Here is a 118,894-nt window from a genome sequence, read left to right on the forward strand (position 1 = left end):
ATGAGAAACTCATGTCAATGTATACAATAGAACAATATAAGTTTAATAATTAATATGTGAGTTATGTAACGATAGAATATAAAATATGTTCAGCTCGAAAGCCGTGTCAGAGTCAGATTTGGGTCTGTACCCCTGATTCCCAGAGCTCTTAATAAAAGCACCTGCAGATGATCATATCCCGTGATTATGTGTGTTTCCAGATGCTAACACTCCCGTGCAGGGATGTGCTGCTGCATGCACCGTGCCCTGCACCGCAGCAGGGACCTGGGGAGCTCTGGGCTGGTGAGGAGATGGGTTTCAGCATCCCTGCTCCATCCTGAGCCCTCCGTGATTCCAGCACCACCACCAGGGGCAGCTGCATCACTTACAGCAGTCCCAGGAGGGTTTTCAGTCCTGAGCATACCCCAGACAGGGCAACTAAAAGCTGCCTCTCTCAGCACTCAATAAATTCAAAATTTTGTCTCCAAATATTTATAAATTCTACTTTTCCAGTCATATAAGTACGACTAATCCTGCATCCCCTCTGACCAAGCTAATGGAACAAAGTGAAGCAAGACAAACACTTTAAAGCTCCACCACTGGAAAAAGTTATTGCAATTTCCAAGTCTTGATACCATACATATGACCAAAATCACATTCTTCTGCTCAAAGGACAGCATTCCATTGAGTTCAGACTCGCAGCCTCAAAGGTATTAATTTTATGAAGTCAATGATGACAGTGAGACAAGAGATTTTACTTAAACTATATATTTTTACATAAAACAACTTTATGTTACAATAAAATCAGATAAAAATCACAAAGTTATATAATAAGTTCATAAAGAAAAAAATCAAGTTTTCATTTTATAGATATAAAACCCAGCATTTACCGCTACTAGGAGTCTAAATATTAACATTGACTGTCTATGGTCAATTTGAAAAAAGAAAAAAAAAAGAGGATAGTACTTTTTTACAGCAGACAAAATGAGGTAAGAGATGTTTTTACAATGATCCAACTGTAGTAAACACTTCAGTTTTCATTGAAACATATACTAAATATAATAAACCCAAATAAAAATATACATTTAGAGCACTGTGGTTTTTCCACAGTTGTATATCAACAAATTGTCATTCACTAAACTTTACTTGAAACAGTAAAAACAGGGTGTATGTTAATCTTTAGTACTAAAACCTCATAATAATCTAAATATTTTGGTATAGCAGACCACACTAGTACACTCTCAGAACTTTCAACTACAAGGGATATATTAATGTTAAAAATGATGTGCTTTGTTTGTCATTCATGATGAGCTTTATAGAACATTATGTTCATGATCACTATTAGGCAATTAAATGAAAACATCTAAATGCTGCAAAATACTCTTTTACTGAGCATAGCTTCCTCATCACATACCCAGGTTAATCAAAATCCTGCAAACTTAGAAGCTTAGTTCACAAATCTTACACATCTGTCTTTTTATCTAGTATATGGCTAAAATAATTATTGCTGACCAGTGTTAAAAAAACAAACAAATCCAACCCAAACAAAAATACAATAGCAGACAGATTTTTCTCAAGTGCCTTTCTTGTATGTACCATTATTATTAGGTAACTAAATTAACTAGCTTTCAAAATGTGCATATAAAGTTTTTTAGAGGTATAGGCACCTTCATCTGAAGACTGTATGTTCAGGCTACCTGCTTAAAAAAAAAAAAAAAAAAAAATAGAAGAAGAAGAAGAGCTAACATAAAACACAGTAGAAAAGCAAAGGCTGAACATCCAACATCCCCCCCAGCGATGCAAGCAAAGCCCTCCTGGCCAGGACCAGCTCTGCCCACAGCCCGCAGGAGAGCCCTCATCATATTTACCATTCACCTCCTGACTCTATTTCACTTATTTACCCCAGAGAATGGCATCTGAGAAGTGCAAACTCTGGTCAGGTTTACACTGCAATAGTGAGCCTAAAGCCCTGCTGAGCTCCCCGGCACAGCCCAGCATCCCTGGCCAGGCTGCGTGGGATGCTGGGCTCGGGCTGCAGGCGGGTCCGGAGTCCCCCTGTGCCTGGGGACGGCTCTGCCTGGCACACAGCTGCTGGTGGAACAGCATCCATGGAAAGAAAAATGATCTCAGGGTAACTTTCTGTCTCACCATCGCTAAATCGTGCCCACCACCACGCCAGCCCAGCCTGGGGCCTCCTGGCTGCCCCTCAGGCTCCCAGGAGCTGGAGCTGCCCTTCTGCAAGGTCCCTGGTACTGCTGAGCCCTGGGACAGGAGCAGCTTTGCCTGGTTTTGGCTGGAAGTGTGTGACCATAACCAGGGCCATGGCTGCAATGCTCTCCCAGCTCTGTGTGTGGATGCTGCCCTTGCACCCTCACAGCACCCCGTGTGATATGATGAGGAATTCTGATTATTGCCAGGCCTGACAAACCTGGAAGTGCCCGGACAAAGGTGGGGGAGCTGGTGGATGGGTGTGGCCATCCAGAGCCTTGGCACATCCACAGCTCATGGGCAGAGCACCTTCCACTGAAATCTCTGCTGAAACAATAGCCAAAAAAATTTGCTGCTGCTGCTGCCTCTGCTTACACCTCTTCCCTTCAGATTTAGCACTGGGCACACACTGTGTTGAGTGAGGCATTTCACCCTGACAGGGGTTTTATCTTTGTTAAACCATAGGCTCAGGAAGACAGCACTATATTCCTTACAAACCATTGATGCTTTGAAGAGTTTTGCCAAGATAACTCTTTGGAAGAGCCTAAGGAAGAGCTGAGAAACTCCCATCAGGGCAAGGTGGTGAAAGCAGCAGGGAATTTTCCTTCTGTCACTTATGACATAGCCAAAGGTGGCAAAAAATGAACAAGGAAAATAAACTAACATTTGGGAAAAAAAGATAAACTGCACAGAGAGGAAGCAGAAGTCTATGGACAATTTGTGCCCTGCTGCCAGTGTTCCTGTGCCCCCAACCCACTGAGCAATCACTGGCCCCTGCCTGAGCCCCACTCGTGCTCTGGCTGGTACCCTTGTAAGACAATGGCAGTGGCAGGGACAGCAGGCAGGACAGCAGAAACCCTTCCTGCTCGCCTTAATTCAATGAGCAGCTTTAAAAAATTGCTCTCCCTAAATCGCTCACATAAAAACCAAATCAGGTGTTTGTCCAGAAAAAAAAGATATTGTCTAAATAACATTTGTTTTCTGGCCACAGATGAACCCAGTGTAAAACTGTTTTTAGAATACATCTTTTAAATGCTCAGATACAGAAAATGGCAGGTGGTGTTGAATTTCTTAAAGAAGCCAGTTTTCTTCCAGTGAGTTCACTTAGTAAAGGAGATACCAATTAGGTGTAGAGAGAACACTGCAAAACACTGCATTTGCTGAAAATGCACTTCTAGGCCAAACAGAACTACTTGTGAAGTTGAGTCAGAATTGGCAAAGAAAGATTCAGCCAAATAATAAAAACCCCAAAAGGTTAAGCTTTTTATTCTGAGCTGTGCAACAAAGTTCCATTTTTTCATTTTGAAATAATTTATTCCTAATATGACACTAATCATTTATTCCAAAATGTGACATAATATATCTAATGGAATATTCTTTCCCCTTGAAAATAACTCTATCCATTTTTTATGTCACTTTTGCTTTTATGCAATACAAGGTACACTGTTTATTTCTCATTTGGTCAAAACCCCTCAAACCCTAGCATTATTCAGCAGCTCTAACACCACCTAAACAAGTGTCTCACCCAGAGGCCATCAAGACACACTCTGTCCTGGTGTCACAGGAGGCCAGCACAGATTTTTCTTGCTAAAGCTCCCTGGTTGCTGATGCCAGGAGTGCCAGGCAGGATGGGCAGTGTGGCAGGACCCGTGGGGGGGCAGCTGACAGAAACCCCTGGGGAAGTGCCAAGCACATGTCCTTTGCTAAGGAAAGACCATGTAAGTGAGGTAGGAGAGATCCTGCCATAAAAACCACTCAGATCTGGATTAAACCTGCATTCAGAAAGGGAACTCATGCTCACCCAAGGTGAAGTACAGCCCCTGTAAATGTGCTCAGGCTGGGTGGAGGTGGAGCACTGACCAAGGCATTGCTGACAGGCACAAGGAGACCAGGATTAGCCCAGCACTTGTGTAACAAGTAAAACCAAGATCTGTAGATCCTCTCTTGGACAGGGATGAGTATTTCTTGTCCCTGGCAGTGTTTAGGGCCATCCCTAAGCAGGTGAACTCAGGGTGTCCACAGGGACAGGTGAAATTCCAGCTGTGCACACAAGGAGGGTCTGTTCATCCTCAGGGTGGTGTGTGCATTTTGGTGCTCCCATCAGGACAGAGGAGGCATTTCAGTGCTGGGATGAGTCTCAGAGGAGCAGTGTGAGGCTCTCAGTTTGGCACAAGGTTAGTGCTGGGCCACCTGAGAGCACCAAGGAATATGCAGTGTGTGACACCATCAGACCCCTGGGGTGGGGACAGGGACAGGCCAGAGAGGGCAGCTGCCCAAACACTCCTGAGAGCATGCACTGCCATTCTTGCTTTTTCTCCTGGACAGCATTTCCCACAGCATAAAGCTGTGTACAAGCATTCAACATCAGAGCAACAGCAGATATGTGATACATATATCTGGGGTAAGACAGAAGAGACAGGGCAGGGATTTCTTTAAGGACACTCCACTGCTCCTCTGGTGGGCACTAAGCACCCAGAAATAACTGCCTGTGACACAGCTATGCACTGGCTTAATGTGCCACCATCAAACCCCATCTGTTTAATCAATGCAATCCCATGGAAACACTTCTCTTGCAATTTAAGAGTGGCTTAATACATTCCTAATGAACTGGATCTGAGACAGACCTGACTAAAGTGGAAAACAAAGATGTGGATTAAACCAAATAATGTAATTTTTTCACAGAGTCTTTTGCATCCTTTTACCCAGCCTCATGTTAAAAACAATTTATGTTGAAACAAAGAGAGAAGCCCTAAGATTACTCAGCAGTAAAAGATGGGGCAGGGTCCTTGGTGCAAAAGCAATGAACCACTGTGAGGAGTAGGGCCCAGACTGCCAGTATTGCTTGCAGCTCTTAATTGTGTTATCTGTGGCTCCCAGCTGATGCAGGGACCAAAAAGCAGCATGGGAGGAGAGGAGAAGCAGGATGAGCTGCCTGCTAAATGATGGTGTATATCTGACTTTCTATCAAATAAAAAGACTAAAAATGGAGTCTATTTGTGCACAACCACACACTTTCTGACGTCATTTCCAATTTTGAGAAGTCTGATCTAACCCCACATTATGCAACTGTTGAATCTTCCATGCTGGCAAAGTCTAATTTTCACACGCCTACATGCCATGTACCTGATTTTTATTTTTATTTTTAAATATCAACAACCTAAATAATTTTTTTTTAAAAAGAGACTTAAAATGGTCATAATGGTTATGAAAGGTTCTAGCTTTACATCCATTGTTTCAAAGGAGGAAAAGCAAAAATACTCAAAGTCCATTCTAAAAAACAGGCAATGAAGATAATGTAAAAGTAACAGATGAAATGAAAATTCAAGGGCCAATGCAGATCCTATCTCCACCATGGGGATTATATATTCATCTACAAAAGTGTATTCAATGCATGTTTCATCTACAGCCCACCTTTCTTTTAAAGGTCACTTTAATAATCAAGATGTGCCAAAAAAAGGAAAAACCCCTGAAATTCCAAGAAAAGCATGGCCATTTTATATCAGTCCCTGCTGGAAAGCACTAAAACAGTGCTTAGCCAAACTGTTGTCTGAATCAAGCAAATTACAATGTCATGCACACAAAAGTACTTTCCTGAATTAATTAAGATCCCATGTAAACACTCTGAAAACATCTTATGGAGAAAGAATAGAAAGAAGCTGAAGGAAGTCCTAGGGGAAAGAGCAAAGCTTGGGCTGGATTCTCCTCTCTCACCCTTTTTACATCCCTGTGTGTGATGAACTGAATTCCTTCTCACTGAAGGCCAGGATATGATCTTGCATTTCTCAACACACTCTTAGAGCTGCTGAATAATCAGTTAGAGAATAAAAGAACATTTCTGCCTTTAGGGTTGAGGGTTTTTGTTTGCTACAACCTAACTTGGTGACGAATTCCTACCCTACTGCCAGACAATGCAGAAATCCCAGGAAAGGACTTTGATTTTCCGTGGCCATTGCCCTGCCAGTCTCTTGGGCAGAAATTTGCTTCTGAGCAACACATTCCAGTAACCTTGTGATGCTTTTCAGATCCACGTCTCCCTCCTCGCTGCTGCAGAAGTCAATCAACAGCAATCAAGTTGCACGCAGAATGGCATGAGTCCTGAACAAACCAGAAACACACCACTTTTAAAAGTAACTATCTGGTCCCCAGACTCAGGTGGGCATTTGTCAGAGATGCACATAATGATGGAACTACATGGGTTCAAAACTGAAGGCCAGAGAGAGGTGATGTTGCTAAGCAAGAGAAGCTGTTCTCACTGACTGGTAAGACACATGACTTCAAGAGCTGAAACTCATTTCTGCATTGTTGACTTTGTGCTGGATGGGTCCAGGCAAGAACATGAAACCTCAATCAGAGGTAATCTGAAATCCACTGCATTTTTTTGGCTGAATTGGGCCTGATTGACGTGGTCCCTAAAGATACAGGTATCTGTGAGAAGTGATTCTCCTGACTGCAGCTCATCACAGGCACATTTTACAAACTGCAGGGGCTCCAGCTAATCTCTCTGCTCCACCACGGAATAAAGTCAATTCTGCTAAGAGTGCTGATAGTCCGGACAAGTAAAAAACTTTTCTGTTTCTATGGTTGCAACAGCCCTTAAGAAAAGATATAAATTTCCCTGCAACAACTAACTGCATATTCATTTTAAGGTAGATCTAGTTCCAGATTCCTGAGACAGAACCCTCTACCTGTTCCCAACCCCACAAAGCCAGAGCAGCAATATAGAAAATTTCTAATCTCAACAGAATTCAGTGAGCAGCATGACTGGTTTGGTAAAGAAACAAACAAACAAAAAAGAAACCCACCAAAAAAAACCCACAGCAAATTTTCAGCCTCTATGTACAAAACCAATGCAAACAAGTGGAACATTCTAGTTATATTTTGTAAAACACATTTGGGATCAACAAAACATCAAACATCCAGACCCTAGATTACAAAAGAGATCTATTGCCATCTAATTGTCAACCCCAAGTTTAGACAGTCCTTGTCGGAAGTCATGTAATTCATCTATCTTCCCGTCTAGTACATCTAAAAAATTCTTTAATTCAGTTTTAAGGTTGGTCTGCCTATGTTTGTTCTCTTCAACTTCTGTCCTTAGCGTTCTGACTTTCTCTTCGAGATCTTTGTTCTTTTTCTCAGCAGCCTTAAAGACAAAAGAGACAATAAGATGAATCACAGAGAAGAAGGATGAGCAGCGTTTCATAAATTAAAGCAACAAATGGCAGCTGGGCTGTGAGACTTTGCTCAAACTTCTGTAAACTGATTAACACAAGCACCTCAGAGCAACTGACATGAGCATGTCAGAGCCCACGGAGGAAAGGACACAGATTAACTGGAAAAGATGCTTTGCATCAGACTTTGTCATTTAGTTGATATCTTCAAATTCAGCTGGATTTAAATCGTGCTCTGTGCATACATTTGTGTCATTGCTACAGCTGCAGAATTAGACACTGTGCCATCAATTACATAAAGAATTATCTACGGCGGTTTAACCTTGAAAAAAAAACTTAGGAAATACTGTCTGAGGAATAAAGTTGCTTTATTCAGCACTTCGGGATTTATTGGTATTTTTTAAAAATTCTGCTTCGCCTGATGGCTTATTTATTGATTAGATTTTACTTCATCAATGAGACTGCTCATGTTTATTCTCTTTTCATGTATTAATTTATTGCATTTCCACAAGACCCAATTTGAGGAGGCAATGCCCAAAGTCCAGCTGCTCAGAGCACCTGCCATGGGCACACTCCAGCACTCCTGGAAAGGGATGTCACAGCACAGGGCCACAGCCCAGGTGAACCTCCACCCTGGTGCTGAGCAGCTGTGCTCATCTGCTTCCTTCCCAAAGCCTGCCCTGCTGCCTGCAGCAATTACCCCTGGGGCTTGGGGAGTTGCTCAACACACGTGGCAGTGGTGCAGCTCCACGAACCCAGAGCAGCAGAAAATGGGATACAGGATAGCCTGGAACTGCAGGGGATGGATGCTACAGGATCCCAGGCAAACCAATTTCTGCAATGGAGCTATTTCATCACTCCTGCATTGGCAATGGCACTGTGTATTTTGCATGTAATTAGCATTTTTTGTTTTTACAAACTGGAGCTCTCTTGCCTTGAAACACTGAAGTCTGAATAGAGAAATGCATATAGCTATGAGAAAAAAAAAAAAAGTAAAGGAAAGGTACCAGTTATTTTGAAACTAATTTCACTGCGAACTGTACCTGTAATTGTTCAGATACAGATTCACATTCTGACATTAGCTCTGGTATAATTTCACCCTGCTTTCGGAGCTCTTCCAGTTCCTTTGAAAACATAAAAGAAAAAATATTAGTGCAAGCTTCAATTGAGAACATAATGAAAATTTGAAAGGATGAAATGGCTTTGCATATTTTATTGTATTCTGCACAGTATTTGGATGGAAAATAATCAAAATAACCTGCCTACATTCCAAAATTGTTAATTTTCTAGAAGGATACATTTTTTCCCTAAATTTTTTACTTTGCATTTCTAAAACAGGCAATGTAATCCCACCTCTTGCATGAATTCCATGAATTATATTAATAAAATCTTAAACTAAACCATGTAACTATGCAAAAGATGCATTAAATACCAGAGAAATCTGAATGGCTGTAATGCTACGAGCAATTTATAGATGGTAGCAAAGAGCATATTAGACTATTGCAATGACATATGACAGCAAAAAAAGGCCAGTGGCTTTACCAGCTGCACATATAGAGACATTATTAGAGAACACAGGTGCAATGGGCTTTCCACCATGGCACAGCTCTGAGAACCATCACCTTCCCCCTCCCTCAAAATCTGTATTTGGTTCGGGCCTCACTACCCAAATTGAGCAGACTTGATGAAGGGAATTAATGGAAAGAGCAACAGAAGGAATCCATGTCTCTGTTGGAAATTAAAACAACTTGAGAATAGTGCAAGATCCTCCTCCAGAAACTGCCCAGGTAGGTGATGATCTCAGGAGAATGCAGGGGTGTACCCCTGGACTACCTGGATCTGTGCAAATCATTTAGCACCATTCCACACAGGAGCCTTGTCTCAAAACCAGAGAGATGTGGAGTTGGTGGAGGAACCACTTGGACAAGCACCTCCTACACCAGGAGGGTACCAGCAGCTTCTCTTACAAGGCAATGCCATGAGCACAGTTCATGTGGGCTTGGATTCCAGACCATGAAAGATTACTTATGGGTAGTTTAGAGATAATTGAGAACATGCTAATGTAAGCATGAATTTTTAAAACAAGTTAGTATATTTTCAGTCTAAGTGGAAGATGGGCTCGTAAAATTCAGAAGTCGATCAATTTTCTGGTTCATTTGGTACAGTGAAAACAGGAATCTTGAGAATTCTAGGAGAGGATAAAGGCTGTTATATATGCTACTGCCACAGAAAGGTTGGGAAGACAGCATTTCAATTTCCTTTGAAATAAAGGGCTGAAAAACACTGTATTTATGACAGTATCAAAATCCATCTCCCTAAACTATTTCCTTTCACCACCACAAAATCCCTTAACAGCAGAGCTTTTAAGAGCAGCAGCAGAGATGCTGTAATGGCACATGGCAAACTTTACTGCACTGCTTTTCCTCTTCAGCCAGCACAGAACATTTGGTCAGTGTGACAATGGGAAAAAAAAGAGCTTCCCAGTGTTTTCCCCACTGTTCTGGGGTTCCAAGCCATCATTCTCCTTAGAAAAATTAACACCCTTAAAAATTAACATTAATGTCAAAAATGACAAAGTGGAGTACTCTAGATGAATCTGAATTTCTCAGTCTTGGCATTAGTCCTGAGATCAGAGTGAGACCATAAACCACAAAGCTGCAAACAATGAGCCATCCAGAAAAGAAACAAGACTTGTTACACAAATGCCAAATTATTTTCTAAATTATGTCTTTTTAACGACAATCCTGATGTCTACAGGAATTTTTGTCATGGGGAAAGTCAAATCAGCACACATCTCTGGCACTGGGCACCAAGTTTGACCACTGCTCTTCTACAAGGACAAGTGTTGTGTACATAAAAGCACCCTTTTCTAACCCCTGCCAAGTTACAGAGTGCAGCCACAGCACAGAACACATCATGAAACTTGGATGGACAAACACAACCAAACAAGGGACTGTACATGGAAAACCTAGAAACAGGCAACACCCCAAGACATCAGGCTGCTTCTGGTGGCAGGTGAGCCACTCCATAAATCTACACCCAAATATGACAGTTCCACTCAAATATGAACATGCTATTTCTGTGTTTAGGGCACTCACGAGCTCTTTGTCCTGAAGTTCTGTTTCCAGTTCCTGAAGACGTCTACTCAACTGTGCATTTCTTTCCTTCTCTTTATTGATTTCATTGCACTGTTCCTCCAGTTCTTCAATCTTTAAGAAATGTCAGACATTAGGCAAAATTTTTCAAATTTATGAATATCTGGGGCAGAATACAGCTGATGAAATGGACATGGGATCTGTTTCCTATATCATAGCATTTGATTTACTGCAACCAAATTATCACTTCTTTCCTTCAAAAGAGTCAATTTACACATCCACTAGGAAACCCTGGGTCTGTATTTATTCTCTCTTACAGTCTCTCTTATAAGTACTCAGGAATGCACAAAACACTGAGCTGCTAAAATAAGTGGAACTGGGGATAAAATCTGCACTTCACTCCTATGAAGCCAACACAAGGCTACAAGGAATGGGTTTTCTTAACACATTAGGAAAAGAAATCTCTTGGGGGCTATTTATTATTCTAGCTGGTGTATGAGGGACACAACATCAAAACTCTGGGGGAGAACCAGTTCAGAGCAACATCTGCTGCTTTGTTCTCTCGCCCAGGGATGTGCTTTGCTCTCTCCAAACCTCCTGCTGGAGCTCTGGACTCAGCTCCCAGGAGATGCAGCTCCCACAGGCCGATGGACCAGCTCATTAAAGTATGTGCTTTAATTCTCAGCTTCATGTTGCTTTGGGATTATAACTTCCTTCATTTGAAGGTAGAACAGTATGCAAAAAATTCTGACCCAATTAATAAAGGAGAAGGAACTTCCCAGGGCACTGCAGTGGTGCAATGTGAGCACTGAGCAAGGAACCTACTTGGGAAAACCTCCCTGTATAGAGAAAGCACATTAAACAGACAGCACTGCTGCACAGTCGGGCTGGTCACCAGCATGGGGACTTTGAAGAGGCAGTAAGGTGGTGTTTTAATAATCTCTTTTCTAGTACAACTACTGGAATGTGGCATGTGGTGATGAGAACAACTTTTCCCTGCAAGAGTACAGAAGGGGAAACAACTACCCTGCAAATGATGATTTTCCCATAACACACTGTTCCACTGTACTCTCACTTCTCCCCTGTACACAAGAGACTGGATATAGGAACTCAAAATCATGTAACAATTTATATTAATTTGTTAATGTAACATCAGTTAATACAGCTTTGGTTTGATTTCTGCATTACCACTGTGCACCCATAAAACACCAGTGAATAAACAGTGAGTATTGACTTCAGAAAAAAGGGTGTTGTTCCACAAGGATTTTCAGTGACAACAAACAACCCAAACCACCTCCAACACTGAAATACTACCTGCAGCCTACTGACACACAAAAAGACATGAAATTCCTTCCCTCTTCAAAAGCAAACACTAAACAAAAAAATATCCTCACCAGACTGATACAATCTAATCTCTATTTTAAATGTCTCAGTGATCCATCTAAGCAGCAGGAAAAGGATCCAGCTTTTCCAAAAGCATTTAGGATGAATAGGGCAACACAGTATCTCTGCAAAAGCCATGCTGATGGAAACCAGGATCCCCCATGCCCAGGATCCCTTGTGCCCATAGGGGCTGCTGCAGACAGCACAGTATTATCTGAGAGATGGTACTGCTGACTACTCTAAACCTCCACAGATTTAAACTTCTGAGTTATTCTCTGCTGCAGCCATTGCTAACCCTGCATCTTATACAACTGAGAAATGTGCTCAGTAATGAAGGGGGAAAGGCTTTTGATGATGCCTTTGGCAAGTTTCTGGATGAGATGTGCCAGGTGTTAGCACTGGAGGATCAGGCTCACAGCCCACAGTGCTGAGGAAATAACTCACATCCTCATTCCCCTGCACACTGCTGAGATTTTTGCTTCTGGGATTTGCTTCTAATCCTGAGTGCTTCCCAGGCTGGGTTCCTGTGGGTAACCAGGACACAACGTCGCCTTCTGCTCATTCATGTCTGGCAGTATTTAAGTGAGCTTTGAAAGGGATATGCAACACCAGTCCCACTTTTAGAACCTTTCTGCTTCCTCACCCCAGCCAGCAAGCCCTGCTGGCACCAAGTCTCCCAAATCCTGATGCAGGAACTTCAGGTGATGCAGCAGATCCTCTGCTCCCTCCCTGCCCACTGTGTGCGGAGGGAAGCAGCTGCCTGAGCTCCCCATCCACCTCCCTTTCAAAGGCCAACCCATCTGCCAGCACACAGCCAGAGCTGCAGAGCTCCCAGAGAGCCGTGGTGGGAGCAGCTGGCTGGAGGGGCCCTCTCCTGTGGCTGTGTTCTGCTACCTTGCCCCTCAGCTGGTCGTTCTCCTCCTTGCAGGCTGAGAACTGCTTCTTCCAGTGCTCGATGCTGGCCGCCGACTCCTGCAGGGCCGTGGACAGCCGCGCGTTGCTCTCCCGCAGCGACTGCAGCTCCGTCTCCCACTTCTTCACGTTGGATGAACTGAGAAGAACAGGACACCATGAGCTGGTTTCACCTTGCATCCCTGAGTTGTTATTCTTTACCTGCCTGCAAGCTCCCCCACCACGGTGTGTTCACCATTAATTTGTTGCAGGAAGAGCACTCAGATGTGTGTACCTGCCTTTAGCCATTACATTCCTACGGAGAACAAAAGCCTTCATTTGACTGTCTCTGTCAAAACAAAGGGATCTACCAACCCCAGCAGCAGTGGCTGTGTCTGGAGCACAAGCCCTGCTGTCAGAGCAGGCTGTGGGGTCCAGCTGCCCACTTGCACACAGGGGTCTCACCCTGGCATAGTCCCTGACACACCTCTGTGTGGCTGCAGCACCTGGGGCTGGGCACCTGGCACCCTGCAGCACAGCCACTCTGCACATCTGAGATGGCACAGCAATTCCGAATGGAAGATTCCAGGGGGTTGACATGATCTATATTTGAATTTATTTTAATGCTGAGTCTTAACTATAAAAGTGTTACATAATGCTGCAGAATTAAACTACTCATTCCCCAAAGCTTTGAGCTGCAGCACAGAGCACAAGATTAGAGGGTGAACGAGAGGAAGGCTTTGAAACTCCCTGTGTGCTACTTGCTGCCTGCCTGTGGAGGTGTCTTCAGCAAGAGGAATGAGCTCACATTGCTGTTTGAAACAGGTTAAGCTACTGAAATGTCAATAAAGAGAGATGTTGTACTTCAAACATAATATATGCAGCCTTGGAATTGCTCACTGGATAATGCTGCTTACAGTGATGCTTTGTTTTTTAAATACCTTTTTAAGAGTAGCTTGATCTTGTTAGATTTTCTTTCCATTCACAGATACACATTCACATGCAAGAGGCAGACAAGGCAAGATCCCAGTAGAGAATTACTCTATTTTAATGTTGTAACTTTGCATATTGCAACGCCTGTATTTTCACTACAGCTGCAAATTACTCTTCTCAGCATTTTCAAATTATTTATCAAAGCAAATAGCAAAAAATGTGATTTCAAGGGGCTCTGTCCACAATTTAGAAATATCCCCTAAGACTTCCAAGCACTCTGATGAAATTATACTTCTCACTTCAACTTTTTATGATTGAGTTCATTTCCTTTCATAATTTTAAATATCCATATCTATTTTAATCAAAGTAAGTGCAGCAAACTCAAAGAGGAAGAAAGATTGGCTTCACATGTTATCAGCAGCAATTGCTCCCCTATGGCTTTAATGTTATTTCTGTAGTTCTAAAACTTTGTAAAAGAAGATGGTTATAATAGTTGGCATCAGCAGAATAAAAGAGAGCTTATTTCTTCACAAACTACATCAGGAATAAATGAAATGGGAAACATTTCTCAACTGGATGCCAGGAGATACTTGCTAAAATCTGTTCATTCCTCCATTCTGCGGCACCATTTAAAATTAATTACAATCTGAATAATTTCTGTTAATATCATTATCCACCAGATAATTACAGCACACTTTTCCAATGCAATTTAGGTTCTACAGAAACTTCACCTTTGGGCTAGAGCAATTTTTAATTTATCATTCTCAGATTTGAGATGTGCCTCAGCAGGGCCACCATGAGATGCCTTCTCGTCGTCTGTGCCATTCACACTTGAAGCTCGAGTGGAAGATGGTGTTTCACGTCCAGACTCCTGCAGCACAACACACAAACGAACACTGGGTGTCTCCTGCATCTCCTGCAAGACCACAACACCAATTTCTCTGTAATCTTGATCCCACACCACTTGGCTGAGACCTCGGCTCTCCTGGCAGAACAGTGGTAACACACACATACCCTTTTCATCTTGGCTGCAAAGCTGGTCTGTTTAAAAAGAACGAAAAAATTACAATGATACACAAATGGAAGTTTAAAGTGTTCAAAATTTTAAGAAGTTTTTCCCTGATAAGGCTTGTGTTTTTCAAAAGTTGTTTGGTTTTTTAAAATAATGAAACAATACAGCACACAAAGTACAAACAAACAAACAAAAACAGTATTGCTCCTCCAAAAATAAACTATTCACACACTGCTTGGTGCTGACCACCAACAGAGAACAAAGTGAACTACAAAGAACCATGGTCAAAGTCTACAAAATGAGTATCCAAAGTGGGCACTCGGATTGATATTTGTGGGCCCCACAAAGGGGGTGGTTGCAAGACTAAAACCATTCAGCAGCTTTTCCTGCCTCCAAGCATCAGGCCAGGAACAGCTGCTGAGCAGGGCTCACTCTCACCTAAGGCACTGCACAGGGAAATGCAGCCAGCCCTGCAGAGAGCTGGGACCCCATCTCCACTTCTTCAGCCTGGAGGAGACGCAGACCCCGCTGGGCTCTGGGCACCAGGAGAGGGCACGGGGCAGAAATGCAACACAAACTTCTTCCAGCCCCTCTCCAGCCCCTGCTCCCACACCACAGCTGCCCAGGGACACAGAGTCAGGCTAACCAAATGCCACAGAAGTGGGCTGGACAGATAACAGAGAAGGATATTGATGAATCTCATTTAGTGCCTGCTGAAGCACTACACTGACTGACTTCCCAGTGACTCAAACTGTGTTTAACAGTACAAATCAAAGGATGTATAGCCTTCCCCGTTATTAAAAAAGTTGTAACAGCTCAAGGACTGCTGAAAAAAATTAGATTTAAATGAAAGTAAAGAGCATGGATAGATGAAAAATATTCTTCTGACAATGCTAATGTTCAGCAGCTGACAATTACCTTCAGCAATCTCCATTTTATACACTTTAAGCTGGCTGCCAGAAGCTGGCATAGTCCATTTGAAAATTTGACTTTAAATTATTTATCCTGTATGTGTACAGGTATTAAAGCTAAATTACAAACCTGTGAATGATTGCTTGAGGTTTCAATTTTCTCTTGAGATCTGTCTCTTGCAAGTTTGGCAGCTTCTTTTACTTCTTGGAACTTCTCTGCAAACTAGAAAAAGCATGGAAGATATTTATTAACATGATTTATCATCTATTAAACCATTAAGATTGCTATCTTCATATGATATAGATGTCCAAAAATGAACAACTAATTTTATTAATTTAGAATTTTTGGCAAGAAAAAACATTTTAGTTCTTTGGCAGGATGGTTCTTCCAAAAGAAGCGGGGGTGTGTCTAAAAGAGGAACATCTCTATAACTCTGGCCAACCACAGTAAAAGCCCATGGAGGAAAAGGAACTGTCGGTGTCTCTGGTTTGATTTGGTTCTGTTTATTTCCTCCCCTTTCTCTGTTTCCCTCGGTGTTGACAGTGTATTAAAGACAAAAGTATGAGACATATGTTTGGATAAAAATAGTATCAATGTCTTCTATTCCTAAGAGCAAGTGAATTCAATTAAAGAATGCAAATAAGTTCATTTGCAGGAGGTAAGCAAGGGATTATCAAGACATAGGAAAAAGGAGAAGAAGGTAGGTCTCAATGTATGATGGAATCATATGAAAACAAGCTTTTCTGCTCTAATTTTCTTATTACTTTCAAAAATAAAGGTAGAAGACTTCAGATAAAGGCTGGAGTTCTTCCTGTAAGAGGGATATATCAAACTGGGAGAGGTGAGGGAAAGGAAAGATGAAGATGGAAGGCAACAATCCCAACCTCTGTGAGTTGCTGTAGGACATCTGCTCCAAAGCCAGCCTGGCATTTTTGGAATACAAGTGTTATCACAGCCAGTCAGGGTTGCAGGGCTTCAAACACTTTAAGCAGTGTTTAAAATTTTTGAGGAGGATTACAAAGATGGAAAAAAAGGTACAATACATAATATATTTTTTAGATTATGATGTATCCACTATAAGAACAGGTAACTTTATCTTTCAGCTAAAACTGCTAGGTCCTGCTTGCCTGTATTTTGAAAAACTTGAAATGCTAGAAAGGCAAGCCATTTTAGAAATAAAAATATAAACAGGTATATTTATTGCACAGTTTGTGACAAAAGGATTGCCATTATATCCTTGGATAATTCAGAACACTTATGAAAAAATTGTAAATAAAAGCATGAAAAAACCATCCAAATTTACGGCTGAAGAATAGAAAGAATCATTATTCACTTAGCAATCTTGCCTTCTAATTTACAGCAGGTATTTAGCACGCTCTCTCAGTAAAATTTGGACTGTAGAGAGCGATTAAACAAATTTTCTCCATTTGGTCTAAAAGCAATCTGGATTTACACGTGTAGCGCACACAAATGGCAATTCCCAACAAACACACACACACATCACAGTTAAACCCCAGGGATGGGAACATTCTGGGAGGTGAGTGATGCTCTGGGTGCTGGTGGACGGGGATGGAGCTCTGGGCTCCAGCTGACACGGCGCAGGCACGGCGGTGCCCTGGGATGCAGCACTGCCATGGGATGTCATTGCACCACTGGCTTCATTACCTCTCCAGCACTCCACAGATCGTTAGCAACAACCACATTACATTTGTGCCTTTAGTGATTTAACTCCAACTTTACACAAAGCATCCCTCCTGCTGTGACAGAGCAGCGATAACCAGCTGATTATTTCTAAAATATTATATCAACGGTAAGTTCTACATTTGTGTTTCTTGCGGATAGTGTAAGGCTGTTTTGAGTCTGTCTTTTACAATAAATCTTTCTCTTTTACGATAAATCTCTTCATCTTATGTATGAAAAATTTATGAGGGTTCTTCATGGACGATACGAAATATGAGCAGACAAAAAGAATTGGAAGTGATCTATCAAATTTTATTTTGCAGCTATCTTCGTAAAGCACACAGGAGACTGCTGTGAAAAATTATGTGAGCTGGGAAGAAAAGGACATTTTTCCACATTTCCATAATAAAAAATTGCATATGATTGAGCAACACTAATCTTCAATACTAACCCAATAATGACCTCATTGCATAAACGAGATCAGTCATGTCTCTAGGTCACCAACACATATATTAAACACATTTGCATTTAGAAAGTGATTGCTGTTCTGAGAGGGGCAGTGCCAGCCCCAGCTCTGCAGCACTGCAACACCCATTGCAAGGGAGCAGAGCAGGAGGCTCTGGAGCCACCCAAAACTCGAGGCTGTCTGACAGTATGGTACAGCCACAGGGCCAAATCACCATGAGAAATCAGATTTCTCTCTAGTAACCAACTGCTTCTGCCCCAAACACAAATAATTGACAAATAATTGGTACCACAAAATCATGCCCCACCTCCAAGGTCTAAGCTGACTTTGAGCCATCAAACCATTAGAACAAAAGGGAGTACTTAATGAAAGTCAAATTCCTAATAAAAAGTGTGTTGAGTAAATTAAAATTTGGTGTGGTCTCAAGGAGCGAAGAAAATCTAAATACCCAAACCCAACTACTACAGAATTCATAATGTTTCTCCTCCTTAGGTCCATTGCTTGCCCTCTGGCAAAGTCACCAAAATCAACAAAAAACCCCACAAAAACTGGAGCAGGAGAGATGGCAACTGAATATCACCCCAACAGTCCATCATGGATTATAGGATGTGCCTTCCCACGCCCCAGGAATCTGTGTGACTAAGCTGCAACACAGAGAAGATTTGCTGCTCCCAACACTTGTGAAGCCTTTTGGTCAGGCAGCTGCAGCCACGAGCACTGCTTGATTAGGAATCTTGGCCAGTGAAATTTAATGGGGACTTGAGGATGCTTCTGTGCATTGCACAAATTATTTAAAGGCTGTTCAAATCCACAGTGAGTTTGTCACCAGAAGAAATATATATATATATATATATGTATATTCAAATAGACCTCCTTAGCATTTTATACATTAAAAAGCATGATTGTGTATGCATAAATTTTAAGCTCCTGGTCTGGCATTATATTTTATGTCTCCTACTGACAAATTGTGCCAGTATTGGATGAAACAGCTGCTCCCACCCAAAGCAGGCTCATAAATATTTCATCTCCCTCTCGGTTTGCAGGAGGCTGGGTGATGTGACAGCCCCGGGGAGCACGGCTGTGCCTGACCCACAACACACATGGGCTTTTCCTGGGGCAAGCACGGGGCAGAGGGGCTCCCAACAAGACTATTTACCCCAAAAGTGCCCAGTAATTTGCTTTATCCCAGCCAGGGCGTGTCCAGCTCTGATACCAGCTGGACCAGTGGCTGTGCTGTGTGCTGGGGCAGAATGCCCCGAGCCTGCTGCCCTGCAATGCAGTGCCTAGCACACAAAATGTGCAGGAGTGCAGAGAAATAAAGTCCAGGGCTTCCCAGGGGCCAGAGGCAGCTGCTTTATGATGTGCAAAGTCTGGCTTTACTGGGTCTCTCACCCATATAAATCTTTGTCCCTGTGCCCTTGACTACCTGCAGCTCCTCATATATAGCACGGCTGCCTCAAAGCACCCTGAACAGCAGCAGGAATCTTCCTTAACCACTTGGTGTGCAAAATTCAGCAGCACCTGTGCAGCACCAGCCCTGCCTGCCCACCCACACTCGCTGTCACTCCCTGGGGTTCCTGCTGCAGCAGGGTTTGAACAATGCACAGGGTGGGAAGGAGGAAAGGAGGGTCAGCGAGTCCTGCAGAAGGGGAAAAGGACCCTGAGCAGGACATCAGCTTTAAGCCCTGGGATTCTCCCAATCAATGTGAATGGTAATTAGGTTACTGGGTCACAGAATGCAGTTTTCATTAATGGCTCATGTTTAATTTGAACTGCTTTTCCCTACAGGTATGGATTAATGCTTTAAGTATCTCAAGAGAAGCAAAGCATTAGAATGAGGCAATATCTTTTATTAGGCCAACCAATATACTTAAAAATGCAGGCATTTTTAGGCATGCTAACCTCTTCTCCTGCCTCATTATTTTACATTGCTTTCAATGGACATTTTTCAGCTTTATTTATTTATATTTATTTTAAGCCAGGGCTATTGATCTCTGGTTTAGGGGAGTTTTAGTGTGCCCTTCCAATTCCTGACTAAGCACTTCAATTATTTCCCGTAAAATAGGCAAGCTTTAATTTATATCTTTTATAAGAGTATAATGATATTAATATAAAATGAAACTTGATTTTACTATTCCCAGTACACTTATGTAGCTGTAATCTCACTCTCAACTCTGATCTTTCTTACTAATGGCTCAATAATTAAACTGAGAAGTACAGACAATAAAGGAGTATCTTTGTCCCATTGCTTTGCATGATGGTAATGAACTAGATTTTCTTGTATTTTTCAGCTAGATAACTGTCAGAGTTTTGGTGTGTTTTTTTTTTAATCATCTCAAGCAATTTTTAGAAGTGTCACCCTTAAGCTCCCTTTCAATATTCTGACCAGAAAAAGTCTTTTGGCTGATTTGGAAAGCCTTTCATGCAGGTAGAAGGTTGTATTTTGGGCAGTGCAAACAAATGTACAGAGTGACCTGGGAAGAAACACAGCTGGGCTGGTGTCCCTGTACCCACGTTATTCACACTGGCTCTAGACTTGCCACGTGAGCACTGAGCTGATACCAGCAATGCATTTCTTCTGAGTATGTGTTTGATAAGGTCTGCAGAACATGGTAAAATTTCTCTGATTAGAGTGCAAGGTCCTCCAAATGTACCTCCTGCCTCATTGCAGTGAACCCAGGGCCTTATTTTATTATTTACCTCTCTTCTTCTGAGCCAGACCCAGCAGCAGCTGCTCCATGTGAGACATGGTGCAGGTTTGGCCCCAGTCTGCCACTGAGGCACCGTGGGGTCTCATATCATGTTACAGAGGTGTAATTTCAGTAATCCAGGATTAAAAACTACTACCCAGAGGTGCAAATTCTCCCATTCAGTGTTCAAAGGTTACATTATATCATGCTTATCAGTTACTCAAAAATAATTATTCCCTTAGGTCTGTTTTAATCCTCCTCTATTTCCACTTATTTTATTAGCTACTATGAACACCTCTTTGCCCTAGGAGTGAAGGAAATGCACAGGTGAAATGAGCAGTCCTGTACACCTGAGTAAGCATCATAAAACATAACCATCTCCAACAACTCATTTTTAAACAAGCTTTGCCTTTATCGTCCCCGAAGAACAGATTAATGCCGTGGCACTTTTATGGGCATCCCAAGTCCAAAAATAATTTAACACATAAAAAGTAAAATAACTTTTAAGAAACACTTGCAAAAATGCAATTCTCTAGAAATGGCAAAAACTTATTAAGACAGACTTTCTAAAATAAATTCCTTTAACTACTTGCTTGATAGGGAAGTACTTCCAGTGCAGTGCTCTGCCTTTGCTGCTTTAGACACCACAAGAAACACCTTCTTCTCCTGACCCTTTTCTTATTAAAGCACAGGAGAGCACAGCAACCTGAGCAGTGTGGCATGCCCAAGGACACGCTGCTGAGGTCACTTATGAAGCCCAGTGCCAAGCAGCCAATGCCTCAGGAGTCAAGTATGTGTGAGATAAGTGGGGCTTTTTACCTCATGAACAAACAATCACCTCAGCTGCTTGATAAGCACTTGTCAAGACCACTACTTCAATGACAGAGGAGTATTTTCAGGTGCTGATTATTCAGAACAAGAGGCTGCTCTAGCCTTTACAAGCCTGCTAATGCATCCAGTGCCTAATCCAGGGAAGTGTTTCATAATACCAAACTCAGGACGAGGGGTTTGGTGCTAATGCAGAGGCAGTTCTGTCAGCAAGCTGTCCTTGGCTACTCATCGCTTGCCAGCAGCAGCACTCACTGACACCCACAGGCAGTGGTAACTCCAGAGATGGCAATTCTGGAAACTCCAGAGATGGCAATTCTGGTAGCTCCAGAGATGGCAATCCAGAGATGGCAATCCAGAGATGGCAATTCTGGTAGCTCCAGAGATGGCAGTTCTGGTAGCTCCAGAAATGGCAGTTCTGGTAGCTCCAGAGATGGCAGTTCTGGTAGCTCCAGAGATGGCAGTTCTGGTAGCTCCAGAGATGGCAGTTCTGGTAGCTCCAGAGATGAGGACCTGCCGTGCTGAGCAGGACCTGCAGTAACACACAGGTTGATGTGCCACTGCAGTACCAAGAAGCCTTTGCAGCCCCAGTACCTTTGTCAGCTGCTGCTCAGAGGGGAAGCCCAGCCCAAAGACGGTGTTGGCTCTGCTGTCTGCCCACTGCCCGAACTTCTGCGACGTTTTAGTGAAGGTCATGTTGGGGGTGATGGTGCTGTTTATGATCACCTGGTCACAAACAGAGAAAAAAAAAAAAGAATTAAAACGTGCAAGTCACATCGGAAATGCATATCCTAGCAACGGTATCATCCAAAGCAATTAGCAGGCTAAATTGGGAAATTGCTGTGTTCAGAAGATTTTTTTTTCCAAAGTAAACAGTTGTTTTCTTGTCTTAATTCTTGCAGGAGTTCTGATGCTTTGTCTTGTTTTTCAAAGTACCATCACAGCCCTGCAGTTAAACGTGGCTGCAGGAATGTCACTGAACTCAAAGCAGGGTCAGGAGGCACAAAACTACCCTGGCAGAAATGCAGATGCAAAATCCTTTTTTTTTTTTACATTAGGAAGCCCTACAGCCACTGCCCCAACAGGCACCTCCTTGAGGCCTCCAAGCAGGGCACCACCAGTAACACCTGAACTCAGACCTGAAGGGCAGAGAGATATTTCTGCATATTTCCATTTGTCCTCAGGCCCCCACATGTAGGATACCAGAGACATATCAGAAGTTTCAAACAAAGCCAGAAAATAAAAAACAAGACAAGGAGAAGCTGACAGCTTAACAGGGAGTTTAACTTGGGAGGGTGGTGAAATGCATCACCAGCAATGCATATGCAGTATCAAATCTGGGCCTTGGAACAAATATATTTTAACTAGTATCTGCTTCATCACCAGCAATCCTGAAAACATCAGTGATGCTTGTAATTAAATAGCCAACAAGAAGAAGGCTGGTGGATGGAGTCTCTGAGGAACTTAGTGGAGCAAATACAAAATGTAATCTTGCTAAGAGGAATGAGGTATATGTCAGTTCATTATCAAAAAACTTTATTTTCAAGATACATCATTATATTAGTCTAGCGACTTCTTCCCCTGGAAATTAATTCATGTACAATGTTCTTTCTGCTAGCAGAACAAGAGCTTTCTTTAGTAATTCATACCATCATTTCCAAAATGCAAATTATGCAGTAATTAAGCCCAATCTGTGGGACAGTTTAATTAACATGATCAGGAAGTATCCTGGCAACATCATTTACTATGTATTCCAAGCAGTTTTTTCCTAGGCTATCATTTACGTTTAGCAAAAAGTGTGAATTAAATTTACCAGAGGAAGATCCTTACTTGCTTCCATCCCCTCCCTGACTTTGGACCACTGTGCTGACACTTCCATTTGCTTTCTTAGAAATTACTCAACTTACTTCCCTCCTTTTGCATTATCACTTTCAAACAAACCTATGATTTTCTGCCATTCCCCACCACTGGAAGTTCTACCAGAAGGATCAAGAGAGAGGGGAGCCAGGTGAGTGGTGCCCCTGAAACTGTTCTTTGCATGGGAACAAACAGGGCAAGAAAGGGGAGAGGTGACCCTGCCACCAGCACAGGTCAGCATCAACACCCTCTGCAGGCAACACAGACGTGGCTGCTCCATCCCTGCAGTGCCCAAGGCCAGGTTGGATGGGGCTCTGAGCAACCTGGTCTGGTGGAAGGTGTCCCTGCCCACAGCAGGGGGCTGGAGCTGGAGGGTCTTTGGGGTCCCTTCCAACCTAAACCACTCTGTGATCAGTTTTCAGGGTCAACACTTCCCTGAGTGGCCGGTGCACAGGCAGAGGTATGAGCACAGCTGCACAGATGTGTTCTCCTACAGCTACGTCGTGCCACAGGAACAGCCAACATAAAATCTAAATGCCATTTCAGTACTGTAAATTAAAAGAAAGTCAGAGATTTTATGTAGGGGTTTGACAATGCAAAGGGACTGTGATAATACAAGGATTGCATGGAGAGTCGAAAGAACAGGAAGAAAAGCTACCACCAACCCCAAAATTCAGGATGCTTTCAAGAAACTTTAAAGAAAGTGCTATATGTATATTTATACTTTAAGAAAAATCTTGCATCAGACAGATGAACCACTTATAAATGTCTAGCTTCTCAAGTTATAGAATTTATTTTAAAAACTATAAAATTCCCATAAATTTCAAGTCAGAGAAAGTATTATTTCAGTCCTGCTATGCCTATCAAATTAGACATCTTGGGGAAAAAAAAAAAAGAATAAAGTGACCAGTTTGATTAAAAGGCAAAAATTTCATTCACTGACAGCTGACCCTGAGAAGAATAAAATTCCTCCATACCTCCTAAAATAATCATTGAGAAAATACAAACATATTAAAAAAGCACACTAAAGTTATCTTTTACAACACAGTTCAATATATGAGACGTGGTAAAAGGAATAATGAAGGCTGCAAGCTGTAAACCAAAGAACTCCTTATAGAGCAATGAAATGCACTACATTAGCTGAGCACCTCAGAAGTTATTTTTTTTTCTATGGCCAGTGGAGAATCCAAGGAAAGGTTGTGGTGAGCACACACCTCTGAGAAACTGACAGTTCATCTGTTAAATTTATAATAAGCTGCTATTAGTGTCTCTACCTTTCCTTTTAAATCCTCCTCTGTCAGTCAGGCACTCCAGAAATGCTGCATTCCTACAGAGAAGTGAAAACCTAAGTAGAAGCTTAGGAGATTAAATCAGAGCTCATGTTTCTGTGAGTTCAGAGGAGATGGATGCTGTGGGTACATCACACTAATTCACCCCTCTCCCTGCCCATCCTCACCCCATCTGTACATTCACTTCCCCAGCTCTGGCCACCACTTCAGAGCAGTGACACTCCTCTGGCAAGGGAACAACCACCTTGGCTGTGTTTAGGAGAAAGAAAGGATGCTGTGATTTCAAAGAACAATGAACACTGAGGCTTGCAGGTGCTCCTGCCAGGTAACTCAGCTTGTCCCCAGTCCTGATTTTGGGACAAGTCCCAAATCGGCTCTTTGGGACCAGGAGGAGAGTGCCCCCCACCACTCCTCCATCTTCTGGGCAGATGGTCTCAGCTGGGGCAGGAGGCAGGGGGAAGCATTTGTGCCCACCATAAAGGGAAAGGTCAAATAAACTGGGATTTTTTTTTTTTTTTTTTTTTTTTTTGTGAAAGTATGAGCCAGAATTTTCAAATTGCAAAAGGAGAGAAGTAAAAGGGAACTATTTTGCTGCAGGCAGGATGAGCCACCAGGCTCTTTTCCATCCCTACCTGCAATCCAGCATGATAATTCTATAAGAAAAGGCCACTCATCAATTCAAATAAGACCTTATGAAATACTTTGCATTTGGTCCTCATTTGTATAATATACACACAGTGAAATTCCAGCTGCTCCATAAAATGGAATAAACTTGTGGACTTTCATCCAGGATAATGGATTCAGAAGACAAACTACTCTCTAATCAAATGCAATCAATCCCTGAAGTAGTTAAAGAGTTCTCCCTAAAGAGAAAGAGAAGCATAATATAATAAGCACCTTACAGAATAATAAACCCATTCATCATACTCAGTTGTCTACATATTTTTTTTAAAAAATCTGCCTTTGCGCTCACCTACATGCAAATGTACCAGATGGCAAACATTCCCCATACACCTGCATGAGCCAAGCAAGATCTCGTGCTAATTTCACTTCCTTTGGGAGAAAATCAAACCTGAGATCTAAATTTTTATCTGGAGATGACACAAGAAGCATGTTCACAGCACAAGGTAGCACTACCTCACCCAGAAATGACTCCAGACATTTAGGAAGGCACTGGGTACATGCATCAGATAAAAGTGAATGCAAATAGGCTGGTGTAGAGCAGAACATCCATGGGCTGGAACACACCCATCCTGCTGCCTTGCCACGGAGAGAAACTGCCAAATAAATCAAGAAGGAAGAGGTCACAAGATGACCAGAGTGAGTAGAAGGAGAAAAACCTGCTGGCATCTCCTGCTGCTCATAATGTATGAGCAGAGCCCACAAATGCAGCTGCTGCTTCTTTCAGGGGGACACTTGCAGAATCTGAAGGGGATCCTGCAGAGCCTGTACCACAACCGTGAACAGCACTGCCCCGAGGAGGAGGAGGAGGATGAACACACAGCAGGAATCTGCCAGGACACACACCCAAGGGCTGATGAGCCATGTCAGCCAGCCCTGCCACCAGTTTCTCTGCAATCAATATATTGGCCAACATATATTTTCAAACTAAATCAACAAAAGTTAAATTAAATCAGAAAAGGACACCTTATTCTAGGACAAGAGTGCTGGATTAGGAATTATTCTGGAATTTCCCCTTTGAAGTCACATCACCTGTTACTCTGTAATAACCACGCCTCCAGAAAAGCCCCAAGGCTCCAAGCCATAAGATCTGCTCCTTAAGACTATACTAAAACCTCCCCATTTCATTTTCACACCTCTGAATATGTGCTTCCAGTTTGCAGCCCTTGTGAAATTTAATTTCCTCAACCCACCAGGCTGCTAATCTTCAGTAAAGATGTATCCCAGTCTAAAAACAGAATTGCAGAAGGAAAGAAGCTGCTAATCCTCTGGCCATAGCTATCACAGGCTCAGCAGGTTCTTCCAGCTCATCAAGTCGACATGAATCAGAAGGGCTTGTGACACAGGATGTGAAGATGAGGAGTCAGAGGTGGATTTACTGACAAATTCTTCCTTTATCCCAAATATTCAGCAACACTTCTGTGGAATTAGCCCACCTACATTTCCATGATCTGTATTATCCTTTACACTATCTACCATACTTCCCACCTCTGCCTGTAGACAGAATGTAACACTTTTCACTAGGATGTCACTGGTGATAAACTTCTCATTTCTGGTCCTAGAAAGCCAGTGCATGCACACATTGTTGATCAAGACCGTGGTAATAAAGGGAGAAAATAGAGTCCCTTGATGAGACCACCAAGCTGAGTAAAGCCAGGGAAGAACAGACACACAAAACCAAAAACAACAATGGCACTCGTAGCTTTGCTTTATCTGCTGCACCTGACACCTACATGGCACTTTTCTGGGACGGGCTGAGGGATGGAGTAACCAGACTGGGAGCACTGTAAGTTACATTAAGAGCACTGAGTTTCTCCACTTTGCTCTTCCTCCTGCTCCACTGGGCCACGGGTGCAGGAGGGGAGCTGAGCCCATCACAGCCACAGCTGGCAGCAGCCACCACCAGGCTCCTGCTCTGGGTGCCCTTCCCTCACCCTACACTGCGGGGAGCCTGGCCTGCTGCTGCTTTTCAAGAATTTCTGTTCCACACAGTTACCCAGGACATTTCTGTTCTACACAGGACTGCAGCTATTTCACCCATCACTGGACTCCAAAATCTTCCACTGCCACACCAGATGTTCCTGCTGGAGGTGGAGGAGGAACCACAAAAGTTCCTGCAAAGAGGGAGAGCCCAGGACATCCTGCAAGACACACAGGACTTGCTGCAGCCCTTGGCATTTGCCTCCCACCCTGAGCTCCCTCTGCAGAGAGGAGACTCTTTGTATGGGCAAAGCCTCTCATGTGCTGCTGCTGCTTGTTTTATGGGGAAAAAGGCCATTTCCACAGTTGCACATAGTGCTTTTTTTCTCTTAAACTGCCTTGCATCCCCAGGATAATTCCATGAATTATGAGGTTCATTTTTAACCTCACAACCCAACAAATAAAAAAAAAAAATCCCATACAATTCTTGTCCTTATTCATAAACAGAGATGTAAAAATAGCCCCCCCCAATAAAAAGACTAATAACTGTTTTTCCTCTGACAAAATACCTCTGTTGCAAAGCCCTCACTAAGAACCTGTCTAAATGCAACAAAAGTGGGTTCATGATTGTGTGAATTCTATTAAGTAAATCTCCTGCTACACCTACTCCATTGCTCTCTTTTTCTTCCCAAGGTAATTAACATCTCTGCAGAGTTGGCTTCCCACCTCCTCCATCCAGTCTAAATCTCTAAAATCTCCTATTTTTGCTTTGACATCTGACTAGAATTTTTTTTCCTTTTAGGCACAGCACACACATCCACCCACCCACAGGATTCAAAGCACCAGCAGCTGTTTCATGAAGAAAATCTACAGCAAGGGTTTTGAAACTCTCTGGAACAAATTGTTACCCAGGAATTTCATGCAACAATTTACAAAATATATAAAGCAAGATGCTTGCATATTATTTTCATATGAGAAATAAGATTCCTAACTTATCAGAAAAAGGGAGAAGGATATAGTGGAGACTGTTTTTTTTTTCCCTAGTAACTAATATTGGGGTGAGGGAGAAGGCTGCTTTGACTACAATTATAAAAAATCATAAAACTTCCCATAGACATGTCATATTTACATTTTGGAAGATTTAATAAAAGCATATCATCTTTGTGCGCAGTATAACCACATCCCTAAGTTAATTATTTAAGCACTGATCATTTCCTGCATTTTTCAAGTTTATGACAACAGCCTCACTTAAGCCTGAAGGTCTCTTCTGAAAGGCAGAAATGGCACAACCACACAGCATCATTAAAGACTCCTCTGCTCTTTAACAACCTACACACCCTGGGAGTGGTCAGCAATAGGATAGTTTAGTTCCTCTTCAAAATCTGGAAAAGCTGTCCCTTGGCATGAGCAATGGCCATGATGGACAGTACATTATTCTTAGGAGGTATCAGGATGCCCAGGTTTCTTTACAAAGACATCACATGGCCTCAAAGACCTCTTGGCATGTTCAGGTCCTCCATATAACACTTGAGTCTGGTGAGCAGAAACCACTCTTGAGTGGGCCAGGTACTGAAACACTATTTTTGGCACAGGTTTTCTGAGTAATTTTACAGAGGGTTTTAAAAGCAGAAATCTACCCAGACCAAAGTTTCCCTACTTGCTGGTAAATGGTGCAGCAAGAGATCCTTAGCATGGATTTGCATCTTTTCTTGTTAGTGAGTAACAAATTTCATTTCTGGAAAGGTCTTTGCAATCTCCTGGATTCAGCTGTGTGTGGTCTTTCCAGAGCCAGTGACACACACACAACACACACAGCAAGCAGAAAAATGAGCCAGATAGGAACAAACAGTGGCAGATGTGCTTCAGCTCTTCTGTCAAGGATACAGCTGTTGACAGCACTCTGGTGTGTTTTCTCCTAAGCTTACTAACCGGCTTCTGAAGGATTTACTTCCAGAAATAATCCAGGAAATGCACTGAGAATTTTTCACATTTCAAAGTTAATAACTTGGAAAGAGATTAATATAGAAATGTTTAAGTGGTATGAGTTCTACAACTCTGGACTTTAATTTTTTTCTAAACCAGAACATAACCTCAGGAGATGATAATGATTTCTGGTTGATTCAATCTCCAGTGACCACCAAATTGTCTGGTATTACTTTGCTTCTTTCCTCAGCTTTTGCCAAGCTCACTTTTTCATCTGGAGTTCTAGGTCCTTTTTTTGTGCAAACATTTTTAACTTTTCCTTCTATTCTTGGCTCATCTCCACCAGTATTTCTAGTTCTGAAATTCCTATTGCAGCTAAGCCCTAACCATTTTTTCTCATCCTCTGAATACTCAAAGACCTGTTCACACAAGTGTACCCTATATAACCAGCTCTAGCTATCCAAACCTGTCTTAGCAACTGTTGGACAATTCTCCTGCAGACTCAACTCCAGGCAATGTCCTTTGTTCCCAGTTATTAAACCCTGCACCTCCCCTCAGCCTGAATTTCTGAATGCTTGATATCACCTTAAGCAAACAAGTAAATAGGCTCATGCTTGGCTGACAGCTCTGCTTCTCCTTTCTGCTGTATCTCTCCCTCACCAAATTACAAAGAAAATGTTCCCAAGTTTGAATGTTCAAAGAGAAACCAAAACTCAAGCGGCTTTAATCAAGCCAAGTACACCCCCTAGCACAGACACCACAAATATTTTCAGATCATCAGAACTGTTGTTTTCCTTAAAAGACGTCTTTGAGAAGGATATGAAGTCATGGTCTATGAAGCAGAAGGATCCAGCACACACCTCGGTGTGCTCACACCAGATACTGACCCTCATGTTAAAATGTCCATTTCCTTTCCTTCCTGAGTCTGTCCTCCTCCAGCTTCCCCAACGTTCCATTTGTCTTTGGTACTCCACAGGACCCTGTGGAGCAGGACACTTGGGGCACACCCCACACCCCATGCAGACCCTGCTGCCTTGGCCCCAGCCTGCCCCAGAGAAGCCACCCCTGCCCAGGAGGCATCAGCATCACCCACTGATGGCAATTTCTCCTTAAACTGAGAGTTCTCTCTGAATCATCCCAACTGAGGCAAAAAAAACCCTGGAAGTTGCATTGCCACAACTCTAACATCTTTAAATGAAATCAGAAAATAGTTATTAAAAATATTAATTATTCACTGCAAGTTGTTTCACTGTCTCTGAGTGGAAGACAGTTCCAGTGTAGGTTAGGCTGGTGGGCTTTGCCTCAGGCCAGGAAAGATGTTGTGCTCTCAGTGTGATCACTGTACAAAAAGAAGGAGAATGTCTTCACAAAAGGAGCAGCTGCTTCTCAGAGAGCAGATTGATCCAGATTCATTAGTTACAGAACAACATGACCAAAAGGCACCACAAAAAGCAGCTTGAGATTCCTCAAGCATCTTTTACAAAGCCTTTTGTTTAGCACTACTGGTATCAGAACATGTCTCCAGCAGAAGAGCATCATTCTCCAGCAAGGCCTGGGAAATCTGAACCAGGAAAAGTACAAAACACACCTGGTGAGACTCATGAAATCACACCAAATTATTTCAAAGGCTTTAGTTTGGATTAACAGTATACACACTGATACTATTGCAGTTGTTCTGTCTCAGTAGAATTTACCTATCCTATTCTTATATATTCTATTACCTATTGGGGTGGTCCTGTGCAGAGCCAAGAGTTGAAATTGATGAGTCTTGTGGATCCTTTCTAACACAGGATATTTTATGATTGTGATTACATAATGTATATAGGAATCATAAACCCACAACTAATGTTTTTACTTAATATTCTTCTCAGTAGCATAAAAGCAATGAGATGTTTATTGTAACATGCACACTGGAAGACTATGCACTAAAATTTCATTTTATATACCATATTTTGAGTATAATTTTTATATAGGGCATTAATTAGTTCCATCTGTTGACTCTGATATCATCTACAGTGCCTAAATTCACCTTGAAATTAGCCCAATAGTACATGAAATAACACACTACAAAAAAGAGGGGATGAAGGTCATCCAATATACTCAAATTTCTGTATTAATCAGCCAGGCCAGCATTGGAAATCTTCTTTTACAACATATGGACAAGAAGGCACAAATACTGGATCAGTGAAATCAGACCTTCAGAGGTCAAAACCTGGACTCCTTTGCACTGGTTTGCCCTAATGCAGTGCCACCCTTAAGCAATGTCACATGCTGCCTTTTGAGGAAAGGTCACCAGAGTGTCACATGCTGCCTTGGGATGAAAGGTCCTTTCCATGTTGGCTCTCAGTGTCACACATTTAAGTAATACTGAGCCCATACTCCTCCCCCTCTCCAATCCTTGTTTTATGGCTGGCACACTTTCTGGGACCACCAGAAAAGATTTCCCACCCAGCCTGGAAGAAACTGGAGGGCGAAACCAGCATGGCAGAAGTTTTAGAAAAAACAAAAGAAATCTCTGTCTCAGTTATCCGTTGGTGGAAAAAAAAAATCTTTGAGAAGATGGAATAAAAAATATTTTATTTTAATCAGATTTTACTAGCAGGGACTCTCTGGAAATCATAGTCCTGCCAGCGCTGCAGTCAGCAAAATAATTTTCAGGGTGAGGAGTGGGACCTCTTGGCATTTGAGCAGGCAAAGGGCAGCTGGCTGGGACTCCAGCAGCACCACACTCCTCTGGGCTACAGCACACAGCACTCCTGGCAAGCAAGGGCCACAAATAAAACTAGGGCAGGAAAAACTAGGAATCAAAGAATCTCCCTCCCTTTGACAAAACACACACAAATACCCTCACCCACACCTTTCAAAATCATAGCATTTTAGGATTTATCTATAAACATTAAAAGAAAAGCCAATACATCACTTTGCAAGGTCACTTTTCATTTACTTTTACATCCCTTTGTCTTTGGCTACCCAAGGCTGTAAAACATCCTCTGTAGTTACACTTCAAAAGTATTAAACCTGAAAAATCAGGTCATTAAAAAACATAGGTATTTAAGAAAAGGTAGCTATTAAAAAAAAAAAAAAACACCCTATATCACTGCACTAAATTCATCGTGTACGAGTCTGGTGAACACACACTGACACTCTGAATGCCAAGTGAGAAGCCAATATTTTGATTGCTGCTGCCACACATTGTCACAAATCATACCCATGAGGTCCCAGAGTCAGAGTTAAATGCTGCCACACCAACGCAGACCCCTGGTGAAGTGCACACTGCCAGAAGCCTTTTACAATTCAGTGCCAAAAATTTTGTAATATATAAATTACTTGGTAGGTTTTTTCCTGTGAAGGAGTTGCTATTGGTTTAATGGCTGAATTTACGTCAACGGAAGAAAAAAAAGAATGAAAATATCTAGTCAGATAAAAGAATTTCATCTGTGGTACCATACCCTGTAATTGTTTTCCTTTCAAAGAAATGATTCTGAAATCTAAGAGTCACCTTTTGGCAAAACACTCTAGGATATTTTTAACAACTCTGCCTTAAAATAATTCCTTTTCCATGGGCAAAGAAAAAGATCTGTTTTGAGCCTCTGAACACATCACTGGAAGAACTCAATTTCCTCTTTGTGTGCTGAGGACACCTGCCTCCAGTCGTGACAAGAAAAGTGTGGTTACAAAGAGGTGGGCAGCTATTAAATTAGGCAGCAATTAGTTCCCTGGGACAGGAACTGAGAAAGCCAGGAATACATCAACTATTGGCAGATTTACATATCAGCCCTTCTTGCCTCCCTAAATATCTGCTGCCACAGGCTGCTGGGGCTGTGTCCCTGCCAGCTTCGTTGTCCTTTGTAAATCACACTGTCCCCTGCATAGATGCCACTTGATCAAACAGTTCCATCACACCATAAAATGTACTGTATTCACTTTGGGGGACACTACGTGAATACTGATTGGCAAAATTTGGCCCATATTGCCATATATAATTGCAATTTACTTCAGAAACAGACCCGCTGATTTGACTTTCCCAGCACAGCAATTTTTCTGGTTCTCCCTTCAATACTTTCACACACTTATGCCCAACTTAGCTGCTGATCTCCAATATTCGAGGTAATTATCAGGTAATAAACTCTTAAATGAACTAGTAACTGGGAGTGAGTGTCAGCTGACTAGTTTTTTCCTCTGAAACAGTCTTTACTTCCTCATCATGTGTTTTCCACAATTACTCTTGCAATGTAGTCACTTTGTAAAGCCCGATTTTAATTTTTTTCTAGTCATCTGTTTAATCATCTCTCAGAGACAACTGGGGACTGGCATCTGCGATGACTCTTGCTGCGTCACTTTTCTTTGCTGCTGCCAGCTCAGTATGTCTCACTATGCACTTTATTGCTGGCTATTAATTTTTAAGCTAGCTTTATGTTCCTTATTAACAGCTCATTTCTCAAAAGAGAAAAATGATGTTATTGCAAGCCCAAGTTTTATAGAAACAACATGAACATCTGAAAAGAGGGCAGAGGCTTGTTTCTGAGGGATTATATTTCCATCTCAAATTCCTTTCCCTCTTCTCTATAGACTGTTTGGATAACACATAATTTCAGTTTATTAAAAAAAAATAAACCTAACAACCAGGGTACTATCATGTATTATTGCTGAGGATGATGGAGGCTATCAGTCTGCATAATTTTCATACTGTCAAACTTCCTTTCTGCCTCCAAAAGGCAAGCCCATGTAGGCCACTTTTAATGAGGAGCCCTGTGTGTGGCTTTCCCCACACACTGCACAGCAATTGGGCACTTACAAGCTCACGTTCTCCCTGCATCATCACCATATTTTGTCTTCTTTCAATAGGGTTGACTTTTGTCCACAACACTGGGCACTTTCATATGGTGAAGTCTCTCAGCTGCCTCATTAACTCTGAATCAGTGTGTGCCATTGCATTTTACTGTATCATTTCCTCCAGCATTCATTATGCTGCAGCTAGCCTCTAGCTAGAAACTTCTTAAAACATGATGAAATTACTTGCTTAACAACATACAAGTCAATTACAAGGCAATTAAAAGATATACTAATCTATTCCCTTGTTTGGTCATGGCATCTTGGTTAAGATCATGCAGAGCATTCTCATATGGTATCTGTGAAATCTTCTGCTATAAATTGTAAGCTCCTGTCCACAGCACCTGTTTTTCTGTGAAAGACACAGGAATTAAAGAGCTGCTGTCTTTAGCTTTGCAAACATGAGGAATTGAAGTGGTACAAGCTGTTCTGAATTTAGGCTTTCCTCTATGCAGTGCTTCATTCCCCAGGTACTTTAATGGGTTTGTTATTGGGATGGGAGAATTCAAAAGAAACCTGCCACCTGCAGGCATATGCTCTCTCCTGGCTGGCCTGCATATTGGACTCCTGAATACTCCTCTGCAAGGGAAGAGTTAAGCTCTCTAGACTTCACTCTGCTTCCTATCTTTACCCTACTCTCTTTCTATTCCATTTTTCTCACCATCTCCATGTGCAGCATTCAGACTCTCCTATCCTCCCCAAGGGGTAAGGCAAAGGCAATGTTGCACTGAACTGGGCAGCAGAGCCAGGCAGCTCCTCTGCCAGCCAGGCTCACAAGCTGAGTTACCAATAAATATTGGTGCCTTTAAACACGTGGGCTCAGCAGTTCCCTTAATCCCATTGCCAAATCCTCCTGCTCCCCTCTGCCCTGCACCCCGGGTGTGTGGGGACAAGGAGGAGATAGGGACAGGCTGCACCTGCTGGGAGAAGGAGGATGGGACTGAAGGACAGGGCACTGCAGAGGGTCTGGACCTTTGAGGACAGCAGCAGCTGCCTGAGGAAGCCACTCCTGCAGGATGACAGCCCATCAGGCCAGTGCTGCATCAGGAGGGAAGAACTCCTCGGGGTGACACTGCACAGCCTGCCCCGTGCTCTGCCACAGCAGCTCCTCCACACACTGGCAATTCCACACTGCCCAGGGTGACATGCTCCATGCTACAAGTAAAATCAAGCTTATGCAACCAGGTGATGACCAATATGTAAGTGAAGTACCCTGTAGTCTTGATCACTTCAAAATATTTTTATCATTAGTATGTAATGTCAACATAAGGTAAAAAATAGAACCCCAAATTAATCCAACATCTTCATACAAGTTGGATTTAACTGAAATTTCTCTGCAAACCAATGTGAATTATAGATGCTTGTCTAAAATAAACCATTAGAATAGCCCCTTTGTAGGGCAGACAAGGATGGAGAGTTGTAAGAGATGCACATCGCTGCCTTCCTTCTAGACCTAAATTCCCTCATTTACTTGAGTTTCAACTTTTTTGTCCTTAAAGCAGACATAACTTATGCCCACAGTGATGCTGTCACATTAATCCATCTGGCATTTCCCAACACACGGAAGACTAGTCTAATGAGAAGTACAGAAAGCAGGACACCATCATCTGAAGCCATCTATATTCTTCTTTACAGTTCTACCCAGTTTCATTTCTGCCTGGAGAAGTAGGTCAAAACACTAAACAATAGCTGTTTGAAGGGGAAAATGCAACTTTTAACTTCTTTTGGCATAAACACCAGGGTTTTTTCCCCAATTAGTACTCACGGGACTCTCCAGAGGTGAGCAATGAAGGTAGCATCTATTCTTGACCTGTCCCTTAATCAGCAAAGATTCAATACAAGAAGAATAATTTATGTGGCCAGCAATTGATTCTTGCTTGGGAAGCCCCAGGGGAGAATTCTAATCATGGCAAGCTCACCTTCCTCTGGGACACATTAAAACAGGGGATGGGGGGGCATGTTCCTTCTGAGGGTCTTCTGAGCAGGTGACAAAGCAAAGCTTGGGTGCCCAGCCTGTTCTCTGCACACACTTTGCAGTTCTGGGCAGGACCTCTGGCTGTGGCCATACGCTGCCCCTGCAGCTCCCCCACCACATACACTAATTACTTTGTTTTCATTAATTAGTCTTAATGCATGCATGCACACCCACAAATCAAGCGAGCCACTGCTGTGAGTGCAGCAGTTTTGGCTTGGAAATTGCACTTGCCTGGGCTTGTAAAGCCACCAGCCCACCAGCAGCAGCCTCAGCACAAGCAAATCTGGGGGTGGCCCAGCTTCCCCCAGCAGGTCCCAGGGGCTGTGTGTGCCAGCTGCAAACTGCAGCATTCCTGGGAATGAACTCACTGGCACAAACAGCTTCGTGATGGGGAGATATTAATGCTGTACTGGTGTCAATGAAACATTACCATCAATTAAAGCAGGCAGTAGGGCAGATTTATAAGCCAATATGTAACCAAATATAGCACAGGAGATGTTTGGAAAAACAAGTAAGTGAAATAGGCATGACAAATAGAAAAGCTTTATTAAGGGATGATTTCTGTGATCTCTATCTCCTAGAACAGTGATGTTTTAACATCCTTATCCAAACAGGAACACAGATAAAAAGGCTGTAAACTCATCTTGTTACCCTGTGGTTTGTGTTCTGACAGAAATGACCAATGATTTTTGTACATGAGCAAAATGTTTTCATTTACACCTCTGATTGGTATACTAGAGTTCTACTAGGGCAAAGTTGTCACCTTTCAAATGACTTTGGAGGCACTAATCAGAGGGATAAATGTAGTTTGTAATAAAAACAGTTGTCTGAGCAACCTATTCAGACCAACTGATTTGGATTCTTACAGCAAATACGTGAGCACGCTCTCTGGTAATGCAAAATAAATTTAAAAAAAAGGTTGGGGGAAGAGTCTTCTTGCCTAACTTGTCACCTAAGGCTGATGAACTCCAGTGGAAAAGTTTATGAAAATTAAGTACTAAACTGTAAATAGTTCAGCCAGGCAAAAGCAAAAATGCAGCTGAAATTTACATTAAAACCTATAGTCTGCATGTATTTGTCTCCTTGTTCCTTTTAAAAAGAACATTTTTATCACCAAAAGGCCTCAGTCTAATCTACCCTGATATAAATGGCTGTTTCAGATACCCTGCTACTGACAATTTGGACAGAAAGTTCTCGGCTCACTTATCATGAAATCAAACTCATCAGAGATAAAACCAACTAAGCTGGGCAAAATCACTTTTAGGGTGCCCTATGTTTTTCCAATGATCACTACAAGTCTCCTTGATGGATGATATAAAAAATGGAGCATTGCTAACATCTGAATGCAGCCCCGTGTGAGCTCAGCCAGGGCTGACAGTGGCACAGCTCTCCCCCAGACACGCGCCGGGCACCCGCTCCTACCTTGGCTCCATCCACACTGATAATCCGATAGCTGTTTCTGGTGCTGTCATAGAAGTAGGAAACAGTTACAGCCTGCTTGCTTGCAGGAACCCAGTTCTTCTTCGTGCTGGGGTCAATTTGGAAGACATGGGCTCTGGTGGTGAAGATGGGCTGTTCTCTGGAATAGGGAGGGACAGGAGAAATGGATGCATGAGTCTGCGGAAGGTGAAATGTCCCAGCAGCCCAGCCTTGAGCAGGCACGCTGAAAGCACAAGGCAGAGTGCACCTGGCAATCCCCCAAAGGAACAGACAGAGCAGTGACACTGCCCAGCCTTGAGCATCTTTCCTTGGCATCACTAAGTGACATTCAGCACCCCGAAGTTACTGCCATAGCCCAAGAAACGACTGGCTTTTCTTCTCCCCATGCTAAACTACCTCAATAGCAATCTATTCCTCAAAATATTTATTTCCAGGAAAGGACATTCACATGCATTCTTTCTTTCCCTATCCACATATTTTGCCAAAAGCAGCAAACCCCCACAGCTGGACTTCCTCCTGCTGACATTCCTGTGAACTGCTACCTACAGCCAGGGCTCCTCTGTGGGTGCACCAAGGACTCCAGTGACACACAGGCATGGCATAATTACTGAAATATTCATCTCTCTCCTCAGAATCCCACTGTTCTGTGGATGTGCATGAAAATTTCATTAGATGCAAACCAGTCAATCAACCTGGGAAGTGAAGGGGGAAAAAAACAGAACCAAACTCCAGCATTGATACAGATATTGCATTTTCAGCCTGCAGTGGGTGATTAGCACCCCTGATGTCCTGTTCCTAAACACCAACCTTCTACTCCTCAAGAAGACTGTGCACACAATGGAGAGGTTTTGTTTTACCTTCAATGTGTGACCCAGCAAATCACACAGAAAAGCAGAGAAGACTCAGGACCAAAAGAACCAAATGTGATACATACAAAATTATCAGGGTTAAAGATCAGAACTAAGCCTTTCTTTAATGTCATAAAACTAAAATCACCACCAACCACACCTTTAATTCAAGTTTAGCAGTAGAAGTGAACTGCAAAGCAAGATCTACTGAGTTGTTAAATTCATTTTCATACTTTTGGTTTTTAATAGCTACACTATATAATATTTTATATTAAGTGTACCACTCAATATATTCTTGTCCCATACAAAATACTGCATCACGAACAGGTAATTAACAGAATTCCAACAGGATCAAAACCAATGGTACTACAACAGAGCTACCACCCAGAAATTTAAATTAATCAAAGGGAGTAAATTTGCAAATATCAAACAGATGAAGTGATTTAAGAGTACAATTAGCTCAGGAAAGATGGAGTGAACTTGCAAAGCCCAGCAAGGCCTCAGGAGGGAGAAAATGAGAGTGGTTTTCTCTTTGCAAGACTTACACAAAGTTCTACATTTTTCCAGGGGCTTGCAGGTTTCTGGACAGACAGCTGTGCTGAACCATATAAAATACTTACTCGAAATAAATTGAAATGACAATGGGACTGTCATATTACAGCTGTCAAAGAGTAGCATTTGCTTCAGTTCTCCCTTATCAGTAACTTGCTGAACCCAGCTCTCATTTCACGGGCCAATATCAATGCCATCCTCAGCTGGATGGAAAGAAGGGGCAGGTTTCCATAACATTTTAAATATTTTCCTTATCCATTACACAGGATTAGCATTGTAACACCCACAGAGGTCATGGAGTTTCTCCGCAATAACAAATTCAGGGAGGGGAAATTTTTCCCAAGCTGTTTACTCTCTTAAGAAATATACATTCCTTGAGTGAAAAATAATTTTGGAATTTTTTTTGCCTTTTACAGTTCTGTATTTTCAATTGACTCTACTAAAACCAAGGTAGTGCGACCTAATATTGTAGTCTAAATGTTAGGAATTTTCCTCCATATAAACCTATTCCACAAACAACTTTAATACTACACCAGAAAACACTGTTAAAACTATGCCTGGCTGCTCTGCAGCAGGGACAGTAAGCATTTAAAGTAAGTCTGGAAATAATAAAAGTAGAATGAAGGCAAAGACCCCACAACTATCTATCTATTTATTCAGGAATCTTGACTGAAGCTGCCACTGTTGAAACAGGAGCTGTATACATACATCCAAGTGGACAAATCAATGGATAGTGAAGCTCAAGGGTGCAAACATCCATCTATCCATTCTTTCTTTCATTAGGAAGTAAAGACAAAACCTCTGTTTCTAATCCTATGATTATCAACAACAAAAAAACCCACCTGCATTTTTTATTTCTGTATCACAGTGATAGCGTGCTAGTTGATAAATTATTAAAAATAATCAAATGCAATGTGCAAACTTAAGCATCTTAAATCATTTGAGGTAGCTGATCTGTTGACATTTAGCTGGGACTCAGATCTGGAAGGGCCAGTTGGATGCTCCACATGTCTCTGATCTTCCTGCCACAGGTGGCTCTACAGGTCAGCAAAGCCCCCCGGCTGATTTCTGGCTCCTTGAAGAAGAGGAAGCACCCCAGAACACAACCTCCTGGATTTTCTGGAGTTGCCTTGTAATAATTAAGAAGAGAAGACACATTTCTGTGGCTGTGTGTGCCCTGCTGCAGTTCTGTGCCCCAAAGAGCCCACGATTCACCACCAGCACCGGGAGCTGGTGCCACCACGTTCCCAGCACTGCAGGATGGCAAAGCCACCTGCACTGACAACTCCAGAGGCACAGCTTCAGCACAAGGGCAACACACACTGCATCCCAAACTCCCCTGACCACTGAAGCACACACAGGCAACTAGGAAACTGTGGCACTCAATTTTCAAGTGAAATGCTAAATTAGGTACTTTTAAAATGCTTCACCATGGCCCTACAGAACTCCAAATAGAGAATGATTATTCTGTCTTACTCACTTTTAACTTTTCTATGTTCAAGAAAGCACTTTAATAGCAGAAGAATGACTTTGCTTCCCATGGTTCTTTTCCTTTTCATTTTATCAGAGATTTATTAGCTTTTATGATAAAAAAAAAGCAATGCCAACTTGAGACTCCAGCAGCACGTTCTGCATGGGTTAAGCCCTGTGAGCTGGTGAGGCTGCCAGTCTGCCCAGGGAGGCAGGAGCAGCAGCACTGCCAGCCGGGCTTGGACCCACACGCGAAGGCAAAGAGAATTTATGAATATTTAAAATCTCATTAATTTTAACTAAAGTTTTTAATGATTGATTAAATACTCTTTAAAAAACCTCAACTGTTTAAAAATCAATTTGACACTAACATCAGTGCTCAAAGTAAAATTGCTTGAAAACTCGAACAGGAAAAGTAGAAAATCGCACCTAATAATTCTTTATCTGGTAACATAAGACAGAAAATGCTTTTTCATTATTAAATCTGGCAAGCATGTTTTATAAATATAATTGCAATTTTCAAGTCATGGTTTTACATGCTTTAGTTGACCTTTAGTTGCTGTCCTTGCTTCATAAGAGTGAAATCTCACTCTTCTTTAATGTCATTAACCTTTTCCAAAGAATTTAAAAAGCAAACCACAAGATTCTCAAGCTAACTAAGTGCTTCACAGCTGTGTTAGATACCATATCACTTTCTGGTTAATATACACCCATGCCAAATTTTACAAGTGTGTGACTAGCTGCAAGCCACGTGTTTTGCATAACTCTTCCTAATCAACGGCAAGGAGCTCTCACTTAGGAAAAGTTCAAATTATTTAATTCAAATTTCCTTGTTTATCACTTGAATCATGAGCACAACCAGTGATTTAAATCACTTCAGCTGTAAAGAGCCCTTGCTGCCTGGCAGGCAGCATCCTCCAGGCTGGGGGATGCTGGTGGCCGATGGACACAACGAGCTCCAGCTGGCAGCACCCGGAGCCAGGGATCCAGGATTCGTGTGTGGGCCACCTGCAGCCAGCTCCAGACCAGGCACTGAGGAGTGAACACTTCTGTACCACAGCAATCCTTTTGGCTAGTAAATAAAACAAATAAAACTCAGGTGGCTGCCTGTGGGGTCAGCACCCAAACACATTTAAACACACCGAGTGCCCAGTGCACATCAGGTGGATGCACTGACCATGAAGTGGGACAAAGTAATTTTTGTAGGATCTGGAATATCAAGTATATTCGTGACAGGAGTCTGGTACTCCACCAGAGGCAAAAGCACTAATTACACATTTTTAAAACTTTCACTAGCAGATCACTTAACATTTCTGGGATAAGGAACCTACTTTACAGCACAGGATTATTTGTGCTCTCCCCACACTAACTGTAGACAACTTTGCATTAACTGTTTAATGAAATTAAAATATTTTTTAAAAGTGCATGTCTTCATATATCTGCCACTTGGTGGAAGATGCACATGCCTGCAGAGATTTTGGAACATGGTGCTTCCTGCTACAGCCCAGCATCATGCACACGTTGAGTTTATAATACCTGACAGTGCCAGCAGATCTGCAGTGCTTTGCTGTAACAAGTATTAGATAATGAGGATCTCTCAAGAAAAAAGAGCAGATGCAAATGCAAAATCCTACTTTGGGACATATCCCCCATCACTGGTCGCGATACAAAAATCTGTATTTGCTAAACACAGCATAATAAAATTGGTGCCAATAGTTACTTGGATTGAACATTGCTACTACTGCCTCATGGTACACTGAAAAGAATTAACCCTCTATGTACATACATTGTAGTTTGGAGTCCCATTTGTATTTATTCAGATCATGGATGGAGATTTTCCTCCTACTTGAAATACTCATCTTGATGCAAGTCTAGGCCAGTTATGATGCCTAAAAATTACCTGTGAAAATAGTTTATCTATTAACTCTGCTCACTTGTGTATACATGCAGGTCTCAAACTTTGAAAAACAACCAACCCCTCTCCCTAAAACACCAAAACTGAAGTAAAGGCAGGCCTGTGATGGACCATAACTGCTGTGGGGAGAAGCTGCAGCTCATGGTGTCACTCACAGCAATTAGTACAGCAGCTCCAGTTTATACACAATATTAATCTTTGCTCCAAGCAAAAATTAGAGTTCATTATCCTCCAACCTGTTACCTCTATGCTTTCAACACTTGTGCCATCTTGGATCAAATCTTTTCAGGAAAAAAGAGAACCACACAAATGGGTTTCTTAGTGATGACTGAGGATGAAGTTAAAGGATCCCTTCTGACCTCACTGCATACACTCCAGTCAAGACAAGTGAATGTCCCTGTGCTACAAAACCAGCAAATTCAGCTGTCTCAGCCCAGTGCCTGAGGTACTGGCACCTCAACACCCCAACACCCATCACTGCTGGGGTCAGGGACCAGCATGCAGAGCTGGGGAGAGGCAGACACGAAATCTCTGCAATTCTTGGATGTGGTAGCAGCAAACTGGCATTAGGAGAGCAGCATTTATTCCCTTCCCAAGCTGCCATATGCTGATGCATCCAGGTCACTCAGACCTCCCCAGCTGCCCCAGGCAGGTTCTGGTGCCAGCTGCCAGCGCACACAGCCAGCAGGGCAGTGAGAGCCTGCTGCAACTCGCAAGGGTGCAAAACCCAGCACGAGGAGAGCAGGTGGGTAATGGCTCCATTTTACACCTGAGGAAACAGCCAGGGAGAGGGAGATGGCATCCCAGGATAATGGAGCCACTAGCAAGCCTGGAAATAAAATTCATCGCCTCCTTTCCTCCCTGCAGCTCTGCTATCACTATCATTGCAGGGCAGTTTTATACCACATCTACCCAGGGAAGTTTTTGGCTACGTGAATTCAGAAGGCTAAATCAACAGCTGAATAATCACCACTACAAAAAAGAGCTAATAGTCTGTACAGAGCAGAGAGGAGCTCTCAGTGCATTTGACAGCTGCTCCTCCACACTGTGGAGGAAGGTGGGATGGGTGCTGCAAACCCCAGCCTGCAGCTCCCATTGGTCCTGCAGTGCAAACAATCCTTCCTCCTCACACTTATTTCCACTGCAAAAATCACTGGTAAGGATGGAGACATAGCCCGAGCAGCACAGGGCTGAGAGAGAGGGAGGATTTACTATCAGTTGTAAATGGGGATGGGAGAACTGGCCTGGAGTGATGGGCTGAGCTAGCAGTGGGCAATTGCAAACAGGCTTAGCTGCTCTTTGTTCTCTATTAAAAAAAAAAAAAAAAAAAAAAGGCATGCAGGCAACTCTGAAAGTGCCATTGTCAGTACTCAGCAACCAAGCCCTGTGCTGCCAGGTGCCTTCCCTTCCAAAAGGGTGGAAGGTACAGGGAATGACTTCTGGAAAACCCTGGCTGCTGGGACAAAAATTACACTGTCCTTAAAAAAGACAGAATGAGAAAAAAACCCAAAATATACTTCAAGTTCTTCTTTTCAGTCTTGAAATTCCTATTTTACAGACAGACCAAGCTCCTCATGATGTAGCTGAAGTGCTTAATTTGGCAACAGTGTTAATCAAGAGCAAGGTCATGCAACTTGTTCAAATATCCAGTCATGATTCTCTGGTGCCCACTTGATATTAGATTTGATATCAACTCACCTGCAGAAATATATGAAATTTGTGAAAAAAAATCCATCTTTTTAGCTGCCTTCAGTTACAGGCATTATTTCAACAGAATATAATTAGCAAAATTGCTTCTTGCATTTTTAGAGAACATAATAGTTCCAGTTACTTAGACAAAAAAAATTAGAATAAAACTAGCTAGCTAAAGAATTATCTGTTAAAAGCACAGATATAAATTAAACTCATTTTTGATTTGTGGCTCAGTAAATCCAGAAAGAATAAATCTTCAGGACAAAACCTCTCAGTATGAAAATCATCATAACATCTGTGAGGTCTCACAACACCACAGCGCTTTTATGAAGCCAATATCCAAATTAAAAGGCTTAACTTGGGCACTGAGGATTTTGGGGCCATCTCCAGAGGTCTATTAACCTTTCAAGACACTGAATAAACACTCATACACAAGTGACAGGAACTGAGAGGACCCTGAACTAATCCTCCATAGGTAAGGTTACTTATTGGAAAAAACCAAGTTGAGGCACATGTGTATGAAACTGGTGGTGTAACTGATCATTGCAGAGTTTTTTTCTGAGAAAGCATTTAAAGGGGATCCATAAATCTGCACCTCAGTAACGTTACCACAGCCTCCCATTTGCAAAGGTGTGAATTCAAACTCTGCAAACGGGAAAAAATACTTGTACTCTGTGTGCAGCCAGTACCTCTCCCACCCTTGTGACAAATGAAGCTGGATCAGCACGTGAACAGCCCCCCAAAGCCATCCTATTGCTCTGGATTGGTTAAAAATTACATCCTCTGTATTCACCCCAGCTCCAGTGGAGTTAATATTTCCAGCACAGCCTCCTCTGTGGCACAATGCTGGCATTGTAATATTTCACTGAGAAATGCCATTGTAAATTGAAAGTGTAAACCCTGGAGTGGAGAGAGCAGGTCCCAGGAGCAGGAGCACGTTCCCTCCTCCCCTGCAGTCTCCATCCTGGCACAGGCCAAGGGCACAAGGGGATGACCTGGATGCAGTTCTGGATCATGGCATGCCTGCATGGACCAAGGTCTACCCATGCAGCTGGCCTTGGGAAGGAATTTACTTTGCCTTTATAAGCAGAAAATTCCTTCAATGCAGTAGTGGAATCTTTATATCTTTACTTTTAATCCTTTGTATTTCTGCATGGCAGAAGGCTGGGGGTGCTTTGAGGTTGTATGGGCTATTTCATGTCTATTTACAAAATGAAGAGAGTAAATGTCAGTGTATATGATCAAAACACACCGTACCTACAAATAGAAGACTGGAGTGAAAGACCACGAGTGTGCATGTAAAACCCACTGACACCACCAGGGCAGCATCTTTATGACTTTTTCTCCTCCCATGCTATAGGAATTTGCATGGCTGATGAGGATACCTTCACACAAAGCAATCTGAAAAGCTGATTTCAATCAGTGGCGTAATCAAAGCCTCAGTATTGCAAAATAATATGATTAAACACTCCATTATTTCAAACATCACAGCACTAAGCAAATCCTTGGAGGGGAGTGCTTTTGTGCACTAATCCATGCATGTAATTATCGATATGCTTTCCCATGCCCTATTCAAATGCTCTCCCCTGAGGCTTTTCTTCCACTTACACTAGGGGAGAAAAAAAAAAAGCCAATCAGTTCAGTTTAAAGAACAAGTTGTATAACTATTTTTGATCTACTGCCTGAAGGATCAAATAAGGAATTCTACCAGCTGTAAGGTCAGAAGCAAACGACAGGGCTCTGCTTGTGCCAGTGGCCAGCAGCACGGGCAGGACACGGCTGTGCCCTGTGCTGGGACACACTCCTGGGGCAGCAGCCCTCAGCTCTGAGCACTCCACGAGACTGCAAGGAAAAGGGTGCCAACAGATGGCTTAACACAAGGCTGTATGTCTTCAATGAAACTTAAGGACGTAAAAATTAAAAGCAATTAAAGGATAAGCAATTTGCTCTGTGAGAGATTAGGAAGATGCACAGCAATGCCCACACTGGGTTTTCAGTGCAGGTGTTGACTTGTCCGTGCTGAGAACACCACCAGGCTGGCAACAGCACTGCCATGTTTCAATGGGCTTGAAATTACCTGCCTCCTGCTAGAGCAAATCATCCAAAAGATAAAAATCACCAAATATGGTCAAGAGCACCAAAGACAGTGTATTAAAAACAGGCAGGAGAGGTTCCAGTGCAAGCACAGCTCTGTGCTGGGCAAGGGCAAGGTGCTGGGCACAAAGAGGCACGGCTAGAGCCAGCCTCAGCCCCCACCCAAAGCAGCTGAGAGCACACAACCTGAAAAGAAGCAGATTCCCATTTTCTGGTGATTTTAATAGACCAATAATCTATAATTAATAGAATTATCAGGAGAGTGCAGGCAGGCAGCAGCTCTCTCGGAACTGGGGGACACAGCTCCTGGCACCCATGGATTTCCCAGTAGCCAATAAGAGAAGGGGATGACACATTTCTTCTGCTGCAAGTTAAAAATACAAAGGAAATTTCAAACATTTAGAAGCTAACATTATTCACTTTGATCTTTAAAAATATAACACCATCTGTAGCCGTCAGATTTACAGTACAGATCTCAGATATGTACATTGTTTGTTGGTATAAAAAGCTGTCAGCAGCCTCGGTGCAAAAGTGAGGATCCTCTGGTAACCTCCTGAGCTTCAGAGAGAACTACTAACCTGAAAAACTTAGCCATCAGGTTATTCATGAGCAACACAGTATCCACAAAAGAAAAAAACACCACTTCCCTTGCCAAAAACACCCCAAAACTAAATTCCTGCCACCTGCTTACACTGCAAAGTGTATATATTTGCAGGTAATATTGGGGAGAATTTACCCCAGACCTGCCTGAACCCCAACAGCCACCTATTTCTGATCCCTATAGACCTGTTCCCTGGCACTTCTGATTTCTGCATGTCAATGCCTCCAACCTTGTAGGTTATACACAGGTTATACAAAATGTGAGGTATGAAAGGATTTAATTTTGAGTATCAGCATTTTTTGTGCTATGCAGGTCCCATAACTACAGTTAAAAAGAAAATATGCCAAAAAAATTGTATTTTCCTGTCAGCAGAGTCTCAAAAATTAGTGTGGGCTGGCTGAAAATTTGTAGAATAAACAAAACGTGGCACACATGCCTTTTATAAACTTATTATGCAAGATGCGTTTGGGTAATATGTAAAACCAAATAAAACATTCAAATTATTTTCTCGATATGCATTAGCTATTCCAAATTTAACCCCAGTTTTAAGGAGGTGACAGTCCTGAGGGGCCAGGCTGGGACACAGGCCAGGGGAGAGATTGGCAAGCACAGTCAAAAGTCAAACTCTTAAAATGTCAGATCATTAATAGTTTTAAAACCAAAAGGCCTTGACCTTTCAAAAAATATATTCACTCTGCTGAAAAACTCTCTTCTCACTTTTCTGAAGTCAAACAAGAAACCTTGGAAATTAATTCTTACCTGTGTGATGCTAATAATGACTTTTCTCATGTTTGTAGTATTCGGCTTTTTATGCCTCAGAAATTAACACAACAGGAGAGAGGACACAGTATTTTTTTTGCCTGTGATATACTTTGTCCTGCTGATACTTTTTGATTGAAAGACTGCACTTAAATCTGGCTTTGCCTTATGAAATTAAGGTCTACTAGACATAAAAAAATCCAATTAGTGCTACAAAAATTAAGGCATACTATTTCCTCGGTCTCATTTACACTAATAGAGACTTTTTTCCTTTCTGTCAAGGGTGAAGGACACAGCTGAATGATGAGATTTTTTCCATCTCATTTATATATTGATGTAATAAGGGCAGACAGGTAGGCCCATGCAAGTGCTGATTCTGTCAGCAGCCCAAGTTGCCAGGACTGTGAATATTGTCACTTATAGATTGATAAATGGACTACATGGACTAATTGTATTCCAGCCTCTCTGGACAGATGGCAAATCTTACAGCCATATGGTGATTATTTCCACTGAGCTGAAAGTATATTAACACTTACCAAATGTTTAAAATGATGAGATGATCTAAAATAATTTTTCCGTGAACGTGGATAAAAACAAAGGGCTGGGCTGGGCTCCCTGGCAGGGCTCCCTCCGTGCAGCTCCAGGGCCTGCGGGGTATCGATGCTGTGTGCTGGGCTGGGCTGAGCCCAGGGCTCTGGCAGCTCTGCCTGCTCATCCCAGCTCATCCCTGCTCATCCCAGCTGCCCTGCACAGCCCCTGCTCAGTGCCATCCCTGCCAGCTGCCCTAGGAGCTGGCGGCACTGACACGTGCACTGCCTTCTCCTGGTGTTTCCCATTCCTCCTCTTCTCTCTGGCTGAAGAGATACTGAAGTTATTGTCCTACTTCTGAGGGTAGCCATATACCCAGCCCTGCCCCCTGAAAATCCAGTGGAGGACTGCCCAAACCCTGAACACAGGATCTCTGGAGTAGGACTGACACAGCAATGGGCACCTGCAGCCCAAAAAGCCAACCACACTCTGGGTAACATCCCCAGAACAGGGCAAGGGAGGTGATCCTGGCCCTCCACCCGCTCTCGTGAGACCCACCTGGACTGATCCAGGTCTGGGCCCCCCAATGTAAGAAGGATGTGAAGCTGTTGGAGTGAGTCCAGAGGAGGACACAGATGATGAGAGGGATGGAGCACCTCTCATCTGGAGACAGGCTGGGAGAGTTGGGTTTTCAGCCTTTCAGTACCTAGAGGGGCTACAAGAGAGCTGGAGAAGGATTCTTTACAAGGACATGTAGTGAAAGAACAAGGGGGAATGGCTTTAAACTGAAAGAGGGCAAGTTTAAATTAGATAGGGAGAAATTCTTCCCTGTGAGGATGGTGAGTCACTGGCATAGGTTGCCCAGAGAGGCTGTGGATGCCCCATCCCTGAAAGTCTTCAAGGCCAGGCTGGATGAGTCTTTGAGCAACCTTGTCTAGTAGAAGGTGTCCCTGCCAGGACAGAGAAGTTAGAAGTAGATCTTTAAAGTGCTTTCCAACCCAAACCATTCTGTGATTATACATGAAATAATGCATTTTGCTATCCCCATGTGTGCTCCCAAAAGAGAAATCAACTCTTTTCTTTGGGAGGGGATAGAACTGTGCCCCAGCAATCCTGTGTAACAAACCAAAACAGCTGAACAGTGACCAGAGGCTCACCCTGCTTGCTGGATCCCCACTAGGAAGTTCTGCAGCACTGAGCAGAACTGGGTGGCTCAGAGGTTCCCCAGCTGCAGGTGGAACACACCAGGCTGGAACACATCCATGTGAATTATGCAGCAGTGAATTCATCCTTCAGAATAATGGGAGAAGACACACAGGAGACCTGATCCTCTTCTGCTCTAAGTGACTGCTTATTTATACCAAATAAATGTGAGCAAAATCAGCCCAAATTCTCCACAGATGTTTATGCTGGAATAATAAACCCATATCACACAAGTTAAATGAGTTTTTGCTTTGCTTTCAGAACCAAATTCTGAACGTTTGTTTTAAAATAGGATTGAAAATAACATTTTGTGTTCTGCAGGAATTTGTTTTGCATGCACTTTCATGATAGGAAAGTCCTTGCTAGTGGAAAAAGCCACCTCCCTTGCTGGGGGTAAAAAAAGTTCACATATCAGTTTCCCTTATTTGCCATAAGTAAAATACAGCAAGTCAAGAGCTAGAAATTGCACTCTTCATAGTCCCTGTGATCTAAAATTAATGTCTGGTGTTGGTATGCAGAAGGATCAAGTACTTGCTCACCCACTGAGGACAAGGTGCCAACTGGTGAGAAATTCTTACTATGCTTTTCACACATTCACACTTTAGCACCCGAAGTATTAAACCAACTTCATTTTTAAGGCCTCTTTTGCAGGTCTCACTAAACACGGGGTTTTTCAGAAAGCTTTACTACCCCTGAAAGGCAGCAAAAGAATGTATCAGTGGCCCATTTCTGCCTAGACAAGGCAGACTAGCCCTGTGTTTTTCCATGTGCCTGCCAGCCAACACTGACCCGGGGCTGGAGCTGCTGCCACCCTGGGCTCTGGCCAGGCTGTCCCCCCAGGCAGCAGCTCCAACGTCACTACAGGGGAAGGAGAAGTGCCAAAAAGGAGATGGAAAGAGGGAAAAAGTAACTTAACTCCAAGGTGCAAAGTCTAACTCACGGAAATCAGCTGCTCTTTAGTGGAATAACAGCACTGAACCATCCCAAATCCTTCCTAGCAGTTGGATGTCTATTTTATCTTCTGGCCAATAATTCAGAGGTCATCCTGCAAAGCAGCTGATGAGCCTAAACTCTTTCCAGTACAACCTCATGTCACTTGTGCTAATTTAACAGCTATTGGGAAGGGTGTTGGAGATCTCTGCAATATTACTTTGGTATTTCACAAGAGATGCTGTAGAGTTGCACAATATTGCTCTCCCTCCAAAGGACAAGGATGCCAATTCATAAGGCAGGGAGGAAAGACCACGGAATGCAAAGTGGATTAGATATTTTGATTCCTTTCCAAACTCTAAGCTTAAAATATAAAAAACTTTGGCAACTTCTCCCCCATAGAATTTGAAATGCTAATTTCTAACTCAATGGAGAAAAGTTCTTGCAAGGATCTGAACAATACATATGCAGGATTATTACTCTGCAGCTGAGAAATTCAGAACAGACCTTCCCTGTGGAGGAAAAAGCAGGTAACCACAACCACAGGAGAGGTGTTTACCCCAGGCTTAGGTCCAGCTGATGAAGGAAGCTGTCCCTAAAGCCCTCTGCAAAACCACAGCCTTTGCAGAAAAGTCTGGGGAGGAAAAGCAGGGCAAGACAGATTGCTAGGACCATCAGGCTGCACAATATCACATCCTTGAAAGCTGATGCATCTCCCATAATATGCAATTTTGAAGATCTCAGAAAACACATACTCAGAACCTTCTGACTGAGGAAAGTCTTGGAGGATCACATGGAAACTTTAAAGACATTATTTGTCCTTTGGAGCTCTCAAAAGACAAAGTGGAATTTCTCATTGTGCACAAATACCCATTTTCCTGCTCCAAAGCACCCAAGAAGGTGAAAGAGGCACAGAGGGGAAGGAATTTCCCCAGGGAAACATGGACACAGACACGCTTCTGGATCTGCATGGGAGATGAGCAGCTTCCCATCCACCCCAAATAACTAAACCAACAATTCCCTCACTGGAGCGTGGGATCTGGTCCCTGCTTCACAGCTATTGTGTTTCATTGTAACTGAGATTACAGACTCAAGCTTTCAACTCCATTCCCTCGAATTTGGGTGGGTGTAGTGAAGTGACAGATCCCTGTTCTCAGTCAAGCCAGTTTCTGTTCTTTTTTAAAAGGACCATAAACCAAATTAGATGGGATTTTATGAATGAGCATTTTTAGGAGACACTTTAAATACAAGTTTATGAGAAACACCTCTATAAACAACGGGCAACAGAAAATTATCTGTATCCTGTAATGGACTATGCAAGTGACAAAGAGCTGTCAAACATAAAATAATCATTAAAAGAGAGTTCTTATTCACCTGTGTGCTGTAAAATTTTAGGCAACTAAATCTCCTTCATTATTTCATAAAACAATAAATTTGTCCCTATCACAGCTGAAGGAGAGGGGATTATTATGACAATTACCAAATTTAACATAAACTGAGTACAAAGATACATTTATCTCTTCCTTTACACCCAGGGGCAACAGCTGTGCCCTTGCTGTACACTGTGCCCATGAGCATTGCCCACTTTCTGTCCTGTCTGGGCAGAAACCTCCTGACAATTTATGGGGGAGCTTTGGAGTTTTTTTATCAGGGGTTTGGACCACATGAGGGTGTAAGAAAGACTTTATGAGGACTTTACCTGGAAGGGGAGTGCATTTGTGTAGAGACCACACAAGATTTAAACTCAGCACACGTAATATTAAGGCGGGGGGGGGGGTGGGGGGGGTGAAAAAAGGGAACTGCATATATACATATATACTATGTTAGTGTTTAAGAGAGTGGGTGAAGTGACTAGACCTCTTCCTTTGTATAAAGATGGAAGGAGATTAAACTGACCACCTTGTAGCTCTGAAGTTATGAAATCCCACTTCCACGTCAGGACATGCTACATAGTGGAAGAATAATCTGAACTGAAAGCTCTGGGGAAAAGTTAAGCTAATGGGGACTGATGACATCACTTTCAGGATTGGCACCACATCATCCTGCATGCCAGAAACTGCTCCATCCCAAAAGGCAGGATCCTCCAAGGGCAATTGTCATCAACTCTGCAAGCCAAATCCACCACTTGGAGGCATGGAGCAAGTTTTAAATCTGTAATTCATACGAACTCATCTGTGTGATTTGTAGGACCTGGGGTGGTTGGGTGACACAGGGACAACTAGGCTGTTGCCATCTTTGCACCAGTGTCTGAACTACCCACCAGAACAGAGCTCCTGCCTCGTCTTTAGACACCACCATCTGTGAAATCCCTGATAAAAAGGTGTCAGACTCTCCCCACATGTCCTACGCATCCTCCAAGCAGCCCTGAGCGCTGGCCGGGGACATTCTGCACGTCTCATCTCAAAGAACTTCTCCACCTTTTATCAAATGCTCTCAGTGAACATTTTCAATATCATAAAACATTGTAGGTTCCCTCAAACAACTGCAGAGAGACATTTGAGATGTGTGCCACAGATTCATAGTGGGAAGCTGCAGTACAAAAGCCTGATAAAACCAGGGAATGAAACAAAGGCAACAACAAAGTGCTGCTGTCACAGATTACAGAGCAACTCACCAACAGCAGAGAACTCGAGTCACTCATTGCAACACAATTAATATCAGGGGAGACTGCTCCTTGAAGTACTACCTTTCAAATGGAAAAGCTTTGAGTACTCCCCAGCTCTGGCTACACTGTCCTTCTTCCAGGGATAAAACAATAAGTAATTGAATTCTAAAAAATAAAATGCTCACAACTCCACATAGAAAATTAAGATCTCCCTTCAGAGCCAAGCAAGATTAAAATTTTGTATTTTTTCCCCCCAAGAAATACAGTGGTTCCCTATCTGAGGAGAATCTACTGCAAAGCATTAAGCAAACAACAAGTATTTATTCAGCAAGCACTCATACAGCACCATTTCACAGTTCCACAAGGAAGGATCCCCAGTACAAGCAGAAGCAGCTTTAGGAAGAAAATATTTTACAAGCTGGCTACGCATTTTTAAACGTATTCCATAGAGGCCTTTGCTGTCTTGCTGCACTGAGGTACTAAACATTGCCTGATAAGAATGCAGTTCCAGGATTATTATTATTATAATGAAAATGCTAATGGGGAACAACACTGGCAGCTCTGGAGGGCTCTCCCAGGCCTCTTGATGCATAGGCAGAAAAGTGCAACTTCCACAGAAATTTTCTTTCTGAATTGCAGAAGGGTTTGAGTTTCTAAATCCTGTAGGCTGCAGTGAAACTTCCAGATGGAAAGGAAACAGTTTGTCCCTTCAGGAATTCTTACAAACTTGCATTTTGATAAGACACGTCAAATAAATAAATTCAGATCAGTGCATGGAGGAGGCAGTAAAGGAGGGTGGGGTTCCTCTAAGGGAACAGGTCTGCTCATTAAGCAGCACTCACTGCTGCTCACACCTCCATCACCCTCTTTTTCCTCATTTCCCTGTTCAAATCTGCACACTCTTGCTCCATGACAAAGCCACTGTTGTTTTGCAGCTGAAGCTCTTGCTAGCCTTCATACATGAAGCCCACAAATCCTAGAACACCTACACAGCAGAGCCTCCTGCTCCCCTATGAGTCATTAGGCAGGCTGTCCCGCTTGCTGATGTCAGCCTGCACCATCCCTTCTTCCTAAACAAATCCTAAAACGCCTCGAGCATCAATTATTTTAAAATATTGTCTTCATTTTAATCCTGACCCCAGTGGCAAAATTACAATTACCAAGCAATTCCAAGTGATGCAGAGTGTCCAACAACCTCCAATAGTTGCTACGTCAACGAGGAGTAAGCAGGCAGCTCCTCGTGTCACACATGAGCTCAGCACAGAGCATCCGAGCCGGCAGCAGCGGGCAGATCTCGCTTCCAAACAGGCAGAGAGCAGCTAGGATGTGTCACCAAAAATACAATCAAAGATCAACTGCATCATCCAATCTCATCTTGTACATTTTGCATGAGTGTGTATTACACAAGCCCTACTCACAGCATGCCTAACCTGTGCTGGGTGGTGCGTGGCTGTGGCGCAGCAGCAACCTTCCCAGATACTAATTGTCTATTCCCTGCCTAATTGCTCTTGCCATTAAAAGGGCTTCTTTAATGCTCAAGCTTAAACATTTACTGTCTTCATTTGAAGGCAATGCCCTTGTCACATTCTGAGGTTTAAGAACAGGATCATCAGCTATTTACAGTGTACAGCTGAATTATCAGAGAAATATAGTTGAAATACGTTCCTCTGAGCACATTTACATCCTAAAGAGCCATAACCAAAGCACAGGATAAACAAGTCACACACTGTGTTTGCAGTGCACAGAGTGCAAAAGGCGATGCAGAGCATTCAAGGTGAAAGCAGACAGATTTGACCATGTAGCAACATTAAGGAATGAGGATTTCCCCACTCTGCACACACCCTATCACAAAGTCAACAGGAAAACCAACAGCTGATTTAAAATGCTTACGCATCCCTAAGTGTACATTCATGGGTGAGGCTATTTATCTTAGGCACTGCAATAATACAGCCAAATGAATGAATAAAATGAATACACAGCACTGCAGAAAATCTAGATGCAAAACCAGGCTGATGCCCTTGCTCTTCGGTTCTCAGCAAACTCACTGTCCTCTGCCTGGTTCATGCTGGGAATATGTTTGAAGAGTTTGAGACACTTGATCACATCCTGGATCAGTGAAAAAAGTTTCAATTTAAAGGAATTGAACATCAAATAATTCTTTTTAACATTTAAAAAGAATGTTTTGATTTTTAAATAATTTAAATTATGCCTTTGTTATCAGGAGACCTACTCACCATTCTCTTTTCAAATAGAAAGAAGGGCTTGAGGGACATCCCAGCTTTGTGGAGAATATTTTATTTATAAGATTTTTCTCAAGTGATAATTAAATTAACAGTGGTAATTAATTAGGTTAACAGCTGAAAGCAATGTAACTATGATGACTCTCAGCATCAAGTTTTCTTTCTGTCCACTCTTTCTACAGCACAGTCTACATGAGCAAATGCCCAAGAAATTTGCAGCAGGACACCCAAACTAGTTGTGGTACTGGAGATTTCTCCTCTCATAATTTGGTGAACTTACCTGTAGCAGACCTTATAAATTCAGTTCTGTTCATGTGCCTACAGTGCTGTGAATCCTCACAGAGTTGCGAGAGGCAAAGCCACTTGGACAAAACACTGTTACAGGTTTGTTCACTCACCTCAATACAGCCACACCAAAACTCAAAGCACACACAAAGGAGGAGGGTCATTACGAGGACCCAGCTGTTTGGTCTTTTCTACCCACCTCACCAAGCTCCCCGCCTCTCTAACCTTACATAAATAAGTTTAACATAAGCAAGGGACTACACACTACTGAGGTCAATGCAGTTTCCCCATCATTTCAGAGAATCCAAATACTGCTCCAGAACACAAAGTTCTCTGGACCTGACTTTTCCAGATTCTTGTACAGACACCTGTATTCGTACACAGGCACAGAATTCTCCAAGTCAGAATAACATCCATTTATATCTACCCTGCAAAATGGAAACAGCTATGTCAGGAACCAAGGCTGTGAAGAATCAAGCACCCCCAGCCAGCTGCTTCAAATCCATGAGATGAACAGGCTCAGTGCCCATCAGATCTCAATCCCTTTCCTTGAAGACCAAAACCACCACCAGCTGGATATAATCTGCCTTCCTGAGCTCTGCTGGGGACCAAACTGAAGCTGCTGACCTTAAAATCTCAAAAAAAAAAAGGAGTCCCTGAGCTCAGAGCACCAACTCAGCTGTGTTCAGGCACACTCTTGTCCCAGCCCTGCAGTGACATCCAGGTGCCATCCTCTGCCTGCCACTCCCAGGGTCTCCCCCTCCCTGGCAGACAGATGGCCTGGCCAAACTTTGGAGGGAGCTGGTGAGAGGCTCCCATGGATTTCAGCGGGAGCTGGACAAAAGCCAAGGTGAATTTCCTCTGCAACAACACCATTCCCTGCCACTGAGCTTCTCAGGCACAGCTTATCACCATGGTTTCTAAAGTACTGCTGGTACCAGAAAGTGAACACCCTCCAAAATTACTGTCTTCCTATAACACGAGCTGCATCACATGTTCTCCTTCGTTTATCTCCTTCATTCCTTGCCTTCACATTAAGTTTTGCCTTTTACTCCCCACATTAAGCCACGTGTTGGCTGATGGACATTGGCACTGCTGACAGCAGAAGGGAGGAGAGCAAGGCAGACTTTCCTGGTCTCTTAGATGTCAGTGCATAATAAAAACATCAAAAACATCACATGTGGCCACCCCCAGTAATACAGCCTCATGCACCTTTCCATGAATATATCACGGGGGAACAGAGTTTTGTTCAAGGCACCTATCTCCTTAAGGTTACTTCACTGCCTGATCCAGGCTTGGAAACTCGCCTTTTCCAAACTTCCTGGGGCTTGGCTCAAAGCTCACCTGGAGAGGTATGGACAGATCCAGCTGCAGGGGACTCAATTACCCCACTAGCCCTGGAGGAACCAGCAAAGAGAAAACATCTCATGTCAGCCAAAAGAAAGGTGTGCTGTGAGCTAGTTCATCATTAACCTGCATAGTACACACTTCTACATGGTTGTGCAGCTTTCTGCAATAATTCTTAACACTCAGAGGCCTGATAGTCGTTTTGACATTATTTATAAAACAGAATTAAAACACAATTTTAATGCTAGAGGGCATTTAAATCAGTTAAGTTTTAATCCAACAGATAATATAAATATCAGCTTCAGCAGTGAAGAGATTTACAGGTCTAATCTAAACTGGATACTTGCCACACACCTCATAACAAATTATTTGTAATGGATAGATAAGGAAATACAAAGATAGTAAAGAAATGAAAATAATAAAAGAATTTAGGCACAGATGAAACACCTATCCAGCACCTTCTTAAATCAGCTAATACCAAAATCTCAAGCATCCTTAGAACTGTAAATTTAACTTGGACTGCTTAAACTGAGGTCATTCTGAGCCAGACCACGGCCATTAGATAAGTAGGTGCAGCCCACTAACATCAGAGACACTTCCTTGATTGTGTCAGCCCTTGGCTTGCAAGAGACAAAGCAGGAGGTATTTTCAGACACAGATTTCTACAGCTGGAAATGTGTTGCATTGTGGTTTTCCAATAGCTGAAGTTTAAACTCTGAGAGGATTGAGGTAACAGCAGCTATCAGATATGCTTGGTAGAAGAAAGAAGTGATTTGAGAAAAGATTAATTCCCTTTAAAGTAGACATTGTCCAGCCAGATTCTTAACAGTGGCTTGACCAAAATACAGTGGTTTTCAGTCAGCAGCAACTTTCACATTGACTTTTATGGACCCTGGAGCAGACTTTTTTCTGGTAACTTTTTTACAATGTTGTTTTCATGTCCCTTGTATTACAGGCATTAGTTTTTTTTTAAAAAAACATGTAAATTGTAAAACATTACACTACCTTGCTGACTAGTAAGTTGAACTAAACCAACAGTTTAAACAGCTCAGCTCACAGCTAATAAGCAATTTAAATAGCTTTGCTTTGCTAAGCTCAAGTAGCTGTATCAGGTTTCATAGCACGATCAGTCACTGCCAAATCCATAGGCAGCATTTAAATGAATCATTAGCAATGGTCACCCCCAGGAAAAAGAAAAAAGGAAAGTAAAAGAAAAAAATATTTTAAGAGCTAAGAATCAATTAATTGTCACAATTTCTTTGAGTACATGCCCCATATGTGACACTAAAATGTGCCCAGGAAGCAAATCCCACTCAAATGCCTGGGCCAAAATATACTCATGCAAGTAAGAATGACTGAGCTCTGTGTTCTGACCACGACCTGCTTCACAAAGACACGTGAGTACAGAGCTGCCCATTTCACAGAAGGACAAGCTGGAGCATGCAGAGGTGAAGGATTTGCAGCATAGATGGAACCAGAAGAAAACTGGGAGGTTGCTCCTGTGCCATGTGTGCTAAGCCACAGCTGCAGTAATGCTATCACAAATGCACTTCCAAGTTCTCCAGATCAGAAAGGTGAATGACAAGATAATTATGTGAGACACTGGGAAAATGCATATTCACCAAACACCTTGTCTGAACTCTGTACAGAGTGCAAGAGAAGGCACAACCCACGCTGAAACCCGCGGAATGAATGACACTGGGAGCTTGATCTCATGTGCACCAGTGTAAGACTGAAATTACTGAGAAATACATTAAAGCAGTGTATTGAACTGACCAGTGAACGTGCCTGCTCCCTGTACAGGTCTGCATGATCTGACACTGCATGCAGCAGCACAGACAGGAGCACAACCAGAGCTCTCAAAAGCCTTTGCAGCCAAAGTCCTTCGCAGCTGGAACAGCTCCGGAGGCAGAGCAGGACCACACCAAGGCCAGAACTAAACTGACTGACAGAAAGGGTGGAGGAGCACTGTGACCTTCCACTCACTTCTCTCCAAGCCACAGCTAAACTGATCTACCAGAATGGAAATGGTTAAAAATGACAGCAACTAAAACATTTGCCTTTAGAGACACCCAGGTAGATCGACAGAGGCAAGTTTCCCATGGATGGATGTTTCTGATCATCCTGGACTCTGTGGGGCAGTGCTGCTCCGAACAGGTTTCAATACTTCTTTCTCCAACCCCAAGGACAGTTTCTCTTTTATTTTCCAGTTAAACTTTGCATAATTAAGAAGCAGATGAGCCCCTGTAATCCTGAAGAGAAACGTAGGGAGATACTCACTTAGATCCTATTTCTCCCTCTGCCCCTGTATTTCTATTCAGTACTCCAGAGTATCAAATTTGGACGTGTGCATGCCATTTTAATTCATTATTTATCCATACAGCCTCACATTATATTACTTTGACAACAATTAACAAATCTATAGTGGGAATTTGGACATTTGAAAGCAGCAGAGGAAGCTCAGAAACTGGAGAACGATTCCTTGCCACACGGGGGTGAGGAGAGGCAAGGAAAAGGTGTAAGAGAACATAATAGGATAAAAATAAAGTAAATTAAATGTGTGGGTTTGGAATCCCCCAAGACATTCTGGTCGAGAGGATCTCAAACCTATATATAGTTCAAGCCAAAGGCACAACCTTAACCTCTGTTCTCTGATATTTAGTTCATAAACTACCCTAATGCCAGCATTTGGCGTTTGTCCCCTCATACAAGTTAGAGGATAACAAAAATGAAGGACTAATTTTTGGAAAGACCAAGCTGAATTCTCCAAAAGGCTACCACATGTGGTCAGAGACTCCTGGCATATTAAAAAATGTTTAAAAGAGAAAAATATGTGCACAAATTAGGGACCATCTGGCACAATTCAGGCAAGTTTACCGTGTGCCTCCAGCAGCCAGAGCTCCGGCAGAACCGGCGCGTGGAACATGACAATGAACTCGCCGCACATCCCGCAGCTGACCGGCCAGGGACCGGCCCCGCTCCGGCCCCCGCTCCGCGGCATCCCGAGCTCCTCCCCGCTCCTTCCAGCGGGGATTTTGCCGCCGGTGCCGTTCCTCCGCGGCGTGCCCGCTCCGCCGGCGGCTCGGGCGGCAGCCAGCGATTAATTACGGTACCAAACGCGTCCAGGGCAGCGCTCACGGGGCGGCCGCGCTCGCCCCGCTCCGCACCTGCGGCGGGGCCGGCGCGGGAGGCGGCGCCCACGCGCGGCTCGGGGCGCGGTGCCCCGCGGGGCCGGGGCCCGGCGGACTCACCCCATGTCTCGGCACCTCTCGGCGGCGGCGGCGGCACCCCCGGGCGGCTCCCCGCGCTCGGCGGCCAGCGGCGGCCGCGTCCCCACTTCGCACATGCGGCCGCCCCGGCTGGCTGCGGCTGCACGGCGGCTGCACGGCGGCGAGAGCCGTCCTGCTCCTCCTCCCGCCTCCCTCCCCCCTTACATAACCTCCCTCCCGGGCGGCGGCGGCACCGAGCAGCTCCCGCGGCACCCGCCGCCCTGCCAGGCGGCAGCGCGGGGGCGGCGGGCGGGGCGGGGCCGGCCGCGCCCGGGGCTCCGCTCCCCGCCCCGGGCCCGGCCGCCGGCGCTCGGCGGGTTGTGCCGCGGTGCGCGGCCAGGAGCCGGTGGGGTGCAGGGTCTCGTCCTCACGATGCCCTCGCCGGGGGACGGCGAGCCGCCGAAGGGGACGAACGAGGCGGCAAGAAAACTTCGGGGGAAGTTGTGGGGTGTCCCCACGCGGCCCCGCCCGCGGCCGGGGAGCCTCAACGGCGAGAGGGGTGAGCCCTCCCCGGGGAGCGGCTGTCCGGGACCGGCTGTCCCGCACCGGGATGCCGCGCCGCCAGCCCCGGCTCCGCGGCGCGGGCACGGCGCGCTGGTGCCGGGGATGCGCTTCCCCCTGGAGGCGATGCCACGCCGAGGGATGCCCGGTGAACCACGAGCGGGTTCTCCCGCTGTCACGCCCTCCCCGCGTTCCGAATCCGCGCTCCCCGGGGCCGTGGGGGCGCAGCCTGCGAGCCGCGGGCTCGGCTCTGCCCTGTTCGGCCACCGGCAGGGCAGGGGCCGCACGCAGCCAGCTCCCGCCTGCTCTGCCCAGAAATGTGGGAGGTCTGCATCTCCTTTGGCTCTTCTCAGCCTCGCTGCAAGTCTGTGCCACACACCGTCCCAAAACTATGTAGGTTTCGTGAAAATAAAGGGGGACGATTCCTAAGCAGGGAAGGAAAATTGGACTAGCGTGGAAGAGCCGTGTAATGGCTACCTAGCCGCGAGGGTGACACTGGCATCTGAGCGGCAATCACAGGACACAAATCCATAGCAGAGCCGTGGACCTGCTCGTTCGAGTGTTCACAGGACTGTGTACGCAGACACACTTACTCTTTCATGGAGAAAATACGACCAATTCACACATAAAACAGGCTTTTAACTTCACCCACACAAAGTTATAATTAATACTCTGCCACCAAGAGTGATTATTTTCATCTTTTTTTTTTTTTTTTTTTTTAAATCTCACGTTGATTTATCCTTTCTTTCCAAGGAAGATTAGAAGTTGTGGGAAAAGTTTTATGTTTGCTTGCTTTTACTTCATGTGTAATAACTGGGGGTGTCCCTAGTATTGCCTTGGGACATCATGGAAATCCTGAAAGAAAAACTTAGCCAGCATCCAGACTCCTTCCAGCTGTGGACAGTGGAACCCTTTTTCTGACAGACAACTATTTCTTGATGTCTGGAACACCAAAATGGAATTTCAGTCCCATGCACCCAAAGTCTTTTCCGTTGGAGGGAAAAAAGAGCGGGGGTGAATGACACAGACATTTCCACAGGGCTGTAGGATGACACCTCTCCCATGTACCTGCTCTCTTTACCACGATCAGAGGGTTACTGTGGGTGTTGAAGGAGACTTAACTCCTTACCTAATCACTGATGTAAAACTTCCTATGTCCTGTTCTGCCAGCTGAAGGTGAGATAGCCTCTGATTTCCTCTGAGATACCCATGGCAAAAGTGACAAGCCTTTCATGTTCATGATGACCTGCATCCTTGAATATTGCTTTGATGTGACCATTTTGTCTTCTAGAGGACACAGTGAGGGGTGACATTTTCTAAGGGTAAAAACAGCAGCATAGAAATCTTGTGGAAAAAACTCTCACCATGGATCTGAGCATTTTATAACATTGTTTTTACACCATTTACCGCATTTTGTTAAATCTCCGTTCATCAGAGAGAAGTTCTCTTGGTCCTCTCTAATTAGCTCATTTTGGTGAGTATCCAAAAGCTGTGTATTATGAACCAGTGCTGCATGAGACTTACAAGCATCTAATGGAATTGGATCAAAATGGGGTAATGCCCTCACTATGTGTGTCATGATGAGAATTGGCAATTGGAACTGCAGTTGCCTTAGCATTTTCTAATTTTTAAATTTTTTTCCAATATTGCATTCAAGACTGTGCTCTCAACCCCATTTATAAAAATAAAGCTTAAGTTTATGGAAGCATAATTCACATGATACAAGATTTTGTATATCGCTTTTGTTCATAAGGTCTTTCCACTTCATTATTGCTCTTTGCAAAACTGTCTTCTAGGACATAGAGGGTTTTAGTCCCATTTTTCCAGTACCCTGAGACATTTTCCCTGGTAGACAACAATTTAACCCAGTTTTCTGTTCATATTTGGGGTAAGTGCAGTCCCTTCATCTGAAATTCCCACTGTTCTTCCAAATGGATGAGATACTCCTCCTTCTGAAGTGTGGCACATTGTTGTGGTCCTCTTTGCCAAAAAGAGGATGAAGCCCTGTCCCCACTTCAAGTCAATGGTAAAAGTCCCATGGATTTGAGTAAGGCCCAGATCTCATGCAAACCACTTAACAATATCAATATTGAATTTTTTTTTAATTTTTCTACAGACAGCTCCATCTTGAACATCTCAACCGTAACTGTGTCCTAGTTTGTGTATAGTTCCCATTGACTTATTTTTGTGTAATTTAATATTCCAGTTGTTTAAGGTATTTTCAGTTCTCTGGAAATGAGAACTATAAATATTCTATCACAATTAATGAGTTCTCAAGCTTCATATGTGACATGATCTTTCATTTCCGAGCTGGCTCAGGCACAGGATGTGTAAGGGAGGGTAAATCAGTCCTCATTTAGTATTCACAAGTGTGCCCTTATTGCTGTGGCACGCTTAGGAACACTTAAAATACTGAAGGCACAGGATCCCTTGGTAGGATTCAAGCTGAGGAATAAAAATATCCACATTCTGTAAATGGGTCTAACTTCTTTAGATGAGAAATTTCTTCTATTCCCACAGGCCTCCTAAAGATACAATTTTTTGATTCCTAGATACAGGATGAATATCCTTTTCAGAAAGCTGATCTAACAATCAGGACTATGTACCCAGCATTTTGAAAAGCAAAGAGCTCACTGGGCTCTTCCTCTCTCTGTGTTTCTGTTCTCTCCTTTTGTTTGGTTTCACTATTGTTGTCTTCTGCCACTCTATTTTATTTTAGATGTAATTTTATTGCAGAATAAACCTGCTGTTCAGTCTTTTTAAACTATTACACTTCAAGGTAGATTTCTCTCTATTTCCCATGGCAGGTAGTATTAAATAAAATATTCAGTACTGTGATTTTTCTCTTTTTTCCAAGTAGACTGATAAAATCTGCATTTTTTTAATCCAGCAGGACTGTGCCATTTCCCTTTTTTTCCCCCCTTTGACAAATAACTAACCATTTTCTATCTTTAAATGTTATCCTGGATTTAACCAAAATAAGCTTGGGGAATTCTTGATTTTTACATTTGAAACAGAGAATTAGTTTTTTTAGTCTCCTGACAAATGGAGAGCTAATGTAATTATAATATCACTGGCTATAAAATGTTAAAGGTGAAGCGACAGAAAAAAAAGGATTTTCAATAATTATGTTGAAAATACTCTGATTTGCAGTATTTGTTTTTAAAACCTACTTAATCTAATATCTAATAAATAATTAGGACAAAAGATCTATTTGCTTAAAATAATAAACGCTCTTGTCCTTTCAATTAAAATGTTAGAGCTCACAAAAAACATGAGACTTTCAAGTTCTCCAGCAAGACATCTGATTTCTAAGAAAAAAAGTTTTTCTCTTCAGTCTCCTTCAGAAATAAGCCAGAATAATAGGATTACTTTCTGTCTCTTTAAAAGCAAAAAATAAAAGGGAAAAAGTAATTTAAAAGCAATTTAAATTGGTTTTAAATTTAAATTTAAATTTAAATTTAAAATGGGTTGCATGTTATCTTACTATTCTGTGCGGTTTATTCTTATATTTACTTAGTGCCAGGAAGCACCTGTATAACTGGAGTCATAGAAGGTTCATGCCCAGTTTGTACTTCACTTTTTTTAGAGTTATCCTGTGAAAAATGCAAGTACCAAATCCAAGCAGATGTTTATGTAAATGCAAAGAGCTGTCTTTGTCACATTATGGTATATGTTGCCTTCTGAATAAAGACAAAGGCAGCCAACCAAAAATAATTTAAAATAAGATCTTAAAGAGAGAAGACCTGGACATACAAAGAAAGCCAGCAAAACCAGAACGATGCCCTGCAGTCACCACCAGGACTCCAGCCTGGATGTGAATACCCAGCAAGGAGTTGAAGGCTACAAACCTGTAAGAGGCTGTAAGAGTATAAGAGGCTGCTGGAGTAGAAGATGTTGACCACTGGCAGAGTCAGAGCAACTCTGTCAGCACTAATACACAACAGGCCAGATCCTCGAGGCTCCTTTGTACTTTGGTCTGCTAGAAATCCAGCTTGGGACACATCCAGGAGTGCACACTGAACATTTGTAGAGGTGGTGCCGCACTAGGAGCAAACCTTGCTCCATTATCAGATCTTTATTTTGTACTTACTAGGTAAGAAAAAACAGATAATCCCAATTCTTCTTAATGTTTTCGTTGATGTAGACACTTTGATTATGTCCACTCTGCTGTAAAGGAAATAACTTTGGTCATCTGTATGTAGTGGGTCTTGCTGCTCTGCTCTGGAATCATGCTGATTCGAACTGGTTTGGCAGGGGACAGACTGGGACTCTGCAGGTGATGAGTGCTGCATGTGTCCTCACAGCTTGTATTTGAGTCTATTTACTTGTTCATATGCACAAAAATACTGCTTTTTGGAGCACACATGCATAAGTGAAGATCTTCATAAAGCCGCTCAAAGGCATGTACAGATCTCCCAGATGATGAGATAGATCCTGACTTGCTCCTCAAAACTACCAAATATGTTCAATTTTTCATTTCCAATATGCAGGGCTTTGCATTTCATATGGCACTTAAGAAGCTATCAGCTTTTTCACTCAAAATTTATTTTGGGGGCTTTCTTTTTAAATCCCCAGAGAAGAAAAAAAGGTTCCATTTCATCTGCAAATACAGATTTTGATTCTGGTTTCCTTCCAGGCTTATATCATAAAAATCCTTTTATTTGCATTTTATAAAATGGGAGTTAGAGCAATCAGGCACCAATTATGCAAACAGGGTAGATTAGTTTTCTCTTAAACTAATTCAGATCAAAATTGTTGGTCCTGGCAGGCCAAATTATACAAGAGAAAGGAGAAGGAAAGAACTGTGTGTCTTGTCTGTTAGAAACAGGACCCTCATATTGCAACTTGGCTGTCACAATGATGGTGACAGCCAAGGCTGCAGCAGAGACACAGATAATGGAGAAGGGAAAAGATATTCACATTTTTGGTGAAAAAAAGCTTAATTTTCAAACATGCAGAATTGTATGACCATACATTTCAGCAAAACATTTTGCTCACATGTAAATTTCCTTGTAGCTTGGGAGTTTTTAATTCTCAGGCCCTTTCTGCCATCTGTAACTCAATCTCTATTTTTTAAAGAAATTGCAGACATCTGTTTAAATACCCATCTCTTCCATCAGATGGAATTTTGGATTCAAAAATATAAGCTCAGAAATAATACTAAAGTTGGATTTCATTTCCAAGCAACCACAGAGTGGCATTTTCAATGCTGCCTTCCCAATCTGCCCACTGTGCTGTGCTGGCTGTGTCGGGCTCTCCAGGACAGCAGCAGTGTCTGCTCTGGGTCCTGCTGCATGGGGGCAGAAAGAGATGGGGAGGTGGAAAAGATCCCCCCAGGCTCATTGCAGGAGCCAGGGGAAGGAATGAGAAGGAAATGTGGGATGTTCCTGGAAATTGTAGTGAAAATTGTGGTTTATTTTTCTTTTTTCAGCCTGTCCTTCTCCAAGTCATCCTGTTTCCCCCCTGCCCTTCTGCCAGGGTCGGTGTGTGCCAGCAGGCAGGTCTTTATCCCCCAGCTACCTCCAAGGGTCCCTCATCACTGTGTTCCCATTGTCTCCCTCTCAAGGAAACTCTATAGAGAAGGGGAGGCTGAGACCAATCTTTTCTGAGCATTTTTGTTTTCCAGAACTGCTGCCTTGGCTGCCTGTGGGAATTTGTACCTCAGACTGGTACAAAATATCATTCTTTGTGTTTCTTTGGGCATCACTCATTGGTGGACTTTAACCTGTAATCAGCCCCTTGCTTGTTCAACTGGAAAGGGAAGACATTTCCTGGCACAGCAGAGGTCTGATTCATTTCCAGGAATGCCCAAAGGCTTTTGTATTTTCTCGTGGGCTGAGGTGTGTGGATTCTTTGCCTGGATGAATTCTCCAAGGGCTGAGCAGCACAGACTGTGCCAGGTGGGAATGAAGGCACACAGGATTTCAAGCCCATTTACAAAACCTGATGGTTGAGGTGTAGTGGTGAGTACCCCAAACAACTCACCTGAGTTCTTAAAGACACGAGGGGCACCACACCACAAGATTTTCCTCCTCCAGTTAAAGATAAAAAATATCTTGACTTAGGGAAGTCAGATCTGGCTCAGAGATTGCAAGTTGGCAAGGCCCAGGACTATGGGTGTTTTTCACAAACAGGGATAATTTTCATTTGTGAAGAAAACTGTTTGTCACCACAAAAGCTGTATTTTGCACCATTGTCTGGAAAACGTGTTGAGCAGACTGTCCTATGGAAAGAAACTGAGATGCATTTAAGAAGCAGGGTAATGTCTTTATGCTTCCAAAATGCATTAGAAAAGAAAAACAATAAAATCAAACCAAACAAATAAACCACAAACAAATAAACAAACCCTACTGACCTTAATTTATATCACTTTCAAATACATTTAAAGAAAAGTTAAAGACCTTGACTTATACCAGTTTTTTTCTAAGTCTTGCTAAACTACAATAATTAATTAATAATAAAAGTGAAGCTAGAGGGCCACAAATCATGCCGGTTTTACTACACTAAAAACTCAGATCTCAAAAAGTAAAGAATAGCAATTTGACAATAGAATAACAAGGTTACAGCTCCCACAAAGAAAGATACCAGGAACACCTTGATGAGAAAAACCATTTTAAAGGCCTCAATTGGATTGCATGTTGAGCTGGGTATCTTCCTGGATAGTTCAAGGAGTGTTTCTGCATTCTTAATTCTACCCAACATTACTTTGTCCTGCAACAAAACCTTGATGACAAAATATATAAATGCTATCACTCAGTTAAATAAACATAACTGCTTTTTTCTTTCTTCAGTATTTTTCTTCTCAGAAAGTATCTACTGCCAACACTCCTTAATTCAATCTTGCAAAATTCTACATAATATAAGTTATTACATTCTTGTATGTAATGGTAAGCACAGATTCCACTTTTCTTGAGAAATGTCATGGTCCTTGAGACATGTATAAAATCCATACTCTTTGTAAAATCAGAGCAAAACTTTAATCAGTGCAAATATTTTTTAAAAACCCAAACATTTTAGAGACAGTTTTCAGCTCAAGCACACAGAGGAGCACTCTCTAGATGCAGAGTCCTTTCCTGGGTTTAGAAGGAAAAGGATGGCAGGCAGCAGCAGCCATGGATAATGTTAAACCAAGTTTTTCATGCACAGTTCAGTTTGGGCTTTGGAGCCAGGGGAGGGGTCACTGTGCACCACCATGGGAGATGACACCAAACAATTCAGTTTTACACCATGGGACTTGAGCAAAGGGGAGCAGAACACTTACAACTTCCAGAAAAGCTTTTAACTGTGTTTTGTTTTAATTTAGTCTTTAGCCAACAGAGAAATATGAACATACACAAATCAAAACCTTTTCTACATACTCGAGAAAATGAAGTCAACACTACAAAATATGGATGACACATTCATCCATATTCATTTACTGTCCTCTATTCATTTACTGTTTCTTTGCAGAAGAGCACATTTCTGTTGTGAATGTACCAACATTTTTCTAAGTATATTTTGATCATTTTTGTGCAGGGATAGGCTAATCTTCATCAATATTCACCTGCAATAATATTTATTACTGTTCTTCTGCTTCTCTGACTGAATATTCTTTCTGTGTCCATCTGGTGAGTACCCTTTTCCCAAAATAGTTCATGACCACTCTTTCCTATATTTGCACAAGAGATGTACTATTATTATATTTGCATGGAAGAAGTTAGGTGATCCTCCAAAAATGTTTTTCAGTGATATCATTTGTCCAACTTGTAAATGGATTTACAGTTCTAAATGTGACATCATAAGTGGTATGTGACAGAACATCTAAGCAAGAAATATTTTGCAGTCTCCAAGGAATCTAGCCAGAATTGCTCTTTTTTAGATCCTGTTTCTTTGCCCAAAATAATTAACACTTGTTCATAGAGAATAACCTGCAGCTATTGTTGTTCAGTATTTAATGTTTTTCCAATATTTAAGGCTCAATTGTAGCTGGATTTAAGAACATGGCTTTTGAGATACAATTCCACAGCATGAGCTGTTCTGGGAAAGAGCAGGAGCCAGCCCTGGAAGCATAACAAAGCATGTTTTGAATGCACAGGACATGCAAAGCCACAAATGCCAGCCAGCACCACATACTTAAAGCTACATTCAACAAACCAGAATTTCCTCCAGCACAATAATGCCTGCTGTGACAAGTAACTAAACTCTTGAGGAAACAGCTGTTAAAATGCATTTTCATCTCCAGCTAAAGGAATTCTCACTACACAGACACCTTCAACAAGGTGATGCTTTGCATTTTCCTTTGTTTTTACATGCAGGCATCTCAAAGCAATAGCATCCAAACAGCCAGCCCTGGCCCCCACGATACCCATGGAAATAAACCCTTCTTTTGACTTCACTGGTTGCATGATTTGGTCATAATTGATTAATCCTCATTCCATTCCTGTGGCACAAGGAGGGATACACAGAGATCACTTCACACATCAGTGCAGCATGGTTTTTCTGGAAAACAGCTGTTCCAAAACAGAGGAGCCCAGCATGCAGTTTGAAACAGGATGCAATGGCCAACACTATCTTCATCTGGAACAATACAGGAAATGCTGAGTGGCATCACTTAAAATAGATTTTGGCCAGCATACAGGGATTAAGAGACTTAATTTTCAAAAGGTGCACTGGGACCTTAAATAACCATAAATAGTCAGGATTTTGTATTGGTGGCTCACTGGAAGAGCAGCAGCTCACGCAGTGTGGTGGTTCCTCATGACAAGGGAACATGTTGCTTCCTTGCTGGATCATCTGCAGCTTCCAACAGGGCCGATGGGGCTCCCACGTCCAACAGAGCCACCACAAAGTCCTGACCCCGTGGAATGCAAAATCACAACAGTACTTGGAACCAGCGGAACAAGGATTTCAATCCCTGGAAATAGTCTGTGAGATCTGGCAGCAACATTTCCCATCAGATAGTAACTGTGAGATCTTTGATATCTTATATAACTGCTAGCCTTAAATAAATCGTATATCTAGTTCATCATTTTTTTCCCCTGATTTAATTAGAATCATGCTTAGTTCTTCAGGTTGGTGAAATCTTATCTTGCAATATGCTGCAAATGCTACTGCTTGGAGATTAGTGTTTGCTTTTTAATTAAAGTTTTTACTTGAGAGGTTTGTGATATCCCCACACTACCATTTAAGACCAAGAAAATAACTGTGTATTATTCTTAAAATGGGCAGCCACAGCATAATAAGAAACAATCATATTCAGCATATCACCACAATCTACTACGTGCTTTTCATTTATATGTGAGATTTTCTTAGCTTGTTTTTAATGAGCCTCCATCAGAAGCTCCATCAGAACTATGAATTTTCCATGATAATATCTCTATATTTTTAAAATTTAGACTGTTGAGTAGTCAGTAAGATCTTCTGCACTAGTTCCCCAGCAGCATCAGAAAGTTCAGCTGAGCACTGCCCTGCTAAGCAGCTGATTGCCTCCACAGCAGAGCTTGCAGGTGGAGTGGGGAAGGGGAAGAAACAGCTACAACTCAAGACAGCAGGAAAGGGAGACCTGAAACGGGAAGGGTGAGCAGGGCCACAGCAACAACAGCACTGTGGAAATGGTCCAGGAGAGGAAACTGCTGCAGGAGCCTGGGGAAAGATGGAGAAGGAATTACAGCAGAACTAAGGGAAGAAAGGATGCTGTGCCTTGACGTCTGAGGCAGAGGGGTGCCCCAGGAGGGCAGGAGGGGATACAGAGGGGTGGCAGCCAATACATAATCTCCTGAAATATTAGGAACTCTTGTTTGCTGGAAAGAATGATCTCAAGTCCTAATTTAGTAACAGGAGGGAGAGTTGTTACTGCTCTGAGCAGTGGTGGCCCAGACCCCCAGAAAAGCATCAAGCTCCACACAGCACAGAAATAAACTGAAAAGATAATTCCTAGTCAAAGAGTTTCCAGGTTCTGTGTAGGGCAAGGCACAATGCAGAGATGCACAGAGGAGTGCTCCCAACAGGAAGCAGACTGCTCAGACCATCTTTGCAAAATCCTGCAGGCTTCTCTGCAGCTCAGCTAATTCACTTATACCTTATTTCACTGTAGCACAGTGTGGTCTCAATGCTGATTAGTATGACTGGAAAATTCTGATTTGCAACTTTTAAAAATTGTTACTTAACAGTAAAAAAACACTCTCATTTTTAGTTAGTACAAAGCTGGCCTATAGCTCAGCTCTTGCTTTCTCTAATGGCCGTTAAACTTAAGCGGAGCTGCAAAGAACATTCAGGAACTCTCCTTACAAGAGAAGGAAAGGAGACCGGTTCCTGTGCGAACAGCTTCTCGGTAAAGTCATCTGGGAAGAGCCATGTTTAATAAATGACAGAGGGAGCATTACTTAGTCCAGTTCCACTGACCTCAACCTTGAGAGGGAGCAAGACCCTGAAATGCTGTTCTATTTCAGTGCCTTTAGCAGAACCTGAACCTGTGCTCAAACTCTGCACAGGGACAGGACAGGCAGGGCAGGGGCTTCATGGCACATCTAAGGGCAGATTCAGACCTGGGCCTCAGAGTGAGCACGGGAGCCTCAGGGCAATGCTCCAGTGCCCACAGAATGCCACCCTTCTGAGAAGGGAGTCTGGCAGTAAAACAGGAGACCTAGATATCCTCTTTAGAGGTTGAATATTTGACTTTGTATCCAAGGCAACTGATTGGAGTGCAACAGGCAAACTGCATCAAGTGTCCAACCCAGGAGAAACGCTACACCTTTGCTGAAAGGCACAACACTTCCCCCTGCTAGATCCTGGGCTTTGCAAGGATCTGAGTTTCGGATTTAAACACGGCAGCAATTGCTACCAGATGTGCATGTCAGGGCCCTGAATGCACTGACAGCCCTTAATTGGCATGACCAGCCCTGGCCCCCTTGCCCCAGGCGTGGGGGCCCTCGTCCCTGCCCAGCCCTGCTGTGCCTGTTCATCTGGGCAGTGACCCACATGCTGACCTGAATTTCTGCCTTGCCCTGGACTTGTCTCATCCCCGTGAACTTGTCTGCCCCTCTGAGCTCCATCAGCTGCCAAGCCTGGCCAGCCCTGCTCGGGGCTGTGGGATGGGCCCCTACCCTGCCAGCCATGCCACCCTCCTGTCCCTCTCTGCTCCCTGGCAGCAAAGAGGAAATGCTCTCCATTCCCCTTCCAAACTCAGATGGGTGCTACTAATTTGTATTTAACTTACAAGCTGGTGCTTCCATACTGCAGAGGATTTGAATGTTTTAGACTGGATATGGACAAAAGAAATGAGACCAAACTGAGATTAAATATCCAACTGTAAAAGAAAATTGAGTATGAATAAAATTTAGTGCTAGAAAATTCTGCAAGTACCTTCTTTATATTTTGCAACTCTCTTAACAATAGGTAATCCATGGTAGCACTGATTCACACATCCCCACTTGTAGAATTACTTGACATCTAAAAAGCATCTCAGTTGGAGTTGAGACAGCACGATGATCATGATGAGTTTGATATGTAAGAGCTTGGCTACTCCACTTTCAAGCAGTTCCACAGAACTACACTTAAAGTGCCTGAATATTCCTCCCACTTTTTATCTTCTTCTTCTTCTTCTTTTTTTTTCTCTTCCAACTTGTACAGTATCTACATCTAGGAAATGACATAACCTGTGCACCAGATGTGCTGTGTTAAACTTCTGCCTGCCCCCCAGCCCCAGCATGTGTGCCCCATGGGGTCTAACCCCCCTCCACCCCAAATGAGGAACATATGGAGCACCATGAATGGCAGTAACAAGACTTCTCTTTGAACTACATTCCTCCTATCAAAGGGTCCTCTGTCTTGCCTTCTTCTTCTCCATTCCTCTGGGTAATCACAAGGAAAGAACTGAACATTTGGAAAAGCCTCCTGGGGACAAATTCATTGCTAGTGTAACTCTGCTGAAGTTAATGGTGTTGCACCTTGGATTAAAATGGCACCATAATATTAAAAACCAGAGACAGCATACTACCCTGTAATTACTGTCTAAGAGAGAAAAAAAATAATAAAAATGATTCATTCTTATAGACCCCAAAGGGCATATCTAGCCTAGTCAGTTTAAAAGGTGAAAATAAAAGAAGGGAGTTGGAATGTAGTGATTTTAAATTTGTATATATGTTTATAAATATGGATAAATGACAGTCAGATTTTAAGAGCAATATGCTAGAAATATAATTTAATGTGACTGTAATTTTCAAAAGACAGATGACAGAAGTAGCTCTTAGGAAAATCAAAGGCCTTCTTTCATACTGGTATAAATTAGGAAGCAAGCACTGTTGTAAACTTAATGCAAAGGAATTGGGCCCCCGCAGCACCAAAATTGTTATTCTGTAACACAATCAAGCACCAAGAGTCGCATTTTCCCCTTTTTTAAAAAAGGACAATGTTATTTTTTTGGCCAGTTAACATTTAAAGGTCATTGTTACGGGAAGGAAACATTTCTTGTATTAAGTTTAGTGAAGTCGTTAGAAATGTGCAGTCTGTTCCTTTATGGACTTCACTTTACAACACCATATGGAGGTGTGTGAAAGACACTCTGAAGCTCAGTGATACTGTACAGTATAACAGCAAAGGCAAAACAGAGATTTGACAGAAGAGTTGCATTCAGAGGCATTTATCAGCAGCAGCTGTTGTAGTTCTGTCTTTCTTGTTATTTAAGTGAGGTTCATCTAGGCAATAATCCTTTCCAGACAAGGGAATAAAATCCCATGACAAGAACTCATCTTCTGAGCACAGGAGATCCTAGAGAAAGAGCACAACCCCCAATATTTCTGCAGACTGGCTAAGCAGCATCTCTGCTCACCTATCTCCCAGTGCAATGAAGGATCGAGCAAACACCTGGCGCTCGTTATTGCTCAGATGTCCCCTGGTGGTGTGACAGCCTCTGGTGCCCACAGAAACACAGCTTTCCTTTACGGGTAATCAATAACAAGGCTGCCACGCATGCCCTTTGTACCTGCTGGAGCCAGGACACACAGTGTTGCTCTCCCTAGCTGTGCCAGACATCACCATTTCCTAGAATAAATTACCTGGGGAAATCAGGTTTCCTTGTACAAACAAACCAGGCTTTCAGTTACACAGTAACTGAGACACTCAAAAATAACGGGGGGAGAGGAAAATTGGCTGATAGGAAAACACTGAGGAGTTTCAGCAAGCTGAGAAAAAAAATCAGGGTTTTGAACACAAATTTTCACCAAAATATTTTCTGAAATGTTACTTTGTTATTAAAAATCCCCAGCAGGATCCATAACCATCTATGGAGGTTTTGCTGCTTATTTATAGACAAATATTCCCCCAGTCAGACAGGCCCAATTACAAGTGATGTTAGTTGATTTCTCAAAGTTGATATTAACACTAGAAAAAATGAATCCCTCCTGTTTAAAGATATAGAAATGCCCCCCTGCAAAAAATTTTCTCCTTTTCCCTTGCTGCTGAGATACACATGCTGACTTTTCATTAAAAATGTCACAGCTGTCAAGCTCTACTGAGACAGAGCAATGAACACAGTCTTAAAGATAAGAGAAAATTGCAAAATATATAAGATTTTAAACAAATAAAATTTGAACGATGTTTTCCTTTTGCTCCTTGGTATAGGCTGGTTATCCTGTAGAGCAGACCTACCTCTTTACCTGAGAACTGTCTGTAATAAGAAGGGCTAGAAATTAACTTTCAAATGAAAGTTGAGTATAAAGAAAATACAGGAGTCCAGAAGTGGGGGATTTAGGTAAAATATCAAATAAAAAGTCTTGTGACAGAACAGCAAGAGTTATCAAGGCAAAATAGCTAAAAAACCCCCTGTCATTTTCCATTGTTTCAAGGCAAACAAGACATTGCTAGTTTTAGCACATACTCCTTTGTTCAGCCAGGAAGATCCATTCTACAAAAGCTTAATTAATTTCCAATAGGCTACAAGGAAAAAGTCTTAGTTTAAAATTTAGAAGATAAGACTTTGTCTAACAGCACATTATTTAACATTATGAAATCTACAGGAAAAAGCAAATCCTTTGAGGCTTTATCACACTGCAGTAGACTTCAGAAATGCTGATTATGAGATCGTGTTCACACAAAAACAACACATTAATTATCCAGAGAGCCTTGAAGTGAGCAGAAAGATGGCAAGAGTGGATTATCAATTTCTCTGTCTTGACAACACTTGGAGCTTGACCTTTTAAGCACTCAGGCACCTAGTCTGTAGGTATGCGCTATGTGAGGCATTTAGTGGGTGTTGAAAGTTCTACTTGGTGACAATACTCATTTCTGAGTGCCTTTATTCCTTTAAAAATCATCTGTCACTTCAGGTTTTTTATATGCTGTTTGAATTTCAGAATAACATCTATGAGAAATCTTAGGATATTGCTTGGATCATGATCTCCTTCTTGATATAACCCAAAGCAGCCATAGAGACTTATGACAAAAAAGAACTAAAGCAAAAGTATAATGTATAAATATATATTATATATAATTGTGTGTCACAGTTCCCTGCAAGTGTTTTTCTATGCAAAATGTGCTGATGAGAGCACCTTTCCAATACTGTAATTTGTGAAATATACTGTTTATAGGATTACAAGGGGTCCATGCCTTCAACAGAACTTATATTTATGCCTAAATTATGTACATGTATGGATGACTTGAATATATAATTAAAGGTTTAATATTAAGTTTGATCTTTTAATTAGAAATGTCACCCATGAAACAGTAGACTAGAACCTCAAAAATAAAGAAGCGTGTACCTTTTATTAAGAATCATCTTCTTAACTTTATGCATGAAATCCTCTGTAGACACACCTGAAACTGCAATATCCAGCGATGAAAATGAAACATGTCTGGAGAAGAAATAAAACCCTACTTACTTCTGCCTATTTCAAAGAGGCAGTCAGTGGGAGAGGGATTATAAGGGAAAAAACTTAAGTGAAAAGATATTCTTTTTCAGCCTCAATGACAATTTGTTTGGTTTAGAACTAGCTGTCCAAGCTAAGGTGTTTGCATTATTCTATTCGGATTGAGGTCATCGTCTCCTGTTCTGCAAGTGACAATACACACCTGCTGTAGATCTCACAGGAGAGCGGATTTTAATTATTGCTGTTTATATCAAACAAAGGACACTTATTCATTCTAATATTTTTGGAGAGTTGGATACTGCTATTGCTGTTGCTGGGGTATTTTGTTTCAAGTGATCTACCTGATTATTACTCTATGCTTTGCTAGTACCCACGAGCATCAGAATCTCTATCAGAGCTTGTCAAAAAACATTGTTTTCTGAAAGCGCTCTTAAAAAAACCAAAACATTTCTTGTACACAGCACAAGAGATTGTGTTAAGATCATTGGCTTAAGTGTTGTGGAAATTAGTCAGCACTGCAAAGACATCGGCGCGGTGGGAAGAAGGCAAACTGGGGACCATGGACACCGATACCATTTCTGCTGCGGGAGGGTCCTGATGCCACCAGCCCCAACCTCATCCGTATTAGAGGTGACAAGCCTGAAGTTCTGAGGCTCACACGTAACCTCATCTGTATGAAGGGTCACAAGGCTGACCGCTATATCTGCAGCACTGGGCGGCAGCGTAAATGTGTTGCTGGAGCAGGGGCCAGCACTGAATTATTTTGGTTTAATTCGGAGTTATTTGTCTGCCAAAAAGCTTCACGTCATCTCACCTTCCTCACGTAGCAGTCAACACACCCCGAAGCTTTTTTATACCAGAAATACACTTAAGTGGCATTATAGACAGCCACTGACGCCATGCTGACTTAACCTTTTGAATTTGCACCTTTCGGTTAAACCCCGAACATTTCAGGTGTCACCTCCGGAACACCCGCGCGGCAGCGCAGGACAGCTCAGCACTGCTCCTGCCAGCGCGTTCGCATCCAGCGCGAACCGGGGGGATCGCTGGTTCCACCCCTGCCCGCTCCGCTGCCCCGGTGTGCCGTGCCCCCCGGTGTGCCGTGCCCCCCGGTGTGCCCCGGCCCGGCCCGGTGTGCCCCCCCAGCCCCGTTGTGCCGTGTCCCCACCGGTGTGCCCCGTCCCGCCCCGGTGCCCTCTGTCCCGCCCCGCTGTCCCCCGTCCCGCCCCGGTGCCCTCTGTCCCGCCCCGGTGTGCCCCGTCCCGCCCCGGTGCCCTCTGTCCCGCCCCGGTGCCCTCTGTCCCGCCCCGGTGTGCCCCGTCCCGCCCCGGTGCCCTCTGTCCCGCCCCGGTGCCCTCTGTCCCGCCCCGGTGTGCCCCGTCCCGCCCCGGTGCCCTCTGTCCCGCCCCGGTGTGCCCCGTCCCGCCCCGGAAGAGGCGGGATCGCGGCGGCTGCGGCGGCTGAGGCGCGGTGAGGGGCGGTGAGGGGCGGTGAGGGGAAGGGGGCGGCTGTGCAGGAGGAGGGAGCGGGAGCGGCCCCGGCTCCCTCAGTTCTGTCGGGCCCGCTCTGAGGGGCGGGGGCTCGGCGGCGCCCCCCGGGGCAGCCACCCCCTCCGGCGCTCTCTGCTTGGCCTTGGGTGCAGGAGGGTGCCGGGTGTCCCCGGCACGGCCCCCCGGGATGGATGTGATGTAAACTGTTGTTTATGGAGGGGAGCACCTCCAGCTGCCCAGGAGAAGCTGTGGCGGCGGGTCCCAGGGCAGTGCTACCCCCGCCGCCCTCACCTCGACTGCCATAGACTGGAGGAGGGAAGTTCCTTAGAGATAGCCCGCAGTAAAACCTAACGAGGTTAGCTGCTGGCAGAGGAAAGGAGATATTCCTGCAGGGATAGCTCCTGCCGCTGCCTCGGGGAGGTGTGCTGTGCCGCTGGCGGGGAAGGCTGCCCGGGCTCTGGGGCCGCAGACACCGTGTCTGAGGGTGCCGCAGGAACACCCCACCCCGAGCCCGAGCGGGCAGAGTATACACCCAGACTGCTCTATGTTTTATATATTTTAGCTATTGGGGTCCTGCCAGCAAATCTCTGGGAGACAGCAGAAGAGTTTATTCTGGGAGTCCACAACCAGATACTGTAAATGCTCTAAATTATGTAGGGCTTGTTAAAACAGTGGGCTTAGAGCCTTTCTGATTCGCTATTAAGAGCGTATTTTGCTGATGGACAGTGCCAGGTAACACCAACACGTGAATGGCAAATGCATGTATACAAAAATAAGGAAACTAAGGCCTTAAACACAAATCCTATCAGACAGGCATATTATGAGGTAATTTAAGATCCTCTTAAGAGCTGACCTTTCCCTGAATCAAGTTATTAACATGCAAATTACTGTGAATAAATCTGATTATTTTGCCTGTCTTGATGATTATGTGTATCTATAGGCTTTGCATGATATTCTACCTCAGCAAACTTTTGAAGCTGATTGTAGGAATTGTTTTCCTGTCACAAGCCAGCGTCAGGAGTAGATGGAGAGCATGTTCTGAAGTGCTTTTTCCTGTGAGGTATCTATGTTGTCTTCCCAAAACCCAACAGCTGTGTTAATCTGAGTGTAACTTGTCCTTCATTTTCGCTACATGGATTTTGGTAGCTATTACAGTGAGACTCTTCTTACATTGCTAAAGCCACTTTTGTTGTGTTCATGTTTAAAGTTTTCACAATGACTTCCTTGGCTGACACGCCTCCAAATTATGAAATGATGTTTGCTCATCGATTCACATCGGATGATGAAGAATATCAAGAATATCTAAAACGTCCTGCCGATCCCCCTCCTATAGTTGAAGAATGGAGAAACAGATCTGGTGGCAACCAGAGAAACAGAGATCGGTACTGGTTTTTCTTTTTAACTGTGGTCATTTCACAAATACAGTTAAACAATAATTGATTTCAGAAGTATAGGAGTCTGTTCTGTTCATTGAAGTATTTCCTTGTCACTCTGTAGGTAGCTATGTTTAAGAGGGAATATAGTAATCTCTGAAAAGTAATGATGTTTTACATTTTCTCTGTATTGACTGGCAAAGTTTTTGCATTGTGTATAAAAGAACTAAATTATTTGCTTTTTAGTAAAGAATGAACTGGAACCACTGAACCCTGGGGTTTGTTATTGCTCAGCCCAAAACATTTTTCAGAGGGGAAGGATGAGACTTCTGCAAAACTAAGCAGCCTATCTTATGCTGGATGATAACTGGCAGGAAGATGTGCAAAGGAACAAGTTCCTAGTGTAATTTTCTGTTACTAGCTGTCCAGAAAGCATTTCATTTGTAAGCTAAATATTTGCTGTATTTTTCAAGATTAGTCTGTAATTCTTTTATTCAGTAGAAGTGACTGTAAAATCAATCATCCAATCTGCCTGGCAAGTACAGTGTTACCTGCCAAAGCAAAATACTTTGAATTATTTCTTCAAGATGTAATTGCAGCTTTTTACTGAATTTTGGACAGATTTTTGAGTGACTGAAAAACAACAATTACAGCATATAGTACATTTGAGAATACTAACATCAGCCTTTAATATAAAGTAGTTAAACTCAGTCCAGCCAACAACAGGGAAAAATTCCTTAGCTAAATATCTAAATAGGATTTGTGCCTTGTCTGAAGAAAAGGAGAACAACATTGTAACTTTTTCTCACCTTTGGAGCTTGTCATTAAGTAAAACACAGAATCACAGATTAAAAACAGGTGATAGTTTAAGATGTTCTTAAAAACTTGGTTCTTTGAACTGATGAACTCTTACACCTACACTGTGGTCACAAAGTGAACTTTTTGCAAATGTTGTCTGTCTGCACCACACCATTTGCAAACAAAATGACTATGAGGCAGCTCAAGCCTTGATAGGAATTGAGATAGGGCTGGAAGACAAAAATTGAGACTGAACAATGTCTAAATTCCACTGATAAAGTAGCATGTTTCAGCAGTAGTATGTGTTTTAGAGCATATTCAAATTCCAGGACTTAGTGCTGTCAGGTGGCTGTAACTGTACTGAGCCTGCTTTGCCAAAGCTTTCAACCTTGGAGCTGCTGGATGGAACCTTGCTTTGATGCTCTACAGATGTACCTTGGGGTTGAATTTTAGATTTATGGTCTATCTGAGTCTCTTTTAAAACTTCCAGCAGGGGAATACTTTGTGTTAGGAAACAGACTGTCCAAATGTGTTGGGTGAGAAATTAATGAGTGATCTCAGATGACTGTAGGTATGTTTTCATGAGTTTGTCATATAAATATTTAAGTGTATTAACAGTTACATGACAATTTTCATGAAAACTGCCAAATGTAAGAGTTCATTATAATTATTTTTTTAAACCTTGATATTATTGATGTCAGACTTTGATCTATCTTCTCATTGCAGGTTTCAAGATGGCAGATATTTTAGAGGGGACAGATACAACTGGCAAGGTGAATACAGATCTAATCAGAGGCCAGACAGAGGCTGGGGTAACAACTACCAGCAGCACAGACAAGGACAATCCTACTCATCCCACTACGGACAATACGGCTACAACTCCTACAACCCAGGGCCTCGTTACCATCCCTACTGATATCCTTGTGGCTTGAAAATCCAGTGATGCTGTGTAACAAACTCAGATTTTAGTTTTCTTATTTTTTCCACTGTTTTATAGATAACTGAAGATTCAGTGTTACAGTGCAGTGCTGTTTTTCTGTAGTGTGAAATGAAAAAGGGAGCTCCTTTTATGAATAGTAAAAGCATATTACATGGGGTTTGTTTAGAGTCTGTAGATTTTAGATTAAATTTTTAACTCCTTATTTTGTCTGAGTATTGTGCATGTATTTTCTTCTATCACTGAGATTTCTCTGTTGCATTTTAGAAACCAAAACAGGTGAGGGAAGGACAGGATAGCTGTGGTTTGTATGCAGCCTGTAGCAGTGGCACATTGCCTTAAGATAGCTCTTTTTGAAACTAACTTACTGTGTCTTTCTGTGGAGAGAATTTTTTAGTTTGGCTTTTAACAGTGAGAAGCTCAGTTTGGTTTCAGATGCCTTAAAATTGAGAAGAGAGATCCTTTACTGAAATGTTTTATGGGGTCAGCATAGTGTCTGTTGACTCAATGGCTTCAATGCAGTTGCAGTATTCCTCTTAAAACATGGTCTAAAAGTTGGATAAAAAAATAAGTTAAATATCTATCTTCTTGTAGCAGTTCAGTGATACAGAAATTTTAAATGAGAAATAATATGAAACTTAGATTAATCTGTGTCATCTTCAAAGAAATTTGGTGTGTGTGTAATAAATTTTCGAACTTCCATTTCGGCAAAGCTGTAAAACTTCGATGCTATTGTGGTTTGTATTAAATACTTTGTGCATGTTATAGAAAAAAAGAACTATGATCAGTACTGGTCTGTACTTTTTTCTGTATGGGAAAATGTCATAAGCAGTGCAAAGTGTTACTCAGTTCTTAGAATTTAAGATTTACGGGGTTTTTTAAGTATTCACACAATAAAAGTATAGTTCACATGTAAGGATGTTTCTGAGTATTTCTGAAACCTACTTCTGAGACATTCAGGATTGCAACGTTGTCTCCTCAGCCAACAGCGGAACGAGGAGCTGGACCACAGCTAAGTGCTAATACTGGCCAGCTGTGGGCTTAAGCTAGAAGAATGGCCTACTCAGCTGCAGTCGGAAGGATGAGACACATTGTGATTAATTAGAAGTCTGGAGTGTTAATCCACTATCCCCATTTTGCTCTAAGAGGGTCAGAGTTCCCTGTTTTGCCATTTACATGATCAGCTAATTTGTATCAAGGGAACAGCGCCTGTCTTTGTACTTGACATTTTCTTCAGCTGCTGTGAAGAAACAGGGCCCCATCCCTGCTGACTGCTGTAAAAGTCATGGCATTATGTGATAAGGAGTGCAAATTAGTGCATCTTGATTAAAAGACAAAGTACAGAAGTCAAAAGCAGAGTCCCCCAGCTCATCAGATGCTTTTAAGAACTAAAGGGTGTGTTTACATAGAAACAGTCACTGTATGTAGCTTTTACATAGGCTGTGGTACACAATTGTCTTCACCTACCTGCTAAGTATTTGTTTTCTGCTTTTCATATAATACTGTTAGCTCTGATACAGGTTTTATTATCCTACTCCATGAAGTATTTGCCTCAAATTCAGTTAGAAGTCTCTTCAAAAGAGGTTTTTCCTCTAAGGAGTTCTAGTGGATAAAATGCACTCATTTGAACCCTCATTAATACAGTGAAGCCTTTACAAAGGGGGATACAAGATCATGCAAAGTTCTTACATCTGCTCTGTGGAGAGCCTGCAAGTTGGTACCCTTGGTGAAATTCCTATTTAATTCAGAATCATGTGCAAAGTGCCAAATACCCCAGGCTCCCCCTCCAAGAAGGGAGTGCATCTCTTCCTGCAAAAAGCCTGACACTGCCAGCTATGCCACGGAAGTCTGGCTGTGCCAGGATGTTCTTCCACACCATCTGGAGTAGCATCACAGGTTGAAATGAAACCCAGCAGAAAGAACAGATCTGTTTCATCTGTTGCCTTTCCTCAAGCTCAGTAACTATTTTATTATTTTGATTATCTTTCAGCTCGTGAATAAAGAGTCCTAGTGGGTAGAAAGGGATCTCAAATATAATTTCGTTTCAGCCACTGCCATATCTTCCATTAGACAGGTTGCTCAAAGTCCCATCCAACTTGACCTTGAGTACTTCCACAGTGGATGGGGCATCCATGGTTTCTCTGGGCAATGTGTGCCAGTGTCTCACCACCCTTGCAGGAAAGAATTTCTTCCCAGTATCACCTAAAGCTGCCCTCTTTCCATTTGAAGCCATTCCCCATTGTCCTGTCACTACATGTCTTTGTTGAAGTCCCTCTCCAGCTCTTCTGTAGCCCCTGCAGATACTCTGAAGTCTTTTAGGAAGAAAAGAGCACCTCTTCTAAGGAAGGTGCTCTAAGGTCTCCCAAAATTACTTTCCAGCTCTCTCCTTGTCTTCATGATAGCATCATGAATCCCACTTTGCTGGTTGTGCAACAAAGCATGCCAAAAAAATGCCAGGGGGTGTGGTATTCCAGAAAATGGCTAATCCAATCCTCATTGTGGGTGAACTGCAGAAGAGATAGCTGAGGATGGTCTAGGTGGAAGTTATGAAATAGAACCACACATTTCCTCATCTTGGTTCTCTTATTCTGAGTTCCTTGATTGAGATCAGGAGAGAGATAGGCCAGTGTGACTTCCCAGCTTGTGTTTTTATATTCATAATTCCCATATGCCTTACCAGCAGAGCTCTCAATTCAACCTTAAGGGTTTGTATTATTTACAAAACTTTTCCTAGGAACAATTATGGCAAGAGTCTAATTTGGGAAGGTGGGGGGAAAGGAATACATTGCTAAATACAGGCACCAGACAGAAAGATAGATAGAATGCAAAATATAGTACCTATTTTTCCACTTAGATTAATTGTGTTTATGATAAAGTCCAGTTCACTGTCCCTGTCAAGCTAAACAAAACCAGTTGAGTATTGCCTACAATTACAGTTTGTGCAATTACAGTGTGTTACAGGTGATAAAACTGGAGCTGGGTAACTTTAATATTTGCAACTTCAAACACAATTGTTTGCTTTAACTATGCTGGAGATTGCAGAGTAAACATTAAAATTCAGTGTCTGGAATCTGACTTTAGGAGATCTCTTCCATCTGACATTTGCTCAGACATCATTATTATCATGAATAAAACAAAGGTAAGTATTATCTATTAAAAATGACTGCCATGTTACCAAGGAATGTGAATGCAAAGTTCTGAGTAGGGCTGTGCAGCAGTTCTAAATCCATTCCTGAACACATACAGTGATTTTGCATGGCTTGTTAATTGATACTGAAGAATAATCATGCTAAATTACAGGTACTGGGCAAATAACTAAGAAAAATCAATAGCTTTTGTACAATTTCTTGACTAGCATTTTAAAAATTATAAAGGCTTTAAAAATCACAGCTAAGCTCCTAGAAACTCAAATACAAAAGAACATGCACAGTAAAAAAAAAATCTCACTGTGATTAGTGAGATCCAGTTTTACAAGTTTTCAGTGCTATTCAAACTCCATTTTAGTCTGTCTGTGCAGCTGGGAACAGAAATGTGCAGATGTGCTTTGAAAGGTTAGTTAGAAGCTGAGCTACTTTCAAGAAGGTCTAGTAGAGATTTCAACAAATTATATTGCAAATGCCATTTGTGATATAACCAACATTCAACTCCTGGAACAAGGAAGATACTTTATCTACTGTTTAAATATATTTTAATATATTGCAGCAGTTATACATTTGAATATATTTAAACTCATATTATCAATTTGCTAATAAGTATCCTGCTTAACTAAGAACATATCCACATTTGCTTCATACTGAGATGTTGGAAGGGAAAAGCTTTTTGTGTCAAATTAAAGAGAAGGCTTTATCTGCCACCACCCCTATGCCTCAGGTAAAACAAAAATCTCTAAATTACACAACACCAGGGAATTTTTCTGGCTGGTCCAACTGTGCTGTCACACCTTCTCTAACACTCAAACAAGAGGAGTATGAACATCAAGCAAGAAGGAAGGAAAACAGGACTGCTCCCTCCCCCAGGTGCTGACCACCTGGGGAGCAGTTTGGCAAAACTGCATCTCCTTTGCCTTTCATTTGCCCATCAGGAAAAATTGCTATCATCTGTCCCCTTGTCCCTGAATGCTAGAAGAGAGCTACATAACCCTGCTGAATTATGCACAGCGCTGATGCTCTAATGCCCAGAAGCTAAGCAAGATCATAGGGCAGATCAGGTTTCCCTGAAAGCACCTAGGAAAAATGCAGCCTGATTCCAGACACACAGAGGTAAATCTAGAGATCAAAACTGAGTCCAGCGGCTCCAGGACTGCCAGGAGAGTCAATGGCAACTGTGCTGTGGTGGTGCACAACAATCTTGCCTCTCAAGAGGCTTATTTTTCAATTAGGCCCTGCAGGCTGGAATGTATTTTTGTGTTTACCATGGCCTATATTTTTCTTCAGAAAGCCTGGACTGCACTTAGTGGTTGTCAGTCCTCATTTGCTTGTGTGAAACAGCGACGCCAAAGTGTTATTTCTGTACAGCTCGCCCCTAAGTATCCTGCCCTGCTAAAATGCACATTTTTTACAAGAGATGGTGGAAGTTGCTAATACCCACGTTTCACTCCAAGTCTAATAAACACACAACAGAAGAAATCATATCACAATCCTCAATGCATAACTTCTGTGTTATTTGTGACTAGCATGAAAACAAAATAATGTTGTCTTTATCCTAACACAGAGATGCCTTGTTTAAAATCAAATCATACTTCAGCAGCTGGGTTCCCCCCCCCCCCCAAAGTATGGGCTCCCTTTTATTTTTCAGAGTTTTGTTGTATATTGTATAATTCAAACTTTGCTTCATAAATAAAAGTACCGCTGAAGTAAAAAACCAACTATATTGTAAGACATTTCATACAGCTTTTGGCCAAGTTTAGCATGATCCGAAAGTCATGCCTAAAGTTTGTTTCTGAAGAAATCTTTGAAATAATACATTTTTCTATTGAAAATGTGCTCAAGAAAAATAAAATTACAGTAATAATGGCCAAAAGCAACCAGCCCCAAATGATTATATAATCTTTTTTACATATCAAGAAAATTATTTTTTCCACAGCCAAGGCCTGGTTTTCAGTCATCACGTCATCTTGATTTGTGAATGCCACTGAGACATAAACCAAAGTACATTTAAGAATACTGCTTCAGTGGTTTTAATGGTATGAGCATTTAAATACAGCAGAGAAAACCTCTGGAGTTTAGATCTGTTTAGTGCAAGAGCTCTGTGGGGACACACATTCTCCTCAGATCAAGCTCATATTACTCATTTACAAGCCACACACTTGAAACACAAGCTCTGAAGTGAGCTGAGGGAGCATCAAGTCTGGGGTACACATATGCTCCTCTAAACCCTAGCTAAACTCCTGTAAGAATGAAAAGGAGCTTTACCTTAAATTGCCAGCATGGGCAAATACAATTTCTCCCGGCTTGTGGCTCAGAGGATACTTTCATCAGAAGGAGTAATTTATTTTTTTTATGTTCTAAGAGAAAATGGGAGTGGGGAGGTGTTGTTACAGTGCTAGCAGTGAAGGGAAGGAGCATGGCTGAGCTAAAGGATTCTTTCATGGCTGTTTCCCCATGTATCCTGCAAAGCAGAGTAACTGCTGAGATTTGACTGCTGGTCATCAAGTGACTTTATGGCCACATCGCAGTCTGGAGGGTGGGAACAAAACCAAAAACCAATCAAATAAAAAAACCCCAACAACAAAACAAATTCCTTCCTCCACAGACTCCAGGGACCTCCCCATCACAGACAAGCTGGCAGAATGCAGAATCTGGAAGCAGTTAAGCAGCTGCCTTATTACACTGGCACAGCTTAAGTCCTTAAGTAAGGTGGACAGATCCAAGGGACAATAAACAAATCACTGCTTATTACATATCCTGCAGTCTGGGCAAATCCAATTGAAGAAGCCCTTTAAACCCCACCCAGTAGGATTTTAGTTTTTAGAGACAAAATGGATTTAGTGCTAGATAATAAAAGCTAAACCTAATCTTCCTTCTCTCCACACCTGCATTGGACATATTCCTACTACTGACCTAAAAATGTTTTTTTAAACCCTGATACTGTTTTTACTCTTGCCTTCCTATCCCTGCCACTTCCTGGCACCAGGTTACTTATTTCAGATATAGCTGTTTTACTAGTTGTTCATATTCTGAGCACTTCTGAAGACAAGAACTCTTAAAGCTACTTTAAAATTCTAAAAAACCAATTTTGCCACAGTTCCAGTCATTCTTACAGAACTAAAAAGAAAATGAAAAGGATGTTTTCAAAAATAGAACCAGACATGCGTGTTACATACTCAGCTACAAATCACATTTAATGCTTTTGTGTCTCAGCTTCCAACTGTAAAACTGTGCTTCTCTGCCCTGTTTTCCTCTTCTATGCTCTGCATTTTGGCTACAAAACCTACCAGGCAGCAGCTACTCCATATAAAGCATAGGTATGGTGTATAAACCTCAGCTGGGGTCTGTATGTTTCAGCACAATGTATTAGAAACATTCTGTGAATAAATTAATTTATTTGTTGATTTTAAAATATTTAACTAAACCCAAGGATACTATGAAGGCAGTAGCGCATTTTAAACAGTGTCTTTATGTCAATCCATAGTTTTTTTAATATATATATATATGGGATTCTACAGCCTAGGAAGCTCTCAAAGCTAGGCCTGCAGTAAACACTAAGTGATTATAATCCTATGGGTATAGTAGAAAATGCCTTAAAAATTTGAATGGCATAAAGACAGCCTCATCATAGCTATGAGGTGTGGGTAGTCCAACTTGACAGTTACCACTGAACTGCATAGAGGTGATTAAAAACAAGGGGACAACCTACTCAAACTAGATTTCACATCAATAAAACTTGTGACAGCTATTGTATTGAGTGTGCTATTAATGTATATTTAATTGATTTTATAAACATTCTCACACATACCATACGGTCACAGAAAGGGTGAGCAAAATTCCAGCCTTAGAAGTATTATAGCTCTTGCTATTTAAAAAAAAAAACAAGTAGATGAAAATATGTTAATGCAAACAATTAAAATTACATAGTTAAACATCTGAGTTTCAAAAAACATAAAAGGTTGTTCTTTGCACCTACAGGAAAAGAAAATACAGTGGTGAGGGGAGGAATGGATGAGTCACCTATGATGGAAGAGGGGAATGTACTGGTGAACAGAAAGAGTGATGGATCAGCTATTGCAAAAAACATCTCTTATCAGAAATAAAGTTTAGTTCTAGAAGAGTCTACTGAAAGGTCAGTGTCCTTAGTAGCTGAGAAGAGGAAACCATATAACCTAAGGTAAAATAAAAATCTATTTCAAAGTAATTTGTAATTGATGAGAATTGGAAGACAAAGATGGCATCACAGACCGTTGGCAAGAGAATTCCTCCATATGGCATCTATTTCTCATTAATGCTCTGGGGGAGGATCCTAGACATCCCAGCAGGTCCTGTCGTGACTTTGGATTCAAAGCTGTCCACACACTCAGCTGCTCTCTGGCTGAACTCCATTCTTGCTGCACATAATGCACACAGCAGTGCCAGGAACACGGGCTGATGAACCATTTCTGTCTCTTTCATCACACCTCCCATACTACATTTGAAAAGGTGGAAACCATGCCGCCCAAGACATGTCTCAGAAAACCTTCTCAGATCTTCACATTTTCTACTACTAGCATAGAAACTTCCAGTATTCCCTCTGAAAGCTGCTCTTTGAACCCCTGGAGCTCATTGCCAATTCCTTCTCTCAACAATAGCTTAAACCTGAGAGCTCTTCAACCACTACACTGTTTATCATCAGCTATGGATTGGTTATTTTGGGACAGCTTCATTGTGAAACAGTGCGTGGCTGTGACTTTGTAGTATTTTTGTCTGTGCCACTTGGGATAAAAGCAGCTTATTCAGAGATCTCAGCTGAGTTCAGGATCCTTACAGCACCTACCAACATCTCTATGGAGCACATTTCTTGCAAGAGACAAGAGGAGTTTAATATGACAATCTCAGTAAATTACACAAGAGTGCCTCAGTTTCAAAAGCTGAGAGGAGGTTATTAAACAAAGAAAATTACTGTAGGTAATAAAAATCACTGACACCTCACTGGGAGTTGCCTGGGTTAATACAGACAGGGTGGAGAACACTACAGACTTGAAAACAAGAAAAGGGTCAAAGAGCAGAATTTATTTGAATTCCTATAGATTAAGCTGCTAAATAAACCACATTTTTTTCCTATGAGCATAACAGATAGAAATACATAGGAGCAGTCAGTGCACTGCAGCGTGCTGAGAGCCCAAACAAATGTAATCACGCATGAGGGATCTCGTGTGTGTAACATCTGCACCGCAGGAGCGTGGGGCAGCGGGGCTCCGCTGTCCCCGTGGCACTGCAGCCGCGGGCAGAGCGAGCCCTGCACACGGTGGTCACAGGGATGATGATCTGCCAGCAGCTGGCAAACTGCAGATTCCCATGCAGTAACAGCAGGGCCTTCTGTTTTAACTAGCAAAACACTATAGCAGAACCACTGATCTGTAGCTATGATTTTATTCAATTCGTTAAATTGTTTACTCTGTGTCCACATCTAACTCCATTTCCAAGTCAAATTAACACATCACTTCAGATTGGGATAAGCAATACGTCCTGAATACTGATACAAGCCAGAACGTGATTACACTAAACTCAGTTTATAAATCTTCTTCATTGACTCTTTGTTAGGAAATTTCACTATACATAGAAGGAAATAAAGGAATGAACCAAAGATTGTGTACTGAAGAAAAAATTAAACTAGGTTATTTTAATTCACATTTGTAACTTTCTAAGAGCTTTCAAATTTAAATGGCTTTAAATAATAATGATTATGACAAAAAACATTTTTTCCTCTGTGAAAGGTATTAACAAGAAATTGAAAAGCTCAAGGAAATGAGGGTCCATTTTTCACATTTGTGATGAGCTGACTCTGACTGTGCAGTAGGAGAGGTATTTATCATGCATAGCCTGTCCTCCTTGGATGCTGTCGTCCAGTTTGGACTGGAAGCACTGTGTGCTAGAGGATCATTAACCAGGGTCATGTGCATCATCTCTCCCTCACAAATGAACACTGTCAACACTGCAACAGCCACAGAGACACGGTATAATCAGGGCCCAATGTACACAGTCTGGCTCACACATGACAAAGCACACAGACTAAACTGCATAAAAGCAATCTGCTTTTCCCTGAAACATACTCGTCCCAAAGCAAGGGCAAGGCAATAGCCTCATAGCTGCTGCAAGGCTCTGGAGCTGGTCTATCCTACATGCAAAGCACAGACCCTACACAGACACCTCTGGCCCTGAGGGATCCTGCCACCAAGAGTTATCACAAAATTCTATTACCTGGCTTCCAGATGGACAATGTCCTTATCCCTTGGATTACACAAGGTTTCAAGCACGTGACAGGAGATTTACACTGTGAACACACCATGAAAGGAGACTGGAAACAAATGCCAGGTTACACTGCCTTGGACAAATCACGGTGTAGGGAATGAGTATTGTTTCATGGAGCAAAGATGTGGGTCATAGAGCCATGTCACATGCTACTTTCACATCCACACACTCCAAGAAAACACCAGCTGCATAGATTTACAAAGCAATCAGACTGCATGGTAAGAGGTATAGAGGTATATGGAAGAATTGCTTTCTTCAACACCTACTCCTGTCTCTGAGCTCTAAATGCAGTTCCCTCTGACCACTATTGCACTGCTAAAATTACAGGAAACTAATTATTAAAACTGAATTAATGTCTCTTAAGTTTTTCCCACACAATCCTGTCTCTTATATGGCACTCTTAAACCCTACTATTCTGGTAATCATTTTAGGTTCCTCTTTTTGCCATAAAAGAGAGGAATGCAATGCAGTACTGAAGAAAACTGAGTACGATTTTCATCTCCTTCCAGGAGTCTCATGATCCACTCTTGACTCTTTTTCCATTACTATTTAATGGTATTATAATTACTGTTATTCTCCAGTGTTCAGAATAATCACAAAACAAATACAACTTTGATTATACTCATACTATTTTTTTGTATTACAGGAGCAACAAGAGATTTTTGAGCTTTACCAAAGGAACAGAGGAATGTGTATCTCCAAAAACTCCCACCTAATCTAGAATGAGAATTTGTAGATTATTATAAAGAAAAAACTGGAGAGAAGGGGCAAAACACAGAGCTATACCTTGCTATACCTTGTTTATATGCTCTTATTTTCTTACTTTAGAAGTCTGACATTTTTCTTTTGAAGATATTATTTTCTTCATGAAAATGGACACATAGTATAAGACATATAGGATAATCAGCAGTCCTACTCTCTACAATTGGCTCAAACCTTATTGTTTAGGACAAGTTATTCTCTAAACCCCTTAAATATAGTTATCTCCTCTGCTGCCAATCCAACATTTGTGACAGCCTTGATAGTTTCTTCTCTGCTGCCAAACCTGCCCCCAGTCACACTTCTCTGTTGCAACTAAGAAGTCACAGATTTATTTATCCTCTAAAACAGTGGGCTGTATTTATCCTCTAAATCTGAACAAGCATGTAGCAGTAGACCAAAGGCTCCTTTGTGAAGAAAGCATATAATCTGGAAGACAGGCAGGTGTCTCTTCTGCTTGATGCCGTTCACAGACAGCAGAGCAAAGGAAAATAAGTGTTTGATTCACTCTCCACACACTACACTATCAAGTGAGTCAGTTAATCAGAAAACCTGATTTAACCATTCTCAAGTGATTTCACTTAAACTGTGAAGTGTCATCCTCTTTTGGTATTTGCACTTTTCCCAGCAGTGACAACCCATACAGCAGAGGGGCAGGTCTGAACTTCAGAAATTAAAGGTCCCAATGATGGGCATGAATTTAAGTTTTTTTTTTAATTAAATTTAAATTTTTTAAGTTAAAATTTATCTTTAATTACAATCTTTATACTTTATTTTCTCACACAGAAGAGCATGTCTCATATTTTGAAAAAAATTTTAATGCAGTCCAGAGCTCTCTTCCCCTGCAGAGCCAGCTCACCATATCCACTAACCTGACTGAGCATTTCTGGCAGCAGCTCCTCCTGGTGCAAAGGGCTGGAGGCTGGGCTCCCAGCTCAGTGTCAGGAACCTGTGGGAGATCTCACAACTTTGGACAAAGCTCTGTAGATAAGACAAGACCTGGGAGCTGCAGTTGGTCAACCCTGGTGTCAAGGGGATGTGCCAGCCTCTCACAGCAATTACAAAGTGTTAGCCCTCCCTTGCTGCAAGCAGTAATAGTTCAGCTACCAACACCAACAAAAAATATTGTTAAGATGCAGCTGCCTTTGTTGAACCAATTTACCTAAGATGGGAAGGCAGAATAGATGAACTACTTATGAGCAGCTGATCAACTTTTTCATCTGAATTTGTATTTTAACCCAAACAACTCTCAAAACACATTAATAGATGCTCTTTATATTTCACATCAATGGCCCTCACATGAACCTATCATTTCAGAAGATTAATCTTTCCTGTTTGAAAATTTCAGATTGGCAGGACTCAGGAGTTACACTAAGAGGGCCATAGGTATTATCCTTTTACCACCTAGATTCACAGATTGCCAGCAAAGAAATAACTGTGAAATTTATATTGCAAATTATTAGATTTACAGTTTTTGAAGACCTGACAGACTTTTTTCCCCATTCTGACTTGAGTGCTAAACAGCAGAGGAGGTGCTATAAAACATCAAGAGTCTATCACACCCTGTAGTCTGTGTATCTTCTTTCCCAGCAGAGTTTAGAAGGACATGCAGGACAAGCCTGCAAAGCCCATAAGCCAAGTAAAAGTGCTCCTAGCCCAAAAAATTGCCCTTCAACAAAATTATTCCATACCTCCCCATCATGTTTTATTTTCTTTATTTTTTTATTTAAGAATTTAATCTATTACACAAACTCAGGAGTAAAACAAATAACGTCTGTTTCTTCAGATGGTCTGATCAAGGTAACACTGGATAATCACAGGGCAAAGCCTAAAACTCAGCCTGAAAATCATTAAGTCCTGAAAATGAGCTAACAGGATTTACTTATTTAAGTTTGGAAGTCCAAGTGTGTAAAACCTAGAACACTTTACTAAATTCCTCCCCGGGTACCAAGACCAAGTTGGTTCACTGAAGTGAGCAGGAATTATATGCAGCTGAGAAACCAAAGGTTTTCTATAGGTTTCCTTTGGAAGTCTACCTTACAGCAAGATCAGTGGAAAAAACCCTTTCAAATTCAGATCTGCCACCCGCATAAAGCTGGCAGAACAGCTTATGGCAAGTTCTGGTATAGTACATTCTTTTTGTCTTTCAAGTGCATAAAATGTATATCAACCCCCCCTCTGACAGGGTCACTTTACTTGTTTTTGTGTATTTAGGATTTATACACTTTTCAAACAACTGAAAGTGGTGTTTAATTAGATCTTACACCTTCTCTGCTTTTACACACACAGGTACTTGACTACTGAAAGACACACGTTGCCTCAGATCCACAATTTAACTACAGCTATTGTCAAATTAATGTTTTCAGATGTTCTATTTTCACATTTATCTTCTACCAGAAATATTTCCTGGCATGGTATTAAATAAAGGATTTTTTTTTTTTCCAGCTGATATGTCACAGCAATCACAGCAAACAGAAGTCACAGACTTTGAGAACGTCATTATAAGCTGATCATCTTTTAAAAATATTTAACAAAAAGCTCCTGGGTCTGCTTCAGCAGCTGAACCTGAACTCAGTGAGGAAGTGACTGAACAGAATCAGACATTCTCATTAAGTAAAATTAGCCAAGTGCAATTTGCCTGGCTGGTTCCCTCTATGTATTAGCATTTATATTCAGTCAGTGATGAGCTTAATCAGGTTTTTCAAACAAAAAGGAAAAATCTCCTCAAAACCCATAAACCTATCAGGTTTATTAGTAACAGTTTGCACTTCCATTGTAAAAAGGCAGTTAAGAAGCTGAAGAAAATTGCCTGTTCAGAAGTGTATCTGAGTAGCTACCAGCAATCTTTCCTCATAGCAGGAACATGACCTCACATACGTGCTGGCTGATTGCTGTCAGATTTACTGGAGAAAAAAGGAGACATTTCATTAAAAGGCAAATGCAAGAAAGCTACAAAGAGCTGCCACAGGGCCTCGCTGGAAAGGACACGTTTGGCCTCTGATTGCAAAGATTGTATCACAAGGTCTTTTCCCTCCTTCCTCAATGAATCCATCTCTAAGGGCTGTCAGGCCCAAAAAACAGAAAAAGAAATGTGGTGGCATCTAAGGAGATAAACATCAGCAACACTGCTGATGTGACAAACAGAGAGCAGAAACAACCCCAGAGAGCCTGGTCCTGCTGGAGGCCACTTACCTGCAACAGCAGCAGCAGAACTGAAGGTGAGGGGCTGCACAAGCACCCAGATGTGGCAGGAAGGTGGCTGTTGGAGCTGACCATGTGTGCTGATACCTCCACACCCCTTCCGAACATCAGAAAGGAAGCAAAAAACTTCATAGATTTTAAGACAAGCTATGGAAAATAGCACGGGTCAAAAAAAAAGGTTCCACAGGAATGGCTTGTTTTATAAAAGGCAACTTGGCAATGCCCCTGTCAGACACCTGGGCACAAAGTATGTCCTAACACACACTGAGAACTTTGAAATTTGTTATAAATTATGTCTCAGTGCATCCTGGTTTGCAAAGCATTACAGCAACAAAAGCTGGCCAAAGGAACAGCATTACTTCAGCCCTTCCCACATGCACTGCACACCTATGAGGTATTAGGAAAAAACAACTTAATGACAATCACCCCAGAATTATAGTTTATAACTCTGGTTTATTCTCTTAAGGCACACAACTGCTTTATCTGAGCAGCATGAAATGAGGCTTTGACCCTCTGTTGTTTGTTCTATTTTCCTTGGGTCCATGGCTAACTGCTCTCTTTACAGCATGTTTCTATAGTGACCAACTGCTGAACTGATACCCAATATATTTCACTTTTCACCTGCCATACTTCAGACTTGGAAGCTCAGAATGTTATTTAAACAATATTCCAAAAATGTACCCTCGGGCTGTAGTAAGAGATGGCACAGTGGATACTTCATCACTCTACCTTCCCCAGCTCTTGAAAGAACAAATAAATGCAGCATTTATAGGTGAAAGAAAATTTATCACATCCCAGTAGCAATTACTTGAGAAGCCAATATAAAAGGGATCAGGAAGAAACAAATTCCCAATATCACAGAGAAGTAACAGACTCCTCCTTTCAGGCAAGCATTTCATTTCTTCAGCAGCTTTTTTATTGTGCCTCAGTTGTATTAAGAGCACTTTGCCTCAAGTGCAGCCCCTTCCTAGAAAGTAACAACAGGACAGCTTTTACAGGAGGTTAAAGTATTGTGGCCCCCAAAGGAGACAGGGGACCCCATTTTTAAATCCATCAACACAGCAATGAATCATCCTCCAAAGACAAAGACTAAAACATTAAGAGGGGAATACAGTAGGTAGAAGTAATGCAGAAAAAAATTAAAAAACTCAGCTGGTTCAAGTTTTACACATGTAAATAAATATTATGAGAGGGGAAACAAGAATGAGATGTGAAGTACTGAACAGGAAGATCAGGTGTATTTATCTTCCTGGAAGCTGGAAGATATTAAACTGTGCTTTCCGCTAAATTGCTGCTGCCAGTTATTGACAAAGTTGTCAATTACCCAGGATTATTTAGACCGATGATAGCTGAAGAAATGAAGATTTAGAAACACTTGGGACTAAAAGGGAAGTTAGGAATGCACTGCAGATGATAAATGGAGGGGATTAAAAGAAAAAGAGCAAAGAGACAGTTTCAGAGGGTATAGTTAAATATCCTTAATTAGCATATTACACTTCTACAACGAAACCAACTTTCAAAGCTGGATTTACTTTGAGCAGGGATTTGTAAAGTGTCTTAAAATTCTTGGAAGAACTTCTAACAAAATCACAAAGCTCTGCTCTATGAAAACATATTCTGCTGGAATAAGGGATACTTGCTACCACATTTTTTTTCAACAGAATGGAACATATTTCACTGTGTTCATGAAGAGACAGTTAACAGGTTAGGATTTCAATGCAAGGCTTGCTGGAGCTAGGCCTAAATCAGTTTTGGCATTGTTTGGTCACGCAAGTTTCTTAGCTCTTCTCTATCTCTCTTGATATACAGTGTGTCACAGTTGACATGGCCACAATACCCAGAGTATTATCATACTATTCCAGAAATCTTCAACCCATACACAGTATACCTTACCACTCAGAAGGCTTCAAGCATCTGCCTAGACAGAGCAACACCCTGTGACTTCAGAAGGCTGCAAGCATCTTCAGCCCAGCCTTTCATACCCTCATGGCTCATGCATTGCACCTGTGTGCCCTCTGTTCCCTTTCTGGGCACTCCATGGCTCACTGCTGTCAGTGCTGCTCACCTGCTCCTCACAGCTGTGCCCACTGGGGATGAGGCTGGGCCAGCCCCACTCCCAGTGACCCCAAACTGTGCCACAGGACAGCCCCACTCCCAGTCACCCCAAACTGTGCCACAGCACAGCCCCACTCCCAGTCACCCCAAACTGTGTGTGCCTACAGCAATGGACCAGCAGTTCCACCCTCCCAGGCATTTTACCAGGTTACATAAATCCAATACAGGATACAATTGATATAGGGATACACAGCACAAAAACCACTGATGTAAGAGCCTGACAGATATGATTCTATATGGCAACACCCCAGTGTTACTTATGCAAACATTTCAAAATAATTTTGGTTACTCATACTACATAAATTGCATATTCCTAGCAGGTAAAGGTGTTATTTGCCACACTATCAGGAATTCAAGTTACTTTTGTTGATCAGGAAGAACAGATGCAGAATGGCAGCTGAAGGTGTTTAGGAAAGGTGAAGAAGCCACAGCAGAAGTCAGCAAAGCCTAGGCAGAACATGGTGACAAGACAGAGAGGGCACTGAGAAACTAAATTGGCTATTTTAGATAATCATCATTGAAGATCAGTGTCAGAGACTGTATCTGTCCACACAGCTCCTCCCTCAGTCTGTGTCTGAAGTCACAGGGAAGTGTAATGAAATACATAATTTCAACAGAGTATATAAGCTTTAAAAACAATTTTATAATGGCTGTTGCAGCATCCAATTCCAAATGTAATTTATAAATACAGAATTCCTCAGTCTTTTTATTGCTGCTTTCTACTTATCATAAGAAGTTTAGGAAATAAAAGGAAAAATCCCCAACAACAAACCACTAACACTTGGTTTGCCTTGCCTTAATTTTTCTGCAAGACATGGCACCCCTCTGCTGGGCAAGAGCAGATCTAGCAGCAGGGAGGGGTGAACCAAAACTGATAGAACAGTAAAATAAAATCAACCTGTGCAGACTGAAAAGACAAGTAAGGAAAGAGGACTGAGGCAATGTATGGCTGCCCAAATGCCTGAGAAAATCAGGGGCTCAGGTGTGAACCATTAAACAAATAGAATTCAGACTTATTTCTCCAGAAAGTAACATTTTTCATAACATCTTTAAAATTAGTCACCTTGAAGGAACTGTCACCTTGACAAACACCAGTTCTCTAACTCTAAAAGCAACCATTGTGATATTTAGAAAACAGGACACTGAAAGAGTTCCCTAAAGTGAAAGACTTTTGCCCATGAAAAAGCTGAATTATGAGCTATGAAGCCTGTACTGCATCAATCTGGCAATGCATCTGCATTCATAACATTGTTTTCTATGACAATGTATGACACACCTCAAACAAACCTTCAGAATAGTTTATCTTTTTTCCTTTAGCCATTACTTTCATTTTAACATGACACCCATAGGACAAATACAGGACAATTTCAGACATCAGCAGTGATGCAGAGGAAAAAACAAAGTCCTACCCTAACCATGTGTGGTATCAAATCTTTGAGAAATGTCAGTTAAATCTTCCTCTGACCTCTGAAGCATGATAGAGAAGTTCAGCCTTTTTCTCATCAGCCTTGAAACAGGAATATAGTTACCCATTTTGTTTCAGACTTCTTGTTTTGTTGTGCTCTACAAATGACTCAGCTCTGTTCTCTAGGGGTTGCACTACTACTCATTTTTAGACCAAGGAAAGATTGTAAAAAAAGGCTGTTTCAAAGTAGCATTCTATGAAGACGTTTCTAGGAAACAACTCTTTTCTTTGTTAAAATACAAACACAGACAAAAGCTTGATAATACTTTTTGCCCCTTTTATTAAAAACAGTCATTACAGGTGACATACAATTGGCAAAGATATATATGACCAAATCTCTACTTTTAAGCTCCTCACTTTGTTAACCAATGTTTGCTCCCCTTAAAAATATATTTCTTAAGCCATTTGTTTAGGGACCAGGGAAGAGGACAAATCTTACCCCAGGAAACCATCTAGAACAGAAGGAAGTCTGTAGTGACAGAAGCAGATACAGAACCTCAGTTTTCTTACCAAACCTACAGAAAAACTTCAATTGTACAGCACCTATATTAACAAAGGGAGGGGAAAGAAGTATCTTCCTGTAGCCATTACCCACACTCTAAACAGCACTGCATTAAGTAAAAAAGAATATCAGTCCATATACCAAGATGCTTCTTCCTATTTCCACTCTTGTTCTAGGTCAACTGGAAGCTTCTTTTTTCAGTTTTTCTAAAATCTCATCTGGTGTCGCTGATATTGAAATCTTCACCACTTTGTCACGTGATTTACCCCCCTGGTTTAGACAAACACAGAACAAACCTGTCTTTCAGAGAATCACCCTTTAAGGTAAGAAAACAGTGCTATTTATAAAATGCTGATAAACAAATTAAGCAGTTTGCCCATGATTCAGGAAAAACAAGACTTACATAGATTTGTCTCTACCTTTTCACAAGATATTTGCTTGGTCATCTTATCCTTTAACAGTACTCTTTAAAAGACTTCTATTACTACTCCATTAAACCAACAGCTAAAAATAAAAAGCACTATTTTTCATTGTGCTTATAAACCGTAAATGGAAATGGCTGGAAAGACTGACTTGAAGTTGAATGAATTAATAAAACAAATTACTTATTCAGTGCAATGAATAAAACAAAGAGTTTCTGCTCACCAAAGTCAAGACATGTAAATTTTAATACAGAGAAACTCTTGAGGCCCAGCTACAACCCAAGGGCTTACATACACTCTTGCTTATGTGTGACAGGTAAATGTCAGAATCAAATACAGAAGTTATTAAAAAAAAGTGAAAAGTTATTAATAAAATGAATATTCTCTGCAGAACATAAATTCTGTGAACTCATTTGACATGAAAACAAGAGCATCTTGAAGAACACATGAACTAGAGATTTGCAAAATATTATCATGATAACTTAACTGGTTAAAAGATCTCAGGATCAGCCACAGTTCTTCCTACACAAAGTTTGTTCTCAATGAATCATTCCATTAACTCACCTAAACTTTTTAAAGTGTCTTTCAGACTGAACTTGAAGTAGCTCCCTGTACTCAATGTTTAAGTTTCAAAATCTTGAATTTCAACTGCAGTAGGGCAAAACTGAAAGGAAAAAAGGAAGTACCTTCTCTAAAATAACGTCGCTCTTCTTCACTTCAAGCACCTTAGACAGGTAACGGCACAGCTCTGCATTTGCCTCCCCTTCTGATGGAGGTGCAGCAATAGCTACACCTACTGCCTCAGCCGTCACATCTATAGCAAATAGTTGGAGGATTTTATGCTTAAAATATTCAAAACATCACACCACAGTTTGCTAAAAATGAATGTTTATGCTTTCAAAAACATTTAAGTTTAAAACCAAGTAAACATATAGATTAGCAGGTGACGGCATTTTCACATTTCACGAATTCCCTTGATTGTCGGCCAGTAGAACCAAGTATAAACTGATGATACAAGCAGTGAAGCCCTCATGCTGTAGCAGGGTGCAGTCATGAGTTACCTTGATTGATTGATTGATTACATGATTGATTACATGAGCCTTCTCACAATGGGGGCACCGCTCCGAGCTCCCCTCAACTGCAGGTGTTGTCCTGCTTGGCACCACGTAACACGACCCAAATCAGGTTACCCCCGCCCCTGCCCCAAAAGCCGCTTGTTAAATCAGTCTGCTCAGAGTTACGCTGTCAGTAAATTCCCAGTGAATTCCAAAGGGGCCCGGACACTGCCACAGCCCCTGGGTGTCGCGCACACGGGGGATGTGAAAGCAATCCCAATGCATGCAGGCGCAAGCCCAGGGCTGCAGAGGGAGAACACGTTGTGCTAGATCCAACTTTTATGGCTCTAATAAAACCGCGCAGACCCTTGAAACAGCGCCTGCACGAAACCACAGAGGCCAACCGGAAGGATTTAGGAGCAGGATTTACCCCGTGCTCACCGCGCCGCCCAGCGCCGCGCAGGGGGACGCGATTCTCTGGAGGGCCGAACTGCTCGCTCAGTTCCCGGGGGTTTCCGCGTTCCCTCCCTCCCTCGGCCCCTGCTCCTCAGGCCGCAGCGAGGCAGCGCCGGGGCCCGGCCCCACACGCACCTGTGACGGCGCTGCAGCGGGCGCCGGGCTTGGCGCGCACCGCCACCCTCACGGCGCCGCCGCCCGCCGCCGCCACCGGCCCCGCGGCGGCGCCCGGCTCCGCGGGGCCCTTGGCGGCCGCTTTTCCCTGCAACAGAGGAACAGACGCGGTCACGGCGGGCACCACCCGCCCCTGCCCCCCTTCCCTCTCCTGGCCCTGCCCGCACCTTCCCGGGCATGGCCCCGCCGCTCCGCACCGGCGCCGCCCGCACCCGCAGGAACCCGGCGAGGCTCGGCATGGCCGGGGCGGCTCTTCCGGCAACCGCGCCGGGCCCGCCCCGAGCGCCTGCGCGCCCCGCACGGCGCGGCCGGGCCGGCGCGGAGCCCGCAGCGGAGCCCCGGCACGGCCGAGCCCCGTGCCCGCAGCGGCTCCACTGGCACGGCCTCCCCCGTGCCCGCAGCGGAGCCCCGGCACGGCCTCCCCCTGTGCCCGCAGCGGCTCCACTGGCACGGCCGAGCCCCGTGCCCGCAGCGGAGCCCCGGCACGGCCGAGCCCCGTGCCCGCAGCGGCTCCACTGGCACGGCCGAGCCCCGTGCCCGCAGCGGAGCCCCGGCACGGCCGAGCCCCGTACCCGCAGCGGTGCCCCGGCACGGCCGAGCCCCGTGCCCGCAGCGGTGCCCCGGCACGGCCGAGCCCCGTGCCCGCAGCGGTGCCCCGGCACAACCTCCCCCTGTGCCCGCAGCGGAGCCCCGGCACGGCCGAGCCCCGTGCCCGCAGCGGAGCCCCGGCACGGCCGAGCCCCGTGCCCGCAGCGGTTCCACTGGCACAGCCTCCCCCCGTGCCCGCAGCGGTGCCCCGGCACAACCTCCCCCTGTGCCCGCAGCGGTTCCACCGGCACAACCTCCCCCCGTGCCCGCAGCGGAGCCCCGGCACAGCCTCCCCCGTGCCCGCAGCGGTTCCTCCGGCACAGCCTCCCCCTGTGCCCGCAGCGGTTCCACTGGCACAGCCTCCCCTGTGCCCGCAGCGGCTCCACCGACACGGCCTCCCCCGTGCCCGCAGCGGTGCCCCGGCACGGCCGAGCCCCGTGCCCGCAGCGGTTCCACTGGCACAGCCTCCCCCGTGCCCGCAGCAGCTCCACCGGCACGGCCGAGCCCGGCCCCCATCCCTGTCCCGGAACAGCGCCGCGTCCAGGCACAGGAGAGCGCTGGCGGAGTGTGCACAGAGCTGGACGTTTGACAGACACTTGTTCTACATGCTGCCTTTGGACACCCCAAACCTGCGTGACCTCCCCTTAAGAAAGGAAATTTTCTTATTTTTTCTCCTGCATTCTCAAATTTTAGTATAACGTGGGGGAGGGTACAGGTCTTTGTACACCAAGCCGTTCTGTTACTACATGGTACATACTGCAAAGCACTGAATACTATATACATACAGCAATAGCATCAAGTTATTGTATGCAATCTGTAAAACTTGTTGCACACCAACAATCCTTAGGTTTATACTATTTTTTTTAGTACTAGAATATCCAATGATAAAATAGCATCATTACAAGTCTCATATTCTCATTTTCACATTATACATTTTTTATAGGCACATATGTATATATACAGTGGCTATTTGCATAACCAGTTCTGTATTCCAAAACAGCCCTTCTGAATTAAGAGAGATTCTGGAAAGATCTGTTTCTTGCTGAATTTGACTTGATATTTATTTCTTCAGTGCAGCTGCAGATATTCTCTGCAGTGCAAAGTCCATTAATTCTCCATGGCTCTTGGAAAAAGTCAAGATGATGGTAATATGAATGCAGCTTTGCTCATGTACTTCAAAAAAATACAGTAGCAATCCTTGTCCATAGGGTCAATCCAAGGTCATTTTGGAAAGAAGTGCAAGATGGGACTACAGCAGCAGCTTTACTGTCTTTTAAGGACAGATTGGAGAAAACATACACAAGTTGTTCATAACAAGTAAGGATTTTCCAGTTCAAAAAATGATTTTACTACATGAGAAACAAAGGGATGAAAACACAAAGTAATTAACCACAAGGTACTACTTAAACTTTTCAATACACAGAGTACTTATTCCTTTAACATTTAATTTAGAAGAAAAGCTAAATTACAATCTACCAATAACAATGCAGAAAAAAATAGCTTTTCTGGTACCCCTAAAACAAATCTGTTTTGTTTTTACACATTAAAGTAACTTAATAGAATTTTTTTAACTGCTGCCAATGGTGAGCTGAAGTCCACTGAGACACCAACACATTCCAGATCATCATGTGAAACTAAGTATAAAATATTATTTCTGGTATCTGTCCATCTTCTATTGATGTACCATTGTTGTTACCTGGTGAACTATAAAAGACAAAGCATGTTTTGCTAGCAGTAGGAGATTCGTGGATCACTTTCTTCAAACCTTTTGTTCCATAGTGGGAATCAGGACCCTGAAAAACATCACAAGAGATCAGCAACACAATGGAAGTGGGCAAGACCCTAAAATTACTGATGGTCAAACACAACTGACTTGGGCTATTTTAGTAGTATAAAATTTCTGTACCCACATCATATAAATTAAATACAAAATCACAGGCAACAGAAGCCAGGGCCCTATGTCTAAATAACAAAAATATATTTCTCAGACAGCAGACTTAAACCAGTTGATTTTATCCAACTAGTAATGAATACTTTCTAGTATTTCTTCTTATCACACAGGTTGCCTGTATTTTTACTTAGTTCCCTGCCTCAGCTGTTTTTAATGTACAGTATTTTTTCCAACACACTGAACTCTGATTTCTGTATAGGAAATTATACTTAGAAGAATATTAAATTTTTTTGAGAAATAAATTTGTCCACAACACTAAGAGAAGACTTTCTGAGAAAAAGTAATTATTACCTACTATTTCAGCAGCAGTATATAGAAAGAAGTGAAAAAAAAGCTGTTTTCTTGAATTAGTCAGAATATCCTTGATAAAAGAAATCAAACTTTTTTGTTTTGAAAGAGAACTGCCAGATTATGTTTTCTAGATAGGGCTTTTTTTTCCCCTCACAGAACCAATGACTTCCATTAGAACTATTCTAACTCCTACATCAAGAAAAAAAGTGGGAAGGCACAAAGGATCCAGTTATGAATTCCATGCTGTGGCCCAGAAGAGATGTAACAGTCTTACAAATTACAGTAGAGTTCTAACTACGTCCTTATTTAGCCCTAAAGTTAAAATAAATTCAAGATCTAGAAGACATTTTCCCATCAGAAGACTGATAAAAGAGTAACTCTTGCATCAAAGTAACACTTTTTTCTGTCCAGTTAGACATTCTTACTTTCAAGGTTGCACAAGCTGTGTAGCAAACCGTGGGCAGAATCTCTATGGGCTCCTTGAACATAACTCTGAAGGTACTGGCTGTTCCGTCACAGCTAAATCCAGTGTCGTTCTGTCCCAGCGTCTGGTTCTTCTCATAATCAATTATCTGGACACAAGCATGAACAGTGTAGTTTTATGTTCACAGGCATGAGAAAGGCTCTGATTGTATGCACATGAGAAGGTTACAAGCAAACACTTGCCTACCCCACCCAGCCTCACTGCAAGGACAGTGCAATCTCAGCTGGAAAGGAGCTGTGATTTCCTGATACCGCTGGAGCTGATGCAGCAGCTGGAATGATGGCTCGTGAGTTTTACACGGGCTCTGGGCACTGCTCCAGCCAGGTTAAAGTCTGTCCTTGGAGGGGGAGAACAGCTCTCACACCTTCAGCTTCTGACCTTCATATACAACAGCTAATCCTGTGCTTAATTTGCTGATCTCTGCACACCTTCACAGCCCACATGAGGGAATCTCATTTGCTGCCTGTCATTACTTTAGAAAACAAGTTTTTACAGATAATGTAGGTAGTCAATGACACCTTCCTAATAGAAAACAAAAACTTGTGCTGTTACGTTTTATACAATTTCTAATTTTGATTCAGTATAAAAATTCTACTATTGCCTTCAATGTCAGTGGCAAGTAAAAATCACTAACTCAAACATAGTTATAGCAGATACCTTCCCATTCTGGATTGCAATCCTGATCCATGCTGCCCAATACCTCTTGCAAAAGTTGGGTATCAGAGCTTTAGAGCAGAGCACTTCTTGTGATTACTGCACTAAGAATCCTATCAGTTTTAACAATTTCTTTTTAACTTGCCATATAACTTTCAGTATTACCCATGCATGAGATTAAGCTTTATTCTAGGCAAAGCATACTCTAGTTTTTTCCCCAGCCACGATCAACAGAAATTTGAACAATTATAATGCTAAAGACTTAAGCCCTTTTCACATAACAGATGTATTTGCAGTATACATTATCACTATTTTATGGCAAGTTTTAAATAGTTTAACTCTCTGAAGCTCTGCTAGTACTGATGCAGAGCTAAGAAGAAAGCCAGAGGCACCAGACTTAAATAACTGTCTGAAAAGATTGCCACAAAAAAGTTTCAGATTCGTCACTTATTAGGGATACTTCCAGGGTAAAGAGAACCTATATAAGAACCACAAAGGTTTATTTAGCCTTTCAGTTTGAATTGGGAGGATCTTTTTCAAGTGACTATTCCAATCATTCCCATTTAATATGCATTGGTTTGCATTGAAAATAATAGAAATTCTTTTCAGATTAAATAAATCCAGCAAACATCCTGAGGGAATACACCGAATGCTTTCATCTGCTAACAAGAATTCAGCTGAGAGATTCAAAAAAGGGTTTATGTGAAGTAAAAATTCCCAGGTATGTTTAGTATAGCTGCTAGGCTCCTGAGATCAACTCCTTTGTTCTAAAGGTCCTGCCTAGTGCCCTATGCTACTATTTACATGGATGTGTGGTTTGACAAACTGAAGATACTTCAAATAGAGAAATTTGCAAGTGAGCTTTTTAAAGTGAGGAATGTAGAAAAACTCAATTCCTTCAAAATGTCCATGTACATTCTGTTTGGAACATCATTAAGAAGAAAGGCATGGCATTTTTTCCTTAGGAGACAGACACAAAATCCCTATACTTAAGTACAGAGTACTCAAATAATAATAATCATCAAATAGGAAGTAGAAGGCAATTTGTCATTTAAACAGAATGTTCATTAATGAACTGAAACAAGAATTCCAGCACATGCTGGAAGTCTAGAATGAAGTCACAGACTATTTATTTCACAAAATTTCTCATGCACCTAATAAATCAATGTGACATGATAGTACCATAAACAAAACTAATCTCTACAAGAAAAAGAATTCAAATAGACTGAAATTCCACACTCAAAAAGGAAAGAAAATATATAGTGCTGGATCAGTACTACTAGAAGACAATCCTGACCACAATATGCTAAGGGATCTAACAGCAAGAGCAGGAAATACAATTTTAGTGCTGTCTTCAATTGCCTGATGGGAACAGGCAAGGGTCACATCAGGACATGAATAGGGGGACATTTTTAGATACTATCACTGGCCACTTCATGAGCCTGCTAACCAATTGCTCAGCAGGAAGAAACGCAAACCTTGATTTGGTACTGAGTGATGAGCAGGATCAGATTCAAAATTTCATAATGGAAACACTACGTAACAGTGTCCATAATATACTGAGAGTCAACACTCCCACATGAGCAACAAAAGCAAATCCCCTAAAGCTGTGCTAAATTTCAAAAAGAGAAAAATGAGGAATCTTGTTCAAAAGAAACTAAAAGGAGCAATTACAGAAAACAAATATTTATAAGAAGCATGCAGGCTACTGAAGGACATAACATACCCAAGTACAATATCAGTACATATTTTCTATTAGGAAACGCTTGAGAAAAGAGGAAAAAAGCTGGATGTTGGGAAACACCTACACTGAAAATGATTGAAGGGCGGGAGAATACAGGAGAAAGGGAGCAGAGTTCCATAGCGTTCTTCTTTTGCCCAGTCACCCACTTATACCCACTTGTGACAAAACACATCTTGAGATTCCTGGCCTAGCAATTGCTCCCTCCCAAATACAGACCAAACCTTTTGCATGTGCTACAAATGGAGCTTCCTTTTCCAAGTTCTTACAAGTGGACAAGCCTATTTAAACATAATATACTGTACCTGTATATTAACTTGATAGTCTGTGGGTCCATGGATAGATCCATACAATCCAAATCCCACTATGGAAATTCTTCTGTTAACTGTGAACCTGGTAAGACACAAGAAAGCAATTCAAACAACTGTGGTGAGTGTGTTACCATATTTTAAGCAGGAAAAAGACTCCAACTGAAAAGTAGGCAAGTAAACCGAGAACGGCATTGCAGTTTTTTTAAATAGTATTTTTTATTTAGATTTCAATACTAAGAAAAATGCTTTACCAGGTTCATAGGTTAAAGCTTTGCTAATTCCTCAAGATATTCAGTATTAATAAACAAAACATAACCAAATTCTTTTCACTATATCCAAAATAAAAACAGATCAAGACTCAGTATTTCAAAAAGAAATATACAGATAACACTCAATCATTCTAGAATGCACCCAATCCTCCTTAACCTCATTCTTGTTTTTATTTCATATGTGTAACAGCTAAAATAAAAAAAGGAAAAGATCAAATGTGTGCAACAGAGCCAGCATGTCTGCTACTGTATCTTATACCGAAAAGTCAAAGTTGAATGATTTATTCCCTTTCTCCCCACACATTTCTGACTCTCCTTCAAACAGTTTCTCAAGTCCTACCTGATCCGGTCGCTTGTTCCGCTGTAGCCCCAGCGGCTCTCCACCTGCTGGAACCTGTTAATGCTGCATTCCTTTCCTCTAAGGCAACACCTTGGTCGGTCAATATAATCTACTTTAGGTTTAGGATTGACAGTAAAGTGCAGAAAGAGATTTACTACTTCCCGATCTGACAAGATTCCAGATTGAGCAGGGCCTGTGAAAACATAAAACTTCTAAAATTATTTGAAGGATTACTCCAGCTGTTGTATTTAAACCACATATATTCACAAACTGATATTTTCCAGTGGCCAGAGCCATAATCTCCAAATGTTTTGCTTTCATTTGTGCATCACAACTGTTATTAGTACAATATTAACAGATTTGAGTTAAAGACAGTTAAACAGCACTGAGAGATGGTCTCAGACAAAGAACTCCAAAACTCACCTGCTGCAAACTCTTCGATAGTCATTAATGGGAAACGGATTAAGGAAAGAGCTCTTCCAAGGACTTTCTGTTTGTTCCCGAATGTCACAGGCAGTTGTTGTCTTTGACATTCTGCTTCTGCCCAGCGAACCACAGCTCCAAAGAGCCTACTTTCTCGAATACTGAGAGTGTCCCTTTCTAGAACTGCACATAATGTGTCTAAAGAAAAAAATGTTAGCAGCTTTACATCAGTTTTCATCCAAGCCAGCAATAGTGCTACATTATGTAAGCTTAAAATACTAATTACACACTAAGAATATTCATAACAAGACTATTAGCTTTGTCTTATCATTATGTGTGTATATGTATTACACATAATTTATCTTGCATAAAAAGTAATCTTGCAATAATACATAGATTTTAAACTAAAAGTTAATTTTCCTGCTATGAAAACAGGATATGAGTTTTCTTCTTGATTTCTAGGAGTGTAACTAATCTCTGCAGTGATAACAAATATCCTGAAATTCCATTGTTAGGGCAAGATGAAAACTGAAAGTGACCAAACAGTGAATGCACACTACTAAAAATCCAGGTTACTCATGATGGCACTAAAAAACCAAGTTACTCATAATGACAGTGTCATTTTCTCATCTGGGCAGCCACCTGCCCAACTGCATCAACTATAGCCACAAGCAGAGTGGTACATAAAAACCAGTTTAAAGATACATGAAAGTCATTTTAAGTATTGACATATTTGCTATCCACAAAGCAACTTGAAGGTGAAACACAAAATCTGAGGCAAGGTACATGTTTAAAAAGCAACTGATGCTGTATTTATTACTCCCTCTGGCCTTCTTTGAATAACAGGTATGCACAAATTATCACCGAATACAAGTCAAAAAATAAAAGGGTTTCTATATTATGAATCTTCTGCCTCTGGGAATTTTTATCTGCCTTGAATTTAAGTAAGGGATGTTTGCAGTTATAGAAAACAGCATATTGGAAAGTCAAAACAGATTGAGACTTACCAAGACTAAAGATCCCTCAGTTTGAGTACAAATCCTACTGAACATGAGTTAACAATGGCTTTCAAATTTCTTTATGCAGTGAACACCTTCCTTCAGCCTGAATTTTTCCCACAATCTAGCTGAACTGGAGTAAAACCTTAGATACATACAGTAGCAATGAAATTGAGTAAGTAAATTTACAACTGCTAGCTTTTGATAGAAGATTAAACAGAGAAACTAGCAGTTCATGTATTCATTTTTAAAAGCAGATTTCATTAATTGTATCTGTACAACTTTGAACAGATATGTTCATGTGGCAACAGAACAGCATGATTCCTGTTGCACATGAAAAGCAGATATAGATGCCTCAGGCATGAGGCACAAGCAAGTGAAAGCTTTGACTTCAATGAAGTGTGGTGTCACCACAGTGGGAGCCCTGGGACACAGGGCAGTGCAAGCCAGCTCAGGAGTGAAGCTCAAAGGAAAGCACTGCAGGGGTGGATGGCCAAGAAGGAAGAAGTGCTTGGGACTCTGCACACTCAGACAGGGGAAGGAACTATCCTGGGGCACTGTCATTTCATGCTTAGGACACACCGAGTGCCTTACCTATGTCGATATCTGTAAAGCCTTCTGCACTTATGGCATCCATAGTGCTTTTGTCTATTGTGTCCAGACAAAGACTAGCAAGCTGAGGTTCATCAAACAAACGGGCCTGGAAAGATAAAGAAATACACCTTTAGCATAAAACTGACAAACTCCTGATCTTAAAAAGCATGCATTTTACCTCCAGTATAGACATAAATTGAAATAAGTATGCTTTGTGTTTATACCTTAAAGAGCACTTAAAATCTCAAAGGTGTACATAATTAAGGAGAATCAGTAATTTCCCTCCAACTGAGAATTCTTCTAGTAAATCAAAACTAAGCTTAAATTTACCTACTTGAGTAAGCAGCATAAAGGCATTATCTGCTCGGAGATGCTTTGTTAGGAAATCCACACAATGTGCTTCCAGGGCAGGGACTGCATACTTTTTAGCAGTGTATAAAGTAGTCATGACTGTTTCTGGACCAATTTGAACTTCATCTGAATAAAGAAACCTATAAATCAATACACAAATACAGATCATAAAAACATATCTTTAGAGGGGCAGCCAAACACAACAGTCTCTTTGCATTTAGAAAACAGGCCAAAGACTTGCACTGTAAACCGTGCAACAGCTGACCTCATAGCATCTTTATAAATAAAGAAGGTAACTTAAAAGGTTCAGGAAAGACTATTATGTTAGCCTAATGGCATACATTTGTTTTAAATATGTATTACTCCCTAGACTGATCTGGCTGTACTAGTTATACATAGCTCACCAACTGTAAACAACAGCTGAGCTGCAGAATTACTTAACCTACAAATGCATGCTCTCAGTTCATCAGGAAAACATCAATGCACAATCCTCTATGGCTGTACTCCTGCAATTCATTTACTGACACTGCACACTGGCTTCCCCTCCATGAGGGAATAGTGTTAAGGACTTAGATTGTGAGAACATCTTATGCCAAAGTTACCCCTCTGTAGTATTCAGAGAGGAAAGAGTTTACATTCTAGCACGTGACCTTGACTTTTCTACTCCTGCCACACTCTGGCTTGTCCTCACTGCCTGAAGCAAGAGGACTGGTTGAGATTTTAGCATAAACTATGAATCAGAATACCACCACCAATACCAGAAGAAAAAAAACAACTGTTTCCAGAGCAGTTGTTGCCTTTTTAAAAATAGATTTTCTTAGAGGTGACATTTAAGATAATTTTAGCAAAATTTCATCAGCCTTTCAGATAACAATCAAGAATAGTCTGTGATTTACAAAAATACATTTGTCCCCAAAATACATAGATAATTAAATAGAATAAACCAGGGCATACTAGCAAATGCAAGAATTCTACAATGAAATCCAAGTCTTTCCTTTATATATCTTAATATTTGTTGTTCAGAACATCCTGGAAATGAATGACACATAGAGACAGAAGGTGTGTTTAGAAGGGTTTTTAAATGTAGCAATCAGCAGTTTGTATCTAACAAGAGAAACTTGTGAAAGCAACAGACTAGTTAAACTTCCTTGCAACATAGAGAAATTGATGTAATATCAACTCAGAATTAAAGTTTCAACAGAAGTTCTTCAGTGTTTATATTTCTTATATACCAAGAAAACTCTAATTCTCAGTAGTTGCTGGCACACAAACATTAAATTTGCTGCTAAATTTTCCATTAAAACACTCCAGTCTACTCAAGCAGCCAGCTTGCACATCACTTCGGAGATGTGAATGATGCTGTAGATTAATTTTTTTAAACTGGATTTAAACTGAACAATGTAAGAAGAATTAATTTAATTAAAGGGGTTTTTTTAACTAGAAGTTTCATACAGTTCAATTAGAACTGATTTATGGAAGCTATGAACTATTATTACCCGTTGATGAAAACGACTGGGCTGACTTGTTCGTCACAATTGCTGACAAATTTACTTTTAAGAAACAAATATTTCACAGGCACACTTTTACATACTAAATTGACAAGCTCTTCATTAAAGCACTAGAACAGTGCATTTTGGTTCTAAGATCTAAAATAATCAGTTTAGAATGCCATAACTTTTGTTGTGTGACTTTATAGGAGTTTAGAGTCTAAATCACATAAAAGTTGATTAACAGGCTTTAAAAATAGCAATACTGCCATGCAAAGTACAGTATGCATTTTACCTAACAAAAAAAAAACCAAACCCCAAATTGGTTTTGGAACATGATTTTGGTTTTATTCCTTAAGTGAATCCAATGTGAAGCCAATAAAGAGGCATACCAGAGGGGCTCATCTGGCTTGTTTCACTTTCTGCTATACCTTCCAAAGAAACAGGGTGCAGTCCTAGGTGTGGCTTCCCTCTATAAATCCCCTGCTCACATGTGCCAAGAGCTGTGCTGTGTTACCTCTCCCCTCTGTGGCACGCCTGAACTAGCACAGCTTTATGCTTGCACCACTGCTCCTCCTCCACTTATCTCAGTGGCACTGATGATCACTGCTCCTTCCCTCCTCTCTTTCCTTTGAGACAGAAACAACCTCATTTTACTGGCATCCAGGATGAGGGAATGGGAAGCTGGGGGGTGTATGTGCATAGTGGAAGAACACTTTCAGTGCCCAGAACAATTTTTCCAATTGACCAGTCAATCATTCACTCAGTATAAGCCTCTCATACATTTTATGCTATTTTTCTTTACTCTCAGGTTAGCACTTCCTTCTCCCCTTGTGGGAGCATCCTCTCAATAGCTGGAATGTTTCACCATTATAAAAGCACACAGGAACCTTTTTTCAAGTTAGCCATGATTAGCCCTTTATTTACTGCTTGCCAAAATTCTCTGAAAAGATTTTTGGAAGACAGACTCTTAACTTGTGCCATATCATCACTTTCATTTATTCTGTGATCAAAGGACAAGTTAGCTTATTGTAAAATATGAATGAAAATTTAAAAAAAAAAAATCTTAGTAAAACCAGCAAAAAGAAACTGTAAAGCAGAAACCTACTGAGACAACATGAATTTTCTTGATCATTGCTATTCAATTTGTAGTTAAAAACACACACACAAAAGTTGTTTCATTGGGAAACAGATTTTTGTGACTTTGTGACTTTGATATTATTTCAGGTCTTAAGGATTTATCTGTCAAACTATTTTTGCATTAAAAAGTCTTTTCCTTTAATTTACAAGTAGTATTTGCCAGTAGATCCTTATGAAACAAATAAACTACGACATGACTCAACAAACCACATGAGTAAATAAAATGGCAATGAGCTAAGGAACATTAAATAATTAGTAAATTATGCTTAGAAAGTTTTTCATTACTCAAACATTTCCTTTACTTGATGTTCATTTGCTATGTGTATTCAAACATCCTGACTGAACTTCTAGGCAATATACCTCACATTGGTGTTTTCAAGCATTAAGGAAATGTCCTGTGAAAGGTAACTATCATTATCTGAGTGATTTACTAATGATAGATAAAAGAGGCCAATGGTGCAAGGTATCATTCCTGTCTCTTTCAGTCAACACCAGGAAAAGACCCCATGTTGTTTCCATCATGGAAAAAGCCCAGTACTGGCATGTATTAGAGAAGGTCTCCCTAGAGATGTTTTTAACAAGGTACTGCAATGCATATTTATTTCAATATAAGCTCAAAGAAATACACATAGCATGGAAGAATGTCCTGAAGAGCCGGCAGAGACAGCAAACCTGAGCTGTTTCAGCAGTCACCAGTATGCTGATATTCAGACAAGGCACAAGCACAGTCAGTGCACTGACGCAAGTCCCCTGGCCATTACACACTGGCAGCCCTACAACACAGGATGCTTTTGTTTGCTTTTAACAACATCTCTTCATTCATTCCTCAGTGCTCAAACACCATCCTTCTTATCTTTACTTAGAAATCTCTGCTTCTGTGTTTCCATTTTTATCCAGACAAACTTGTATTATTACACCCACTTTTCCCTGCCCAGCGTTTTTCGCGCATATACAGACACAAACGTACAGATGTGCACTGTCATTTACTTTCAACCTTCAGAGCCAATTTGCTTAAAAGACACTTCCCACTACCTCTTGCTCCTCTGCACAAAACATCCACAAAAAACAGTTCATTTGCTAACAGCAACAGCAAGACATTGCTGCTCATGGGGGTTTTGTGCACATCACTTACTTTACCTCCTTTGCCTGTGATTACCTAAGGACCAGGTGACTTCTAATTGTTCCTGTCTCTTGGGCCTCAGGAAAAGGAGAAAGTTGCCAAGACTTTGAAGTTTTTCCTATTACAAAGAACTTTGAGACACTACATATTTATTTCCAGGCAATAATATCACTTGTTTCCCAAATGTTCATTAGAGAGAACTGTTTTATATATTTTATAGTTTATATTTTTTGCCTAGCAGAGTGGTTTCTTTGATAAAAACCTTAAGTTTATGCAGGTTAGTTGTATTACCACACCACAGCCCAAGGTACAAATAAACTATTAGCAATTACTTCTATGAATACCATAAATTTTACTTGCCACTACACTGAGTACAGAGAAATAAATGATAGGTAAAATCATCAGTTTTGTGAGCACGCAAAATAGCAGATCCTACTCTGCCCAAATTAGAAATCACTAACACACTTTATATCCTTCCTTTATATCCTTTATATCATTGCGCTCCCAGTCTCACACTCAGACGGCCTGGAAGTGAAAATCAGCTGGTTACTGCCTTCTGCTGCATGTTCCTCCTCTGCCCAAGTACGATTACAATGGGTGTTATTATGGCAAAGAGATGCAACAACTTATTGTCATCGCTGAGAAAGAAAAGTGAACAGGAAGATGACTAAGACTTCAAAGTATCAAATGTCGTGGTAAGTATCAAATGAAACGAAAAGCTTAGTACAAACAGCCTCTGCCCCTTCTTAGTCACTATCAGAAAATGCCTGGATAGTTGCATCATCAAGGGGACCCAGGAATTCCCATCATTTCACTTTAACAAACCAAAACCCTTGAATCCAAGAGCCCAACCACACACCCACCGAGCGCTTCCCTAAAGGGACAGTCAGCTGCCAGGGAATTAGAGCACTTCTCTTGGGAATAGAGTGCAGGGTAAAGAGCGAGAGGGACCAAACCACGTTGGAAGCGCGCTGTGACCTTGCGCGCAGCCCCCAAGGCACTCCCGCGCCTTCCCTGCAGCTCCCTCCAGGGACGGGCAGTAGGGACAGGCCGGGCTCTGTGGGGACAGGACCGGGAGGGGCCGCGGAGCGAGGCCAAGGCAGCGGCGGCCAAGCGGCGCCGCGGCGCGGAGCCCCCTCCGAGCGCGGCCGCCCCCGCCCGCGCTGACCTGAGGAGCGCCAGGAAGGCGGCGGGCTCCACGTCGGGCAGCTCGATCTCGGCCGAGGTGGTGGCCATGCCGCCGTTGAACATCGCGTCGAACACGGCGCTGCCGGCCGCCAGCACGAACCGGTGGGCGGGGATGCGCTGCTGCCCGGGCCCGGGGGGCGCCGCCCCGCCGCCGCCGCCGCCGCGGGCGCTGCCCTTGCCCACCACGAAGTGCACGTCGCTGAGGAGCTCGTTGGAGAAGAGGAAGGCGAAGCGCTCCCGCAGCGAGCCCTTGGTGGCCTGCCAGTTGTACAGCGGCTCCCGCTGCAACACCGCGCCGGCCTCGGCGGCGGCGACGCCCGCGGCGGTGGCGGGCGGCGTCTCCGCGGGCGCCCCCGGGCCGCCCCCCGCCGCCGCCATCGCCCTCGGGGCCGCGCCGGGCCGGGCCGCGCCGGGCGCTCCTCAGCCCCGCCCCGGCGTCAGCGCGGGCCCGCCCCGCGCCGCGCACGCGCCGCTGCCCGCGCAGGCCCCGCCGCAGCCGCCGCCCGGCCCGGCCTGGGAGGTGCCCGGGATGTGCCCCGGGATGTACCCCCGGGACCTGCCCCGGGATGTGCCCCGGGATGTACCCCCGGGATGTGCCCCGGGACGTGCCCCGGGATGTACTCCGGGACCTGCCCCGGGACGTGCCCCGGGATGTACCCCCGGGATGTGCCCCGGGACGTGCCCCGGGATGTACCCCCGGGATGTGCCCCCGGGATGTGCCCCCGGGACGTACCCCCGGGATGTGCCCCGGGACGTGCCCCGGGATGTATCCCCGGGACGTGCCCCGGGACCTGCCCCGGGATGTACTCCGGGACGTGCCCCGGGATGTGCCCCCGGGACGTACCCCCGGGACGTACCCCGGGATGTGCCCCGGGATGTGCCCTGGGACGTGCCCCGGGATGTACCCCCGGGATGTGCCCCGGGATGTGCCCCGGGATGTACCCCCGGGACGTGCCCCGGGATGTGCCCCGGGACGTGCCCCGGGATATATCCCCGGGATGTGCCCCGGGACGTGCCCCGGGATGTACCCCCGGGATGTGCCCCGGGATGTGCCCCCGGGATGTCCCCCGGGACGTGCCCCGGGATGTGCCCCCGGGATGTGCCCCCGGGACGTACCCCGGGATGTCCCCCGGGATGTGCCCCGGGCCGCTCGCCAGGCCCGTCAAGCCGTCCGGGAGCGCCCGGGAATGCGCAGGGACTGCGCTTGCAGAGCCGCGGAGGACGCGGGCACACGGGCAGGGCGCAGAGCGCCGCGGCAGGCGCGGGGCTGGTAGCGCTGCCCGTGGGAGGGAATAAATGGCAGCGATTGTGCTTAGGCACGTGAAATGCAAATTCATTTTCATAATGCCCGTTTCACCGTGGTAACAGGGGGAGCAAGGGCTGGTGACCTATTTTAAATATGTCTGAAGTGAAGCTGACACATCGGCGGCTTTTAAGGCACATACACCTTACATTCCTTCTGCACGCTGTGTGTGTCTCGACATTTGGCGTTTTAGCTTGGAGAGAGAAGTCAAAGGGGAGAGGCGGCTTGTGCCCAGCGGCACTCGCACAGCTCAGCAGGGTGCAGGCGGGTGGATTAACCTGTGCGCTGTCGTGCTCCTTTTAGCAGAGAAAGGGGAAAGCAATGAGAGGTGTTTGCGCTTTCCCAGTCCTGTCAAACCGCTGCAGGGCCGAGGCGATTCCTTTTGCCATCTGCTGGGGTTGTGCTGTAAGCACAGCGGCGATTTCCACGGCGGCGCTGGGAGCTGTTTGTCACCGCTCCCGACTTGTCAGCATTTATGGAAGCGTGTGGCTAAAAGAGGAATAGAACATGTCACCGCTCTGCATTCAGGTTTATAATTAGGACAAAACTGCGACCGAGCAAATGTGGTCCGTTTCGCAGAACAAGCTTTTGGGAACCTTTAGCAAGAAGGAAGCAATTTCAAATGCAGGGTAAACTATAGTGGGAAAGGGCACCAGAAGATATAGTCTACCAACCAGAAAGCAGCTAGCTTTGCACAGAAGCTATATTTAAAAATAAAATCCTACTGCTGACTTAGAAGAATGAAGGTATCATCTCTGCACTTTTATTCTCCCAAGGTGGACAAAGAAGGGAAGGAAGGAGAGCCCCACATTCCCTTCATAGCTTAGGGACAGAGAAGTGGAACACTGACACCTTGGACACAAATGGATAATTTTCATTTAAATGAACAATTTTCATTTAAATGGGACTTTTTTTTTTTTTTTTCCAGGGGTGGGATGGTCTGGGAATGAATAAACATTTCTGTCAGTGCTGTCTTTTTGCTTTTATCATTCTGTGCTCACTCACAGGTTAATCTGTCAGCTGAGAGCCAACAACCATGACTGCTCTGCTTAGAGAGAACCTTGTTTGCAAAAAGTGTCAGTAACACTCTACAGGAAGTTAACAGGGATGGAAGATGGCTGAGGAAAAAGGGAAAGGTGCAGCAGAGAAGTAAAAGGAGGTCAGCTGGGGCAAACAAAGTGTGTAAGACAGCTTCAAGGATGAGAAATCAGTCATAAGAAGGCAAGCTATGCAACATAGAAAAAGAATAGAAAGACCTGCATGATGGTCTGAGAAATAAAATAAGGGGAAAGAAACAGGAATAAAATAAAAAACCAAACCAACAACATAGGAAAGGAGACAAAGGCAAGGGACAAAGAAAAGGAGAAATGTCACCAGAATGTCCATCTGACCTGTCCAGCTAAATGCCAAATGCACTAATTGAAACAGTTTTGAAAGTGAGAACTAAGAAAATATTAAGTAGCATATTTCCTTTTAACACTGAGCTTTTCTTCATGTAGACAATGAGCCTCAGACATTTGTTTCACCTTGTAATCTTTGTGCTAGCTTTCTTGAAAAAAAAAAAATCAGCCAGCTTTTCTTTGGCATTCTCAGTGGGTGGATCACAGCCATTTTTAAATGTGATGTCATGGGATTGTATTTACCAGTCCAGATCAGAAATAATATACAATACTTTTTCCAGAAGGTCTACACATGAATGTCACTAAAATGCAATCCCATTATTTGTTTTCTCAGTGTTTTCAGGTTTTGCCTAGGAAATATAGCAGAAATCAGTATAGGATATAAAAATATTTACATAAGTAGTTCAAGAAGACATTGTTTTGTTTGATCTCACGTATCAAAATGGTTACAAATCAAGGGCTGCAAACAAAAGTTCAACAGTATTATATTATGTAGCTGTGAAGGTTGTCCTGATCTCTAGCCAGCAAAACAGAATGTCAGGGAGTGTCTACACTTTTGAGCAGCTAATTTTCAAGATCTACATAATAGCCTGAGCAAGCCCATGCTGACCTGGTGCCTTTTTTCTGTGGAAATTCATGAAGGTACTACTCTCCAAGTTTTGAGGTTCCTTCACCTGTCAGCAGGGAGAGAGAGGACAAAGTGTGTTTACATGGGCTGAGGAGGAAGCAGAGAATGCTGTGATCACGCTGCAGGGATGGCTGAGATACCTGTGATGCCAGGGGTGTCCCAGAGACACAGGAGTGGCCCTGGCCTCCCCTGCCCCTGAAACGGGGCCAGTTCTCAGAGAGCCATCTAAAAGGTTTAGGTTACTAAGAGTATTGTTTTCAACCATTTGTTCCCGAAATGATTTAAATTCTCCTCCCTTCTTTTCCCCACATGAACTCAGCTTTGTGTATGCTCTAAGGAGCTGTTTGTTGTTTTGATCAGAGTTTTTGAGCCGGCTCACATTTTCACAGTGATTAGCAATTGTTCTCAAAAGCAGTGAGCATCCTTTCTGTGCTTCAGGAGGGAAGGGGATAATTCAGACTAAATCACAGATTTGTTTCTGATTAAGCTTCCTGGCTGGAAGCTTATGTCAAAAAATATGATTGTCATCTGATGACATATTTTTCTTTCCATACTCAATTAGACTCTTAAAATCCCCTCCCTCTGATCCATGCCACTGCTGTGAATGACAGACATGCATATTACTGTTCCCACCACTTGAATTACCAATAGCCTTACAGTTGCTCAAATGTGTAATTTTTGATAACTACAGTTAATAACAACCACAAAAACAACATTTTATCATTGGGCTTTTTCTTGTGGTTGTTATGGTTATCTTCTTTCTGGCTTGCATCCCTGTACTGTTGGGATATGGGGTCTGCAGATAACAGATCCAGCTTTTGGAGCACAGGATCCACTCAGGCACAGAAGACTCAGACCTGAGTAATGCTAAGGGCGGGGATTAAGTTTTATTCTTATGTCTTGTAAAGTGCCTATTTAATGTTGAATTTAAAAAGCAGTAATAAGAGAAACTGGTATTTTTTTTTCCCTCTGGTATTAATTCATCTGTATTCAAAAACTGTCAATAAGAATGCCACATTCTCAGAATTTAAAAAATCATAATAATTCTTTGCACTACCATTTCTACAAGTAATTCTTGTATCTGAGGATTTTATTTTGCATTTTCAGCTGTGCTGCCTAGGAGCATTAGCTGTCCGGGAGTATTAAGGTAATTATGTATCTTGTGCCCTCTATTATAGTGATACTTTTCTCATTTTTAGTGGCAGTACTAATGATTTGTACTTTAATTTCTATTAAATTTCTATAGTAACTATTACTTACAGTACACTGTTACTGTAAACATTCCTGCTAATTAAATAATTTCTGTGAATTTTTTTCAGAATTGTGGCTTAGAGATGTGTACATATCATGAAAATGTGACAGAGAAGTTTTTGAGGACTCCAGTTGTGGAAGTAACTCTTTCATTTCTCATTCAGCACATTTATGCATTTCATAAACATACACAAGGGACAATAGCAACATTCATCACATCTTTTTGCTGAAAGTAATTACAAAACAAAACCAATTATTTAAGCCACAGAAGATTCTACTCACCACATAGTTATTTTACATATAATTTCAAATACTGACATGGCTGATTCTATGAAAAATGCTATACTTTGACATACATTTGAAAGAATTAAAAATATTCTGCTAACTGCAAAGCTGAAGAAGCAAAGGAGAGGAAATGATCTTATTATTTCCATCATGTCTTTATGACTGACCAGTGGCTATTTTGTGAAGCTATTTACCTTTTGATCCCTGCTAAATGTGTTGAGGCACAGCAGTGTTCAAGACAGAATCCTTATTCCCTACACTTCTACCAGGGTATTTAGCTAGCAGCTTAATTTACACATAATTAACAAGATTCTTACTGAGAAATTGCACTTGCCATTTCCAGTTTAAGACAAATAGTACAACTGATATGCTCCCTTTTGATATAATGCCTATTAATTTTACTCTGACATGTCTTTTTTTCCTCTTAACATCATTGTTTGGTGAATAGAGAGGTTGTAGCACAAAATTAAGCTCTGTTTTTGAGGTACTGATACTCAAATTTGTTATTTGGAATGGTCACGGATCACTAACTCCTCTTTGGATTCTTCTTTGGTGCTGTGATTGTTGTTGGTGAAGCCCCCCAAATCCTCAGCAGACCAGCAGCACATGGCCTCCTGACCCTCATGTGAGCTGCATTATGTTGCCTCTGATGCACCATGCAGTCAGAGATTTACAATATAGCATCACTTCTTACCTGTTACACCCTCAGCTAACAAGAAATTCAGAAAGAGAAGAGGTTGGCTTTAAAACTGTTAGAGGATGGCAGTTATGTGTGGTCCAAGATGCTCTCTCAGCAAGTTAACACATTAAGAAAACACCCAAGCATGAAGCTTTTAATTCACCTTTTAACCCACCATCTTATCTGGGCTATTGGTTACTGACTCCTCTTGCCTTATAAACTCACTTGCATATACAGGAAAATAGAGCCTCCGAAATGTATCAGCTTAGTTCCATAAAAATGGAATGACACAAGTTGTTTTGTAGCGGGGTGGCATTTTGTAGCTGGCATCATAATGCAGTGAAGGCTTGCTGTTGGCAGAGTCCCGTGTGAAGACGAGCAGTGCTTCC

General features: G+C 42.5%; 4 protein-coding genes across 7 annotated transcripts; 1 reads left to right on the top strand and 3 right to left on the bottom strand.

Moving 5' to 3' along the window:
- Positions 1-731: 731 nt before the first annotated feature.
- Positions 732-59,672, bottom strand: HOMER2 (homer scaffold protein 2). 3 transcript variants are annotated; one of them, XM_021537552.3, is made up of 10 exons: positions 59,481-59,672; positions 37,143-37,299; positions 21,840-21,971; positions 15,711-15,803; positions 14,672-14,698; positions 14,389-14,573; positions 12,728-12,884; positions 10,454-10,564; positions 8,399-8,479; positions 732-7,327 (listed from the first exon to the last, which is right to left on the bottom strand). In XM_021537552.3, exons 1-10 carry the CDS (start codon positions 59,573-59,575, stop codon positions 7,139-7,141), a joined length of 1,227 nt encoding a protein of 408 aa, XP_021393227.1. In that variant the 5' UTR covers positions 59,576-59,672; the 3' UTR covers positions 732-7,138. The 3 variants fall into 3 exon arrangements, with proteins under 3 accessions (XP_021393227.1, XP_021393228.1, XP_021393229.1); XM_021537553.3 differs by having other exon boundaries at positions 14,389-14,528; positions 59,481-59,670; XM_021537554.3 differs by lacking the exon at positions 14,672-14,698 and having other exon boundaries at positions 14,389-14,528; positions 59,481-59,665.
- A 16,590-nt stretch (positions 59,673-76,262) lies between these two features.
- RAMAC (RNA guanine-7 methyltransferase activating subunit) lies at positions 76,263-79,645 on the top strand. 2 transcript variants are annotated; one of them, XM_021537378.2, is made up of 3 exons: positions 76,263-76,312; positions 77,540-77,714; positions 79,230-79,645. In XM_021537378.2, exons 2-3 carry the CDS (start codon positions 77,548-77,550, stop codon positions 79,417-79,419), a joined length of 357 nt encoding a protein of 118 aa, XP_021393053.1. In that variant the 5' UTR covers positions 76,263-76,312; positions 77,540-77,547; the 3' UTR covers positions 79,420-79,645. The 2 variants fall into 2 exon arrangements, with proteins under 2 accessions (XP_021393053.1, XP_031361662.1); XM_031505802.2 differs by lacking the exon at positions 76,263-76,312 and having other exon boundaries at positions 77,530-77,714.
- A 17,038-nt stretch (positions 79,646-96,683) lies between these two features.
- On the bottom strand, positions 96,684-99,284 carry C11H15orf40 (chromosome 11 C15orf40 homolog). Its single transcript, XM_021537379.2, has 4 exons — positions 99,197-99,284; positions 98,991-99,117; positions 98,031-98,158; positions 96,684-97,192 (listed from the first exon to the last, which is right to left on the bottom strand). Exons 1-4 carry the CDS (start codon positions 99,266-99,268, stop codon positions 97,100-97,102), a joined length of 420 nt encoding a protein of 139 aa, XP_021393054.1. The 5' UTR covers positions 99,269-99,284; the 3' UTR covers positions 96,684-97,099.
- A 1,176-nt stretch (positions 99,285-100,460) lies between these two features.
- On the bottom strand, positions 100,461-113,337 carry BTBD1 (BTB domain containing 1). Its single transcript, XM_021537556.2, has 8 exons — positions 112,940-113,337; positions 108,008-108,164; positions 107,674-107,779; positions 106,082-106,279; positions 105,659-105,851; positions 105,044-105,131; positions 102,285-102,431; positions 100,461-101,410 (listed from the first exon to the last, which is right to left on the bottom strand). Exons 1-8 carry the CDS (start codon positions 113,335-113,337, stop codon positions 101,252-101,254), a joined length of 1,446 nt encoding a protein of 481 aa, XP_021393231.1. The 3' UTR covers positions 100,461-101,251.
- Positions 113,338-118,894: the final 5,557 nt, after the last annotated feature.

The sequence above is a fragment of the Lonchura striata genome, chromosome 11 (assembly GCF_046129695.1).
Source record: "Lonchura striata isolate bLonStr1 chromosome 11, bLonStr1.mat, whole genome shotgun sequence".
Lineage (NCBI taxonomy): Eukaryota > Metazoa > Chordata > Aves > Passeriformes > Estrildidae > Lonchura > Lonchura striata.

What these genes read in the sequence shown, in the direction of transcription:
- HOMER2 (XM_021537552.3), bottom strand. Translation starts at nt 59,575, where the DNA reads ATGTGCGAAGTGGGGACGCGGCCGCCGCTGGCCGCCGAGCGCGGGGAG. An exon ending in TCAGTGTGGATGGAGCCAAG is followed by an intron (nt 21,972 to 37,142) that starts GTAGGAGCGGGT and finishes GTTTGTGACCAG; the next exon opens with GTGATCATAAACAGCACCAT. An exon ending in TTGCAGCCAAGATGAAAAGG is followed by an intron (nt 14,574 to 14,671) that starts GTATGTGTGTGT and finishes GTGGTCTTGCAG; the next exon opens with GAGATGCAGGAGACACCCAG.
- RAMAC (XM_031505802.2), top strand. Translation starts at nt 77,530, where the DNA reads ATGTTTAAAGTTTTCACAATGACTTCCTTGGCTGACACGCCTCCAAAT. An exon ending in AACCAGAGAAACAGAGATCG is followed by an intron (nt 77,715 to 79,229) that starts GTACTGGTTTTT and finishes TTCTCATTGCAG; the next exon opens with GTTTCAAGATGGCAGATATT.
- C11H15orf40 (XM_021537379.2), bottom strand. Translation starts at nt 99,268, where the DNA reads ATGCCGAGCCTCGCCGGGTTCCTGCGGGTGCGGGCGGCGCCGGTGCGG. An exon ending in CCGCTGCAGCGCCGTCACAG is followed by an intron (nt 98,159 to 98,990) that starts GTGCGTGTGGGG and finishes TATTTGCTATAG; the next exon opens with ATGTGACGGCTGAGGCAGTA. An exon ending in GCGACGTTATTTTAGAGAAG is followed by an intron (nt 97,193 to 98,030) that starts GTACTTCCTTTT and finishes TGTCTAAACCAG; the next exon opens with GGGGGTAAATCACGTGACAA.
- BTBD1 (XM_021537556.2), bottom strand. Translation starts at nt 113,337, where the DNA reads ATGGCGGCGGCGGGGGGCGGCCCGGGGGCGCCCGCGGAGACGCCGCCC. An exon ending in GCCTTCCTGGCGCTCCTCAG is followed by an intron (nt 108,165 to 112,939) that starts GTCAGCGCGGGC and finishes ATTGATTTATAG; the next exon opens with GTTTCTTTATTCAGATGAAG. An exon ending in TATCGAAGAGTTTGCAGCAG is followed by an intron (nt 105,852 to 106,081) that starts GTGAGTTTTGGA and finishes ATGTTTTCACAG; the next exon opens with GCCCTGCTCAATCTGGAATC.